At 35.5% G+C, this 144,179-nt stretch overlaps 1 non-coding gene and 1 pseudogene across 1 annotated transcript; one reads left to right on the top strand and one right to left on the bottom strand.

Moving 5' to 3' along the window:
- Positions 1-21,885: 21,885 nt before the first annotated feature.
- LOC121205252 (small nucleolar RNA R71) lies at positions 21,886-21,993 on the top strand. Its single transcript, XR_005900337.1, has one exon. It is a non-coding gene; the product is annotated as a small nucleolar RNA R71 (small nucleolar RNA).
- A 7,673-nt stretch (positions 21,994-29,666) lies between these two features.
- Positions 29,667-95,257, bottom strand: LOC107948134 (DEAD-box ATP-dependent RNA helicase 52-like; annotated as a pseudogene).
- Positions 95,258-144,179: the final 48,922 nt, after the last annotated feature.

The following is a 144,179-nucleotide window of genomic DNA, read 5'->3' as shown; positions in this document are numbered from 1 at the left end:
TGGCTATACTCTTCCCCTCAGGTATTGTTATATTGCAGTCATAGCTCCATGGCACCCTCTTGTCATCCTTGTACGGGAAAGGATTGAGTTTATGGACGACTATTTTAGGCCCAGTTTGCGGCCCCGCCTCATTATTCCCTGGCAAGGAAATAATAATTCTTGGTTGGCTGGTTCTTTGTCGTTCATTCTCCAGCATACATATTTGTCTTTCACAAGAACTACCCTCAGAAACCTGTAGTTCTTTATTAACCATATGACCTTGTACCATGGCCTTGAACTCTTCACAATTTTGGATCATATGACCCACCTCTCTATAGAATTCACAATGGTTCTCTATTCCTTCTCTTCTTTTTCTAGAAGTCAGCATACCTCTCTTCACCATCTCCTCCCATATTACTTTCATAGGTGTCTTCACCTCAGCAATATCGTCCTTGATTTTTCCTTTCTTTGTTTCATTAATGGCATTCACTCCTTGATTGCCATGATCTGGTAATCGATTTTCAGTATTAGGGGTACTATCGAATTTCACAACCCCCATTTTGATGAGCCTCTCAACGACCTTTTTGAACCCAGTGTAGTTTTCAATTGAATGCCCCGATATTCTCTCGTGATATTCGCATTTAGCATTTGCATCATACCATTTGGGGTACGGTGGCTGCAGCGGTTTCAAGTGAAACGGAGCAATGGCATGTGCATCGTATAAGCTTTGATAAAGCTTACAATATGTCACAAGGATAGGAGTGAATTGCATCCTCTCCGAATTCTGTCTTGTACCCGATTCCTGTCTTTGAGTACTTTTTTGCTCACCTGTAGCTGCTTTAGGTTGTCCAACTGTGATTGCGCTAGAGTTGAAACTGTTCATGTTATTCATCTCATTGTCTTTTCTCCTTAAGGCCGATCTTTTAGCCACTTCCCCCTCGATTTTGCCGCCCCTCAAGGAATTCTCAATCATCTCACCCGCCATAACTATATCCGCGAAAGTTTTTGTGGTACTTCCAATCATATGAGTGATGAATGGCGCCTTCAAAGTGTAACACCCCAAACCCGGCCCAGACTTTATGACCGGATCCGACATGCCACATCGAAGCATTCAAAACATTTTATATTGTTGATCCAGAAAAACTTACTTAGCGTTTTAAAAGATAATTTCATTATAGGTTAAAGTGAATGGAAGCTGTGCACCAGGTAGGAAACCAGAAAAGATGTGGTGAGTCCATCGGACTGCTCAAGTACCAAGCTCCCTTCGGATCCAATCCTAGACATGCATACTGCCATTGCCATACCTTAACGTCATGGATATTTCTAGGAAACCGATTTGATTAAGTCATTTTTAGGAAAAGTGATTAATTTTGGAAAATACTTTCATTGAGGAAGCTTTGCTTGTTGTCGCGTTATTTTGAAATCAATTGTTGTTTTTGAAAACGCGCCCTAAAGCTATCCAATTTCAACAGTTAAAATAAGTAATACCTATCTTAGTAATACATATTAAAACCATCAAAAATAATTAAGCGGCCTTATTACATTCAAAAACCCAAAACTTCAAACGTAAATAAAAGGATGTCCAGTTCACCAGAAGAAAATCAAACTTTCAGAACGGGTGGCCACTCCGAATTCCCTCACAGCTCCAAGCCCACTATGGTTGGGGATTACTTGCGTGGATGAAAATAAAAAGGGTGAGTTTGGGGAAACTCAGTGTGTAAATTAACCTAACCATAGCCTATATCAGCTCAAACCACAGAAATAGAATAAGTTGGCCTTAGCCCAGAACAGAATTTAGGATAAAGCCCATAGGCCCATAACAGAACAGAACAAATATTACATGTTTATTCAGAAACCCAACCTAGATTCATCCATAACACCGCCGTACCAGCCTTACACCATGTGGGGAGACTACTCGACCCACCCAACCGCTACACACCAAAGAAATCGCAGCGAGGCTGCCAGATATTGTGATGAAGTCACCAGATACAGATATTGTGGCAGAGCCACCAGAACAGATATATGTGGCAGAGCCACCAGATCAGATAATTGTGGCATAGCCACCAGGACAGATATATGTGGCAGAGCCACTAGATCAGATAATTGTGGCATAGCCACCAGGACGCTTCCTCCATAGTATAACCCAAGTCCCCATACAACAGATATATAATCATGGCATACATCATACAGAATCAGATTGTCATGCTTTTCAGTCAAAGGAACCCTAGGGGTATAATGGTAATTTTGCATACATAGGGGTATTCAAGTAATTTAACTATTCTTAAGGTTTTCATACATAACATAGCCATTTACGTACGGTCAGAAACACTTACCGCGTTTTCTTACCAATTTGGGCCCGTTGGCCCATTATCCTGTTTTTGGCCCATTAAGCCCAAAAATATCGAAATGCACAGAATCGCGCACTCTGCAGTCTTATCACTTTAATTTACCATATACATCAAACTATTAATCCCATGAGCATTCACACACTTGCAAGATCTCAAAATACCAGCTTTTCGGCATTTCGACTTTTCGGCTTGTGCCAATCTAGTCTATAAGAGGGTGTTAGTTACACACCTGTTTGCGACGATATGCTGACGAGATCCACACACGAACCGCCTACAATTGGATTACTAACACGTTAATCTAACTATTCAAATACGAACTACGTATTAACCCCTTACAATATTCGGCCAACCACACCTACAGATCAGAGTAAGCTTATAAGAAATCAATAAGCAACTCATTAACAAATTTTTGTCAGTGTTTACCACATAATCGTAATTTCACTGCAAGCTATCTTCCTGAGCAACAGTACTAAATCATTTATAACTGGAGCTACGAAACTTCAAATCAAGTGCCGTTAATTTTCCCTGAAGATAGACTCATATATCTTCTATCCATAAAATTTTCAGAATTTTTGGTTTAGCCAATCAATACCAGATTTTTCTCAAAGTTTCCCATGTTTCACTGTTTGACTAATCTAACCACTCTTCATTACGAATCAAATTTATCATTGTATAGAATTCAAAATATGTTCTTGTTTATTTCATTTAAAACTAGACCCAATAAGCTTTAATTATATAATTTATTAAGCTTCTAATTCATCTCCCACAATTTATGGTGATTTTCCAAAGTCACGTTACTGCTGCTGTCCCAAGCAGATTTATTACCAAATCACTCTTTCACACATACCTTGCATGCATGTTAATTAAACATGTATATCACCAATCAATCATCACATATCTATGATTTTACATAATTATAATCTCCATTTCATCATTTTAAAGCACAACATGTTAGCCGATTTTTCCCTTTAGCATCTAAGGCACATGCATGCTCATTTGTTTGGGTCAACTTCACCTATCTTCCATTTTTCATCAAAAGAACATGAAGCAACAACCATTTCCTTCATTTTAATTCATGACTAAATGCTCAAAACACAACTAAAAACCAAAATATGCTTCAAGAGTTAAGGTAGAATCAAGAAGAACTCATGAACCTCAAAATAGAAGCAAGGTACCAAGAACTTACCTTCACTTTTCCTCCTCCTAGTGACCGAATACTCAAGAGCTTTCTCCTCTCCTTTCTCTTCACTAACTTTCGGCTATGATGAACAAAGATGGAAAAAACTTTGTTCTTTTCATCCTTTTGTTATTTTATTACCCAACATTTTATGACACAAAATAACCTATATTATTTGTGCCATACCTATGCCATAATGTCAATAAAAAAAATGCCCATAATGCTTATCATGCCCATCATGGAACATTTACCTAACCCATTATCAATTTTTTTATCAATTTGTACCATAAATTATGGATATCAAGTGCTCATATTGTCTTCAACAACATGATGGCCGGCCACTTCTTGTAAAATGGGAGGTTTGACATGCGAATCCTCCTATTTTGCACTACTATATTTGGCCACTACAAATTACCCTATAGCATTTTCAAACATTTTCACATAGGTCCTATTTCATAATTTCACTCACAAATGACAAAATCAAAGTATGAAATTTTGCCAACATTCATAGAATTCTCGAAAATTGGGGCTTTACAACTCTACCCCCTTAAAGAAATTTCGGCCTCGAAATTTACTTGATCCAAATAGATGAGGGTATTGTTGACGCATAGTCTCTTCAAATTCCCAAGTAGCTTCTTCCCTTCCATGATTACACCAAGGCACTTTCACTAACGGGACAGATTTCCTTCTAAGAACCTTAACATCTCGAGCCAATATTTGCACAAGCTCCTCCTCAAAGGTCAAATCAGTCTGAACTTCAATTTCTGCAACTGGCAGGACATGAGCAGGGTCAGAACGATAACGCCTTAACATGGAGACGTGAAAAACATCGTGAATCCTGTCTAACTCTGGAGGCAATTCCAACTGATAAGCCACTGGGCCTACTCGCTTCAAAACCCGATAAGGCCCAATGAACCGCGGACTCAACTTGCCCTTCTTACTGAACCTTAATATCTTCTTCCAAGGAGAAACCTTTAAGAAGACCATATCACCTACTGAGTACTCAATCTCCTTATGCTTCAAATCGCATACGACTTTTGCCTATCGGATGCTTCTTTTAACCGGTCTCTAATTATTCTGACCTTATCCTCAATATCAGCTACCAACTCTGGTCCAAGAATTTGTCGCTCTCCTAGTTCAGTCCAACAACTAGGTGTACGACACCTTCGTCCATACAGTGCTTCATACGGTGCTATTCGAATACTCACCTGGTAACTGTTATTGTATGCAAATTCTGCCAACGGCAAGTAATCCTCCCAACTACCTCGAAAGTCAATCACACATCCCCTCAACATGTCATCCAGAATCTAAATAACCCTCTCTGACTGACCATAAGTTTGGGGATGGAAAGCCGTACTAAAGTTCAATCGCGTCCCCAACGCCTCATGCAACTTTTGCCAAAACCGAGATGTGAATCTGGGATCCCGGTCAGAGACAATCGAAACTGGGACTCCATCAAGTCGTACAATCTCCGCCACATACAGCTTGGCTAACTTTTGAAGTGAAAAGTCAGTAAGTACAGGTATGAAATGGGCTGATTTGGTCAACCTATCCACAATCACCCACACCGAGTCTTTCTTTGATGGTGTTAAAGGAAACCCACTCACAAAGTCCATGGTTACCCTCTCCCACTTCCAAAGTGGTATCTTCACCGGCTGTAACAGTCCAGAAGGTAATTGATGCTCAGCTTTCACTTGTTGGCATGTCAGACATTTTCCTACAAACTCCGTTACTTCTCGCTTAAGTCCAGGCCACCAGTACAATTCTCACAAGTCGTGATACAACTTATTCCCTCCAGGATGCATGGCACATAGTCCCCCATGAGCTTCTTTCAATATTGTCTGCCTTAAATCAGAGTCCCTCGGAACACAAATTCTTCCTCGGAAACACAGAACTCCATCACCATTTAAACCGAACTCAGAAGTTTCCCCTTCCTTAACTTGTTGAAAACGAGCAACCAAAAACTCATCTTCAAACTACTTTTCCTTAATCTGGTCCACCCAGGTTGGCCTTACTTGCAATTCAGCCAACAAACTGCCATCATCATACAGACTCAAACGAGCAAACATTGCTCTCAGATCAGATACGATTCTACGACTTAAAGCATCGACTACCACATTAGCCTTGCCTGGGTGATACTCGATCAAACAGTCATAATCCTTAAGCAACTCAATCCATCTTCTTCGCCTAAGGTTCAGCTCCTTCTAAGTCAACAAATACTTAAGACTCTTGTGGTTTGTGTATATAATACACCTCTCCCCGTACAAGTAATGTCTCCAAATCTTAAGTGCAAATATCACTGCCGCCAACTCCAAATCATGAGTAGGATAGTTCCCTTCGTGAGGTTTAAGCTGTCTTGATGCATATGCAACCACCTTACCCTCCTGCATTAACATGCACCCCAAACCCACGTGTGATGCGTCACTGTACACAGTAAAATCCTTCCCAGACTCCGGCTGAATCAACACAGGTGCTTCAGTCAGAACTTTCTTCAACTTCTCAAAAGCTTCTTGCTGCTTCTCAGTCCATACAAATGGTACTCCTGTCCTTATGAGTTTTGTCAGAGGTGCTGTCATCACAGAAAAACCTTCCACAAACCTTCTGTAGTATCCTGCCAACCCTAGGAAACTTTGAATTTTCGACACCGTCCTAGGTGGCTTCCACTCCAAAATTGCTTTAATCTTTCAAGGGTCCACCTTAATCCCTTCGATAGAGACCACATGTCCTAAGAAGGTTACCTCCCTCAACCAAAATTCACACTTGCTGAACTTCGCAAAGAGTTCCTTTTTCCTTAACACTCGCAGCACTATACGGAGATGCTCATCATGTTTCGCTTTAGTTTCAAAATATACCAGGATATCATCAATGAAGACGACTACGAATCGATCCAAGAATGGTTGGAACACCCGATTCATCAGATCCATAAATGCTGTAGGAGCGTTCGTCAGTCCAAATGGCATAACCAAAAACTGGTAATGACCATACCGAGTCTTGAATGCCGTCTTATGGATATTCGCCTCTTTGACCCTTAACTGATGATATCCAGATCGGAGGTCGATCTTAGAAAATACAGAAGCCCCTCTAAGCTGGTCAAACAGATCGTCAATCCTTGGCAGTGGATACTTATTCTTAATTTTCAGTTTGTTCAATGGGCGATAATCAATGCACATCCGCATTGTACCATCCTTTTTCTTCACGAATAGTAGTGGTGCTCCCCATGGAGACACGCTTGGCCTAATGAAGCCTCTATCCAACAACTCTTGAATTTGTGCCTTTAGCTCCACCAACTCATTCGGTGCCATTCTATACGGTGTGATAGACACTGGTGCTGTTCCAGGCAATAAGTCGATTCCAAACTCCACTTCTCGGTTCGGAGGCAATCCTGGAAGCTCCTCCGGAAAACATCTTGGAACTCCTTTACAGTCCTAACCTTATCGATTGACAATCCCTCCTCTTCTGACTGACTTACAAATGCCAAATAGGCCTCACAACCTTTCCAAATCCACTTTTCGGCTCTTAAAGCCGACACCACATTGGATAAATAATTCCTTCGCTCACCTATCACCATAACCTCCTCATCCTTTGTGGTCCTTAACACCATTCGTTTAGCAGCACAATCCAAGGTCACCATATGCTTAACAAGCCAGTCCATTCCCAAAATGAGATCAAACTCTCTGAACGGTAACTCCATCAGATCTCTAGGGAAAATCCTACCTTGAGTTTCTAAGGGTACATCCCTATACAGTTTGTCTACCCTAACCGAGTGACCCAAAGGACTTAGTACAGATACCCCACTCACAATCTCTTCAGAGCAGTCCAAGTCATCCATAATCCGTTCTGTGGCCTCCAACCAATATTCCGCCACATTCGAGGCTATACTAGACACGCCCCTAAAGATCTCCGCTCCGTTAGCCCGAAGTCGTTCAGAAATAGATCCCCGAACTCTATTGCCCACACTTGCCCCGGTAACCCTTTCCAGAACACGAAGTATTGCATGTGACAGGGCATCATCCCTGGCACTGGATTATGAGACTCTACCACTGTTGTCGGTGGTATCGGTGCATCCACCGCCGGCATATGTCTCAAAGACGAAGATCTCGCTCGAGCACTTCCTCGGCTCCGTCCACGGCCTCTTGTACTCATATAATATTATCTTGATTACGAATTTTTATGCATCAATTAATATTCCAGTGTTTATTACTGATGTTTTATGAATCAGACAGTAGTTCAGAGTTTATTTTCGCAGAATCGAAGTCTAGCTACAGTTTCAGTCTCTTACCAGATTTTCCTATGGTTTCAGTATCATCCTATCTAGAGTATCCTAGCAGGATTTCAGTACAGACAGATAAGTCAGAAAAATATTTAGAAGAGTTCAGAGTAATACTTACAAGTTGGGCTGGAGATTCGGAATGCCACCTTCTAAAGATCTAAATTTTGAAAATCGCGTTTTTCACAATCTTTATAAAATTTTTTTGTTTTTGAAAATCTTTTTTTTTGTAAACCCATTCCACAGCCGAGTTGTTGCAATCTAGGCTCTGATACCACTAAATGTAACACCCCAAACCCGGCCCAGACGTTATGACCGGATCTGATATGCCACATCGAAGCGTTCAAAACATTTTATATTGTTGATCCATAAAAACTTACTTAGTGTTTTAAAAGATAATTTCATTATAGGTTAAAGTGAATGGAAGCTGTGCACCAGGTAGGAAACCAGAAAATAGGTGGTAAGTCCATCGGACTGCTTAAGTACCAAGCTCCCTTCGGATCCAATCCTAGACATGCATACTGCCATTGCCACACCTTAACGTCATGGATATTTCTAGGAAACCGATTTGATTAAGTCATTTTTAGGAAAAGTGATTAATTTTGGAAAATACTTTCATTGAGGAAGCTTTTCTTGTTGTCGCGTTATTTTGAAATCAATTGTTGTTTTTGAAAACGCGCCCTAAAGCTATCCAATTTCAATAGTTAAAATAAGTAATACCTATCTTAGTAATACATATTAAAACCATCAAAAATAATTAAGCGGCCTTATTACATTCAAAAACCCAAAACTTCAAACGTAAATAAAAGGATGTCCAGTTCACCAGAAGAAAATCAAACTTTCAGAACGGGTGGCCACTCCGAATTCCCTCACAGCTCCTAGCCCACTATGGTTGGGGATTACTTGCGTGGATGAAAATAAAAAGGGTGAGTTTGGGGAAACTCAGTGTGTAAATTAACCTAACCATAGCCTATATCAGCTCAAACCACAGAAATAGAATAAGTTGGCCTTAGCCCAGAACAGAATTTAAAATAAAGCCCATAGGCCCATAACAGAACAGAACAAATATTACATGTTTATGCAGAAACCCAACCTAGATTCATCCATAACACCGCCGTACCAGCCTTACACCATGTGGGGAGACTACTCGACCCACCCAACCGCTACACACCACAGAAATCGCAACGAGGCTGCCAGATATTGTGATGAAGTCACCAGATATAGATATTGTGGCAGAGCCACCAGAACAGATATATGTGGCAGAGCCACCAGATCAGATAATTGTGGCATAACCACCAGGACAGATATATGTGGCAGAGCCACCAGATCAGATAATTGTGGCATAGCCACCAGGACGCTTCCTCCATAGTATAACCCAAGTCCCCATGCAACAGATATATAATAATGGCATACATCATACAGAATCAGATCGTCATGCTTTTCAGTCAAAGTAACCCTATGGGTATAATGGTAATTTTGCATACATAGGGGTATTCAAGTAATTTAACTATTCTTAAGGTTTCCATACATAACATAGCCATTTACATACGATCAGAAACACTTATCGCATTTTCTTACCAATTTGGGCCCGTTGGCCCATTATCCCGTTTTTGGCCCATTAAGCCCAAAAATATCGAAATGCACAAAATTGCGCACTCTGCAGTCTTATCACTTTAATTTACCATATACATCAAACTATTAATCTCATGAGCATTCACACACTCGCAAGATCTCAAAATACCAGCTTTTCGGCATTTCGGCTTGTGCCGATCTAGTCTATAAGAGGGTGTTAGTTACATACCTATTTGCGACGATATGCTAACGAGATCCACACACGAACCGCCTACAATTGGATTACTAACATGTTAATCTAACTATTCAAATACGAACTACGTATTAACCCCTTACAATATTCGGCCAACCACACCTACAGATCAGAGTAATCTTATAAGAAATCAATAAGCAACTCATTAACAATTTTTTGTCAGTGTTTACCACATAATCATAATTTCACTGCAAGTTGTCTTCCTGAGCAACAGTCACTAAATCATTTATAACTGGAGCTACGAAACTCCAAATCAAGTGCCGTTAATTTTCCCTGAAAATAGACTCATATATCTTCTATCCATAAAATTTCCAGAATTTTTGATTAAGCCAATCAATACCATAATTTTCTCAAAGTTTTCCATGTTTCACTATTTGACTAATCTGACCACTCTTCATTATGAATAAAATTTCTCATTGTACAGAATTCAAAATATGTTCTTGTTTATTTCATTCGAAACTAAACTCAATAGGATTTAATTACATAATTTATTCAGCTTCTAATTCATCTCCCACAATTTATGGTGATTTTCCAAAGTCACGTTACTGTTGCTGTCCCAAGCAGATTTATTACCAAATCACTATTTCACACATGCCTTGCATGCATGTTATTTAAATATGTATATCACCAATCAATCATCACATATCTATGATTTTACTTAAGTATAATCTCCATTTCATCATTTTAAAGCACAACATGTTAGCCGATTTTTCCCTTTAGTATCTAAGGCACATGCATGCTCATTTGTTTGGCTCAACTTCACCTATCTTCCATTTTTCATCAAAAGAACATGAAAGAATAACCATTTCCTTCATTTTAATTCACGACTAAATGCTCGCAACACAACTAAAAACCAAAATATGCTTCAAGAGTTAAGGTAGAATCAAGAAGAACTCATGAACCTCAAAATAGAAGCATGGTACCAAGAACTTACCTTCAATTTTCCTCCTCGTAGTGACCGAATACTCAAGAGCTTTCTCCTCTCCTTTCTCTTCACTAACTTTCGGCTATGATGAACAAAGATGGACAAAACTTTGTTCTTTTCATACTTTTGTTATTTTATTACCCAACATTTTATGACACAAAATAACCTATATTATTTGTGCCATACCTATGCCATAATGTCAATAAAAAAAATGCCCATAATGCTTATCATGCCCATCATGGAACATTTACCTAACCCATTATCAATTTTTTTTATCAATTTGTTCCATAAATTATGGATATCAAGTGCACATATTGTCTTCAACAATATGATGGCCGGCCACTTCTTATAAAATGGGAGGTTTGACATGCAAATCCTCCTATTTTGCACTACTATTTATTTGGCCACTACAAATTAGCTTATAGCATTTTCAAACATTTTCACATAGGTCCTATTTCATAATTTCACTCACAAATGACAAAATCAAAGCATGAAATTTTGCCAACATTCACAGAATTCCCGAAAATTGGGGCGTTACACAAAGTATTAATAAATAACATGGTGGTCTCCTTTTCCAACAATGGTGGTTGTACTTGCATTGCCACCTCCCTCCATCATTGTGCATATTGCCTAAAACTTTCATTAGGCTTTTTCTTCATGTTTTGAAGTGTGATCCTATCTGGCGTCATATCAGTCACATGGTTATACTGTTGCATGAAAGCCTGTGCAAGATCTCTCAATGAACCGATTCTTGCACGGCTCAACTGATTGTACCACCTAGCCGCTGCTCTCACTAGGCTGTCCTGAAAACAATGGATCAATAGTTGATCGTTGTTCACATAACCAGTCATTCTCCTACAAAACATTGTTATGTGTGCCTCTGGTCAAGTAGTCCCGTTGTACTTTTCAAACTCTAGCATCTTAAATTTATGAGGAAGCACCAAATTTGGGACCAAACTTAAGTCTTTGGCATCAATCCTATGATGATTGCCAGCGCCTTCTAAAACCCTAAACTTCTTCTCTAACCACCTGCAACGATCTTCCAATTGTTTCGCGGATTCAGTGGCCATTCTTTCCTTCTCCATTAAATCCAGATCAGGAGTGATAGGGTTGATTGAGCTATCACCCAAATTATTTCCCAACCCAGATTGGAAATTTACGAGGATTCCAACATCCACTGGCCCATGTTGAGGCCTCACCGTGACAGATGGCCTTCTAGGAGGTGCCTCGGTTTGCAGTGGCACAGAGGCGGAGTAAAACCCGAAGGAGGACCTTCATTCTCCTCTTCAGTGATCGCCATGGGAGCTTTTCCTTTATCAGTGGCTCTCAGCAGTTGAGCCATTTCAGCCATCATGTTCCTCTGAGCCTCTAGCATTTGCTCCCTCATTTCATTCTGCAGTTTGGCCAACTGCTCTTGCATTTGATCTTGCATATCTTTTTGTAATTGCTCGAACCTTTGATCCATACTCTTAGTTTTAGTACGAGTGCCGTAAGGATATGTGATTTCCAGATTTTCTTTTCTACCTTTTGAAGTAAACTTTAACTAATCAGGGTCTTTCTATAACTTTAAATGCAAATGATGTGATGAAATGCTATGAGATGCAAATGCATGAATGCAAAAAGGATATCGATTCTGGTTCAGCTTCATTTAGAAAATTTTATTTAGAAAAAGAATATCTTTACATATAAGAGGATTACAAATACGCTTTCACCATAAAGCCCAAAGCTTTAACTCTATCTAATAAAAGGGCTAACTCTCGTCCTACATCTGACGATGATGAATACATCAGACTCAATACATCAGCTCGAATTGCCAAGTCTTGCACATACTCAGCGACCTCTGGAATCTGGGCTATGGCCTCACCAATGACATGATCCCTTTCTCTGACCTGTCCTCTAGCCTGGTGTAGCTCTCCTTTCAGATAATCTTCTTGCGCCTTGAGCTGCTCAACCCGGAGTTCACCATCATGCAATGCCACTTCCCAATCCTCAACCTTGCTTTTTAGCTCCTATAACTCAACTGCAGAATTATGGTTTTGGTGCCGACATAGGGATCTTCCAAGCTCAGTTACCTTAGTTTTCAATCATCTATTCTCTACCTCTAATGCCAAATTCTGCCCCTGTATCTCTTGAAACTTCCTCTCCCAATACTCGGCTCTAGCCTTTTCCTCTTGGACCTCTTTCTGCAACTGATCTGAAGATCCTCCTACTTTTGCTCTCCTCAAGGATACTTATGCCCTTTTGTAATGCTCTTTTAAATCATCTCGATCTTCCTCAATCCTCCTCTTCTCTTTCCTCTCTTTCTCGACCTCCATCTTTTGAACATCGATGTCCAAAATCAAGTATATCTTTTCTTCTTCGAGCTTTGCTACCCTCTTCTCGAGCTCCAAGTTCTTTCTCTCAAACTCTTGCTTTATAATTTCTAACTCCGAGGGGCGTACTTGCAAATATTCCTCTATTGGTCGAGCTTCTTCCACACTTGGCTTAGGGATATTATCATTAACCCTTCTACCTCTCCATTCTACTTATTCTGGTGTCGTAGCAGGGCTAATAGCTACTCCTTTCAAAAGACAAGTCTTCTTCCAAGCACTAGAAATTTCGCTAACCCTCCTCTTGTAATCGGCTCCTCTGTATACAAATTCACTTTGAGCCAACCCATGAGTCGCTGGCACGAACTGTCTCAACCCATGCTGCCTTAGTACAAGCAATGGGGAATAACCAATGGCACCCCAAATTCCCAATAGAGGGATCCAATCGAAACTGCCACATCAGTACAGAATCTCACCAGGAATCATCCACAGGGCGCTCCACTCAACATCCTTCAACTGAAGGTTCTGAAGTAGCGCTATCCAATTCTCTTCTGGAACATCAACTTTCCTAGTTGAAGTTATTATATCTTTCAACGGTGAATAATCCTCGAAGAAAACCCGACAAACCACCCTATCTATCAACCGAAAATGACTGTAGAACCAAGCCAAAAGTAACTGAGCACACCCTATAAACCTGCCAGCACTAGCCCTCCTACATGCACCTAAAGACCTGAATGTTTCCGCCAAAATTGCAGAGACAGAAGTGACCTTTTCACTAAGTCGATGAAAAAGATCCGTGGCTGCCTCATCCACATATCCCAAATCCCTAGGGAAAACCATCAATCCATACAAACTTAAGGCAAAAACATCCACCTTCTTCGTCTCATCAGGGTGTGTCAGAATCAAATCTTTCAAAGCGTCCCACGAAATGCACTTGCACTCACCCTTTTCCTTAATTCAGGCTGTGGCCCACTGCTCGCTCATCCCCGTAATAATCATCAATTTCTTCCAAAAAGTAGGGACACAAGCAGCTCGAGAATACAAACTTGGGACAACGAAGCAAGGCAGTATACTCCTCCATAGTAGGTACCATGTCTACTTCCCCAAAAGTGAAGCAACTGTACACCGGGTTCCAAAACTGAGCAAGGGCTCGGAATAAGTGCTCGTCTATCTGAACATCAAGCAAGTAAGGTAATTCTCCTTAATTACCGTAGAATAACTACTTGGTCTCTTTGCCCCACTGATCCCAAATTTCCTTAAGCTCTTGGAGATTATTCTGTGTGACACTAATACGAGTGTAATCTGACAACTCCGACACGTATCCCTCAGCTATATTATCTCCCTTTTCTAGTTGAGTTTGCTCAGACCATCTATGGACGTTGGCGTTGCCTTTCACTCTATCAAGAAGTCCATTCTGCATAATAAAACTTCCTAACTTAGAAACTGATCGTGAACCGATATCTTTGTAAATGCAAAATGACATGCAAACAAAAGAAAAGAGATAGTCAGTATCACATGATATCAATAAATTTCAACGATAACTTATAAGGGTAATATCTAAAGTTTAAACCTAACTAAGTTGGGCTCATACGGTCTTTCGATATGAGGTTGGTTGTAAAGTTTGAGGTACCCGAACCAGTAGATTCCTTGATTCTCACCCATTATAGGCTCATTTGAATCGAGTTCGGTTCAGGGGAATACATTTCCTTATGGCTACACGGAGATGAAAATCTCACGAAACCATAAGTACGAATGTATTTCGAAAGTGATCCACTATCCTGCACGGAGGCGAAAACCTCACGAAGGCGTAGTTTCTCACTCCCACTTAAGGGTATGACCACAACGGTCATGCAAATGCAATGTGTATCATAATATAGCAACACATGCAATAATACAAACACATGTAATGCAAAGAGGATTAAATTTTAAAATTTTTAATTTCCGACATTAAGACAAGAGGTAATCAATTATACGGCTTGACTCTCTTATTAGTCCCCAGTGGAGTCGCGAAGTTGTCGAAACCATTTTTAAATCGAGTTTTAGGAAAATGGGAATCGACTTTTTAAAAAAACGAAAACGGGAGTCGCCACCAATCTTTTTAGGTGTGATTGGATCACCTTATAAAATGTTTTGTTTTAAAACATTAATTTTGGTCTACGAAAGTCGAGAAATCGGTTTCGGGAGTTAGTTACATACGAGGAAGGGTTAGCACCCTCGTAACGGCTAAAAAATTGGTACCTAATTGATTATCAAGTGTCTTTAATGTCGGAAATTTAAAATTTTTAGGATGTAATCCACTTTAAAATATTTTGATTTTTTTTTGTAAATTAGAGTTCACTCTATCAAAGTATTGACACTAAGTTAGCTTTTTAGAAATCCCTATCTCGAAATAACAAAACGCTACACCCAATAAGTTAGGACATATTGCTTTGCAATTCCAAGACAGTTGCTCACATTTTGAAAACCTTTAAAAACTAAGAAGGGTACTTGATTATTCGAACTCAACGAGAAAAGTCGCAACCCAATAAGTTAGGGCACTACTTTCTCGAAATTTCCAAATACCAAACATTGCTTTTATATTTTTTGAAAACTTTGGAGCCTTGTTTTTTTTTTGAAAAAAATGACGCGTGGGGAATTGTATTGTATTATAAATTATACATAGTAACATATTATTGTAGTAAGTAAATAATACGTGCATTTAATCAAAATGATGGTAATAATATAAAGATCGTGCATTAGATACATTCATATAAAAATAATATATACATAGCAAATATTAACAATATGCATACAAAGATATATATAGCATGTATTGAGAAATGAATAAACAAAACGTACAAATATACAAAGTAATAATTAAATAATGCATGATATACAAAAAAGTAATAAAATAATGCATGACATACCAAAAAAGAATAATACAATATCAATGTACATGTTCATGAAATGTAATATTAAATAATAAATATAAAATAATATATAACACACGATATATGCAATATATATATAAAAAAATGGAATGAGTTATTATTAACAAAATATACATATAATACAAATAAAGACATAATATTTAATAATAATCTTAAAATAGTATTTGCTATACAATATATAAAACATAATAACAAAATATTTATAAAATAATAATAATTATATAAAATATATTGTTTAAAAAATATAAAATAAAAAGTATGTGAATGAATTTATAAAATAACAAATAACATAAAAATATCATTTTAAAATAATACATAATAAATAAATAATTAATAATTTAATATGTGTATAATATGAGCTAAAAATATAATTTAATTTATAAATTTTAAAATTTTAAATAATATAATGAATAATATAAACATAAATAATATAATAGATAATATATAATATAATAGATAATATATGATATATATGACATAAAAAGGTAATATAAAAATAAAAAGACAATAATATAATTTAAATATATATAGGAAATAAGAAATATAATAGATATAATATAAAATAACGAAAATAAATATGTATGAATAATATAATTAATTAATTAATAAATATATAATACAAGTAAGATATAATAATAATATAAAAATAATAATGTAAAACAATAATAATAATTTGTGAAAAAATAAGATATAATAAATAATAATAAAAAATGATCTTATAATGTATAATATAAAAGTAAAGTAAAAAAAATATAAAAAAATATCAATATGTAAAAAATATATATAAAAAAATAAATATAGGGCTAAATTTAAAGTTCAGCAAAATTATAGGGCGAATTTAAAAGAAATAAAACTAAATTAAGGCCTTAATTAAAATGCGCGCAAAACAAAAGGGACTCATTGGGAAAATTTCCCTATTCACAAAACGACTGCGTTTTAAACTTAGACTTAACGCAGTTACTTCAGGGATTAAATCACAATTAAGACAAGATATTAGGGTTAAATCATAAATAACATAAAACTTAATTATAAAAAAAAGTGAAAGGATCGATTGGGTAATTAACCCAATTCCAAAAACACGCGGATCCTCCCCGGGTAATCGGGTCAACGCGCGGATCCTGGGGCCCTAAAACGCCGTCGTTTTAAGCTTATCGGATTAAGTTAAAACGGTGCCGTTTTTCTTGGGCTATATAAGCCAACTTTCGACCAAAAAAATCATTTGGAAGTCTGGTTTTTATAAAAAAACTCAGAGAAATCCTCTGTGGGAGGATTTGGGGTCGGCCTTAGAGCCTTATTGCGCCCCTATTCTTAGTCGTCACGTGCCCACGCGCCACCTCGAGGGCCTCCGTGCACGGTGATCAGAGGGCAAAAACCCTCGTCCTTTCTGGGCGATTAAAGGTATTGCTTTTCCTTTCATTATTTGCAATATATATATATATGTACATATAAAAAAATTTTCACCTTTGTGTATTCAATCGATTGAGACGTTTGCTGTGTATATGTGTGCGAAAGCAAATTCTTTTACTGAATCTGTAAATTTTTTATTGATTCTCTCTGTATATTTTTGAACGTAAGTCCTTTCACAAATCGGAGGAAAGGCTTTATAGCCTTTAGACTATACATGTTTAGGAAAGAAATCTTTGATTTCTTTCCTTATTGGTATTTATTCACTACTATTCGGTTTCCTTTTCTGTTTCGTGCTTTTTGTCTTGTTTTGCAGGTATTCGCGAGAAATTCGGCGGTGGCAAAGGCTTGACAATGGTCCACTGGTGACGTTGATCTCAGCGTGATTTGGAGCCTGGAATCGTGGTCTTGATGGGGGTAGCTGGAACGGCAGAAACCGAAGGGTCATGAGGCTTGGCTTCTGGAGCCTTCTGTTTGCAGCGCGAGGAGAAAGAGAGGCAGAAACCCTAGGGTTTCCTGCCTCAGTGTAACGGTTTGGGCCAATTAGGCCACTTTAGCCTTGGGTCCATTTGGGTCTGTTGTAATGGGTCCTAAGAGTATGATTTTAGAAATGGGCTAGTAATGTAACAGGTTTGGGTCTGCTGAGTTGTAACCACGCATAAGGTTTAGGCCAATTGGTTTTGGGTTTACAGGTTAGTGGGCCAATGTAAATGGACTGTTATATGGACTGTTTAAAAACAATTATTTATTTATTTATTTATTTGGTTTACAGCCCGGTCAAATTTTGGCTATTACAAAGGGTATGGAAAATGTCAGAAAAGTCTATTAAAATTGAGATCGAGTTGATAAGTTACTAAACTAGAAAAACAATCAGTTGCTGAATTAACATAATTAACATCAACAAGACTAATCAAGAATAGAAACGAGCTTTTCAATAGAATATGTAACTAACAATTCAAGCTCAACTAAATATATTTTTTCTTCTTTTCATTTTTTTAATTTTTTAGAACAAGAATAAAATTCAACAATTCAGAAAAAAAAACATAGTTAGACAACTAACCAAATAAAATCTCGATAGAAAGAGAGTCAATAACAAGGATAATTTTACAACATACATATGGGTTATGGGTTAGGAAAAAATGTGTTAAGATGAAAGGGTTTCACTAAGAGTTAATACAATAGATAAGCTTTTTACGGGTTAAATCCTAAGTGCCTCAATCATCTCAGTATACTAAATCAATAATTTGGTCTTGACATGCATAATCAAAGTAAGTTCTAGAATAACAAATCAAGTTGACACACTCTCAACCAAAAATAAAATGAGCATGAAATAAAATATATGTTCTATAGGCTCAAAAGCTCACAAAAAATTATGGTTCTGATGTCAAACTTGAAAATTTAAAATTTTAAAATAATTTTTTAGTTTAGGGAGACAACCTAAAATAATAATTTCTGAAAAAATAACTTATCATGCTTGACTCTCTCGAGTCTTAACGTATAAATCACATAATGCACAAAAATCCACAAATTATTCCAAAACTGAATCAATAAAATTTCCAAATTAAAAGAAATTATTGCAATGTTAGGTTCGAAAAAATCATTTAAACACAAACAATAATTCAGGGGCTATAACGCATAAACATATAAAATCCTCCCCAGACTTAAGATGTGCCTTGCCCTCAATGTACAAACAATTAAAATCACAGAATAAGTACAATATCATAAAGAGGAAGAGGACTGAAACTGCACTAAATATAAATGAATTTGTCAGAATATTGAAAACTAGAATTGTGAACGATTATAAATGAACTACATGTTTCTAAGTAAACTAATAAGAAAATAGACAAAAATGAATAAGAAGATAAAGAGATAACAAAATAGAAAAATAATTAACAAAACAATAAAAGTACAGTGCATAATAATATATAAAAAAAAGAAAAAACAAAAACAAAAACAAAACAAAAGTAAAAACAAAAACAAAAATAAAAAACAAAAACAAAAACAAAAGTAAAAGTAAAAGTAAAAATTAAAAAAATATAAAACTAAATGAAATAACTTTGGTTAGGGTAGGAAGGAAACAAAAAAAAAAAAGAAAAAAAAGCTTTAAAAGGAAAAAAGTTACATGGCCATGTGCCAGGCCATGTGAGCCACATAACCGTGTGGCCAGGCCGTGTTGTGGTTAGGCCATGTGGAATCACCTAGATCATGTGTGATTGAAAAATAGATAAATATAAGCCCAATAACCATACGATCTAGAACACGCCCATGTGTCACACACTACAGTGTGCGATGTTTTTTCGCTTCTTCCACGCTCATGTGGGAGCCCGTGTGAGTCACATAGTCTACCACATGATCATGTGTCCAGGCCGTGCATCCCACACGGTCATGTGTCCAGGTCGTACGTCCCACACGGCTGTGTGTCCAGGCCGTGTGTCCCACATAGCCAAGTGCCCAGGTTGTGTGTCCCACACAGTCATGTGCCCAAGTCATATAACTCTCTATGCTTATGTGGGTCAAATTAAAATTGAAAAAAATTAGCTCCAGTATGCACACAGCAGTGTAGATCACCCCAGACCATGTGGACCACTTTTTTTTTCAATTTGTTTTCAATTTTTAAGGTAATAAAAATTAATGTACTAAATTTTTTTTTACAATTTTTTCATTAAAAAATAACATGAAATTAAAATAAATAAATAAATAATAAAAACACGCAAGATGCCTTCCGAGAAGCACTTATTTAGAGTCTAAGCTCAATTTTCCTTTTTAAGCTCATGGTTAAGGTGGATCTTGGAGTTGAAGCTCTTCTCTCTCGTTATAAATTCAAAATAAGTTTGAGATGATGATTGTTTACCTTGAATGTGTCGTAATTAGGGTGTGACACCTCAACGGTTCCGTATGGAAATACGATTTTTACCACAAATGGGTCAGACCGTCTTTACTTAAACTCTGAAGGAAATATCCATGGATCTGATTTGTCTAACAGTACTTTGTCCCCAATTTTGAATTGGTTCATTCTCTTTACATGCACATCATGGCATTGCTTTGTTACTTCCTTTTGCTTTTTCAGTTTCTTATCAACCTTTGTTTGCTATTCATTCTAGTTCGTCGAGCTGCACCATTGGCTCTTCACTTGTCGCTTGAGTTCTTTCACTTTGAATAAAATATGGCTCCAACACATTTTCGTGAGAGATTTCCTACAAAGAACGTTAAGACACATGATTACTAACATTAACAGAACAATTAGTATCATCCCGCTCATTAGGGACTCTCACAAAATCACGTGCTTGAAGAGTAATCTTTTCATCACCTACACGAAGCACAAGTTCACTAGTACCAACATCAATAAAATTTCTAGCAGTGGCTAAAAAGGGTCGACTTAAGATAATAGGTATCTCAATATCCTCATCCATGCCTAGTACATCCTTAATAATACCCTTAGGATATCTAATTGATCTATCCGCTAATTGAATACTCATCCTAGTGGGTTTGGGTTCCCCAAGACCAAGTTGTTTGAACATCTTTTATGGCATAACATTTATACTAGCTCCCAAATTAGGCAAAACTTTTTCAACATTTAAACTACCAATGAGACAATGAATAGTAAAAATCTCTAGATCTTTAAGTTTGTTGGGTAATTTGTTTTGGAGAATGGCCGAGCAAACTACATTGAGCTCTATAGTTGACAAGTCGTCTAACTTCCTTTTATTTGTTAACAGCTTCTTTAAAAAAATTACATACTTTGACATAAGCAAAAAGGCTTCAACAAACGGTAAGTTATTGTACAATTTTTTAAGAGTTCATGAAATTTACCATATTATTCTTTTATGTGGTCTCTCTTCAATACTGCTAGATATGATATTCAAGGTTTATATTCTTTAACCACTAGTTTATCCTCTTTTTTACTCTCCCCAACCTCATCATTTTTCACACCAGCTTCTAGCTTCAATTTCTTTTTAGGCTTAACTAAACTTTCTACGTTCTGAACAGTGATTGCATAGACTTGCTCCATTGGGTTAGTTTCAGTGTTGCTAGGTAAGCTCCCTTGTGGTCTTTCCGAAATAAGTTTGGTAAGTTGTCCAATTTGATTTTCAAGTCTATGAAACGATGCTTGTTAATTTTTCAGTGTTGTTTCAGTGTTATGAAATCTAGTTTCTAACACCAAAATAAATTTAGCCAACAACTCTTCAAGGTTTGGTTTTTTCTCTTGCTGATAAGGTTGCTGAAAACCCGAAGGGGGTTGTGACCTTTGATTTCATTGACCACCCCAAGAGAAATTTGGATGGTTCGTCCAACCTGCATTATAGTTATTACTATAGGGGTTATTCTAGATTTAGAATTATTACCCATAAAGTTGACTTGCTCATACTCTATACTAGGACTGAAAAGTAAACATTCTAGATTGTTCATCCCCTCTCCATTTACATCATATTTCCTTATCAGATTCACCTGCTTAGAAAAATTCAAACCATCAATTTTCTTACCAAGAGCTTCAACTTGATTTGCTAACATAGAAACTACATCAATATGAAAAACACCAGCTACTTTAATTGTTTTCATTCTCATGACTTGCCACTGATAGTTATTTAGTGTCTTCTCCTCAATAAACTCTTGAGTTGCCTTGGATGTTTTTATTTAGTGTTCCACTAGTTACTGCATCAATTAGTCACCTAGTCGAGGGATTCAAACCATTGTAGAAGGTTTGAACTTGCAACCACAAAGGTAATCCATGATGAGGACAACTTTTCAAAAGATCTTTAAATCTCTCTCATGCATCATATAATGTCTCGAAATCAATTTGAGCAAGAGAAGAGATGTCTCTCAACTTAGCTGTTTTAGCCCGTGGAAAGCACTTCAATATAAACTTCTCGGTCATCTGATCCCAAGTCGTGATAGAACCTCGTGGAAATGAATTCAACCACTCTTTTGCCTTGTTTCTCAATGAAAATGGAAACAATTGTAAGCATATGGCATTGTCAATAACGCCAATGATCTTGAAAGTGTCACAAATCTCTAGAAAGTTAGCCAAATGAGTATTTGGATCTTCATCTTGCAAACATCAAACTGATACTATTGTACCATCTCAATTGTGTTTGACTTTAGCTCAAAATTGTTTACATTAATAGTCGGTCTAACAATACTCGATTCAACCCCAATCAGAGTGGGCTTAGCATAATCATACATAGTCCGAGGGGCAGGACATGTAGGAGGTAGCTGATTATTTTGATTATCACCCATCACCATAGTAATATCTTTTTCCTCTTGATCATTTACTAAATTCTATTGACTTTGCCTTTCTTTTCTAACCTCTCTGCAATTTCTACAAGCAATCTTGTCGATCTCACTATAAAAAAGTAATGGATCTGATGTAACACCCTAGACCCAGCCTAGAAGTTTAGGCCGAATCTCGGATGTTACATTAATCATCGAAGTGATCGTAAGTAAATTTTTTTACAAATAAGTTATCACGTCAAACCGAAACATTTAATCATTTAAAATCAATCAGCAAAAATACAGTTAAATTTATTATAAAACTGGAATTAAATGAACGAATAAAAATTTGAAACGGATATTGTACCACAGTTTTATAAAATCTTACAATCCAACAACCGAATAACAAATAGAAACTGGAAATACACACTGATAATTTTATTTTTCTCCGAGACTGTCCGAGACCTCCATATACCAAGCCCAGCGTCAGAATTCAGAAAAGGTACCTAAAAGGAGAAACATTAAGAGGGGTTGAGCTTCATGAGCTCAATGTCAGTTCGAATCAAGACAAAATAAGAATCACATAATTTAATTCAACAGACTTACGGATATTTACAGAGACAGAAATAAAACCTGGAACTAGTTCCCCAACAGAACATGTCACTCAAGCACACAAATTCACACACAAACGATTAGAGTACAGTCAAATAGTCTAACACTCAAAACACACAAATAGATGCGTATGTAATGCAATCAAATAGAACCCAGCCATTCAGCTAGCACACCTCTCCGTCCCCCGATTACACCCCATAAGAGCTATTTAAGCTCATCCAACTAAAACACACCACACAAGACCTCGAGGGCCCATCCAACCCTACACGCAATACATGTGGACTAAGCCACTCAGATATCAATACGCAGAAAAGCTGGCGTAAGTGCTGTACAGTGCAATGCGGCATTTCGCTATACAGACACGCTGCAGTTTTAAACTGCCAGATCAGATAACAGTACGTAGCGAAGTCGATGTACATGTAGTACCGTGCGATAAATCGCTGTACGAATATGTTACAGTGAAACTGTCAGATCAGATCAGATCAGAATTAGACTCCCTTCTCTTCGCAATCCCACCCAAAACTTACTTTATGCTAGTGTATGCATGCACACAATCTCACAAAACAGTGACACTTTATCAAACAGTCAAATAGATCAAATATAAATACACAACCCATAGATCAAATTCAGAACCAAACATCTTACACAACAATTACACTTAACACTTAAGCCACAGCACAAATCAGAGTCTTAACTATCCTTACTAAAGCTTAGTCAAGGGTTGAAGCACACATACTACCCTTACTAAAGTTTAGTTAAGGGTTGAAGCACACAGACACAATTTTAGATCTGAAACACACGCAGAACCAAAATAAGTGCCTTAGAACCACACGCCGTGTGCTCTAGATGTGTGGAAATGCCTAGGTCGTGTGGGAGATCAAAATTCCATGTGAAGAGGGGCATGCAGTCGTGTGATTGAGGCACACGCCCATACAGACTAGGGACATGGCCATGGGTGCAAACTGTGTAACTCTCTGCCCATTTGTACTAAAATAGAGTACAGGGCAGACACGGCCGTATGTCCAAAACACACTATGACAGCCTTAAAGTGACCCTAGTAGGAAAGCGGTCTCGGGACCGCTAGACCGAGTCACCAAATTATTTGAATGTGATAATTATTGCCTAAAATATGTGAATATAAATGTGTGAAAGTTTTAAGCTTCGATTTAGTTAATTGCATGTGAATTTAGTTGATAGGACTTATGTGAGAAAATTTAGAAATGTGCTAGGCAAATACAAGTGGCCTAATAGTGCATGTAATCAAAGGGGTGGACTTGCATGTCAATTTCCCCCCATTTAAGTACTAGTGGCCGACCATGACAAGGAATGATGGGCAAAACATGTCATGAAACATGTTGTGTTAATGGAAAAATAAAATAAGAAGCATGGGCAATAAACTAATAAGAAATTGAAGGAAGAAAACAAAGAAAAAAAAATGTGTTCATCATTCTCATGCATGACCGAAAAAAAAAGAAGGGAAAGGCTTCATACTTTAGTTCTTCTTAGCCGTGTAGAAGGGGGAAAAGGGAAAAAAAAGAGAACAAAAAGTCTTTCTCATTTTGTTCTTCTTGGCCGATTATGAAGAGGAAGTAGGGAGGGAGGCATTCGATCATCCTAGGCTAATAGCAAGGTAAGAAGTTTATATTAGTTCATGAAATATTGGTTAATCTTGAGTAAGATATCAAACAACTTTTGTAACCCATGTAGAAATTTTGATTTGTGTTATGGACTAGGGCTTTCGGCTATGGTATTTGACAATGGTGAATTTTGTTGTTCCATGTTAAATTTAGATGAGCAAAGATAGATGAGTGTTTGAACTATACAAATAATCATATGTGAGCAATGGGTGCTAAAGGGAAAGAAATCAACTACCGTATTATGTACCAAGGCCGAATGTGTACTTGGTAAAGGAGGGGTTGTTATTGAACATTAGGTCATGTCCCTAGTGAATGGATGAATTGATAACCATTGTGTATGAAGATTTGCTTTACTATGTTTTGCTAACAAGATGAGAAACGAGTTAAGATGGTCTTGGTGTAATTGCCGAATGCATGTTTAAGGAATTGGTTAAGTACATTGTTATTAAATGCTTGTTGTTAAGGAGTTTTGAGTTGGTTATAAATTGGGTTTAGTGTTCGAGGAACATTGGTTTGGACACCTAGTGCCGAATGTGTTCAAACGCAACTTACCAAGTGCATAAATATGATAATGCTATGATGGTAGACTTAATTGGAATTCGGCATTGTAAGTGATGCTTTGGGCTCTTGTGTTGGTTAGGGACAAAATGTATGGTATGAGGAACTAAATGATGTATATGAATTCGAAAATGCAAGGTATTAAGCTAGTCCTATTATTCGGTGGTGCATGAGTAGAGCACATGTATAATGCTTGAATAACTAGTCAATAAAATTATTCGCACCAAATTGTATAATATAAATGTATTTAATCGAATAGTTAAATTGATAAATTATTAAATAAGCTCTATCTATTTGAATTAAGCTCAAGAGCTTAGAGGACCAAAGTTGGATAAGGGGAAGGAAAAAGTGATCGAATAGCCGTCGAAACCGTTCGACAACATCCGAGGTAAGTCTTCGAGTAATGACCGTACTTGAATTATATTGAAATGATTAGTCATACTATGACGGATAGCCGAATGTGCATAGAGACTATGTTATAAAGCCAATTGAAATCATGCTCTTTGTGTGTGGCTATTGAGCCGAAATTGGAAAGGTTTAATAAATGTTTTGTGTTTGAGCCTTAGTAACGAAAATGAAATATGGATGTGTCATGATTATTGATATATGTGTGCATGAGCATTTGAATGATATCCGGGCTAAGTCCCGAAGGCATTTATGCTAGTGATTTTATCCGGGCTAAGACCCGAAGGCATTTGTATGAGTTGATATATCCGGGCTAAGACCCGAAGGCATTTGTGTGAGTTGCTATACCCGGGTTAAGACCCGAAGGCAATTATGCTTGTGGTTATATTCGGCTAAATTCCGAAGAAACTTGGGTTTGAAGGTGAGCGTTTTGTGCTGTAATAAATTTAATTAATACGCTCGAAAAACCCAAACGATAAGGTATGTTTGCATGTGCATCGGAAAAGTCAATTCGTTTTAAATAGTATTCGTTCAATCGACTAACGAACTTTCGGCTTTTAGATAGGTTGATACCTTGTGTGTGTATATGTTGATGAAGTGTGAAGTAAGTATGATTATGAGAATGTGTATTAATAAAGTGATTCATTTAGCTATGTGAATGTAATACTTTAGTCAAAGCCGATTTCATTACTTGAAACTTACTAAGCTTTAAAATGCTTACCCCGTTGCTTTGGCTCTCTGTTTTATAGATTTTGTTCGTTAGCTATCGGATTCGGGATCATCGAAGTCGAAGTCATCCACACTATCAAAGCCCTTTTGGTACTCTTTTAGTTGAACTCTGGATATGGCATGTATAGGACTACCCTTTGTTGTTTTTCAAGTACTTTTTGTGATGTATGTGTGTACAGCCATGCGAAAATGGCTCGTAGAAGTGGAGTATGGCATTAGACCTTTTGTGTTTATGTATATATATATGGTTTCATGATGTGACTATGGACTGGAATGGAAGTGTTGGGCAAATGATCAGCCATTGGAATGGCTAAATATGATCATATGTGGACCTATGTATGACAAAACTCTAGTTGGTCCATGGTAACCACGAAATAGGTAAAGTTTACCTTGAAAACAGATGCTGACAGCAGCAGTGGTGTGGATTTGAAAAATCACTAAAATTTGTAGGAATGAAATTAAATAGTGAATAAACTATGCAATCGAACCTTGATAAATCTATGTTCATATGAAAGTAACAAAACGATCATATGAACAGTATATTAAGAGATATTAAAGTTCTCGTGAAACAGGGCCAGAACGGTTTCTGGATCCCCTATTTCGACATTGAAAATTTACATAAATTATCCAGAGACAATTAGAAGTCATGCCTTATATTTATAGATTCCCCTTTGAGTCTAGTTTCTAAAGAAACAAACGGCATCAGTATTGAAGCCCTGTACAGGTAGCTATCCAAATCGTAATGCATGAAGGTCAGTGTAGTCGCACCCTGTAATAGGGGAGACTTTAACTAATAAACTGTACTAATTGGCCCAACCAAAAATTCTAGAAAAAAAATATGTAGATGGACATATGAGTCTAGTTTTAGGGAAAAATTACGAAACTGATTTTCGAGTTTTAGAACTCAAGATATGATTTTTAAGGTGACAGTGACACAGTTAGCCAACTGCCTGGAAATTTTTAAAATGGACTGTAAAAGTAAATGAATTAAGTCGGTTAGCACCTCGTGTTCGACTCCGGCAACGGTCTCGGGTACGGGGTGTTACACACACGCCCGTGTGGGATCCCTAAATCCCCAAATTAGCTAACGACCGTGTGGCCAGGCCGTGTGACACCAAATCACTCAAACCCTAATTCCCAAACACACATGCTGGTGTGCCTGAGGGACATGGCCATGTGAAAATCGAAAAAATCCCCAAATCGGCCACACAACCGTGTGGTACCAAAACTTGCTGGAAAACCCTAATTCCTAAAAGCACATGGCCGTGTGAACTAGCACATGCCCGTGTGGCAACCTAAGTGGTCACAAAACCACTTCAAAATAAGCCAAAATTACCGATTTAGCCATCGAAACAACCCCATCCTTTGCAATGTCAAGAATATATCGAGATATGTAGTATTCCCCATAATATTTCAACAAATAATACTCAAAACCAACAACTAGAGAACACTCAAGAAATGTTAAAACAATAATTCGCAAAAAAAAAATAGTCAAGGTTTGAATCCTATACCTGTTTCGACGATAGAGGAGCGAGATTATTAGATACACGTGTAGCAAAAACTGTTTTCCCAAGAGAAAGAAAGGAAAATCGAAGAAAAAAGCCAAGGACCAAATAGAAAGAAAATAAAATAAAATAATAGGGAAAAATAAAAGAATGTCCTAGCAAAAGAAAAATGAAAACCAAAGACAAAATAAATAAATAAATAACTATATATATTAAATTAAAACAAAACAAAGCAAACAAAAAAAAAACTATTCCTCCAAGAAGTACACACAAGGACTTGAACTAAGGACCTAGAGACAAACTAACACACACTCAACCACCAGACAACAGGCCCATTCTGACACTTAAATCCGCGACTAAACACTATAGCACACCCCTGTCTTTGACCCTAACCACAAAATCTAATATTCCTAGCTATAAAGGTTTTACATCTAGCGGGTTTCCTCTAGTCATAAACGAAAAGAACCTGCCAGAAGTAACAAATGAAAAATTAGAATGTGAAAATTAAACAAAAATAAAAATAAAAATAAAAATAAAAATATTAAAATAAAAAATGACTAAATTAATAGAAATCTCGACAATGACACCAAAAACTTGATGCAGTCGTAAACTAACTAAAAATCAGAAAAATGCAAGTGCACCTATAATTAATAGTATAGCTACGATGAGCAAAGATATCATTCCCACGAGGACTAAAAGTACTAGTAATTACTGTTTTTTATTATTTAACTGATAAATTGGAGTAATTTATTAAAACTAAAATTTACTAAATTAATTAACAAAAGAACACGACAAAGAAAAAATCAAGAAAATAATCGATTAACAACCAAGAAGTGAGACAATACCCAGGAAAGAATCCACCTAGACTACATTTGTTATTATCAATCTAAATTACGTAATTTTTTCACTTAGTATCTTGATCTGCAAAAATTCTTAAATTATGCTAATATCTCTCTTCAAGACTAAGAGCAATTGACTCTAGGATGATTAATTGAAATTTCTTTCTAATTAAAACCCCTATTGTTAAATTAACTCGATCTATGCATCTCCCTATTAGATTTGGCTCTAATCTGGTAGATTTATGTCATTCTATTTCTAGGATTGCATGCAGCTCTACTCAATTACACTAAACAGGGTCTATTCCTCGTCTAATTTAAGCACATCAAACATGGATTAATAATTTAGAAATATTAAACCAAGAATTAAGCACACATAATTGAGAACAAGATCCAAATATTTATTGCATAAAACATAAATCAAATGACAAAATTCATCATAAGGTTCGTCTCCGCTAAGTATTTAGAAAATTAGTTCATAATCGCAAATAAAAACATCCAAAAGATGGTATAACCACAAGAAACAAAGAAACCTACAATAAACTTCAAAGGAATCAAGAGGAAATCTTCAATCTTGATGGAAATCTGCTTCAGAGTCGACTTCAATGGTGCTTTCTGAGTTGTTTTCTTTAGTATTCTCTAATGGTCTCCTCTCCTCTTCTTATTTGTGGTATATATAGGTCTTAGAATGCTCGAAAACCTAAAAATTACGTTTTTGTATGTATTTGGAGTGTAGTTCATGAAATCCACACAATCTAGCACATAGTTGTATGGTAGCTTGTGTGGCTCACATGGCCGTGTATCCGTCCTGTGTGGAATAGCTTAGCCGTGTGGCTCCTGAAACTTGTTTTGATTTTTTTATTTTCGCTCCTTTTGCTACCAAATGCTTTTCTAAGTATAGAAACATGAATTTAAAAGATTAAGAGCATAAAATTCACCATTTTAAATAGTATAATCATCTGAAAACGCATTAGGAATGAGGCTAAAACATATTACTTTTGGCATTTACCAGTCAATGATTCCTCCCTCCAAATGGACGAGCTGCATATCAAGTGAGCCAAGCAAGCACCTCTTGATTTGCTTATTGCATTAGGCCTGCTAATGACTTCACTGTAGAAACATTGTTATCATTAAAGAAGGCTATGGCTAAACTAGTTTCACCTACTCACCCCTTCCATCCACTTTGATTCAATTTCATTAGGAAAGTCAAAGTTCATATGTGTAAAATGTGGTATATAAAGACCACGGGCTGGCACATCAGCTGCTACTAAGATTTTGGTAGCACCAGTTTCAAATGAGCATAGCGCTTGCTCCCTTTCCTGTAATTGCACAATAATGGAGGAATTTTAACAACATGCCAATAATTGTATGGCCAAATAACCAAAATAATTCACCTTCCAAAAGTAGGAAGTAATAGGTAAAACACAGTAAGTTACAACAAGCAACATAAAGCACAAGTTATTTTATGTATTACCTCTACCAATGTAACCGCTACTCAGGTTTTTGCAAGGCCCCTTGCCTTCAGTGTGCTCCTATATCCTAGTAAGTAGGGACCCATGCCAAAGATATGTTGGTATGACCTCTAAGGAGATTATTCACCTTTCACAAAGAATACATAAATAAAGAGTTTCCTTCTACCCATATGATAAGATTAAAGAATTAGAGGATTCTCTAATTTTAGATTATATTTTAATCTTTAATAATACAGTCATGTAGCATAAGAACTGCTCAACAAATCAAAGCAAAAAAATATTAAATTATTTATAAGTCTTCAAACTTAATCATAAAGAAAACAAAACCATCTTAAAATTTCTAAACTAGGAAAAGAATCATGTGTTAGGTGTTAATGGATATTGGATTAGTTTATTACAAGATTCTATTTATGAGTATTTTATATCTTTAAGAGATTTTTTAATGAAAAATATTTTAGAGAAATATTAGGAATCTTTCTTTAATTAGAGAGATATTATGAGCCTTTCTTTTTTTAGACTTATTGTTTTAATTTATGCAGCTTATAAGTCTTTTATTCAAAAAAAGTAAACCCATCTAACCTCTAATTAAGAGGTTGATTGCTAGAATAAAATTAAGCCAGAATTTATTCCAATATTCAAAGGTTTAAGACTCTCTGTAATACTCCAAACCCGACCTAGACGTTATGAAAGACTCTGGAAGGTTATAGTAGTATGTTGAAATCTTTACTTTCCAAAATGTGACTCGTTACGAAATCAAAAATCAAAGTTTTATAAAACTCGCCACAATTCTTTGATAGAAAAATTTGACACCATTAAAACACCTATGCGAATTTATCATTTACTAATTTCAAATCCTAATTTTTTGGAATCATTGCGCTTATGTCGTTTGCTTCATAAAACTTGTAATTTTGAATAAAACTTTGCAGCAAAAATTTTAGAGTTGATAATTTGAAAACTGTGGTCTCAATAAGTGAAAATGTACAGTTCGCAAACTGAGTGTATTTTGAATCATTCATTATAATTTTTCATAAAACCCATTTCAAATTTGCAGTGGAAAACCCTTAGCTTCTTTTAATTTTGAAAATAGAAATCTAATTTGTTAATTGGTGTGATTTGCAATTTTCTACTTGAAAATATTAAATACCGATGAATAAAACAAAAAACAAAAAAAGGCCAAAAAAAATTTGGAAAACTTAGTCCGAAAATCAAAAGTCCAGAAATCTTGATTTACTAACCAAAACAGACCATTTAATGTGGAAACCAATCCGAGCTCCTGCACGCCATCTCCTGAGTCTAAAGATCACCTGAAATGAATTTAACAAACAAGTGAGCTAGAAGCCTAATGTATGACTTGGCCCACAAATTGAATTTATCTTATAACATGTACAAATGTAATTAATCAAAAAAAAAATTCTTATAATGTTTACATATGCAAATAACAGATAAAGATGTCATATGTCCAAAAACAAATATCATATTAGAATGTCATATTTTCTCGAAATGTATATTAGATGCAAATCCACATTCATATTCAGATACAAATGCGGACACAGATCCTACCTCCATTCGCTACACACCAACTTTGACCAATCAATCACACCAAATAAGACTATAGGAGCCTATCCAGCAAATCACTCCGAGTCGTGGTGGTATGCCATTCATAAATATTTTAGCTGAGCTGCCAGACAGATACTGCTATTTAACACCCAAAATTGCAATAATACTGCTAGAATACACTTCCTCTATCATATATCAAATCCCACCCCAATGCACATGCACTTGTAATAGCCCAAATTTGACTGGGCCTTAAAACCAAAAATAAATGAATGTTTATTTTTAAACAGTCCATTTACAGCCAAGGCCAGTTAAGCCCAAATACTTCAAACCCGTTACACACACCCAAATAGACCAGTTACAGCCCAATAGCCTAGACTACCAGTGTACCGAAATACACCCGTAGCCCAAACCTAAACCAGACCCAAATAACAGAGGCCCAAAACTAAAAATTACCAGCTAGGGTTTCCAACCCTAGCTCTTTCTCCTCGCGCCACAAACAGAAGATTCCAAAAGCCATCCCAATGGACACGTCTGTTCATCTCTCACGACGTTCCAGTGACCCCCCATCAGCGCCGTGACTCTGCCTCCGTAATCAGCGTGCGAATCCACACCAGCACATTCACTGCTAGATTCTTCGTTGATACCTGCAAAAGAAGGAAAGAACCATAGCAGCAAACAAAACAAATATGGAAAGAAATAAAAAGATTTCTTCCCAAAATATGTAATAACAACGTGGCTATAAAAGCCCGAATCAAAACGTTGTAAATGGGGGGGAGATTTTTACAGAAATAAAGTACATACAGATATTATTCACAAAAGAAATAAGAACCAGAGTTCATTTTAGAAGGTGATTATTTTTCATATTTTGTTTTCTTTTCTCTCTTACGAATATACGAATCTTTTTTTTTAAAACAGTAACGTTTAAAAGGAAAAAGGAATTACCTGTGAAAGGAGGAGGGTTTTTAACCCTCCGATCATCATGTGTGGTGGTGTTCACGGTGGCGCGTGGGCGCGTGGATGCTGGAGGATGATAGCTCGACAGAGCTCTGAGGCCAAACCCTAGTCCTCTTCGGAGGATTTTCAAACTTTTTTTTGAGACCGGTGTAATATGAATTCTAGGCTTTAGTTTTGGTTTATATAGCCCTAACGAAACGACACCGTTTTAGCTTAGTCTGATAAGCTTAAAACGACAACGTTTTAAGGCCCCAGGATCTGCGCGTTGACCCGATTACCCAGGGAGGATCCGCGTGTTTTTTAGGATTGGGTTAATTGCCCAATTAGTCCCTCTACTTTTTTATGTTTACAATTTTGTTTTATTTTATTTATGATTTAGCCCTGATATTTCGTTTCAGTTTTAATTTAGTCCTTGCAATAACTGCTTTAAGTCCTGAATTAAAACGATGCCATTTAGGGACAAGGGAAAATTTCCCGATGAGTCCGTAAGGTTTTAATGGCCGTTTCAATTAGGTCTGATCTCAGTTATTTTCTTATTAAATTAGCCACTGACTTTTATTTACGTTCAGTTTAGTCCCTTTTATCCCTTCTAATCTATTTATAACCTATTTATTTTAAACTTTATACATATACTATTATATGAATATACGTATTATATAGTTTATAATTATTTATTTATATTTTATTATATTATATTACTTCATATCTTTCTATTATCATATTAATATATATTTTAACATATATCATTACTTATTATTTATTATAGTATATATTTATCGCATAATGTTTATATATTTTTATACTATTATATTATTTTACATTTTAACAATATAGTATTTCATATTATTATTATCTATTATATATTTTTTATGTATATTATTGTTTACAATATTATTTTCATATTAAATTGATATTAAATTTTATTAATTATTTCCTTTATATTTTTTAAAACCTATGTATATTTTTACTCAAAACTATTAAACTAGTGTTTTATATATTATTATACTATTTCAAAATTCATCATCAATTACTATGTTTTCATATATTAATAATGTTCATTATCTTATATCCGTATATATTATTAAATGTTGAGTGTTGGGCATATTAGTTTTTTTATATATATATGTGTCAAATTGTATATCATGCATCATTTTTATTAATATGTTTAAATATATGTTGAATTACATGTTTATACGTTTTTTTACCTATTCTTCTTAAATATATATTGTGTTTTATGTATATTTTACTTATTTAAGATTTGCCATGCTTTATTTCTTATATAAATGTTAGTTAATATATGATATTTTTGCTATTGTGTTTTTATTTACCTATTATTATAACATGTTATCTCGTATGTTATGTTAATGTGCCTCTTCATGCATCGATTTTAAAAACGACACTTTAAAGTTTTCAAAAATAAAGGCAATGCTTGGTGTTTGGAAATTTCGAGAAAGGTAGTGCCCTAACTTATTGGGTTGCAACTTTTCTCGTTGAGTTCGAATAGTCAAGGACCCTTCTAAATTTTTAAGTTTTTCAAAATGCAAGCGACTATCTCGAAATTTTAAGGCGTTGTGTCCTAACTTACTGGATATGGCGTTTTGTTGTTTTGAAATAGGGATTTCCAAAAAGGGCTAGCTTAGCTTCGAATGTCTTAAAAATGTTACTTCCTAACTTATTGGATGTAATATTTTGATTCATTTGATACAAGTGAACCCTAATTTTCAAAATTAAAATATTCTAAAGAGGATTGCATCTTAAAACTTTTAAATTTCCGACATTAAAGACACTTGATAATCAATTAGGTACCAATTTTTGGGCGTTAGAGGGTGCTAACCCTTCCCCGTACGTAACCGACTCCCGAATCCGTTTTCTATACTTTCGTAGACCAAAATTAATGTTCTAAAACAAAACATTTTATAAGGTAATCCAATCACACCTAAAAAGATTGGTGGCGACTCCCGTTTTCATTTTTTAAAGTTGATTCCCATTTTCCAAAACTCGATTTAAAAAATGGTTTCGACAGCACTAATTTGTTAACATATAATCGTAACAAATAAAAAATATGACATGCTTAAGTTAATGTCATTATAAAGAATTAAATCATGTAGCCTACACCGAATTTGTTAATCCGAGTCATGCATATCATGTGTAATCATGCTTTCAAAAGTATTAGAAAACTGAATGTAAATGTATTTTTCACATGCCTTACTCATAGCACGTATCAATAGATGTCGTATATCAAGTGTTATTTACCAAGTGGACCACATAGAAGGTCTAAATACGAATTTCGGAGTCATAAGGCCTAGATGAAATTTTCCAAAAAAAGGGCCTAGACGACCTTTCCATTCAGACCGTGTAATCACACACGCTTGTGTGCTCTATAAGGACTGGTACATAGCCAGCAACACACCCGTGCAGTGCACACATCCTACCAAAATTTCCTGTGTAATTAGACATGCCCGTTTGCTACACACGACCGACCACACACACGACCAGCCACATGGCCATGTGACGCAATGCAGTTTTAAAACAACCACTGTTTCTCAAGTTTTTTTCAGTTGTAGTCACATTTTTGGGTTAGTGTCACACACCTAATTTTCTCTCAATGAAGATTCACGAACGAGCAATCTCGTAACCTAAATTGATAACTACACAAATTAATCAACACGATTGATCAAATCAATAACACCAATGTCAAAAGAACCTTTAATTTCAAAACAAAAACAACTTCTACATGGCAAAACTACTTACCTTCGAATGTAACAGTGACTTAAAACGAGAACTTAGTTTACCAGGGCTTCTACCGTCTCATGATCTTCTCCTATTTGCATCAAAGCATAAACACTTTCATAAAAAATTACTCTTTTTGCAAAGCACCTAAGAAACACACAATAAATAACAATAAAAAATAAAAACTTACCTAACCTTAAATATGTACTGAATTCTGATAAAAAAAGAAAGAATAAAAAAGAAAAGCTTTGAACGATAGCCATCTTTAGGAAAAAAGGGTAATGAAAAAGACAAAATTACAAATGAAATTTTGAAGACAAAAAAGAAAACAAAACAAATTATTATTATTATTATTATTAAGAGAATAAAATGAAAATTAAAACTAATTAAAACTACTTACAACCCTACTACCTGATCCTCATCTAGACAGATTTTCCAAGAGTTCAAAAATAAACCAAAATACCACTACATGGGTGACACACACTAAAATAATTTTTCTTTTACTCATGTAGAGATTAAATACAAGACCAAAGGGTAAGATGAAACCTCACCACTGGACCAATAGACTCATTATTATTATTAGTTGAGAGCAAATATTATTTATGCTAGATGATTTAAGGATAGGATTAGGACATAAATAACAAAAATTTCACAGAGAGAGATTTGAACACAGAACCTCAAATACACATCTAGAGAACTTATCTACTGAAATAGACCAATTTACTTGATAACATTTTTCACAATTTTAACTCAAAAGTTAGACGTAACCACTCTTAGTTTCACTAACTCGATTTCCTCTAACCCAGTTTTTAGGATTTGACAACTCTCCCCTCCTTAAAAGAATTTCATCCTCAAAACTCCCGTTGTCACACCTTTCACTTAACAACACAATCTGATATTTTCTCATTCATACTAATCACCACATTGTCACCGCGCAACTATAATTTTAATGCAAATTCAAAAAATATATCACTCTCAAATAAGAAATTTTTTAATGAACTTCCCATTTGCCACCTCAGATTGTCTAAAAAATCTTTCTACAAAAATATCACTAATGATCTCAAAATCTCAAAGTATTAGAATTCCAATGACAATCAAACATTTAATCAATACGGGGAACAATTGACATAAATTGCAAATATACTTGTATTATTTTTAGATGCGTCTGATCTTCTCAGTGCCTAGAGACACTAACCAGTCCCCGATTCCCCGTCTGAGTTGAAGCTTGCATACGACTAAAAGAGTGTTGTGAACAATCCCTAACATGATACTCAATTGAGCCACATCTAAACCACACCCCATTTCCTAAAACATTTTCTTAGATGGCACCTACTATCGAAATCATAAATTAAAACCTGACTTACGCTCCCAACTGCCTCAACTCACTGAGGCCTAACTATCTTAGCCCATTTCCTAATTCGTAGATTCAAATCAACAGGACTAGAACTCATCTTATTTCGAGCTTTTTCCTTTCCTTTTCCTATTTCTAAGAATTAAACTCTTTTGCTTACTTGATCTCATTTGACTGAAGTCGCTCAGTTACTGACCTTTGATCCATGGATCCAAATTGGGGCCTAACGACCCTTCAAAAAAATTTTGGTAGCACTTGGGACACAACATCATCCCCATACAGAAACGAGCATCTCCATAGTCTCGTTTATAACTAAGTTGGTCGTGCTGCCTAGAGAAGAGGGCTCAGTGTAAGCCATTTGCCAACGTCGGCTATGTCCTTGCGCACTACGATTACATATTCCATGGAAATTCATCTTTCTTTCTATAGTTTGGAACTTTCACAATTTAGCTTAGTTTTATGTTTAAACCCTAAGTCTAAAGTTTAATTGATATACTTATCTTAGGGTAGAGATGTATTTTTTTCTAGTCTCTAAATCTAATAGTTTTACTAAAGTGCCAAAGTAAAATTAACTGAAGTGTACATACTTACTGGGATCAGCGTCAAAGGCTGAGAATTACATATCATAATCAGACACTAAAATTTTAACAGAATTCCAAATTTCGTATAAAAATAGTTTTATATGGAAAATTTTAAAACCCAAATATCACAGCCCAAGCTTTGCAACCTGGCTCTAATACCACTAAATGTAACACCCCAAACCCGACCTAGACGTTATAGCTAAATTTGAGAGGTTAAAATAATGCATTGAAATCTTTACTTTCCAAAATGTGACCCGTTACAAAACCAAAAATTAAAATTTTATAAAACTCGCCACAATTCTTTGATAGAAAAATTTGACACCCTTAAAATGCTTATGCAAATTTATCATATGCTAACTCAAAATCCAAATTTCTCGAAATCATTGCCCTGATGTCACTTGCTAAAACTCGTAATTCTGAATAAAACTTTGCAGCAGAAATTTTAGAGTTGTTAATTCAAAAATCATGATCTCGATAAGTGAAAACATATAATTTGCCAACTGGACATATTTTGAATCATTATATAATTTGCCAACTGGACATATTTTGAATCATTCTTTATAATTTTTCATAAAACCCATTTCAAATTTACATCAAAAAACCCTTTGTAACATCCCTTCTAATGCCCCAAAATTCTTATTTTTGTTATTGTGGAAATGTGACACAAATGTGTATCTGGTTTAGTGGTTAAGTGTTCTGGGTATATATGAGAGGTCCCAAGTTCAAGCCCTAGCTTTGGAAAATTTTTGTTTTGTTTTTACTTTACTCCTATTTTTGGCTTGTAGGCTTTTAATTAATTGTTTATAAGTTTACATCAGAATGGGCCTACTGGTCTAGAGGTTAAGTAAATTGTCAGTCTACTAGAGGTTCTGTGTTCGAATCTCTATGTGGGCAAAAGAGATTATTTTTGTTCGGTTTGGTTGTTGAGAGTTTGAGTTGTACTGAAAATCTGAAAAGTGGGTGGTTGAGTTAGTGTAGGTAGTGGGATTTGAATAAATCAGTTCTCCCAAAAATCTCTCTTCAAAAAGAAAAAAAATTGACCATTCTCTTTGCTACTTCCCCTTTCATTTTCTTGTTGTTTCCTTTTTACCGCTGCTTTTCTTGTTCCCTTACTGCCGGCTTTCTGCTCTCTTTTCTTTGTACTTCTGAATTTTGATGACTTGTTAATTCAGCTTTTACACGTTATTGGTAAGTTTTAGCTTTTGCTAATCTAAACGTTTTTCTGAATACTTTCTAAGAGGGGTTTCTTTTTGGTGTTTAGGAGTTAATCAAGGGAATGTATATCGTTTTCAATTGATGAGTTAAGTACGTGGAATTCTCGTTTCAATCGAAGGTTTTAGAGTTCTTAGGAATCGTTTTAGCATCAATTAATACCAGGTGTGTACCCAAAAATGCAGAAAATAGGGTTTCAGCAAAAGCCAAAAGCCCTACTGTCGACACCACACAAGCGTGTGGTCACCCGTGTGGTAGGCCTTGTGCCATAACACGGGCATGTGATCGATGAGGCTAGGCCATGCATTTAAGATACGGTCGTGAGATGGCCAAGTAGGTCGTGTGCAACACACAAACTAGACTGATTCGGGCCGTATGGGCCACACAAGAGTGTGGGTTCACACGGGTAGTCTATACGGGCGTGTGGAATTTTGGGCCAGGCAGTGTAATCCTTACGACCAAGGCCAATTTGGGCCATATGGGCCACATGAGTGTGTGGGCCCATACGGGCAAGCCACATGGGCGTGTGAGCCCATTTATTTGAAATGATTCCTAGAGTTGCACGGGTCACCAAGTCGATTGTGAACCTACTGTAGGGTCGATAAATGGCACCTAGACCCCTAAATAGATGATTTGAGTGTATGTGATGCATGATAAAAATTATTCATGTTTTCTGATATATATATGTATACGTATGACTGATGGTTGCATAAAAGCATGACATATTGTATGTTTCCATTGCATTGGGTTGGGTTGGGATGATGATATTTGGAGGAAGTGTACTAAAAGGATTTAAGCCTATTTATCTGGTAGCTCAACTGCAATATACTAAATATGTACCGCATTCAGTACTACTTGAAGTGTAGGGATGGGTGGGTAGAGATGGACGGAAGTAGTGTGCAGAGGCTGGTGGGTATGACTCTGTTACTGATTACTATTTGCGTTACTGATACTATAATGGGCTAAAGCCCTAATGTATATCTGATACTAAAACTGAAATGGGCTAAGGCCCGAACTGCTACTGAAACTAAAATGGGCTTAGGCCTAGACTGCATTTTACTGTTTGTTGTTTGACTGTATGCATATTTTTTGTGGGGGTCACACACTGAGTTTACTTAAACTCACCCATTTTTGTCTTATCTGTATAGGTAATCCCCAGACCTAGAGAGGTCGATGCAGCCAAAGACTCGATGGTGACCACAGTTTTTGGACTTTTACAATTTATAATTTATGATTTATGGTGTTATTTACAATGGTTTATTTAGATGTAATTTGGGGACTTTTTGGGATTTTGCTTAAATTGGGTTCTTATTTATTTTTGTGGATTTATAACTGCTAGACGTAGGAAAACTCAATTTTTAAAAAGGCAAAGTTTTCTCTAAACACACGATTTACTCAAAATGGTTTGAAAAGCTTCCACAAGGAATTATGTTTAAAATAATCAATTAAACGAGTAAGAAATCTAGAATTAATAAGAGATAAGAAAAATAATTAAATGAAAATGGATTTATCATAGAAACTTAGTTTTCAAACACCCTATCATGTGACATCGCTAGATTAGGCCGTAACGTTTGGGCCGGGTTTGGGGTGTTACATTTAGTGGTATCAGGTCTAGGTTGCAAAACTCAACTGTAGATTTTGGCTTTTTAAAAGTTGGTTTTTAAGAACTGATTTTCAAATGATCTGAAATGATATAACTGAGAATGTGGTACATCGAGTCTCCGACGCTGTTCCTGTAATATTCTAGTAAACTGTTATATATAGTCTGTTCTGGAACACTTTAGTAATATCTACTGAAATTGTAGTGAAAATGAAATTGATAGAGACTTTACTTGCAAAAAACAAACTCTGAATTACTGAAACTGTTTACATAAGATATCTGCTAATAAATTCTGAAACCGTAACTCATTCATAAAATTCGTAATACAGATAAATATGAATAGACATGAGTGCACGAGGTATCCGTGGACGGGGTACTAGAGGCTGAGGTAGAGGCCATGGAGGGGCTTGAGCTGAGTCCTCTTCTCTGGGCAGCACACCAAATCTGGACACGAGTGAGACGCCAGTACCGCCTGCTACAGAGATTGGGTCTCAAGATCGCATGGCTGGGGACGACGCATTGTCCAAGGCTATGTTAAGGATATTGGAGAGGGTTGCTGGGCCTAATACCGGATCTAGAGGCCGTGGGTCAATTACAGAACGACTCCGATCCAATAGAGCTGAACGTTTTAGAGGTGTTACTGGCTGAGTACTGGATTAAGACCACTGAGCGAATTATGGATGACCTGGATTGCACCTCTGAGCAGAAACTGAAGGGTGCAGTCTCGCTATTGCACGACGAGGCTTATCATTGGTGGTTGAATGTTGAGGAGGGCACTAAGCCCGAACATCTATCCTGGGAGTTCTGTAAGACCACCTTCTAGGGGAAATATGTGGGAGCCAGTTATGTGGACGCTCGTAAGAGAGATTTTCTAAATCTTACTCAGGGGGATCGATCAGTGGCCGAGTATGAAGACGAGTTCCTAAGATTGAGCCGCTATACGCGAGGTATGGTGGCATCGGATCAGTTTGTAGTTGTGTTCATCGATGACATACTGGTTTATTTGAGGACTGAGGATGAGCATGACGACCACCTGGTTCTTCAGACTTTGAGGAAAAACAGCTTTATGCTAAGTTTAGCAGGTGCTAGTTCTGGTTACGTGAAGTAACATTTCAGGGTTATGTGGTGTCTGCTGAGGGATTCGAGTTGATCCTTGAAAGATTGAGGCTGTATTGGATTGGAAGCAATCTAAGAATGCTTTTGATATTCTCAACTTTTTGGGGATGACATGCTATTATCGATGGTTTGTGGAAGGCTTCTTATTGATTTCAGCACCCTTAACTAAGCTACTATGTAGGGGTGTACCATTTTTCTAGACTGATGCGCAGTAAGAGAGCTTCGAGAAGCTCAAAACTGTACTAACTGAAGCTTCTGTTCTAATACAGCCTAAGCATGGGAAGGAGTTCATGGTTTATAGTGATGCATCACATGTTGGTTTGGGATGTGTGTTGATGCAGGATGGTAAGGTGGTAGCATCTGCATCACGTCAGCTTAAGACACATGAGGCGAATTATCCGACGCATGGCTTGCCGTTGGCCTCCTTGGTATTTGCACTGAAAATCTGGAGGCATTATCTGTTTGGTGAGAAGTGTGCCATCTACACTGATCACAAGAGTCTCAAGTACTTCCTTATTCAGAAAAAGCTGAATCTTAGGTAGCGTAGATGGGTTGAGCTGCTTAAGGATTATGACTGTACCATTGAGTACCATCCTGGCAAGGCCAAAATGGTGGCCGATACATTGAGCCATAGGACTATGATTGATCTGAGAGTGATGTTCGCTCGACTTAGCCTTTTCGACACTGAGAGTTTGTTGGCAAAGCTGCAAGTCAAACCAACTTGGATTGAGTAGATTAAGGGTAAACGGCTTGAGGATAAGTCTTTGGGTCTTCAGTTATGACAAATTGAGGGTGGTAGCACTACGGAATTTGGGTTGAACTTTTAAGGTGTGTTGTGTTTCTGAGGTCGGATATGTGTGCCGAATGATCCTGATTTGAGATAGTCTATACTAAGAGAGGTACATAGTAGCCCTTATGCTATGCACTTTGGCGAGAATAAGATGTACCGAGATCTTCAAGAGTTGTATTGGTGGCCAGGATTGAAGCGAGAGGTTATTGATTTTGTGGCTAGATGTCTGACATGCCAGTAGGTTAACGCTGAGCATCAGTTGCCTTCGGGTTTGCTACAGCCAGTTAAGATTCCGTTATGGAAATGGGTGCAAGTAACAATGGATTTCGTTAGTGGGTTGCCTTTAACACCCACTAAGAAGGATTCTGTCTGGGTCATCATGGATTGATTGACCAAGTCTACAAACTTCATCCAGGTTAGGACAGATTATTCTCTGCGGAAGCTGGCGAAGCTGTATATTTCTGAGATAGTGAGGCTGCATGGGGTACTGATTTCAATTATCTTTGATGGGGGTCCTCGTTTCACGTCTCAGTTTTGAAAGAAGCTATATAAAGCTCTAGGTTCAAGATTGGACTTTAGTACTGTGTTCATGACGTATTCCATGTCTCGATGTTAAGCATTACCACTCTGATCTTACTTATATTGTCTCTGTTAAGGAAATAAAGGTTAGGCTAGATTTGAACTTCGATAAGGAGCTGATACAGATTCTGGATTGTTATGTGAAGGTTCTTCAGAGGAAGTCTATTCCATTAGTGAAGCTGTTGTGGTAAAATCATAGCACTAAAGAGGCTACGTGGGAGCCGGAGGATGCAGTGTGTCAGCAGTATCCTCATCTGTTCTGAATAGGTAAATTTTGAGAACGAAAGTTTCTTTTAGGGGGTAGAGTTGTAACGCCCCAAAATTCTTATTTTGCATAGAAACCTAATCTTGAGTGAAATAAATACCACGACTTCGATCTTTTTCAATAAAATCATCACGTAGTAAATCAACAAAGCCCAAAGTTATGTCCATTTCTCCTTCAAGTTTACCTACTACTGTACCAGCATGAATATGATCTCCACCAGACATACGTAAAGCTTTAGCTATTATTGTGGAAATGTGACACAAATGTGTATCTGGTTCAGTGGTTAAGTGTTCTGAGTGTGTGGAAAAGGTCCCAAGTTCAATCCCTAGCTTTGGCAAATTTTAGTATTTTTCTGACTTTACCCCTATTTCTGGCTAGTAAGCTTTTAAGTAATTGTTTGTAAGTTTACATCATAATGGGCCTGCTGGTCTAGAGGTTAAGTGAAGTGTCAGTCTGCTAGAGGTTCTACGTTCGAATCTCTGTGTGGGCAAAAGAGATTATTTTTGCTCGGTTTGGTGGCTGAGAGTTTGACTTGTACCAAAAATCTGAGAAGTGGGTGGTTGAGTTAGTGTAGGTAGTGGATTTGAGTAAATCAGTTCTCCCAAAAATCTCTCTTTAGAAAGAAACAAAAAACTAAACATTCTCTCTACCACTTCCCCTTTCTTTTTCTTTTTGTTTCCTTTTTGCCACTGTCCTTCTTGTTCCCTTACTGTCGTCTTTCTGCTCTCTTTTCCATCTATTTCTGAATTTTCGTCACTCATTAATTTGGCTTTTGCACGTTATTGGTAAGTTTCGGCTTTTGCTAATCTAAACATTTTTTGAATATTTTCTAAGAGGGGTTTCTTTTTGGTGTTTGGGAGTTAATCAAGGGACAGTATATCATTCCCAATTGTCGATTTAAGTGTGTGGAATTCTCATTTCGATCAAAGGTTCTGGAGTGCTCAGGGATCATTTTAGCATCAATCGGTACCAGGTGTGTACCCAAAAACACAGAAAATAGGGTTTCGACGAAAGTTAAAAACCCCACTGTCGACGCCACAGGGCGTGTGGTTGCCTGTGTTGTAGGCCTTATGCCATAAAATGGTCGTACGATCATCAAAGCCAGGCCGTTTGCTCAAGATAAGATCATGTGATGGCCAAGTAGGTCATGTACGACATACGGGCTAGACTGATTCGGGCCCTGTGGGCCACACGGGCATGTGGGTCCATACAGGTTATCCACACGGGCATGTGGGATTTTGAGCCAGGCCGTGAGGCCAATTTGGCATTGTGGGCCACACGGGCATGTAGACCCATATGGGCAAGCCACATGGGTGTGTGAGCCCATTTATTTAAAATGATTTTTAGGTTTGCACGGATAGCCCAAGTCAACTGTGAACCTACTGTAGGGTCGACAAGCATCACCTAAACCCCTAAATATATGATCTGAGTGTATGTGATGCATGATAAATTATGCATGTTTTTTGATATATATATGTATATGTATAATGTAACGCCCAAAAATCCCGAAATCTCGAAATCCAAAAATCTTGAAATCTTGAATTTTCTTTTTTTTTGTACTTAGCAATTCCGATTAAGTGTTAATTACGCAAGGGTAGGTCTTGGTCAAGGTTTGAGTTCGAATTAAAGGGTAGAAAAAATTATAATTTAATTATTAAAAGAATCAGGGTTGGCAAGTAGTTGTGCTTTTAAATAAAGATAGGGGAAAATAACATCAAAAAGCCTTGTGGAGGAGTGGCTAAGTGACGCCACTTAGAGTGTAGGGAGGTGGCATTAATAGCTAGCAAGGAGGTCCGAGGTTCGAATCCTAGCTTAGTGTTTTTAGAAGTTTAATTTTGGCCTTCTAGAAGGTTGGAAGTGGCGTGGAAATGGACTCCGAGGGAAGTGTTCAGGAGAGAAATCTGAGGAAAAAATCAAGGGGTTATCAGGGAGAAAAACTAGGAGATAAGAAGTGAGGAGCAAGTGGAGCCGAAATGGGAACTTGGGCTTGAGGAGTTCGGCCATAAGGGTTATAAATAGTGCCAAATGCAAGGGTATAAGGCTAATGCCAAAATCTTTTTCTCACCTTGTTACCGGAAACCCTTTCTCTTCAAAATCCAAAAAGCCGAAAACCTTTATTTTTTTCTTTCTTTTCTTGTGCCGATTTTCTATTTCTTCTTCTACTCTTCTTTGTTAATCTGTACCAAATAAACCTTATTCACAATACTAAGTTTAAAAGATGAAAAGTCGAATCTTCCAAAGGCCAAATACTCTTCGATCGAATCTAGTTGAATTAGTATCGGATCTCGGATCTTAGCTCTCTGCCGAAATTGCTCTTTAGGTGTTTGCGGTTTTGGTAAGTATTCCTCTCCCATTGGCTAAGGTGGCCAAATGTTCATAGTTAAGGTGAGGGGACTTGTGTTGGATACGAGTCACGTATTATTCTGGTTTTAATAGTTAAGATTGATGCAGATCTAGGAGTTGATCGTTGTTAGTGATTAAAGAAGGGGTTGTTATACTTGTCGCGCAAGGTAAGATGAAAGGTGAGGTTTCGATTTTAGTAAAAATATGTATTAAGCATGCGATTAATTGTAGAATGATATCGTTTGTAGGTTGGTGACTAAGGGAATCATAGCATGCTTGGTTACTAGGTGTGTACATACACTGCACACACAAGTAGATCGACAAAAGTTGAAAAGCCGAAATGCCGAAAAGCTGAAAAGCCGAAAGATTGGCTGCGGTAGTCTTGCGAGTGCACGAACACTCGTGAGGAGGAAACCGATAGGTTGTTTGAGGCCCATGGGCAAATGGAATTGGGCTGTGATTTGGCGAACCGGGCCAGAATAGGCTTAATGGGCTCGATGGGCTGTTGGGCCCATAATAGGCAAAATTTGATAATTGATGCTATGTGATAGAAAAATTTGTGTGTGAGCATTAATATAAGGTGATTTGGGCCTAACGGACCATATAAAGGTGATTTGGGCCTAATAGGCCATATGAATATGAATTGGGCCTGATGAGCCATATGAATGTGAATTGGGCCTGATGGGCCATATGAATGAGATGGGCAAAGTGGGCCATATGCATGTATGTAGGGGTTTTGGGCCTAGTATATGATAACCACATAAAACTTTATTAATATATTGCAACCGTAGACTAGTCATAGGGTTAAGGTGTGGTAACGAGTATATGCATGTCTAGGATTGGATCTAGGGAGAGCTTGGTACTTAAGCGGTCTTAATGACTCACCTCCTCTTCTCTGGAATCCTACCTGGTGCATAGTATTCATTCATCTTAGCTTGCGGGACTTGTTAACGGGTCAAGGTAAGTGAAAACCATAATTAAGGGAAAATTACTGAAATGCCCCTAAGGGCAAGAATGACCAAAATACCCCTAGGTGTTGAATGTAAGTTTTATGGATGTGACATGCATACATATGATGTTTTGTTTAGGTTACATATGGGGTGGGAACTATGGAACAGAGGAAGTATATGAGGATCGCATGATTGCCTAACAATCGTGGATCCACCGACGACTTTTAAAGCCTAATATGTAAATGAAGGTAGTTCCGCAACTAGGCTACCATTGGTGTGTGGGTTGGGTGGGTCGAAATTTATATCCCTACATGGTGTGACGGGGGACGGAGCTGGTGTGTAGCGGATGGATAATTTGGATGGGATTGTATTGCATGTTTGATGATTTCTCTTTGAATGTTTGTTTTTCGTCGAGGGTTGTACATACTGAGTTTGCGAAAACTCACACCCTCTTTTATTTTATTTACAGGTGATGCTCAATAGAAGGTTTGATGTTTGGAGGGACTCTGGGTGGCCGGCTAGCAAGATAATTCAAACTTGGTTTTTTTTTTGAGCATTTAAGTTTTTATTTCTTTTTAAGTGTGTTCAGATCAGATTGTAATAAGGTTTTCATTATGTTATTATTATTTGATTTATTATTATTTTTTTTACAAGAAGTTGAACATGGATTTCTTAAATTATAGTATGTTTTCTACGTTTCCGCAACTAAGTTTTTTTTTAAAAAAACCAAATGTTTTAAAAAAGGCTTTCGTAACTGAAAGGTTTTTTTTAGTTAATTAAGGTTTCTCATTTTAAGAAGGGTTTTCAATGAAAACAAAGTTTTCGCTAAAACATTTCAATGTGACACACTAGATTCGGCCATAACGTCCGGGCCAAGTTTGGGGTGTTACATATAACTGATGGTTGCATAAAAGCATGACATATTGTATGTTTGCATTGCATTGGGTTGGGATGATGATATTTGGAGGAAGTGTACTGAAAGGCTTTAAGCCTATTTATCTGCCAGCTTAGCTGCAATATACTGAATATGTGCTGCATTCGGTACTACTTGGAGTGTAGGTATGGGTAGGTGTTTTAAACCCCACATGGAGTGTAATGATGGACACAGATGGTGTGTAGAGGCTGGTGGGTAGGACTCTGTTACTGATTACTTTTTGCGGTACTGATACTGTGATGAGCTAAAGCCCTAATGTATATCTAATACTGAAACTGAAATGGGCTAAGGCTCAAACTGCTACTGAAACTGAAATGGGCTTAGGCCCAGACTGCATTTGACTATTTGTTGTTTGATTGTATGCATATTTTTTGTAGAGGTTACACACTGAGTTTACGTAAACTCACCCGTTTTTGTCTTATCTGTAGAAGTAATCCCCAGACCTAGACGGGTCGGTGCGGCGGAAGACTCGATGGTGACCACAATTTTTGGACTTTTACGATTTATAATTTATGATTTATAGTTTTATTTACAGTGGTTTATTTGGACGTAATTTGGGGACGTTTTGGGAATTTTGTTTAAATTGGGTCCTTATTTGTTTTTATGGATTTATAACTGTTAGACGTAGCAAAACTTGATTTTCAAAAAGGTAAAGTTTTCTCTGTACACATGATTTACTCAAAATAGTTTGAAAAGCTTTCACAACGAATTATGTTTAAAATAATCGATTAAATGAGTAAGAATTCTAGAATTAATAAGAGATAAGAAAAGTAATTAAAATTGAAATGGATTTATAGTAGAAACTTAGTTTTCAAAAACCCTATCATGTGACATCATCAGATTTGACTATAATGTATTGGCCAGGTTTGGGGTGTTACACCCCTCAACCGTATTCAATACCGGAATAGGGTTAGAGGCATTATCAGACTTACATCACAAACAATCATACATATCGAGTCATAAATTTGTGTCCAAATTAAAACCATTCACATTCAATTAAAAAATCCATAGTATGAGCCTATGAGGCTCAAAACATCCTTTGGAAGTAGTTCGAGACTAAACCGACAACTCGGGAAAATTTTACAAAACTTAGAAAATTTTTCCACTAAAAAAGGGTCACATACCTGTGTGGTTTGGGACACACCCATTTGGGGAGGCTGTGTGGCTACATACGCCCGTGTCCCTACCCCGTGTAACTCTCTATTTTACAATACATGAACAAACTGATGTCACATGACCAAGTCACACGTCCGTGGGCTAGGCCGTGTGGATAATTAAATTTTCACAAAATAAGTGCAGACTTCACATGCCCAGGACACATGCTCGTGCCTAAGGCCATGTCATCTACACGGCTAAGTCACACGCCCGTGTCTTTGCTTGTGTGCTCAATTCTGAGCATTCTGTTTCTCAAAATTAAGGTACAGGGGACACACGGCCAAGACACATGCCCATGGGGCAGACTGTGTGTCACACACGGCCTTGACACACGTTCGTGTGTCTACCCGTGTGGACAAAGTAAAGGTTATTTACCAAGCTATTTGTCACCGTCATTTACACCTACACACACAAGTTCAATGGCATAAACCATGGCATTTTTAAGCAACCAAAACATCTGTAATCAAAACTAAATCATGTCATTCATTATCAACACTTAACATAATTACTATAGCATGTTTTACCAAATCAATTCAAACCAAACTCACATTCACCAGTGTCAACATGAATACTTCCATCATACATGATTCTACTTAGATTTTCTAGCACACCAAAGGACTAATCTCATCCATTTCACAACAAGTCATTTAACCATAATAAACATAGCAACCCAATACTAAACACATAAACAAAAGGCATTAGCACATATACTTATATATAAATGGTGTAACATCCCGAAATAGGGTCTAAATGGAATAGTGGTTACGAAACCATGAATTGAGGTCAAAAAAATTATTTCGATTAAGTTTTAAGGTTTATTCATTGATTGAATAATTGTGTGAAAATTTCGTGAAGAAAATTTATGTATAAGTGCCTAATTTGATAATTAGGACTAAATTGTAAAATTAGTAAAACGTGTGTTATAGAAAATAAAGGGGATTTAATTGAAATGGGTTCTTAAAGTGGAGGTCCTTATTTAGTAATTAGACCATTTTATTTAAGTTTGGACAAAAATGGGCAAGAATAGGACAAATTTGAAAGAAAAGCCTTTAAGGGCATTTTGGTCATTTAGTAATTAAAAGAATTAAAAAGGGAAAATAAAGCCAATTGGTCCAACTTCTTCATGGAGGCCAAATATAGCATGGGGGAAGCCATGTATAGGGTTTCCATGCTTTCCAAGCTCAATAGTAAGTCCATTCTAGCCTCGTTTTTAATGTTCTTTACGTTTTTAGAGTCTCGATAACTTGATTTAGATTATTCTAGCAATAATTCATGCTAGGGTTCATATTTGGAAAAATACCCATAGGTTAAATGTGTTTATTTTGATGTTTTATGGTAGAATATGAAGCTTGAAATTATGTTAAACAACTTTTGCTAAGTGATTTTAAGTGAAAACGAGTAAAACGACATAATCGGTAAAAATACCTAATGTTCATAAGTACATGATAGAGTGGGAATTTGATGTTTCCGTAGAAGGTAAAAATTTTTAGCCTGTCATAAAACATAAGAAAAATGGATAAATTTTAATTTTTGAGCCTAGGGGCAAAATCGTAATTCTGTAAAGATTTAGGGGCAAAATTGTAATTTTGCCAAAAGTTTGAGTTAGGGAATGTTTTGAATAGTACATTAATTAAATAAGTGAAATATGATGTTTTAGATCCCGGAAAGTGAGATGTGGACCTAGAACGGGAGAAAAACCAAAAATTGGGAAAGTTGGTAAAATGGTCGTTTCGGTATCGAGGTAAGTTCATATGTTTAATAAGCATTTAATTATGCATAATTGAATGATAAATTGATATTTTGGCCATAAATACTTTAGTATTGAGTTTCAGATATAATGATTAATGTTCGATAATAATTCGGTATTGGAAAGAGAACTTGTATAATTTATATGTAAGACCATATTTTGTATTATGGCTTTGTATGATAACAAGAAAGTATTGACTAGCATAGTTTTATGAGAATAAGTTAAGTTGATGATATGATGAGATTGAGAATGTAAGTATGTAAGTTAAGTAACATTTTATTATTATGCAATTATTGTTATTAGTATTGTATTGTTATTATTGAGTTATGCGACTAACCTTGAAAATTTGAGCAAGTATGTTTCAGCTATAACTTGACAAGGCATTGATATCTCAAAGTCCATGGTTGTACCATGGCAATTAAGGAAGAATTGACAGAAAAGTCCATGTTCATAACCTGACATTTAAGGAGGAATTGACGGTTAAGGATACCATGTAAGACCATGTCAAGACATGGCATTGGTAAGGCAAGGATCCCCTGTAAGACCATGTCAAGACATGACATCGGCATTGATTAAGGACTCCATGTAAGACCAAATCAAGATGTGGCATTGACACTAAGACAAGGATACCATGTAAGACCATGTTTGGAACATGGCATTTAGTAAGACAAGGATACCATGTAAGACTATGTTTGGAACATGGCATTTGGTAAGATAAGGATATCATGTAAGACCATGCCAAGGCATGGCATTGATAAGTTCTATAAGGTAAGGAAATCATGCAAGACCATGTCAAGACATGGCATTGATGAGTTACTATAAGGCAAAGGTCTCATGTAAGACCATGCCAAGGCATGGCATTGGTGAGTTCATAAGGCAAATACCACGTAAGACCTTGTCAAGACATCGAAATGGTAAGTTCAAAAAGGAAAAGTTTCCCGAGTAATGCAAAGAGTAAGTCAAAGAAACGAAAAGGTGAGAACATGAAGAAAGAGTACAGGTATGCATTTAAGGCTTATTTAATATTGAGATTGTAAGTAATTGAGATTATCAAGTATTAAGTAAGTAATGAGTTTTCAGTTATGCTTGTGACACTTTATGACATGATTGGCAATATGCCTATATTATGAAAGAGTACTCACATGTTAAGTGAGATGTTGCAGGTATGTAAGCAAGCTATTAAGTAAGGTGTCTTTTGTATTCTGAGCCTTTGGTAAGGTTACCGATAAGTAAGATGGGAAAGTAAGAACTAAACATTATTTAAGCAAATTATGATAGCATAGTAGTAAGCTAAATTGATTGCTAATGCTTATTATTTTACATGTGAACTTACTAAGCTTTATAAGCTTTCTTCTTTCACTTTCCCATGTTTCAGAGTACTTAAAAGCAAGCTCGGGTTGGAGGTCGTCGGAGATCACTTCACACTATCGACTATCAAGTTACCAAATGGGTATCTTCGTTTACAAACGTTCTAGTTTATGGCATGTATAGGGACTTAGCCATTTTGTGTGTATGTCCTTATGATATGGCTAAAGAATGGTATATAAATATTTTATAATGATTAGCTATTGAAATGTCTAATGAAGAACATGTTTCGGTGTTATGTATGCCTAAATGGTAGTTAATACAAAGAAATCGTGAAAAAGTGAAATTAGCATTAAAACAGTACTGAACAGCAGCAGTGACGTGATCTTGAAAAATCACCAAGAATAGTAAAAATGAAATTAGGTGATGAATGAGATATATAATTAAAGCTTATTGAGTCTATTTTCATATGAAAGCAATAGAGTAAGCAAAAGAAGTTTATATTAAGAGATATTTGAATTTTAGTGAGACAGGGTCAGAGCGATTTCTGAATCCCCTATTCTGACTTTATAAATTCACTAAAAATTTTATAAAAATAATTAGGAGTTATAGTTTATATTTCTAGATTCCTTAGTGAATCCTTTCAAGAGAAACAAATGACATGGTTATTTGAATTCTGTACAGGGAGAAAATTGATTCGTAGTGAGAAGAGGTCAGGGTAGTCGAACAGTGCAATAGGGAAAGTTTAACTAATAAACTGTACTAATTGGCTAGATCAAAAATTCTGGAAAAAAATTATTAAGAAGATATATGAGTCTAGTTTTAGGAAAAATTATCGAATTTAAATTTTTAGTTTTGTGACTCAAGTTATTTCGTGTCTATGACTCAGGTGGGCAGTTTTATAAGGAACAATGAAATAAATTGTTTTGATTTGTCTAAGTATTCGGAAAATTTTTAATGTTCCCGGTTTGGTCCCGAACCATTTCAATTGCATGTTTTAGGTCTAGAGGGCCCTTTTTAGGGACATATTGAATGAATTTAAATAAATTAATTTTAAAAGCAAATTTTATGCCCAGAATTATTAAGTTAAGTTAGGTAACGCCTCGTGCTCGACTCCGACGACGGTCTCGGGTAAGGGGTGTTACATTATTAGTATCAGAGCAAAGGTTTAATCAATTCTCGAAATATTCAATATGAGTAAGAATCTAGCTATACATGCCATATTGAACTATGATAGTGTGACGACTCCCGACCCAGATATAAAATGTTTTGTCACACAGATGCGCACTCCAACCGAGCTATGTTTGATAGTACAGACAGTATGTTTATGATGAGTTGAGGCTCATAAAATGTAAGAATAATGGTTAATGATGCTTATGTGATAATGAATAAATTGTGAATAAGAATTGTTCAGGAAATATGAAAGATGAGATAAAATGAAAGGAAAGTTTATATTGAGATAAGTGTTCATGTTAAATTGGCATTTGTATGATGCTATATGTATAACTAGAGAAGTTAAGTGAATGCTATGAGTGATGTTACTCAAGATTTATGAATGCATGTATAAGTGCACTAATTTGCATGAGATGACCATGAAGTCATTGTATTATGAACGTGCATGTTAAGTTGCTTGAAGCAAATTCCATAATTGTGATAATATTTTAATATGATGAGTGTTAAGTTATATGCATGAGTATGTAAGAGGTAAGTCAGAGGTGTTACAACCTCACCCCCCTTATCAGCAAGGTAATTCAGAATGAGATTTCATGAAATTTAGATTGAATAGGCTAAAGTGGAAAACTAAAGAGTTCAGTGACAGATTTATTAACGATGTAACCAGAGTCGAGAATGATTTAGCAAATGAACACAATTGCAGAAAGGATGCCAGGTTAATAATAAAATCATCCTGATAACTGAAATGTCACAGTAAAAGAAAGGTCAGGCTCAGCTAATGCACTCATTCAAGTATGATGTGTAAGGTATATGATTGCTAGATTTTCTTCCGAATAAATTCCAACTGTGAATGGGATAATGTGAATTTAGTAATGATAGAACTAGACAAAGGAATAATAATTGAGCCGTATTAATAGTTAAATGTAGAGTTTATAGTTGAGAAATTATAGAAAAATCTTTTTCGACTATTATATGTGTACATTTACTTTTAGAGATATATATAAATACATGCAAGATCATAGATGCAATTCCTGCAGTATGAGAATGTTAGTTAAATTTATAGACAGATGAAAGCATTATAGTTTGTTTGAGTTGTGATTGATATTGCTCTATCTATTCCAGTTTTCTACTTCAGCGTGCAGATGGAAGGTTGACAGTAAGATCTGTATGATGTTAGTTATCTGTATTATGAACTATTGCTTAATGAAAGTAAAGGAAAATTTTATGGCTTGTGTCATAGTTGTTCCCAGTGCTTGTGAGTATTATCCTTTCCTTTTGGAAATTTTCTGAGATGCTATTGAAACCTTAACTGTTCCACATGAGATGTGGTTACCAGGAATTCTGTGTAGCTCCATGTTCTGAGATTTTATTATCTAGGTTTTATTAATAAATTACTGTTCAAAGTATCAGCCATGAGACATTAGCAGAAAATGCTCTATTGATGAAAATGATTTCTTCTTATTGTGAGTATGTTTATGATGATTACGAGTTCAGGCTTGATAATGAAAGTACAGAGGTATAGTTATCAGAGGTATAAAGATTCTGCTTTTGCACTGGTTGTTATTGAAATTTGTGTTTAAATCTCTCAGATGATCAGGATATTTTATTTTCACCCGGGACATTATTTACTAAAGTAATTGAGAAGTCAGTCGTATTATGACATTATGATTTTTGAGTAGTATGAGTATTGTGGCCTCAGTGTAGCTCAGTTCAGACATGTGTATTGATTTTCATTTTTCGCATAATCTTGATATATATATATCAGTGAGTTAAAGACCGAATGCTATGTTCTTTCGAGTTATGCAATAATAATGATTTGTGATTAGCTCTTTGAAGAAATCATGACAGAATGTATGTTTGAGATATCATGATAGCATAGAGAAGAACAATTTTTGAAAAGTTGTTGTCTTTTAATTAAGACTAATTCAGTTGAGCAGTTGATTGAGTTATATGTATGTTTGAATTATTCATGGCTTCAGTCGTAAATGCTGATTTTTCATGTATAAATAGATAAATTACCTGAGTAAATAGTACATATTCTAGAGGTTATGGTACAAAGTTGTATACGCATATCATAATGGTTGCATCAGAGGTATATTTTTGCAAATCCAAGTTGTCTGATTGTTAAAGTTCTCATTGTATGAAGTTTAGTTTGGCTTGAATTCATGCTAATAAAGTATAAACAGTTGAAGATATTGACAATTGAAGTACCCATTATGATTCAGCTTGGTTTGAATAAAGAGTTTATGGTTTCTAGAAATGTGTTAATGAGAAATCAAGAGATTTTGCAACAGTTATGATGCCTAGCACAGTGATAATTATTTGATTATTTGAGAAGTATAGAGATGGATGATAACTTGATTTAGTTATACTAATAAGAGTGTGAAATGTTATGTACCAGACTTTAAATCCTATAACAGAGAGTTAAAGTTGATTTTCAAGTATCTTAGAAGCTATTACAGTTAGTATTGATGTTTGTGTGAAAATGTAAGAGTATTTCGAAGAATTGTGCAATAGAATTAGCATAATCACCGAAAGGTTAAATGAGCTATGGTTGATTGCTTGAAGAAGTTTGTGTATTCTTCTCAGTACGAATGAGTTTTTCTACTGAAAGATTATCTGAGTTATTCATTTTGAGGTTTTCAATTCATTCAGAGTGTAAATTTTAGTTGTTATGGTTGGAAATCCAGGGTTGCACTGTGACTTCAGAATGAAGCTACAGTAAGTTTTGACCATGAGATTGCTAAATGTTACTGCATGTCACCTTTGTACTGATAGTTAATTGAGGAAGAGAAATTCGAAGAATTAAATTGAGTATAAAGGATTAGAGGAAAGTGAAAATTAATTACAGAAATTAGAGACAGATTATCAAAAATTGTATATAGAACCGAAAGGTAAGAACATTGACATTCAAAAGAGAAACAAGTATTTTTTTTTGAAAGTACCTTAGTGGCAGAGAATTTCCATTTTAGTAAGAAAAGAAGAGTTAGTTGTGTTTCATTAGAGAGTATGAGGTCAATGATAAAATAAGGTCAATTACTTATCAGTAGGTATTCCAGTTGAGAGCCTTATTTTAAGAAGTAAAATGTTGGGTATGCTAAGGCTGAATGAGAATTTGAAAGTGTTGCTGGAAATCAATTTCAAATCCATTTGTAGGTAAGATTTTCGAGGACGAAAATCCCTAAAGGGGGGAGAAATGTAACATCCCGAAATATGGCCTAAAAGAAATAGTGGTTGCGAAACCACAAAATCGAGGTCAAAAAAATTTACTCCTATTAAGTTTTAAGGTTTATTCATTGATTGAATAATTGTGTGAAAATTTCGTAAAGAAATTTTATGTATAAGTACCTAATTTGATAATTAGGACTAAATTATAAAATTAGCAAAATGTGTGTTCTAGATAATAAAGGGGATTTAATTGAAATGGGTTCTTAAAAAGGAGGTCCTTATTTAGAATTAGACCATTATATTTAAGTTTGGACAAAAATGGGCAAGAATAGGACAAATTTGAAAGAAAAGCCTTTAAGGGCATTTTGGTCATTTAGTAATTAAAAGAATTAAAAAGGGAAAATAAAGCCAAAATTGGTTCATATTCTTCTTGGAGGCCGAATATAGCATGGGGGAAGCCATGGATAGGGTTTCCAAGCTTGCCAAGCTCAATAGTAAGTCCATTCTAGCCTCGTTTTCAATGTTCTTTACATTTTTGGAGTCCCGGTAACTTGATTTAGCTTATTCTAGCAATAATTCATGCTAGGGTTCATATTTAGAAAAATAAACATAGGTTAAATGTGTTTAATTTGATGTTTTATGGTAGAATATGAAGCTTAAAATTATGTTAAACAACTTTTGCTAAGCGATTTTAAGTGAAAACGAGTAAAACGACAAAATCGGTAAAAATACCTAATGTTCATAAGTACATGATAGAGTGGGAATTTGATATTTCCATAGAAGGGAAAAATGTTCAGCCTATCATAAAACATAAGAAAAATGGATAAATTTTAATTTCCGAGCCTAGGGGCAAAATCGTAATTCTGCAAAGGTTTAGGGGCAAAATTGTAATTTTGAAAAAGTTTGAATTAGGGAAAGATTTTAATATTAAATTAATTAAATAAGTGAAATATGATGTTTTAGATCCTAGAAAGTGAGATTTGGACCTAGAACGAGAGAAAAATCGAAAATCGAGAAAGTTGGTAAAATGATTGTTTTGGTATCGAGGTAAGTTCATATGTTTAATAAGCATTTAATTATGAATATTTGAATGATAAATTGATATTTTGGCCATAAATACTTTAGTATTGAGTTTCAGATATAATGATTAATGTTCGATAATAATTCGATATTGGAAAGAGAACTTGTATAATATATTTGTAAGACCATATTTTGTATTATGGCTTTGTATGATAACAAGAAAGTATTCACTAGCATAGTTTGTTGAGAATAAGTTAAGTTGATGATATGATGAGATTGAGAATGTGAGAATGTAAGTTGAGTAGCATTTTATTATTATGCAATTATTGTTATTAGTATTGTTATTATTGAGTTATGCAACTAACCTTGAGAATTTGAGCAAGTATGTTTCAACTATGACATGACAAAGCATTGATATCTCAAAGTCCATGGTTGTACCATGGAAATTAAGAAAGAATTGACAGAAAAGTCCATGTTCATAACATTGCATTTAAAGAGGAATTGACGATTAAGAATACTATGTAAGACCATGTCAAGATATGGCATTGGTAAGGCAAGGATCCCGTGTAAGACCATGTCAAGACATGGCATCGACATTGATTAAGGACTCCATGTAAGACCAAATCAAGATGTGGCATTGGCACTAAGACAAGGATACCATGTAAGACCATGTTTGGAACATGACATTTGGTAAGATAAGGATATCATGTAAGACCATGCCAAGGCATGGCATTGATAAGTTCTATAAGGTAAGGAAATCATGTAAGACCATGTCAAGACATGGCATTGATGAGTTACTATAAGGCAAAGGTCCCATGTAAGACCATGCCAAGGCATGGCATTGGTAAGTTCATAAGGCAAGGATACCACGTAAGACCATGTCAAGACATGGCAATGGTAATTTCAAAAAGGAAAAGGTTCCCGAGTAATGCAAAGAGTAAGTCAAACAAACGACAAGGTGAGAACATGAAGAAAGAGTACAGGTATGCATTTAAGGCTTCTTTAATATTGAGATTGTAAGTAATTGAGATTATCAAGTATTAAGTAAGTGATGAGTTTTCAGTTATGCTTGTGACACTTTATGACATGATTGGCAATATGCCTATATTATGAAAGAGTACTCACATGTTAAGTGAGATGTTGCAGGTATGTAAGCAAGCTAAGTAAGGTGCCTTTTGTATTCTGAGCCTTTGGTAAGGTTATCGATGAGTAAGATGGGAAAGTAAGAACTAAACATTATTTAAGCAAATTATGACAACATAGTAGTAAGCTAAATTGATTGTAATGCTTATTATTTTACATATGAACTTACTAATCTTTATAAGCTTACTTCTTTCACTTTCCCATGTTTTAGAATACTTAAAAGTAAGCTTGGGTTGGAGGTCATCGGAGATCACTTCACACTATCGGCTATCAAGTTACCAAATAGGTATCTTCGTTTACAAACGTTCTAGTTTATGGCATGTATAGGGACTTAGCCATTTTGTGTGTATGTCCTTATGATATGGCTAAAGAATGGTATATAAATATTTGATAATGATTAGCTATTGAAATGTCTAATGAAGAGCATGTTTCGGTGTTATGTATGCCTAAATGGTAGTTAATACAAAGAAATCATGAAAAAGTGAAATTAGCATTAAAATAGTATTGAACAGCAGCAGTAACGTGATCTTGAAAAATCACCAAGAATAGTATAAATGGAATTAAGTGATGAATAAGATATATAATTAAAGCTTATTGAGTCTATTTTCATATAAAAGAAACAGAGTAAAAAAATAAGTGTATATTAAGAGATATTTGAATTTTAGTGAGATAGGGTCAGAGTGATTTTTGAATCCCCTGTTCTGACTTTATAAATTCACTAAAAATTGTACAAAACGAATTAGGAATTATAGTTTATATTTATAGATGCCTTATTGAATCTAGTTTGAATAGAAACAAACACATGGTTATTTGGATTCTGTATAGGGAGAAAATTGATTCGAAGTGAGAAGAGGTCAGAGTAGTCGAATAGTGCAACAAGGGAAAGTTTAACTAATAAACTGTACTAATTGGCTAGACCAAAAATTCTTGAAAATATTAGTGAGAAGATATATCGGTCTAGTTTTAGAGAAAATTCACAAATTTAAAATTTTGAGTTTTGTGACTCGAGTTATGATTTATTTAGTGACTATGACGCATGTGGGCAGTTTTATAAGGAATAATGAAATAAATTGTTTTGATTTGTCTAAGTATTCGAAAAATTTTCAATAATTCAATAATTCAAGAACCCTATTTTCAATAATTCAAGCAGTATTTGTTTGGGGTTTGTATGCTTGTTTTAGGGTCTCTAGGGCCCTTTTTAGGGACATATTGAATTAATTTAAATAAATTAATTTTAAAAGCAAATTTTATGCCCCGAATTAGTAAGTTAAGTCAGGTAACGCCTCGTGCTTGACTCCGGCAACGGTCTCGGGTAAGGGGTGCTACAAATGAGCTTACAACCATTTTAGACAAATATAAGCCAATTACATGGCTAAATACTAAATCACCTTAAACAAATATAAGCCAATACATTTGGCCAAATCAAATGACACATATAACAAAATGACCAAGTCCCTATACATGCCATACTTTCAAATAATAAGATCATCGATACCCAAAATGAGAGTTTGATAGTGTGATTCAAATCTCTGATGATCGCCGATCCGAGTTAGCTTGGCGAGAGTATAAAACATGAAAAATAAAACGGAGTAAGCTATATAGCTTAGTAAGCTCGTATGCAAGAAATAAGAAACCTTACCATGCAAATAACATTCAAATAATATAACATAATTAAATGTAATCTACCATAGTATAATAATTCATTCCATCACAAAACTTACCTCATTTCATCATTTCAAGCATTTAATAAACATGAGCTTTACGTACATACCTAAATCATCTCGAAATGAATTTACACATGTTATCATCTTTGACATACTCGTGAACAACTCAGAATAATAATGTCGGATACTCAAGATTTTTGCACACTAAGTGTCACATACGTAGCCAATGCTACCTCAATCTCATATCACATAATCGCTCGCTCTCGAGCTATAGATGGGCCTGCTCACACAAGCTGTCAGTCGAGACATAGCTATGCGGTGCTGCTCATACAAGCTATCAAGTATCCGCAACATATGCTAGTATACTCAGTCGTCGGTAGGATGTACAAGACCAGAACCCGGATCACATAATCACATAACACATAATGACCTTAGTGACAGGTCACTTGTATCCTAATCTATTTCTAAGGCTAAACGAAACTTCTCACTTGCCGAATCATCGTCAAGCTCGTTCGTAGAATTATACTCATTCACATAATCAAACATACAATTCATGCAATATTAAAGCATTTAAGTACAATTATTCTAAAGCTTATTTTTAACATACGAACTTACCTTGGTACAAAATGGCTAATAGTTCGATTTAGTCTACAACATTGTTCTTTCCCCGGTCTAGGTCAGAACCTCATCTTTCTTGATCTATAATACCACATTTAACTTATTAAATCATCAAATTATTCAATTTAATCCCAAAAACACATCACGGAAAAATTACATTTTTGCCTCTAACTTTACAACTTTTAACATTTTAGTCCCTAGGCTCGTAAAATGATTTTCATTCAATTTCCTTATTGCCCAGCTCTAGCCGAATATTAATAGTGCTCATAACAGCCCACAGTTTTTATTTATTCATATTTTTACACACATTTTATAACTTTTACAAATAGGTCCCTATTTGACATTTTCATCAAAAATCACTTCGTAAATGTTGTTTATCTAACACCAAATATAAATTTTCTACCATTAAACATCAAAATACAAAAATATTTAACATGGGTAAAATTTTAGACTTTGATTTCCTTTCAAATTAGTCCTTGAAATAGCTAGATTAGGTTGAGACAACTTTAAAAACATAAAAATCATTAAAAACGGGACAAAGATGGATTATAGTCGAGCTTGGAAGCTTGGCCAAAACCCTAGCTATGGAGACTCTTCAATTTTCGGCTAAGGGGACTAAATTGATGAAGATGGCATCTTTTATTTGTTAATTTTTGTCTTTATTAACCAAATGACCAAAATGCCCTTAATGACAAACTTTGAAATTTCACCTAACCATGTCTATTTTTGTCCAACTAAAAGTATAATTGTCTGATTACCTCAAATTTAAAATTTCATAGCAATTAGACACCTTTAGCTTCTAGAACACACATTTTGCAACTATTGCAATTTAGTCCTATTAGTCAAATTGGACACTCTATCGATAAATTTTCTTAACGAAATTTTCAAACAATCATTCAATCATACTTAGACCTGAAATAAATAATAAAATAAATATTTCTATTTTAGATTTGTGGTCTTGAAACCACTGTTCTGATTTGACCCAAAAATGAGCTTTTACACCCTTAGCTTGTTTTAGTTTTGAAAACCAAAATCTAATTTGTTAACTTGTGTGATTTATAGTTTTATGCTCAAAACTATTAAATATCGACGAATAAAGATAAAACCAAAACAAGCCTAAAAACAAAATCGAATTTGAAAAAATTAGTATAAAAATTAAAAGTCCGGAAATCTTGATTTACTAGCCAAAATAGACTATTTAATGTGGAAACCAATTCGAGCTCCTACACGCCATCAGACCCTAAGTCTGAAGATCACCTGAAATGTATTTAACAAACAAGTGAGTTTGAAGCCCAGTGTATGACTTGGCCTAGAAACCAAATTTTACTTATAATATGCACAAATGTAATTAATCAAAACAATATTATTTTTTCTTATAATGTTTACATATGCAAATAACAGATCAAGATGGCATATATCCAAAAACAAATATCAGATTAGAATGTCATATTTTCTAGAAACGTAGATCATATAAAAATGCACATTCATATTTAGATGCAAATGTAGACACAAATCCTACCCCCATTCACTACATACCAACTCCGACCAACCAATCACACCAAATAGGACTATAAGAGTTCATCCAACAAATCACACCAAGTCGTGCTGGTATGCCACTCATAAATGTTTCAGCTAAGCTGCCAGACAGATACCGTGGTTTAACACCAAAATTGCAATAATACTGCTGTTGAAACCATTTTTAAATCAAGTTTTGGAAAATGAGAATCAACTTTAAGAAAAACGAAAACGGGAGTCGCCACCAATCTTTTTAGGTGTGATTGGATCACCTTTAAAACATTTTTGTTTTAAAATCATTAGTTTTGCTCTACGAAGTAAAAAGAAAGGGTTCAGGAGTCGGTTACGTATGAGGAAGGATTAGCACCCTCGTAACGCCCAAAAATTGGTACCTAATTAATTATCAAATGTCTTTAAGGTCGGAAATTAAAAATTTTAAGATGCAATCTTCTTTTAATATTTTTGATTTTTGAAAATTAGGGTTCACTTATATCAAATAAATCGAAATATTACATCCAATAAGTTAGGACACAATATTTTTAAGATATTTGACACTAAGTTAGCCTTTTTGGAAATCCCTATCTCGAAACGACAAAACGCCACATCCAGTAAATTAGGACACAACGCTTTGAAATTCCAAGACAGTTGCTCGTATTTTAAAAATTTTAAAAAACTTAGAAGGGTACTTGACTATTCGAACTCAACGAGAAAAATTGCAACCCAATAAGTTAGCGCACTACTTTTCTCGAAGCTTCCAAACACCAAGCATTGCCTTTTTATTTTTGAAAACTTTGGAATCTTGTTTTTAATTAATGCATGGGGAATCATATTATCATTATGGAATAGGATATTGCAATAACAAGTGAATAAAACATGCATTTAAATGATACGATTGCAATAATACAAAGATCATATTCTAGATACATACATATATAAAAAGAATAATAAATATAGCAAATCTTAACAACATACGTACAAAGATATACATAGCATATATTGAAGATGAATAAACAAATCATACAAACATATAAAGTAATAATTAAAAAATGATGCATGATATACAAATTAATATATATAAAAAATAATATAATATCAATGTACATATTCATAAAATATAACATCCAATAATAATTATAAAATAACATTTAATACATAAATGATATATACAACATAAAAGTATAAAAGAATTAGTATATAAAAAAAAATGAGTAATCGTTAACAAAATATACATAGAATACAAATAAAAATATGATATTTAATAAATTTTAAAATAGTATTTAATATACAATATATAAAATATAATAACAAAAAATTTATAAAAGAATGATAATTATTATATATAAAATAAAGATATATTGGTTTAAAATATATATATAAAATAAGACGTATGTAAAAGAATTTATAAAAGAATTATATAATATATAAAAATATCAGTTAAAATGAAATAACACATAATACATAAATAAATAATTAATAATGAAATATGTATATAATATGAGTTAAAATATAATTTGATAATAATAATTTACAAATTTTAAAATTATAAATAATATAATGAATAGTATAAAACATAAATAATGTAATAGATAATATATGATATACCTAACATATAAAAGATAAGTAATATATATAAAATATAATAAATGTTATATAATAAAATATAATATAAATATATAGGAAAATAATATATGATAAATAAAATTTTTTATATAAACATATAAATAGTATTTTTTTAATAATAATATATGTATAGTTTTCTTTTAAATAAATAAATTATATATATAAAAAATAACAAAATTTGAAATAATAAAGAGAGGGCTAAAATTGAATTTAAATAAAATTATAAGGCTAATTTGCAAAATAGTAAAAATTCTGGGCCTAATTTGCAAGAATTAAAAAACGAAAAAGGACTCCCTGGGCAATTTGCCCTAATCCTAAATGACGCCGTTTTCTGGATATTGTTTTAAAAATCACTTATGGGAGCAAATTGAAACAAATTAGAACACTAGGGCTAAATTATGAAATAAAATAAAATCAAACTAAAAATTCAAAAAACACGGGAGGATCAATCGGGCAATTTGCCCATTCTACAAAAACACGCGTATCCTCCCCGGGTCATGGGTCAATGCGCCGATCCTGTGCTTAGAAACGACGTCGTTTTATGCTTATTGCACTAAGCCAAAACGACATTGTTTCATTTATGCTATATAAGTCAAACTTTTAGTTTTATATTCATTTTGCATCCGGTTCTAAAAAAAGGGAGTGAAATCCTCTGAATGAGGATCAGGGGCCGGCACCAGAGCTCCGTCGAGCCTCCATTCTCAGGCGTTCACGCGCTCATGCGCCACCGTGAACGTCTCCATGCACGGCGGTCGGAAACTGGGAAATTTCCCATTTCAGCGTAAATCAGAAAAGGTTTGTCTCCCTTTCCCCCTTTCCGTTCGCAACATATATGTGCATGTATTTAAAAGAAAATTCCACCTTTGTATATTCAATCGATTGTGATGCTTGCTGTATGTATGCGCAAGAATAAATTCTTTTGCTGAATCTCTATATTTTTTATTGATTCTCTCTTTGTATTTTCAGAACGTAAGTCCCCTTTTACAGATTTGAGAAAAGTTTGGAAAGAAATCTTTCGATTTCTTTCCTTACCCTATTCTAATCTATTTGCTGTAGTTTTTCTTTGATTTCTTTCCTTTTCTTGCAGGTGACCCCGAGAATCTCGGTGATTCAAGGGCTGCTGGTGTAGATGGAGGCATGAAGTCCGGTGGTGAGGATTCGTGGAGACAGTGAGGCACTGATGGGACGTTGACAGACCCTGAGACAGTGCCTTGAATGGTGGCTTTGATTTGGGAGCTGGACAGATGCTCCCCGAACTTTCCAGAAGCGATGACGGCTCGAGGAGAAAGAAGGCAGAAACCCTCTAGGGTTTCCTGCCTTGGTGTAATGGTTTGGGCCAGTTGGGCCACTTTAGTCCTGGGTCTGTCTAGTTTAAGTTAGGCTACGAGTGTATTTGGGTATACGGGTAGTGGGCTAGTTGGGTTTTAATTTTTTAAATTTTTTTGGGCTGTGGTTAGTGGTATTTGGGCTCTGTATATGGATTGTTTAAACAAACAAACATGTATTTATTTATTTCATTCAGTTTTAAGGCTCGTTTAAATTTGGGCTATTACAGCTGCCCCTCTTTACTCATTGCTGTGTAACAGGAATCGAGCAAAGATTAAGAAAGACCAAATTTGACCGGTCCTATCAAATCATGGTCTTCAATCTTCTTGTAAACTTATGACTGTCATGTTGATATATTCGATCTGTTCTCCGCCGAGCACAGAGATGCCAAATCTGCTTCTTCGATTCGTTTCTTGATGATACAGAGATGCTTAGATTTGCTTCAGCGTAAACACGTGAAAGCCAAATCTGTTATGTGTTCGATTTGCTTCTTATGACCACAAGGATGCCAAATCATCTTGGATCTGCTTCAGTCTAATCGTCTGAAAGTTAGATCTGCTATGTGTCTACTCTCTGTCGAATATGGAAATGCCAAAATTTGATTTGTTCTTTGACAATACAGAGATGCCAAATCATCTTAGATTTGCTTCAACGTAAGCACGTGAAAGCCAAATCATCTATGTCTTCGATTTGGTCCTTGTAAGCACAAGGATACCAAATCATTTTGGATCTGCTTCAGTACAAACATCTGAAGGTTGGATCTGCTATGTGTCTGCCCTCCGTCGAATATGGAGACGCCAAACTTTGATTTGTTCTCTGACAATACACAGATGCCAAATCATCTTAGATTTGCTTCAACATAAGTTCGTGAAAGCCAAATCAGCTATGTCTTCGATTTTCTCCTTGTAAGCACAAGGATACCAAACCATCTTGGATCTGCTTCAGTATAAACATCTGAAGGTTGGATCTGCTATGTGTCTACCCTCCGTCGAATATGGAGACGCCAAACTTTGATCTATTCTCTAACAATACAAAGATACTAAATCATCTTAGATTTGCTTTAGCGTAAGCACGCGGAAACCAAATCAGCTATGTCTTCGATTTGCTCCTTGTAAGCACAAGGATGCCAAACCATCTTGGATCTTGCTTCAGCCAGATCTGCTATGCTGCGGCCTATTATCCTACCGCTTAGGGGATTAAGGCGCGTCATCTTTGATAACTTGTAGAATGATTATACTTGCTAATTGGGATGCTATGATCGAAATGAGTCGAATGTTCCTAATTAAACATGTTATGATGCAAAATGTTGTGAACATGACCCATATCCTAGATGTCACCACTCATTCTTTCATTTGTCTTTTCTTTTCTCAAAGTATCATTCTTGCTCAACCTGTAGGCTTGTTCCCTTCCTCCAATGTTATGATCCACTGAGGATGTTTGTAAGACAATCTTTCCTTAAAATTGAATTGTTGGTTTTGTCCATTTTCCTTTTAGACTGGAAGAAAGAAATCCCTCGAGTTCTTTCATCCCTTACTTACGTGATTTTCTTGAACAATTGTCCTGTTTTAGTTTCTTGTATTATCTAGAAATTCCAGAGTAATACGCAAAACTTCGTTTATGAACCTATTTAGTTCATCTATCATTATTTCAATGTAACATAATAATAAATCTCTAAGAATAATTGGATTTGAATGAATTATCGAAAATATACAAAGGAAATTAATTTGAAAGCCTATCTTTAAGAAGAAATAGAATCTAAAGATAGCAAACAGGATAAAAGTTAGATGCCCAAGATATCGCCGGTTGAGTGTCTATACACTAGCTCCATGAAGTCTTTATTGAGTTCAACATGTGTTTAAAAGATCCAAAGTACTTTGTTGATGCCCCAATATGCAACGTTTCTTCATTCTTTGTTGAGCAAGATTATCGGATGCTTCAAAATTTGCGTCGCCCTTTCGGATTTTCAACTCAAAACCCCTTTGGTCACAAGGTGCCCTTTGCGGGTTTTCACCATGGCCTCTCTATTTTTTTTTTGAAAATCAAAAAATCAAAGCGCCCTTTGTGGGTTTTCACCTTGGATTCTCTTCTCCTTTAGACAAAGTATTTTTTAACTGAGTCTGAGTTCACTGGGTTGGGTAAACTTTTCCCATCCATTTCCGTTAAGATCAATGCACCGCCAGAGAAAGCTTTCTTCATGACATACGACCCTTCCCAATTCGGCATCCATTTCCCCCTAAAGTCGTTTTGAATAGGAAGGATCTTTTTTAGTACAAGGTCTCCCTCGTGGAACTCTCTTAGTCGAACTTTCTTGTCATAAGCTCGCATCATTCGCTTCTGATACATCTGACCATGTCGAATGGCTCTTAGCCTTTTTTCCTCAATCAAGTTCAACTGGTTATATCGGGATTGAACCCATTCAGCTTCATCTAACCTTATCTCTGACAAAATTCGAAGAGAAGGTATTTCTACTTTAATAGGTAATACCGTTTCCATCCCATAAACTAACGAGAATGGGGTTGCCCCAGTAGAGGTTCTGACAGATGTTCGATAGGCCAGGAGTGCAAATGGTAACTTCTCATGCCAATCTCTATAGGTCTCAGTCATCTTCTCAACTATTTTCTTAATGTTCTTGTTGGTGGCCTCCACTGCCCCATTCATTTTTGGACGATAGGGAGAAGAATTGTGATGCTTGATCTTGAACTGGTCGCAAACCTCTGCTATCGTTTTATTGTTTAAGTTCAATGCATTGTCGGATATCATCCTCTCAGGCATTCCATACCGACAAATGATCTCCTTCTTCAAGAATCGACTCACAGCTGACTTAGTAACATTCACATAAGAAGCGGCCTCTACCCATTTTGTAAAGTAGTCAATTACCACGAAGATAAACTGATGTCCATTCACAACTTTCGGTGATATTGGTCCAATAACATCCATGCCCCACATGGAGAAAGGCCATGGAGAAGTCATAACATGTAAAGGAGAAGATGGTATATGAATTTTGTCTCCATAGATCTGAAACTTATGGCATTTCTTGGTATAGTTGATACAGTCCCCTTCCATAGTGGCCCAATAATAGCCAAACCTCATGATTTGCCTTGCCATCGTGAACCCATTTGCATGTGTCCCACATACCCCTTCATGAACTTCTTCTAAAATTAGCTTAGCTTCCAAACCATCGACGCATCTCAAAAGTACTTGGTCTTTCCTTCTCTTGTACAAGATATCCCCGTCCAAGACATAGCCGCAAGCTAACCTTCCCAAAGTTCGTTTTTCATTTTCATTGGCCTGTTTAGGGTATTTATGATCTCTCACATATCGAAATGTATCCTGATACCAAGGGTTATCATCCTTTTCTTCCTTCTCAATGTTACAACAATGAGCTGGAGCCTCGTAGACACTCATTTGAATTGGTCTTATCTCTTCCTCTTTATTCGCCTTAATCATTGAGGCCAAGGTTGCTAAAGCATCTGCCATCTGATTTGCGTCTCATGGGAGATAATTGAAGGTGATGTCATTAAACTCCACAAGTAACCCCAAAACTATCTTTCGATAATTGATCAATTTAGGGTCCCTTGTCTCCCATTCACCTCTAAGCTGATAAATTACCAACGCAGAATCTCCATATACTTCTAGGGTTTTTATACCTCACTCTATAGCTGCTTGAAGTCCTATGATGCATGATTCATACTCAGCCATATTATTCGTGCAATCAAAGTCCAACTTGCATGTAAACGAGTAATGATCGCCTTTCGGGGATACCAAGATTGCCCCAATTCCATTTCCGACTGCATTAGAAGCCCCATCAAAATTGAACTTCAAAGGAGAATCTTCGGTCGTTGCTATACACATTAACTCCTTATTTGGAAAATAAAAGTTCAATGGCTCATAATCCTCTAGAGCCCGACTGGCCAAGAAGTCTACTACCGCACTTCCTTTTATAGCCTTCTGACTTATGTAGACTATATCAAATTCTGAAAGTAAAATTTGCCATCTCGCCATTCTTCCATTTAAAGCCGTTGACTCCATCATGTATTTCAATGGATCAAGCTTTGAGATGAGCCAAGTGGTATGGTATAGCATGTACTGTCTTAATCTCCGAGTTGTCCAAATCAGTGCACAGCACAACTTTTCAATTGGTAGATATCTCATTTCATAGTCAGTGAATTTCTTACCGAGAGAATAAATTGCCTTTTCCTTTTTCCCTGATTCGTCATGCTGACCAAGCACACATCCCATAGAATTACTGAACACTAACAAGTACAGTATTAACGGTTTATCTGGGCTAGGTGGAGATAATACCAGAGCATTCAACAAATACTGCTTGACCTTTTCAAAAGCATTCTGGCACTCCTCATCCCAAGTACCTTGATTGTGCTTTCTGAGGAGGCGAAAGATAGGATCACATTTCTTAGTTAGTTGTGAAATGAACCGAGCGATGTAATTCAACCTTCCTAGGAATCCTCGAACTTCTTTTTGAGTTTGTGGAGGAGGCAATTCTCATATTGCTCTGACTTTGTCTGAATCAACTTCTATTCCCTTTTCACTGACTACGAAACCCAATAGCTTTCCTGATCGAGCTCTAAAGGTACACTTCACTGGATTAAGCTTTAACTGGAATTTTCTCAATCTCAAGAACAATCTTCTCAAGACCTCAATGTGCTCTTTTTCTGTTCGGGACTTAGCAATCATGTTATCAACGTATACGTCAATGTCTCTATGCATCATGTCGTGAAATAAGTTCACCATAACCCGCTGGTAGGTTGCCCCTGCGTTCTTCAGTCCAAACGGCATTACTTTTTAGCAAAAGGTGCCCCACAAGGTTATGAAGGTGGTTTTATCCATGTCCTCTGGATGCATCTTTATCTGATTGTACCCTGAGAAACCATCCATAAATGAAATCAACGAATGTCCCGCCGTGTTGTCTACCAAAGTGTCAATGTGCGGCAAAAGGAAGTTGTCTTTTGGGCTAGCTTTATTCAGATCTCTGTAATCAACGCACATTCATACCTTCCCGTCCTTCTTAGGGACTGGCACAATATTAGCTACCCATTAGGAATACTTGACCTCTTGTAAGAATCCTGCATCGAACTGCTTCTTAACCTCATCTTTTATTTTTAGAACAATGTCTGGCCGCATTGTCTGCAACTTCTGTTGGACTGGTTTGCAATCTTGTCTTATCGGAAGACGATGTACTACAATGTCAGTACTAAATCCAGGCATATCTTGATATGACCATGCGAAGATATTCTTGACTCTCGGAGCAACACAACTAGATTATGCCTTGTGTCCTCGGTAATTAGTGTTCTAATTTTCAACTCCTTCCCTTCCTCTAGGGCTACATTTTCTATTGCTTCTTTATCATGCGGCATAATTCATTTTTCCTCCTATTTTACCATTCTTAACAGATCAGGAGACACATCACAATCTTGAACATCTTCAGAATGCTGAGATTCCTCTAAACAAATGTCTTGCTCGCAAGAGAAATCAGGAGTTGCAGTATCAGTGCTCATATCATTGATATCTAGATACCTGTGGGGGTAGGAAAAAATATACAAAGAATGAATGAATCTAAGAATGATTGTTTACGTGCTATGAAAGAATGAAAATTGCAAAAGTTTAACGAAATATTGATTGATAAAAAGAAACCATATTCGTCCAAATTGATAATATAGTTATGTTTTATTAAAATAATAATAGATGATCATAAGCCTTTTTCACAAATGTAATCTTACTACTCCTAGGCCCTAGAGTAACAGACATGTTTTGAGAATTACTCTGAAAAATTCCTAAAGACTACAGGAAGGTCCTCCGCAGTCCAATTGTTCAGAGAGCTCCCCGGTTCGTAAGGGCGAATGCCCTCGAAGCTTCCTTGCTCCAATCCCTCATTGTGTACAGTATTAATCTGATGACTTTCTTCTACCAGTAACCCTCCTGATTTAAAGGATTTGGATATGGATGAGAATGTCATTGGTTCCCACTCCACTTCTCCTCTATTCAAGCGCGCCTTTCTTCTCGCTTGGCGCTTCTCAATCTCTTGCCTCTTGTGCTTATAGTCTGGCTTGAAGCCCAAACCAAAGCGATCTTTCTTCTCAATCAGTTTTGGGATTTGGACCCCTCCTTGCAACTGTCTTCCTAGTCCTTTTCCTGGCAATGCCCTTTTCCCCATCATCATTTGCAGGGCCATCCTTGTGGCTCTAGACATTTTGGGTACGGGCACCTCACTTCCTTCCAAAATGAAGGTTGCATTGATGATTTCTAAAGAGTGGAAAGAACACTTAATAGCCTCTTCATTTGCCTCGACATAAGGGGCCTTGCTAGTGACTACTGGTATAATATCCTCCTCCACATTGATGGTTACTAACCGTCCATCTGTCACTAACTTTAATTTTTGATGCAATGAGGAGGGCACTGCTCCTGCCGAGTGTATCCATGGTCTCCCTAATAAACAATTATAGGAGGGCTTGATATCCATCACCAAGAAATCAACTTCATATGTATTTGGCCCAATTTCCAAAGGGATGTCAATTCATCCCATCACTTTATTTTCGGTTCAATCGAAGGCTCTTACCACATTGTGACATGTTTTCATATGCAAACTGTCAATGGGTAATCTGTTCAATGTGGATAATGGAAGGACGTTCAAAGCTGACCCGTTATCAATGAGTACACTTAGAATCGTCTATCCTTTACACCGAGTAGTGATGTGCAAGGCCTTGGTTGACCCTATGCCTCCAGGTGGAATTTCATCATCATTGAAGTAGATGAAATTGTCAGCACTGATGTTATTTACCAACCGGTCCAACTTGTTAACGGATATGTCATGGGTGACATACGTTTCATTAAGTACCTTCAACAATGCATCCCGGTGCACCTTAAAACTCAGAAGTAGGGCTAATACTGATATACGCACTGGCTGCCTACGCAACTGCTCGACCACACTATACTCATTGTGCTTAAGGAACTTTAGAAACTCCTTAGCCTCTTCTTCCTTTACCGGCTCCTTGACAGGTATTTCCACCTCTTTTCTTTTCTCAACGTCAACATCTTTTGTTTTCGTGGGCTCCATTCTGATGCCCCCCTTATCATAACGCTTCCCACTTCGTGTATGGGAACCTTCATTTTGCACGCCCTTAGATGCACTAACTATACTCTTTCCTTCAGGTACTGTTACACTGCAGTTATAGCTCCATGGCACCCTCTTGTCATCCTTGTAAGGGAAAGGAGTGGGTTTATGGATGACGACCTTGGGCCCGGTTTGCGCCCCCACTTTATTATTCCTTGGCAAGGAAATAATAATTCTTGGTCAGCAGGTTCCTTGTCGTTCATTTTCCATCACACATATTTGTCTTTTCCAAGAACTATCCTCAAAAATCTGTAGCTCTTTGTTAACCATAAGGCCTTGTACCATGGCCTCGAACTCTTCGCAATTTTGGATCATATGACCCACCTCTCCATGGATTTACAATAGTTCCCCATTCTTTCTCTACCTTTTCCAGAGGTCAACATACCTCTCTTCACCATCTCCTCCCATATTACTTTCATGGATGTTTTCACCTTAGCAACATCTTCTTTGATTCCTTCTTCCCTGGTTTCATTAATGGCATTCACTCCTTGATTGCCATGATCTAGTAATGGATTTTCAGCATTAGTGGTACTGTCGAATTTCACAACCCCCATCGTGATAAGCCTCTCCACAACCTTCTTAAATCCAGTGCAGTTTTCAATCGAATGCCCCGGTATTCCCGTATGATATTCGTATTTAGCATTTGCATCATACCATTTGGGGTACGGTGGCTGTAGTGGTTTCAAGTGAAATGGAGCAATGGCATGTGCATCGTATAAGCTTTGATAAAGCTCACGATACGTCACAGGGATAGGCGTGAATTGCATCCTTTCCGAATTCTGTCTTGTACCCAATTCCTGTCTTTGAGTACTTTGCTGTTCGACCGCAGCTGCTTTGGGTTAACCAGCTGTGATTGCCCTCGAGTTGGTACTATTCATGTTATTCACCTCATTGTCCTTTCTCATTGGGGCTAATCTTTTAGCTGTTTCCCCCTCAATTTTACCGCCCTTATGGCGTTCTCAATCATCTCTCGTGCCATAACTATATCCGCGAAACTTTTCGTGGTGCTTCCAATCATGTGAGTGATGAACGGCGCCTTCAAAGTGTTGATAAATAACATGGTGGTCTCCTTTTCTAACAGTGGTGGTTGTACTTGCATTGCCACCTCCCTCCATCATTGTGCGTATTGCCTAAAACTTTCATTAGGCTTTTTTCCATGTTTTGAAGCGTGATCCTATCTGGCGTCATATCAGTCACATGGTTGTACTGTTGCATGAAGGCTTTTGCAAGATCTCTCCATGAACCGATTCTTGCATGGCTCAACTGATTGTACCACCTAGCCGCTGCTCCTATTAAGCTATCTTGAAAACAATAGATCAATAGTTGATCATTGTTCACATACCCAGTCATTCTCCTACAAAACATTGTTATGTGTGCCTCTGGGCAAGTAGTCCCGTTGTACTTTTCAAACTCCGGCATCTTGAATTTGTGAGGAAGTACCAAGTTTGGAACCAAAATTAAGTCTTTGGCATCAATCCCATGATGATTTCCAGCGCCTTCCAAAACCCTAAACTTCTCCTCCAATCACTTGCAACGATCCTCCAACTGTTTTGAGGATTCGGTTGCCATTCTTTCCTTCTCCATTAGATCCAGATCAGGAGTGATAGGGTTGATCGGGCTATCGCCTAAATTATTTCCCGACCCAGATGGGAAATTCACGAGGATTCCAGCATCAACCGGCCCATGTTGAGGTCTCACAGTGACAGATGGCCTTCTAGGAGGTGCCTTGGTTTGCAGTGGCACATGAGGCAAAGTAAAACCCGGAGGAGGACCCTCATTCTCCTCTTCAGTGATTGACATGGGAGTTTTTCCTTTATCAGTGCCCCTTAACAGCTGAGCCATTTCAGCCATCATATTCCTCTAAGCCTCTAGCATTTGCTCCCTCATGTCATTCTGTATTTTGGCCAACTGTTCTTGCAATTGGTCTTGTGTATCCTTTTGCAATTGTTCGAACCTTTGATCCATACTCTTAGTTTTAGTGCGAGTGCCGTAAGGATGTGTGGTTTCCAGATTTTCTTTTCTACCTCTCTGGAAGTAAACTTTTAACTAATTAGGGTATTTCTATAACTTTGAATGCATATGATGTAGTGTAATGCAAATGCATGAATGCAAAAAGGCATCGATTCTGATTCAATTTCATTTAGAAAACTTTATTTAAAAAAAGAATATCTTTACATATAAGAGGATTACAAATACACTTTCACCCTAGTGCCCAAAGTTTTAACTCTATCTAATAAAAGGGCTAACTCTCGTCCTATATCCGACGATGATCCATACATTAGACTTAATACATCAGCTCGTATTGCCAAGTCTTGCACATATTTAGCAACCTCTCGAACCTGGGCTAAGGGTTTACCAATGACATGAGCCCTTTCTCTGACCTGTCCTCTAAACTGATAAAGCTCTCCCTTTAGATAATCTTCTCGCGCCTCGAGTTGCTCAATCCGAAGTTCACCATCATGCAATGCCACTTCCAGATCTTCAACCTTACTTTTTAGCTTTTTTAACTCGATCGTAGGATCATGGTTTCGATGCCAATGAAGGGATCTTTCAAGCTCAGTTACCTTGGTCTTCAACCTTTTATTCTCTTCCTCTAATGCCAAATTCTGTGACCATATCTCTTGGAACTTCCTCTCCCAATACTCAGCTCTAGCTTTTTCCTCTTGGACCTCTTTCTGCAACTGATCTGAAGACCCTCCTACTCTCGCTCTCCTCAAGGATACTTGTGCCTTTTTGTAATGCTCCTTTAGATCATCTCGATCTTCCTCAATCTTCCTCTTTTCTTTTCTCTCTTTCTTGACCTCCATCCTTTGAACGTCAATGTCTAAGCTCAAGTACATCTTTTCTTCTTCAAGCTTTGCTATCCTCTTTTCGAGCTCCAAGTTTTTTCTCTCGAACTCTTGCTTCATAATTTCTAACTCTGAGGGCATCACTTGCAAATATTCCTCTATCGGTCGAGCTCCTTCCACGCTTGGCTTAAGGATGTTATCATTAATCCTTCTGCCTCTCCATTCAACATACTCTGGAGTCGTAGCAGGGCTAATAGCTCCTCCTTTTAATTGAAAAGTTTTATTCCAAGCACTAGAGATCTCATTGACATTCCTCTTGTAGTCAGCTCCTCTATACACGAACTCACTTTGAGCCAGCCCATGAGTTGCTGGTACGAATTGCCTCAATCCAAGTTGCCTCAACACAGGCAAAGGGGTATAACCAATGGCACCCCAAATTCCCAACAGAGGAACCCAATCAAAACTGCCGCATCGGTAAAGAATCTCACCAGGAATCGTCCACGAAGCCCTCCAGTCAACATCTTTTGATTGAAGGTTCTGAAGTAGCGCTATCCAATTCTCTTCCGGTACATCCACTTTCCTAGATGAGGCTACTATATCTTTCAACGGTGAGTAATCCTCGAAGAAGACCTGACAAACCACTTTTTCTATCAATCGGAAGTGACTGTAGAACCAAGCTAAAAGTAACTGAGCACAACCAACAAACCTACCTGCACTGGCCCTCTTACATGCATTCAAGGACCTGAATGTCTCTGCCAAGATTGCAGGAATAGAAGTGACCTGTTTGCTAAGTCGATGCAAGAGATCCATGGTCGCCTCGTCTACATATCGCAAGGCCCTGGGGAAAACCGTCAATCCGTATAAGCTTAAGGCAAAAATGTCTACCCTCTTCGCCTCGTCTGGATGCGTCTGGATCAGTTCTTTCAGAGCCCCTCACGGAATGCACTTTCTCTCACCCTTTTCCTTGATTCTAGCCATGATCCACTACTCACTCATCCCCGTAATGGTCATCAGCTTTTTACCAAAGGCTGGGACACAAGCAGCTCGAGAATAAATCCTATCACACTGAAATCTAGGACACCAAAGTAAGGCGGTGTACTCCTCCACAGTAGGCACTAAATCCACCTCCCCAAAGGTAAAACAACTGTATGGAGGGTTCCAAAACTGAGCGAGAGCTTGAAACAAGTGCTCATCAATCTGGATATCAAGTAATTGAGGTAAATCTCCGTAATTACCGTAAAATGACTGTTTAGTCTCATTGGCCCACTGATCCCAAATCTCTTTAAGCTCCTGCAGATTATTCTGTGTGACACTGATGTGAGTGTAGTCTGACAGCTCCGACATATACCCCACAGCTATACTATCCCCCTTTTCTAGTTGAGTTTGCTCAGACCATCTACGGACGTTAGCATTGCCCTCCACTCTATCAAGAAGTTCGTTCTCCATAATAAAACTTCCTAACTTAGAAACTGACCGTGAATCAATACCTTTGTAAATGCAAAATGACATGCGAACAAAAGAAAAGAAATAGTCAGTATCACATGATATCAATAAATCTCAACGATAGTTTATAAGGGTAATATCTAAAGTTTAACTCTAACTAAGTTGGACTCTTACGGTTTTTCTATATGAGGTTGTTTCTAAAGTTTGAGGTACCCGAACCAGCAGATTCCTCGATTCTTACCCATTATAGGCTCATTTGAATCGAGTTCAATTCAGGGGAATACATTTTCCTATGGCTACACAGAGATGAAAATCTCACGAAACCACAGGTACGGATGTATCTCGAAAGTGATCCACTATCCTACACGGAGGCGAAAACCTCACGAAGGCGTAGTTTCTCACTTCCACTTAAGGGTGTGACCACAACGATCATGCAAATGCAATGCGTATCAGAATATAGCAACACATGCAATAATACAAACACATGTAATGCAAAGAGGATTAAATTTTAAAATTTTTAATTTTCGACATTAAGACAAGAGATAATCAATTACAAAACTTGACTCTCTTAGGATTCCCAATGGAGTCGCCAAGCTATCGAAACCATTTTTAAATCGAGTTTTGGAAAATGAGAATCGACTTTAAGAAAAACGAAAACGGGAGTCGCCACCAATCTTTTTAAGTGTGATTGGATCACCTTTAAAACATTTTTGTTTTAAAATCATTAGTTTTGGTCTACGAAATAACGAGAACGGGTTCGGGAGTCGGTTACGTACGAGGAAGGATTAGCACCCTCGTAACGCCCAAAAATTGGTACCTAATTAATTATCAAATGTCTTTAAGGTCGGAAATTAAAAATTTTAAGATGCAATCTTCTTTTAATATTTTTGATTTTTGAAAATTAGGGTTCACTTATATCAAATAAATCGAAATATTACATCCAATAAGTTAGGACACAATATTTTTAAGATATTTGACACTAAGTTAGCCTTTTTGGAAATCCCTATCTCGAAATGACAAAACGCCACATCCAGTAAGTTATGACACAACGCTTTGAAATTCCAAGACAGTTGCTCGTATTTTGAAAATTTTAAAAAACATAGAAGCGTACTTGACTATTCGAACTCAACGAGAAAAATTGCAACCCAATAAGTTAGCGCACTACTTTTCTCGAAGCTTCCAAGCACCAAGCATTGCCTTTTTATTTTTGAAAACTTTGGAATCTTGTTTTTAATTAATGCATGGGGAATCATATTATCTTTATGGAATAGAATATTGCAATAACAAGTGAATAAAACATGCATTTAAACGAAACGATTGCAATAATACAAAGATCATATTCTAGATACATACATATATAAAAATAATAATAAATATAGCAAATCTTAACAACATACGTACAAAGATATACATAGCATATATTGAAGATGAATAAACAAATCATACAAACATATAAAGTAATAATTAAAAAATGATGCATGATATACAAATTAATATATATAAAAAAATAATATAATATCAATGTACATGTTCATAAAATATAACATCAAATAATAATTATAAAATAACATTTAATACATAAATGATATATACAACATAAAAGTATAAAAGAAATAGTATATAAAAAAATAAAATGAGTAATTGTTAACAAAATATACATATAATACAAATAAAAATATGATATTGAATAAATTTTAAAATAGTATTTAATATATAATATATAATATATAATAACAAAAATTTATAAAAGAATGATAATTACTATATATAAAATAAAGATATATTGGTTTAATATATATATATATAAAATAAGACGTATGTAAAAGAATTTATCAAATAATTATATAATATATAAAAATATTAGTTAAAAATGAAATAACACATAATACATAAATAAATAATTAATAATGAAATATGTATATAATATGAGTTAAAAATATAATTTGATAATAATAATTTACAAATTATAAAATTATAAATAATATAATGAATAGTATAAAACATAAATAATGTAATAGATAATATATGATATACATAACATATAAAAGATAAGTAATATATATATAAAATATAATAAATGTTATATAATAAAATATAATATAAATATATAGGAAAATAATATTTGATAAATAAATTTTTTTATATAAACATATAAATAGTATTTTTAATAATAATATATGTATAGTTTTTTTAAAATAAATAAATTATATATATAAAAAATAACAAAATTTGAAATAATAAAGAGAGGGCTAAAATTGGATTTAAATAAAATTATAAGGCTAATTTGCAAAATAGTAAAAATTCTAGGCCTGATTTGCAAGAATTAAAAAATGACAAAGGACTCCCTGGGCAATTTGCCCTAATCTTAAACGACGCCATTTTATGGATATTGTTTTAAAAATCACTTATGGGACCAAATTGAAACAAAATTAGAACACTAGGGCTAAATTAAGAAATAAAATAAAATCAAACTGAAAATTCAGAAAACACAGCAGGACCAATCGAGCAATTTGCCCATTCTCCAAAAACACGCGGATCCTCCCCGGGTCACGGGTCAACGCGCGGATCCTGTGCTTAGAAACGACGTCGTTTTATGCTTAATGGACTAAGCCAAAACGACACCGTTTCATTTATGCTATATAGGTCAAACTTTTAGTTTTATATTCATTTTGCATCCGGTTCTAAAAAAAGGGAGTGAAATCCTCTGAATGAGGATCAGGGGCCGGCACCGGAGCTCCGTCGAGCCTTCGTTCTCAGGCGCTCACGCGCCACCGTGAACGTCGCCATACGCGGCGGTCGGAAACTAGGAAATTTCCCATTTCAGCGCAGATCAGAAAAGGTTCGTCTCCCTTTCCCCCTTTCCGTTCGCAACATATATGCGCATGTATTTAAAAGAAAATTTCACCTTTGTATATTCAATCTATTGTTATGCTTGCTGTATGTATGCGCAAGAATAAATTCTTTTGCTGAATCTCTATATTTTTTAATGATTCTCTCTGTGTATTTTTAGAACGTAAATCCTCTTTTACAGATTTGAGCAAAGGCTTTATAGCCTTAATCTACTGCCTATTTTGGAAAGAAATCTTTCGATTTCTTTCCTTACCCTGTTCTAATCTATTTGTTGTAGTTTTGCTTTGATTTCTTTCCTTTTCTTGCAGGTGACCGCGAGAATCTCGGTGGTTCAAGGGCTGCTAGTGTAGATGGAGGCATGAAGTCCGGTGGTGAGGATTCGTGGAGACGGTGACGCGCTGATGGGACGTTGACAGACCCTAAGACAGTGGCTTGAATGGTGGCTGTAACACCCCAAACCCGGCCCAGAAGTTATGGCCGGATCCGGCATGCCACATCAAAAACGTAAAAAAAAAATTTCCATTCTAAGTCCAGAAAATCGTACTTGATTTTCAAAAGATTAATTCATTAAAGGTTAAAGTGAATGGAAGCTGTGCACCAGGTAGGAAACCGGAAAAGAGGTGTTGAGTCCATCGGACTGCTTAAGTACCAAGCTCCCTTCGGATCCAATCCTAGACATGCATACCGCCATTGCCACACCTTAACGCCATGGATATTTCTAGGAAACCGATTTGATTATGTCATCTTTAGGAAAAAGTGATTAATTTTGGAAAATACTTTCATTGCGGAAGCTTTGCTTGTTGTCGTGTTATTTTGAAATCAATTGTTGTTTTTGAAAACGCGCCCTAAAGCTATCCAATTTCAACAGTTAAAATAAGTATTACCTATCTTAGTAATACATATTAAAACCATCAAAAATAATTAAGCGGCCTTATTACATTTAAAAGTCCAAAAACTTTAAACGTAAATAAAAGGATGTCCAGTTCACCAGAAGAAAATCAAACTTTCAGAACGGGTGGCCACTCCGAATTCCCTCACAGCTCCAAGCCCACTATGGTTGGGATTTCCTGCGTGGATGAAAATAAAAAGGGTGAGTTTGGGGAAACTCAGTGTGTAAGGAAAACCCATTCAAAGCCCAAGTCAGCTCAAGCCCATTGGGCCTAAGCCCATTCAGGTAACAGTGGTACTAGGCCAGAGCCCTTTTCAGATTACAATAAACTGGGCCTTAGCCCCTTATTCAGATAACAGTATGGCCCATAGGCCCATTTCAAAATACATGCAACATCAGTAAGCATATGCAAGCCCATTTGGGTAACAGTGGTACTGGACCAGAGCCCTTTTCAGATTACAACAAACTGGGCCTTAGCCCCTTATTCAGATAACAGTATAGCCCATAGGCCCATTTCAAAATACATGCAACATCAGTAAACATATGCAAGCCCATTTGGGGAGACTACTCAACCCACCAACCACTACACTCCACCCGTACCAGCCATACACTCCATGTGGGGAATAGCTCAACCCACCCAGCCCAACACTCCACAGTTGCAGCCTTGCTGCTCAGTTAACAGTAAATTGAGACAAAGCCTCCAGTACGTGGACAAGCCACTTTCAGTACTTCCTCCGTCAATATCCCAGTCCCATGCATCAGATAATAACAACATGGCATGCAATAAATAACAACAGTCAAACATGCATTTAGGTCAATTTAACCCTAGGGGTATTTCGGTAATTTATCTCTTAAGGGTAAAACTGTAAATTTTCCACTTTTCAAGGTATTTCAGTAATTTATCTATTTTAGGGTTTTTCATGCATATTCCTACTTTTCACGTACTAACAGAATCACGTACCGAAGGTTCTTACTGAATTGGGCCCGTTGGCCCATCATTCCAATTTTGGCCCATTAAGCCCAAAAATATCGAGGGCACAGAAATCATGCACTTTGCAGTCCAAACATTGCAGCTTACCAAAAACATTAATCGATTTACCTCACGAGCATTCGCACACTCGCAAATCTACAAAATACCGGTTTTTGGCATTTTGGCTTTTCGGCTTTTGCCGATCTAGACTAAGAAAGAGGGTGTTAGTTACACACCTATTTGCAACGATATGCTGACGAGATCCACACACGAACCGCCTACAATTGGATTACTAACACGTTAATCTAACTATTCAAATACAAACTACGTATTAGCCCCTTACAATATTCGGCCAACCATACCTACAGATCATAGTAAGCTTATAAGAAAACAATAAGCAACTCATTAACAAATTTTTGTCAATGTTCACCACATAATCATAATTTCACTACAAGCTGTCTTCCTGAGCAATAGTCACTAAATCATTTATAACTGGAGGTACGAAACTCCAAATTAAGTTCCGTTAATGTTTCTTGAAAATAGACTCATATATCTTCTATCCATAAAATTTTCAGAATTTTTGGTTTAGCCAGTCAATACCAGATTTTTCTCAAAGTTTCCCATGTTTCACTGTTTGACTAATCTGACCACTCTTCATTATGAATCAAATTTCTCATTGTACAGAATTCAAAATATGTTCTTGTTTATTTCATTAGAAACTAGACTCAATAAGCTTTAATTACATAATTTATTCAGCTTCTAATTCATCTCCCACAGTTTATGGTGATTTTTCAAATTCACGTTACTGCTGCTGTCCCAAGCAGATTTATTACCAAATCAACTCTTTCACACATACCTTGCATGCATGTTATTTAAACATGTATATCACCAATCAATCATCACATATCTATGATTTTACTTAAGTATAATCTCCATTTCATCATTCTAAAGCACAACATGTTAGCCGATTTTTCCCTTTAGCATCTAAGGCACATGCATGCTCATTTGTTTGGCTCAACTTCACCTATCTTCCATTTTTCATCAAAAGAACATGAAACAACAACCATTTCCTTCATTTTAATTCATGACTAAATGCTCATAACACAACTAACAACCAAAATATATTTCAAGAGTTAAGGTAGAATCAAGAAGAACTCATGAACCTCAAAATAGAAGCAAGGAACCAAGAACTTACCTTCAATTTTCCTCCTCCTAATGACCGAATACTCAAGAGCTTTCTCCTCTCCTTTCTCTTCTCTAACTTTCAGCTATTATGAACAAAGATGGACAAAACTTTGTTCTTTTGACCTCTTTTTCTTTTAATAAAACTTCATATTTCATCCATTTAATTCTTTAATACAAAAGACATGAAATTCTTATCATGAAACATTTACCTAATCCATTATCATGAAACATTTACCTAACCCATTATCATGGAACATTTACCTAACCTATTATCAATTTGTATCAATTTGTACCATAAATTATGGATATCAAGTGCACATTTTGTCTACAACAACATGATGGCTGGCCACTTCATGTAAAATGGGAGGTTTGTCATGCAAATCCTCCTATTTTGCACTCCTATTTATTTGGCCACTTCAATTTAGCCTATAGCATTTTCAAACATTTTCACATAGGTTCTATTTCATAATTTCACCCCCTTTTTCTTATGGAACAAAATTAACTAAAATTACCGGGTTCTATCTTAAGCTTGGGCCTTCTAGAGGCCCACTAACATAATTAAACCTATGCCAACATTCACAGGATTCCCGAAAATTGGGGCATTACAACTCTACCCCCTTAAAGAAATTTCGGCCTCGAAATTTACTTGATCCAAATAGTTGAGGGTATTGTTGACGCATAGTCTCTTCTGATTCCCAATAGCTTCTTCCCTTCCATGATTACGCCACAGTATTTTTACCAACGGAACCGACTTCCTTCTTAGAACTTTAACCTCTCGATCTAAAATTTGTATGGGTTCTTCCTCAAAGGTCAAATCAGTCTGAACTTCAATTTCTGCAACTGGCAGGACATGAGCAGGGTCAGAACGATAACGCCTTAACATGGAGACGTGAAAAACATCGTGAATCCTGTCTAACTCTGGAGGCAATTCCAACTGATAAGCCACTGGGCCTATTCGCTTCAAAACCCGATAAGGCCCAATGAACCGCGGACTCAACTTTCCCTTCTTACCGAACCTTAATATCTTCTTTCAAGGAGAAACCTTTAAGAAGACCATATCACCTACTGAGTACTCAATCTCCTTACGCTTCAAATCTGCATATGACTTTTGCCTATCAGATGCTTCTTTTAACCAATCCCTAATTATTCTGACCTTATCCTTAGTATCAGCTACCAACTCTGGTCCAATAATTTGTCGCTCTCCTAGTTCGGTCTAACAACTAGGTGTACGACACCTTCGTCTATACAGTGCTTCATACGGTGCCATTCGAATACTAGCCCGGTAACTGTTATTGTATGCAAATTCTGCCAACGACAAGTAATCCTCCCAACTACCTCAAAAGTCAATCACGCATCCCCTCAACATGTCCTCTAGAATCTGAATAACCCTTTCCGATTGACCATCAGTCTGGGGATGGAAAGCCGTACTAAAATTCAATCGTGTCCCCAACACCTCATGCATCATTTTCCAAAACCGAGATGTAAATCTAGGATCCCGATCAGAAATAATTGAAACTGGGACTCCATGAAGTCGTACAATCTTCGCCACATACAGCTTGGCTAACTTTTGAAGTGAAAAGTCAGTACGAACAAGTATGAAATGGGCCGATTTGGTCAACCTATCCACAATCACCCACACCGAGTCTTTCTTTGATGGTGTCAATGGCAGCCCACTCACAAAGTCCATGGTTACCCTCTCCCACTTCCAAAGTGGTATCTTCACTAACTGTAACAGTCCAGAGGGTAATTGATGCTCAGCTTTCACTTGCTGGCATGTCAGACATTTCCCTACAAACTCCGTTACTTCTCGTTTAAGTCCAGGCCACCAGTACAATTCTCGCAAGTCGCGATACAACTTATTCCCTCCAGGATATATGGCACATAGTCCCCCATGAGCTTCCTTTAATATTGTCTGCCTTAAATCAGAGTCCTTCGGAACACAAATTCTTCCTCGGAAGCACAGAACTCCATCACCATTTAAACCGAACTCAGAAGTTTCCCCTTCCTTAACTTGTTGAAAACGAGCAACCAAAGACTCATCTTCCAACTGCTTTTCCTTAATATGGTCCACCCAGGTTGGCCTTACTTGCAATTCAGCCAACAAACTGCCATCATCATACAGACTCAAACGAGCAAACATTGCTCTCAGATCAGATACAGTTCTACGACTTAAAGCATCGGCTACCACATTAGCCTTGCCTGGGTGATACTCGATCGAACAGTCATAATCCTTAAGCAACTCAATCCATCTCCTTTGCCTAAGGTTCAACTCCTTCTGAGTCAACAAATACTTAAGACTCTTGTGGTCTGTGTATATAATACACCTTTCTCCGTACAAGTAATGTCTCCAAATCTTAAGTGCAAATATCACTACTGCCAACTCTAAATCATGAGTCGGTTAGTTCCCCCCATGAGGCTTAAGCTGTCGTGAGGCATATGCAATCACCATACCCTCTTGCATTAACACGCAGCCCAAACCCACATGTGATGCGTCACTGTACACACTAAAATCCTTCCCAGACTCCGGCTGAATTAACACAGGTGCTTCAGTTAGAACTTTCTTCAACTTCTCAAAAGCTTCTTGCAGCTTCTCAGTCCATACAAACGATACTCCTTTCCTTATGAGTTTTGTCAGAGGTGCTGCCATCACAGAAAAACCTTCCACAAACCTTCTGTAGTATCCTGGTTCAGACTTGCTGAACTTCACAAAGAGTTCCTTCTCCCTTAACTGATGATATCCAGATCGAAGGTCAATCTTGGAAAATATAGAAGCTCCTCTAAGCTGGTCGAACAGATCATCCATCCTTGGCAGTGGATACTTATTCTTTATCGTTAGTTTGTTCAACTGGCGGTAATCGATGCACATGCGCATTGTCTCGTCCTTTTTCTTCACAAATAGCACTGGTGCTCCCCATGGAGACACGCTTGGCCTAATGAATCCCTTATCCAATAACTCTTGAATTTGAGCCTTTAACTCCACTAACTCCTTCGGTGCCATCCTATACAGTGCGATGGACACAGGTGCCGTTCCAGGCAACAAATCTATCCCAAACTCAACTTCTCGGTTCGGAGGCAATCCTAGAAGCTCCTCCGAAAAAAACATCTTGGAACTCTTTTACGGTCCTAACCTTATCCACTGTCAGTCCCTCCTCTTCTGACTGACTTACAAATGCCAAATAGATCTCACAACCTTTCCGAATCCACTTTTCGGCTCTTAATACCGGCACCATATTGGACAAATAATCCCTTCGCTTACCTATCACCATAACCTCCTCATCCTTTGTGGTCCTTAACACCATTCGTTTAGCAGCACAATCCAGAGTCGCTTTATGCTTAACAAGCCAGTCCATTCCCAAAATGAGATCAAACTCTCCGAACGGTAACTCCATCAGATCTCCAGGGAAAATCTTACCTTGAGTTTCCAAGGGTACATCCCTATATAGTTTGTCTACCCTAACCGAGTGACCCAAAGGACTTAGTACAAATACCCCACTCACAATCTCCTCAGAGTAGTCCAAGTTGTCTATAATCCGTTTTGTGGCCTCCAATCAATATTCTACCACATTCGAGGCGATACCAGACACGCCCCTAAAGATCTCCGCTCCGTTAGCCCGAAGTCGTTCAGAAATAGATCCCCGAACTCCATTGCCCGTACTTGCCCCGGCAACCCTTTCGAGAACACGAAGCATTGTCTGTGATAGGGTATCATCCCCGGTACTGCGGTCATGAGACTCTACCTCTGTTGCCGGTTGTACCGGTGCATCCACCGCCGGTATATGTCTCGAAGACGAAGATCTCGCTCGAGCACTTCCTCGGCTTCGTCCACGGCCTCTTGTACTCATATCGTATTATCTTGATTACGAATTTTTATGCATGAATTAATATTCTAGTGTTTATTACAGATGTTTTATGAATCAGACAGTAGTTCAGAGTTTGTTTTCGCAGAATCGAAGTCTAGCTACAGTTTCAGTCTCTTATCAAATTTTCCTATGGTTTCAGTATCATCCTATCTAAAGTATCCTAGTAGGATTTCAGTACAGGTAGATAAGTCAGAAAAATATTCAGAAGAGTTCAGAGTAATACTTACAGACTTGAGCCGGAGATTCGGAATGCCACCTTCTAAAATCTAAATTTTGAAAATCGAGTTTTTCGCATTCTTTATAAAATTTTCGTTTTCGAAAATCTTTGTTTTTGTAAACTCATTCCAAAGCCGAGTTGTTGCAACCTAGGCTCTGATACCACTAAATATAGCACCCCAAGCCCGGCCCAGAAGTTATGGCCGGATCCGGCATGCCACATCAAAAACGTTAAAAAAAATTTCTATTCTAAGTCTAGAAAATCGTACTTGATGTTCAAAAGATTAATTTCATTATAGGTTAAAGTGAATGGAAGTTGTGCACCAGGTAGGAAACTGGAAAAGAGGTGGTGAGTCCATCGGACTGCTTAAGTACCAAGCTCCCTTCGGATCCAATCCTAGACATGCATACCGCAATTGCCACACCTTAACGTCATGGATATTTCTAGGAAACCGATTTGATTATGTCATTTTTAGGAAAAAGTGATTAATTTTGGAAGCTTTATTTGTTGTCGTGTTATTTTGAAATCAATTCTTGTTTTTGAAAACGAGCCCTAAAGCTATCCAATTTCAACAGTTAAAATAAGTATTACCTATCTTAGTAATACATATTAAAACCATCAAAAATAATTAAGCGGCCTTATTACATTTAAAAGCCCAAAAACTTCAAATGTAAATAAAAGGATGTCCAGTTCACCAGAAAAAATCAAACTTTCAGAACGGGTGGCCACTCCGAATTCCCTCACAGCTCCAAGCCCACTATGGTTGGGGATTTCTTGCGTGGATGAAAATAAAAGCGGTGAGTTTGGGGAAATTCAATGTGTAAGGAAAACCCATTCAAAGCCCAAGTCAGCTCAAGCCCATTGGGCCTAAGTCCATTCAGGTAACAGTGGTACTAGGCCAGAGCCCTTTTCAGATTACAATAAACTGGGCCCTAGCCCCTTATTCAGATAACAGTATGGCCCATAGGCCCATTTCAAAATACATGCAACATCAGTAAACATATGCAAGCCCATTTGGGTAACAGTGGTACTGGACCAGAGCCCTTTCTAGATTACAATAAACTGGGCCTTAGCCCCTTATTCAGATAACAGTATGGCCCATAGGCCCATTTCAAAATACATGCAACATCAGTAAACATATGCAAGCCCATTTGGGGAGACTACTCAACCCACCAACCACTACACTCCACCCGTACCAGCCATACACTCCATGTGGGGAATAGCTCAACCCACCCAGCCCAACACTCCATAGTTGCAGCCTTGCTGCTCAGTTAACAGTAAATGGAGGCAAAGCCTCCAGTACGTGGACAAGCCACTTTCAGTACTTCCTCCGTCAATATCCTAGTCCCATGCATCAGATAATAACATGGCATGCAGTAAATAACAACAGTCAAACATGCATTTAGGTCAATTTAACCCTAGGGGTATGTCGGTAATTTATCTCTTAGGGGTAAAACTGTAAATTTTCCACTTTTAAAGGTATTTCAGTAATTTATCTATTTTAGGGTTTTTCATGCATATTCCTACTTTTCAAGTACTAATAGAATCATGTACCGATGGTTCTTACTGAATTGGGCCCGTTGGCCCATCATTCCAATTTTGGCCCATTAAGCCAAAAAATATCGAGGGCAGAGAAATCATGCACTTTGCAGTCCAAACATTGCAGCTTACCAAAAACATTAATCGATTTACCTCACGAGCATTCGTACACTTGCAAATCTACAAAATACCGGTTTTCAGTATTTCGGCTTTTCGGCTTTTGCCGATCTAGACTAAGAAAGAGGGTGTTAGTTACACACCTGTTTGCAATGATATGCTGACGAGATCCACACACAAACCGCCTATAATTGGATTACTAACACGTTAATCTAACTATTCAAATACAAACTACGTATTAACCCCTTACAATATTCGGCCAACCACACCTACAGATCATAGTAAGCTTATAAGAAAACAATAAGCAACTCATTAACAAATTTTTGTCAATGTTTACCACATAATCATAATTTCACTGCAAGCTGTCTTCCTCAGCAACAGTCACTAAATCATTTATAACTGGAGCTACGAAACTCCAAATCAAGTTTCGTTAATTTGCCTTGAAAATAGACTCATATTTCTTCTATCCATAAAATTTTCAGAATTTTTGGTTTAGCCAGTCAATACCAAATTTTTCTCAAAGTTTCCCATGTTTCACTGTTTGACTAATCTGACCACTCTTCATTATGAATCAAATTTCTCATTGTACAGAATTCAAAATATGTTCTTGTTTATTTCATTAGAAACTAGACTCAATAAGCTTTAATTACATAATTTATTCAGCTTCTAATTCATCTCCCACAATTTATGGTGATTTTCCAAATTCACGTCACTGCTGCTGTCCCAAGCAGATTTATTACCAAATCAACTCTTTCACACATACCTTGCATGCATGTTATTTAAACATGTATATCACCAATCAATCATCACATATCTATGATTTTACTTAAGTATAATCTCCATTTCATCATTTTAAGCACAACATGTTAGCCGATTTTTCCCTTTAGCATCTAAGGCACATGCATGCTCATTTGTTTGGCTCAACTTCACCTATCTTCCATTTTTCATCAAAAGAACATGAAACAACAACCATTTCCTTCATTTTAATTCATGACTAAATGATCACAACACAACTAACAACCAAAATATATTTCAAGAGTTAAGGTAGAATCAAGAAGAACTCATGAACCTCAAAATAGAAGCAAGGTACCAAGAACTTACCTTCAATTTTCCTCTTCCTAATGACCGAATACTCCTCTCCTTTCTCTTCTCTAACTTTCAGCTATGATGAACAAAGATGGACAAAACTTTGTTCTTTTCACCCCTTTTTCTTTTAATAAAACTTCATATTTCATCCATTTAATTCTTTAATACAAAAGACATGAAATTCTTATCATGAAACGTTTACCTAACCCATTATCATGAAACATTTACCTAACCCATTATCATGGAACATTTACCTAACCTATTATCAATTTGTATCAATTTGTACCATAAATTATGGATATCAAGTGCACATTTTGTCTACAACAACATGATGGCTGGCCACTTCATGTAAAATGGGAGGTTTGTCATGCAAATCCTCCTATTTTGCACTTCTATTTATTTGGCCACTTCAATTTAGCCTATAGCATTTTCGAACATTTTCACATAGGTTCTATTTCATAATTTCACCCCCTTTTCCTTATGGAACAAAAATTAACTAAAATTATCGGGTTCTATCTTAAGCTTGGGCCTTCTAGAGGCCCACTAACATAATTAAACCTATGCCAACATTCACAGGATTCTCGAAAATTGGGGCGTTACAGTGGCTTTGATTTGGGAGCTGGACAGTCGCTCCCCGAACTTTCAGAAGCGGTGACGAGGAGAAAGAAGGTAGAAACCCTAGGGTTTCCTGCCTTGGTGTAATGGTTTGGGCCAGTTGGGCCACTTTAGTCCTGGGTCTGTCTAGTTTAAGTTGGGCTACGGGTGTATTTGGGTATACGGGTAGTGGGCTAGTTGGGTTTTAATTTTTTAATTTTTTTTGGGTTGTGGTTAGTGGTATTTGGGCTCTATATATGGATTGTTTAAACAAACAAACATGTATTTATTTATTTCATTCGGTTTTAAGGCCCGGTTAAATTTCAGCTATTACAGCTTCTAGAATACACTTCCTCCGTCATATATCAAATCCTCCCCCAATGCACATGCACTAACCTACTAACATATAATCGTAACGAATAAGAAATGCGACATGTTTTTGTAAATGTCATTATCAAAAATTATATCATATAGCCTACACCAAATTTGTTAATCTGAGTTATGCATATCATACATAATCATGCTTTCAAAAGTATTAGAACATGGAACGTAAATGTATTTTTCACATGCCTTACTCATAGCACATATCAACAGATGTCTTATATTGAGTCTTATTTACCAAGCGAACCCCATAAAAGGTCTAAATATGAATTTTGGAGTCATATGGGCCTAGATGAAATCTTCCAAAAAAAATGGTCCACACGACCTACTCGTTCAGACTATGTAATCACACATACCCGTGTACTCCACACGGCCTGGCACACAGCCTACCTGAATTGTTCGTGTAATCATACATGCCTGTGTGCTCCACAGGGTTGACCACATGCCAATGTGGTGCACATGACCATCCACACGACCGTATGATGTAATGCAGCTTCAAAACAACAACTTTTTATCGAGTTTTTTTGAGTTCTAATCGCGTTTTTGGGTTAGTGTCACACACCTGATTTTCTCTCGATGAAGATTCACGAATGAGCAATCCTGTAACCTAATGATAACTCACAGAAATTAATCAACACGATTTTTTTGCTAACCCCGGATGATCAAATCAATAACACCAATGTAAGAAGAACTTTTAATTACAAAACAAAAACAACTCCTATATGGTGAAACTATTTACCCTCGAACGTAACAATGACTGTTTGCTGAAGGTTTTACTGCCTCACGATCTTTTCCTATTTGTATCAAAGCATAAAGAGTTTCATAAAAAAATTACTTTATTTGCAAAGCACCTAAGAAACACAAAGAAACATCAATAATAAATAAATAAATAAATACCCAACCTCAAATATGCACTGGATTTTGATGAAAAGAGAAAGAATAAAAAAGAAAAGCTTTGAACGATAGCCATCTTTGGGAAAAAGGGTAAGGCAAAAAAAATAAAATTGCAAATGAAAATTTGAAGAACAAAAACAAAACAAAATGACATAAAGAAAGAAAGAATAGAAAGAAGAAAAAACAAAAAGAATGAAGAAAAATGGAGTGGGAACGTGGGCATAAAAATGGGGAAAATTTTAAGGAAAAAAATTATTATTATATTAGGAGAATAAAGTGAAAATTAAAACTAATTAAAACTAGCCAAAACCCCACTACCTGATCCTTATCCAGATATTCGAATACAAGACCAAATGGTAAGTTGAAGCCTTATAATTGAACTAGTAGGCCTATTCTTATCATCAGTTGAGCGCAAATATTATTTATGTCAGATGATTTAGGGATAGGATTAGGACAAAAATAATGGAAATTTAACAGAGAGATATTTGAACACAAGACCTCAAATACACATCTAGAACACTTATCCACTGAAACAAACCAATTTACTTGATAACATTTTCACAATTTTAACTCAGAAGCCAGACATAACCACTCTTGGTTTCACTAACCTGATTTCCTCTAACCTAGTTTTTGGGATGGGACACTCTCTTTTAACAAGTTTGGAATTGCCTTCGATGAGTTCCACTTGTTCATTATAGGTTTATAAGTTCACGTAAAAGAAGCAAAATAAGGTGGAAAGCCCGTTGAGTCAAATGATTTTTCTACAAATTGTCTAGTGACTCAATTCATAACTTAGGATTGTAACACCATGGTTGCATAAACCCACAAGCAAAGATAAAAAAAAGCAAGCTTAATCTTTTAAAACAACCACAAAAAAAATGTCTATTACATACAAAAGCTTATGAACTAGCTTAGTAATCATTTTTCTGATTTTGTCAAGCCTTATATTCCCTTCCAAGAAAATGAAAAATTCCAACTTAGGCATCCACAAAATCTTTACTTCCTTGGTTGCATGTTTTATGTAAGTTTATCCATTTATTTATTCTTAAATACCATGCCATATTAGCAGTAACTTGTCCTAATTTAAAATATAAATCTAGGGAAACCTATAGGCCAAAAGCAAAGATTTTATGGTTTAAATACTATTCTATCCATAAGACTAACAATTAAATTAAATATGAGTAGCATGCATAAAGAATAGGAAAAGTAAACAGAAAGATGCATATTTACATGCAAGGATCTACCACTGTGAATGGTAGTTGTAGGAAAATCACTCACGCATAGCCAATGTTCCAACAAATCAAATTCCTTTTTGTTTCAACAAAAGCTTCATGTACAAGCTTGCTGCTAGAATAAGATTAAAATGTTAAATAAAATGGAAAATACAGCCAAATTCACAAAATCATAGAGAAGACAAATGATTTACAAGTGCATCTAATCTGAGTCATACAGGAATTTCCATTAACATCATTAGAATGAGTATTAGAAATACAAATCAATAATATTGTAACCACCCAAGCCCAGTCTAGACGTTATGGCTAGATTGAGAAGGTTACATTAGCCACTGAAATGGCTAAGCTAACTTACGTTACTTTTTATAACTTTAAATAAACTCATTCTAGAGAAAACCATAGTTGTACTTTGAGTTAGCTTAAAAAGCATTCATTCATTAGGTCGTGTATGCTTAGGATTCATTTTATTGTTGATAGTGTTGTTTTAGAAAAACCGTTTGCTTGTCGCTCTTCTTAAAAAAAACTCGAAGTTAAACTAATGCAGTGGAAAAACCATTTTTCAAGTCCTTTTGGAAAATTAGGAGCCTTATCGATTTGTTTTTCAAAAATAGTTCCTTTGCAATGTAGTGGAAACTAGGGAACAATATCAAATTTTAATTAAGCCCAATATCATGCATTATCCGGTTATTATGCTTGAGTAATCCATGCATGCAAAAATCGCCAAAAGAAAAGTTACCAAGTCACAGACCAGAAATAATTAAAAATAAAAAGCCAAAGCCAATGAAGACTTAATAATACTTAATTAAAAAATAATAATCCGAGGTCCAAGTTCATTATAATAATCCGAGGTCCAAGTTCATTCTCCGAAAGCCGAGTTGAGTCTTAATTTTGAGTTTTACCTAAAAAGTTAAACACTATTGGGGGTGAGCTTATGAAAAGCTCAGTGTGAGTTGAATAATTATTTAAATAGGTAAAAACATCAAATACAATGAAACGTGTAAACATTAACAGAAGAAAACAGAACCATTATAGGAATTTCATGTCATTACATACCATTACATACCATTATCAAATTGATGTTAAACAGTGTATGAGCATAGGTTATCATTAATTTGAGTAACAATAATTAGTTTCGATACCATTCAATACAACAAAATACAATGCGTAGCATAAATCAATAACATTCGAATATGTAGTGCACATGATGCAATGCAAAAAGGTTCCTATCCATACCATCTACTACACACCACGAGTTCCCCATAACCCGTCATCCGAACTCTAAAACATTATGGGCTTAAGCCCGTTGTGGTTAAAACCACTGATAATAATATGCAAAAAATTCTGCCAGTAATACTGCAGACAAACTGCTAGTAAAAACACGATAAATTGCTATTGCCCTCAGTACACTAGGTGCAGTGCATTGAATACTAATAATGCAAACTTAATATTCCACCGGTACTCCATGAAACTCCTTCGTCAACCACAAAATCCCAACCCAATGCATATGCAATATGTCACACAATCTCATAAACAATCATATCCCAATAATTTTTACATTCATTTGACATTCTTAGCGTGTCCTCAATAATCACATACTTTCATTAAATTGAAATAATGTTCCAACCTTTCAAATTACCATTGTGGTGGTATCAATCAATATCGTTCAATTTCACATACTTTATGGATTTTCATTATGCATAACTAGCACCCTTTTCAGTACACAATATAACAAATATCTCATGCGTTTAAATCATAAATAAGCTTAATATCTCAACACATTATATCATTCAGTCAAACATTCTCATATCTCATAACTCAAATATGCAATTACGAACCCAATCAAACATTCATAATATCAAACTAGCAATTTTGCCAACATGTCAATCTTTTAAGGCTCAAAACATACTTGGTTTGGCTACTCACAAAATCAATAATTTGGCTATGAAGACAATCCAATCAGAAAGCTAATTTATCATATACAACATGATATTTAACATTTTCAAATAGTTTTATGAGTTTAGGACCCACATCTTATTTTTCGCTTTCTCACAGCACACTAGCGAATCTTCCAATTTTCCTTAATAAGTCCTTAAATGAACCTAAACCAAAATTAAATATAAATTCAATGAATTTACCATTAAACTAACCCCCAAATACCCACTTATGAGTTCAAACCAATCATTGAAATTATAACTATTTTATGATACCAAACTAGTCAGATTCCTTACATTGTATTGATGCAAACATTACGTACAATTGTTCTTCGCCTTTAAGGATGATTTGGGATGTTTGGGTCAGCACCTAATTCAATAATATACTGGAAAATCAGTAGCTAATTAATGATTAAATTTCTTCATTTAATCAATTCATAACCTTTACCCAACAACAATGTCGAAATAACAAATTAGTTACCCTTAATTGCATTTACTCTTCACGATTTGTGGGATCCGAATGGCCAATCGAACAAGAATGCTTTTTCCTAATTGAAATGGTTTAAAATCTGATTAGGAAGGGTCAAAAACTCAAATTAATTCTTGAAAAATATAGGCAAGAACCAAGAAACAAAATTGCCCCCTTTCTTGCGCATAGGTGCACTCACCGTCACCCATGGTGGCCAAAACTGGGGCTAAATTTTAAAATGGTTTGAGATCTCATTAAATTTTGGAAAAATAAATTTGAAATAATTTAAAATCCCCAAAATTCCAGATTTGAAAATTTACATTTTTAATGGACAATATTAATTAAGAAATTGAAGAGAGAGGAGACCTTACCCATGCTAGTCGAGAGAAACGACAATGGAACTTTCTTGTAAATGTTTGGGATCGATCTTGGAGTTCAAGATTTCAGATTTGGGGTTGATTTTAATGAGGAAAAATGACAACAATATGGTGGAGAATATGTTAACAAATCTTGTGGCAAAAAAGAAAAAGAAAAAAAGAGAGAGAAAAAGATGGTAAAACTAGGTGTAGGCGACGACAACAATGGAGAAAAGGAAAAAAATTAAAATCATAGAGAATGAGAGGAGGAGAGGAAGGGCTACGGAAATGAGGAGGAGGATTAAAGGCTGATTATTAGTAAAAAATTAATATTTTTACCTAGGTTAACTAGGCTTGGATGGCCCACGCATTAAAATAAGGGTTTTTGTCAAAAGATTAAATTATTTACATGAGAAGGGAATTGAAGTTAAGACCTCAAGGATAAATTCACTAATATTTAACTATCAAACCAATAACTCATTCTTAATATAATTTGAAATATTTATTTTAAAAAACAAGACATATCACATACTAGGGTTTAAGGCATGACCACTCTCTTTCAATTCACAAACCTAATTCTATTAACCCCGATTTTTAGGATGTTACAAATACCTTGCCTTGGACACCATTTCCTTTCTGAGCATGAAGAAGGTCCATATGGTGACTTCTTTTGTCAGATTCATGAAAAAAATTCTATTCTCTTTACAATCAAATCAGTGCTAGATCCAATTTGGGTCATAGCCATCAAAATATATTTTGCGAGAAAATCGGATGCCATTTTCTGCATGCACAGAAAATCAAAAGCCTGAATAGAAACAGTCTAAACCTTAAAGTTAAGAGTGAACATAAAACATGATTGAAAACCAACAAACTATAAAACAAAAGTATGCCAAAAAAAATCAATTTTATTTCCCTAAGAGCAAACAAAACATATAGTTTCACTCTGACTAGCAAAATTAGAGTGCAATATTTTTCTTTTCTAGGAGTTGATATTATATCACTATTAGGTAGTGCTAATTAAAGTAAAAACAAATAATGAAGGTTAAAATGAAAGGAAATAGGAAGGATGGAAAAGTACCTTTTTGTTAATAGGTGCACCTCCATAAACAACAACTACCGTAGCATCGATTTATAAAAGAACTTTTAGCCTTCATCATGTATCTGCAATAATAGTCACAAAACATAAATTCAAAGATATTAATAGAGAAAAATTTGTAAATTTCAAAAACATGACACGTATTTGCATTGAGAGCTCTCTGAAATGAGAGAATAAAATGTAGTAGGTATATTGTACGTGCCTCAGTAATGGTCTTTAAGGAACCTAGCCTCTCATAATTCCACTAATGATTGGAAAACAAAAAGCATATGTCTTTTCAGAATCAATCTAGGCACATGCCATCAAATCCCACCCTACAAGTCAAATGGGGATGGCATACCATTGAACAGGTGTTGGCTTCACAGACATGCACCTTGGGATTTTTAGATTTAGCGCCTCGCCAAAATCAACCTCCACAAAATTATTGATAGGTGGTGGCACATTATCGCCACTTGTTTCCACAAGAATGTCTTCAAAGGCATCAAAACTGATCCCAGTACTCTCTTACTCACTAAACACCTGTTTTACATCATCATTTCCAAATGGATTGGCTGCCCTTTCTCTACAACCCCTACCACCAGTTCTGCCACCCCATTCACCAATTCGACTACCACCACCACTATTACCATACCCTGATCAGTTGTTATAATCATTCCTTGGAACAATCCAAGGAGATCTATCATATCTAGGTTAGTCATTACTTGAAGCAAGGCCAAATGAAGTGGGCGCAAGTGGGTTTGCAGAAGGTGGATGGTCTCGAAGATGTGGAGGAACGTAAACTGGTCAACCACCAGCGGAGGTGGTACCAACAACTCAATTGCTAGCAGAAGAAGAACCAACATCTATATTCTAAGTTGCATAATCCGCAACCAAATCCACCCATGACGTTTGTGTAGTTATCACAATTCACAAACACTAAGATTCCAAAAACTTTAACAAACCCCCTTTTTTTTTTCAAAATACAAGAATTCACTTCAATGTCCTGTCAAAATCCACCAAACTATTTTCCAATATGGAAATTGTCAAACCTAATCAAATCATATAAAGAAATTAAAAAGAATCCATGAAACAAATGATACTATGAAACTTACATCATCAGTCACCCAAATGCAACATGTCAATCTAAAGAAAATCGTCTTGCTCTATTTGGTAGCTTGATAAAATAGAATGTGGAATCAACAAATTAGTACGCAAAAACCTCTATTTATTACAAAATTGATTGGCAAAAGACAAAACAATAACCTGTCACATAATCAAACCAAAAAAACTATTGCAAAACTATTAAGAATATATATATATATAAAGAGAAGGGAAAAAAAAAGGGAGAATTGATATGCTAAGACTAAGAACGAACAAAAAGAAAATGCTACTACTCATAAAGGTTCAAATGAATTGATGAATTGAAGTTTTATCTACAAGGAAAGAATGAAGAGGGATGGAAACCTGAACACGAGAAAGCCTGGAATCTAATGTTGAATGAAGAAAGATCCCAACACCAACTAGGAAAATAACCTCTTAATATTGTTCAGACACGTTGATAATAAAATGGAGGCGAAATATTTTTGTTTAGAATAATAAATATTTCTATAGTAAGTACTATTGTTAAAATCATTTATTAAGTTACACGCAAAGTTAAATAAATTTTATTAACAAATAAAAAATATATATTAAGTTGATTTTAAAAAAAATAAAAAAAGAAATTACTTTTAATATATATTAAGGTTAATATTTATACATAATCATTAATCACTTTTACAAAAATTATTATAAATTTATATCTATTACTACAATATAATATTTTGTATAAAAAGGTCAACGCATTGTTGTCATACATTAGTCAACTAGAAATCTTATTTTAATTTTCATAATGTTTTGTGTAAAATGAATTTCAAAAGAAACTACTGCACATTAATTATGACAAATTTTATAATGTTTTGTTTACGTTACACGAATTATTATAGTTTGTGTGATGTTTTCTACAATTGCACAATGAAATTATATATAGTTATATAATTGAATAATTGAATAATTGAATTTTTTAAAATTATATAAAAAATTGAAATATATCAATATAATTTTTAAAAATTCAAAAAAATAATTATAAAAATGAGAGTTTTATTAAATGTTTAAAAAAATTAAAAAAAACAAAACAAAACATTTTAATTAAAAAATTAAGAAAATATAACTTCTGTAGTTATTTTTGAATTGATTTATTTTTTAAGTTAATTCAAACAAATATATTTGATTAACTTGACTCAATCTGAAATTTTTTCAAATTGAGTTTGATTGATAAAATAGGATTCATCAACTCGGCTAACTTGAACTTTTTTCACTTGATTCGGTTCGACTCGTTTCAATCAAACACTCACCTTCTAGCCATAAATGTCCACAAATGTAGCACCCCAAACCCAGCCCAAAAGTTATGGCCGGATCCGGCATGCCACATCAAAAACGTTAAAAAAATTTTCCATTCTAAGTCCAGAAAATCGTACTTGATGTTCAAAAGATTAATTTCATTATAGGTTAAAGTGAATGGAAGCTGTGCACCAGGTAGGAAACCGGAAAAGAGGTGGTGAGTCCATCGAACTGCTTAAGTACCAAGCTCCCTTCGGATCCAATCCTAGACATGCATACCGCCATTGCCACACCTTAACGTCATGGATATTTCTAGGAAACCGATTTGATTATGTCATTTTTAGGAAAAAGTGATTAATTTTGGAAAATATTTTCATTGCGGAAGCTTTGCTTGTTGTCGTGTTATTTTGAAATCAATTGTTGTTTTTGAAAACGCGCCCTAAAGCTATCCAATTTCAACAGTTAAAATAAGTAATACCTATCTTAGTAATACATATTAAAACCATCAAAAATAATTAAGCGGCCTTATTACATTTAAAAACCCAAAACTTCAAACGTAAATAAAAGGATGTCCAGTTCACCAGAAGAAAATCAAACTTTCAGAACGGGTGGCCACTCCGAATTCCCTCACAGCTCCAAGCCCATTATGGTTGGGGATTTCCTGCGTGGATGAAAATAAAAGGGGTGAGTTTGGGGAAACTCAGTGTGTAAGGAAAACCCATTCAAAGCCCAAGTCAGCTCAAGCCTATTGGGCCTAAGCCCATTCAGGTAACATGGTACTGGGCCAGAGCCCTTTTCAGATTACAATAAACTGGGCCTTAGCCCCTTATTCAGATAATAGTATGGCCCATAGGCCCATTTCAAAATACATGCAATATCAGTAAACATATGCAAGCCCATTTAGGGAGACTACTCAACCCACCAACCACTACACTCCACCCGTACCAGCCATACACTCCATGTGGGGAATAGCTCAACCCACCCAGCCCAACACTCCACAGTTGCAGCCTTGCTGCTCAGTTAACAGTAAATTGAGGCAAAGCCTCCAGTACGTGGACAAGCCACTTTCAGTACTTCCTCCGTCAATATCCCAATCCCATGCATCAGATGATAACAATATGGCATGCAGTAAATAACAACAGTCAAACATGCATTTAAGTCAATTTAACTCTAGGGGTATTTCGGTAATTTATCTCCTAGGGGTAAAACTGTAAATTTTCCACTTTTAAAGGTATTTCAGTAATTTATCTATTTTAGGGTTTTTCATGCATATTCCTACCTTTCACGTACTACAGAATCACGTACCGAGGGTTCTTACCGAATTGGGCCCGTTGGCCCATCATTCCAATTTTGGCCCATTAAGCCAAAAAATATCGAGGGCACAGAAATCATGCACTTTGCAGTCCAAACATTGCAGCTTACCAAAAACATTAATCGATTTACCTCACGAGCATTCGCACACTCGCAAATCTACAAAATATTGGTTTTCGGCATTTCGGCTTTTCGGCTTTTGCCGATCTAGACTAAGAAAGAGGGTGTTAGTTACACACTTGTTTGCGACGATATGCTGACGAGATCCACACACGAACCGCCTACAATTGGATTACTAACACGTTAATCTAACGATTCAAATACGAACTACGTATTAACCCCTTACAATATTCGGCCAACCACACCTACAGATCATAGTAAGCTTATAAGAAAACAATAAGCAACTCATTAACAAATTTTTGTCAATGTTTACCACATAATCATAATTTCACTGCAAGCTGTCTTCCTGAGCGACAGTCACTAAATCATTTATAACTGGAGCTACGAAACTCCAAATCAAGTTCTGTTAATTTTCTTGAAAATGGACTCATATATCTTCTATCCATAAAATTTTCAGAATTTTTGGTTTAGCCAATCAATACCAGATTTTTCTCAAAGTTTCCCATGTTTCACTGTTTGACTAATCTGACCGCTCTTCATTACGAATCAAATTTCTCATTGTACAGAATTCAAAATATGTTCTTGTTTATTTCATTAGAAACTAGACTCAATAAGATTTAATAACATAATTTATTCAGCTTCTAATTCATTTCCCACAATTTATGGTGATTTTCCAAAGTCACATTACTGCTGCTGTCCCAAGCAGATTTATTACCAAATCACTCTTTCATACACCTATCTTGCATGCATGTTATTTAAACATGTATATCACCAATCAATCATCACATATCTATGATTTTTTACTTAAGCATAATCTCCATTTCATCATTTTAAAGCACAACATGTTAGCCGATTTTTCCCTTTAGCATCTAAGGCACATGCATGCTCATTTGTTTGGCTCAACTTCACATATCTTCCATTTTTCATCAAAAGAACATGAAACAACAACCATTTCCTTCATTTTAATTCATGACCAAATGCTCACAACACAACTAAAAATCAAAATATACTTCAAGAGTTAAGGTAGAATCAAGAAGAACTCATGAACCTCAAAATAGAAGCAAGGTACCAAGAACTTACCTTCAATTTTCCTCCTCCTAATGACCGAATACTCAAGAGCTTTCTCCTCTCCTTTCTCTTCTCTAACTTTCAGCTATGATGAACAAAGATGGACAAAACTTTGTTCTTTTCTGTAACACCCATATCCCGTAACCATCGCCGGAATAAGTAAGGGGCATTACCGGACTTGTAACTCATGACAGAACGATAAAACTTTTTTTTTAAGATCATTCATTTGGATAAACACTAAACACAGCCAGGGATAAAATGTAAACTTCTATAAGTAAACATCCAAAGATGCCATTTTCATATGGCTTATATACAATAGTCAAAATATCATTTTACTATATTGTCTATCCTATACATGCCATAAGCTAAGTCAAATTACATAGTTGCCGTAATGGTAGATAGTGTGACGAAGTGCTGATGATCCCCGAACTGGTAGTCAGAATCCACAACCTATAAACCAAAACATGATCGAACAGAGTAAGCTTTTGTAAGCTTAGTAAGTTTTAAGCAAAACAAAGTGTTCTCATTCACTATCATTGGTCATTCATTTCAACTGTTCGATAAAGTTAGTCTAGAGCTTCATCTCGAACTATAATATCAATAAACGCATCACTTGGCTGTCACATATATACTTTCGAATGATAATGACCTAGATGGTCAAATATTTCCAAAGCACATTCTTCATCAATTTTCAACTTTCAATAATCCTTTCCACTTGTTCATAATCACATCCATATTTTTAAGTATTTCAACATGACAAGTACTAAATTACCGTAGGCACATAAAGAACCAAACAGATTCCTTATCACATATACGTAAGCTTACAAAACATAATCCTTACCTTGTACTCGCACGTCTAGCTGAACCCAACCCATACTCAAATCATAAGGCTTTTGGGAAAAATATGCACTAATACATAAGAATATTTCATCACATACTTCATTATACAAGCATACCATTACCAATTAGATCATTCTCATATTTGGAGTTATAATATTAATCACATTTACCTACCTCTTTGATACTGATAATTCACCTCGAAATCACTCCACCGATGAGTAAGTAATACGTACCTGAACATCTTAAATACATAATACTTATTTGATGGTAACTTATTGCAGATACTCAATACCAAAGTCTTACTTGAATCCTAGCATTTAGCCGTCGGGTCTTTAAAGCTCGGATATAGTACGAGCACGAAGCCTACGGACATTAATCAGGATAATATTCTCGCATAAAGCCTGCGGGGTTCTAACCCGGATATAGTACTGACACAAATGCCCTTCGGGACTTATCACATTTATACACTTTCACATCCATCACATTGGCCATTCGGCCTTATCACATATATACACCTTCACATCCATCACATCGGCCATAGGTCTTATCTCATATATACACTTTCACATTCATCACATTGGCCATTAGGCCTTATCACATATATACACTTTCACATTCATCACATTGGCCATTCGGCCTTATCACATATATACACTTTCACATTCATCACATCGGCCATTAGGCCTTATCACATATACACACTTTCACATTCATCACATTGGCCATTCAGCCTTATCACATATATACACTTTCACATTCATCACATCGGCCATTAGGCCTTATCACATATACACACTTTCACATTCATCACATTGGCCATTCGGCCTTATCACATATATACACTTTCACATTCATCACATTGGCCATTCGGCCTTGTCACATATATACACTTTCACATTCATCACATCGGCCATTAGGCCTTATCACATTTACACACCTTGTACATCAATTTCATCATAACAAAATTGACTAGGTATACTAGTCATTTACGGCTTATAGCTTCACTTTAATACGGATTTGGTACTTTGATTACCAATATTTAATAGCTTATAAGCAACTCAAATAGTTTTATTAAGGTTTACAACATAATCACAAATTCAGCACAAGCTGTTTTTCCTGAGCAACAGTCATTAAATTATTCGTAAATGGAGCTACGAAACTCCAAATGAAGTGCCGTTAATTTTACCTGAAAATAGACTCATACATATTTTATCCAACAAATTTTCAGAATTTTTGGTTTGGCTAAACAATGCCAGATTTTTCTTCAAGTTTCCACTATTTCACTGTTTGACTATGCTGACCACTCTTCACTACGAATCAAATTTCTCATTGTACAAAATCCAAAATATGTTCTAGTTTATTTCATTTGAAACTAGACTCACTAAGGCATCTAGAATATAAATTTTGTATTTTAAAAATATTTGTACAATTTATAATGATTTTCTAAAAATAGAACAGAGGATTACAGTGTCATTCTGCACTGTCTCACACAACTTTAAATATATCATTATCGGAAATTCCTTTGCTTACACGGTTTCTTTTATAAGAAACTAGACTCATTAAGCTTTAATTTCATGTTTCATTCAGCTTCTAATTCAAGTCTATAAATTTATGGTGATTTTCTAAAGTCACGTTACTGCTGCTGTCCTAAGCAGACTATTTCAAATTACACTTAAATTCCCAAGCTCAAACACTTAAGAACTTACCATTTGAGCTTAGAACATAACATGGCCACATCATATCTTATTAAATCAACTCATCATGTCCTATTATGATTGAATTTACTCAATGTTTGATCACTTAAAACTTACCTCGGAAGTGGTCGACGACTAGATATCCACGGCTATTCGTTTACTTTCTCTTTATCCAAAATTGCCCCTCTATGCTCTTGAGTCTAATTAACAAAATTTAAATTATTTTAATCACCTTGTTATATCATTAAAACAACAAGGTAAATCTTCTCAATGAAACTCATACATAAGGCAACACCTCGATACATCTGCACACATTCGGTATTTCATAAAAACCATCCCAAATACATTTACCTAGGTATCACCATGTCGCCTTATATACATATACTAGTTATGTGGTCAATTTTACCGATGACCTATGCATATAACTAATTACACCTTTAATAATATTCACAAAGCCGATTATCCACATGACTACCTTAGCATATTATTAGTTAGCTTCTTATCCAAATTTGCCATAAAGAAAATTAACTCATATACCCTCAAGTGCATAAGCAATTGCATCCAAAGGACACTTTAAATGCATGTTATGAAAGTAACCGAATGCACATATATTTATACTAAGACATCATATACTTCAAAACCAACTATCAAGGCATAAAGCCGAACCTTCAAAATCAATTATCAATACACGTTCAAACATGCCCTCCTACAAATATACAAGTTCTCCCTTGGTTAAACTAAATCATGCTTTAAGGTTTAACACATTTAACCATTAGAGAGTTAATCAAATTAGCATTCAATTATTCTATACACCCACCATTAACCGAATCTCATTTAATCAAATTTATTTATTGACAATTTCATCACATTCGGTCATTGGTAATTTAATCCTATAAAGAGTCAAATTTTACTTCAATTCACTAAGGTGAGGTTATTATAATTTAACCTCTATTTCCGAATGTCCCCTTCTCCATAAAACCATCAAATTTTCAAATTATAATAGGTTCATAACTCATTTAACCACTAATTCCATGCCAAGCATAAAAAGGCCATGGGTTTTACACCTAACTTACAAGACCATAAAACATAAAGGTTTAATGTTCATCTTTAACACAATTACCACACTTCAAACTAAATTTTCAGCTTCATATATCCCACACCAGATTTTTTTTCCATGCTCAATTTACATGGCCGAATGAAATTATGCCCTAATTCATGAACTTAAACAACATTGGCCAACTTTCCAAGCTCATTTGAGCCATCAAGCACATTTAGTTTGTTCATACTCAACTAGAATCAATTATCCTCCCAAAATCATCAAACATACAAAATATACCCCATTAAGCTCATGACCGATTGCTACATGCTTCATGAACACAAAAATTTTTCACATGGGCCTTGTTGCAAGCTTCAAAACCAACCAAAATTCACAACTTTTCAAAGAAAATAACATGAACCTTACCTTATTTGAAGCCTTCTTTTGCCGAATGCCCTAAGCTCAAAGGTTTCTATTTTCTTTCTCAACTCACGGCAAGAAGAAGAAGAAATGGCCTTGTTATTTTCACCTCAAACATGTTTTATTCATTTATTTCATTAACTTTTATTATTTCTATTTTATGAAACCATTTTCTTTAATATAAACAAATATATTATTAACATTATTTACTAACATACAAAGCACAAAATGCCAAAATGTGTCATTCATGCCCATCCTTGCCGTCCACTACCAAGAAAAAGGAATGTTTGACATGCAAATCCCTCATGCTTCAAACCATGCAATTTTAGCCACTTCCAATTAACCTATGACATTTTCAAGATTTTTCACATAAGCCCCTTTTTATTTATTTCACATCCAAATGACAAAATTTAAAGCATGAAATTTTCACACACACTTATTCATAAATAATAAGCATAAAATATAACAATTAATTATTTTTGTGACTCGATTTTGTGGTCCCGAAACCACTTTCCGACTAGGGTCAAATTAGGGGTGTCACATTTTCACCCCTTTTTCTTTTAATAAAACTTCATATTTCATCCATTTAATTCTTTAATACAAAAGACATGAAATTCTTATCATGAAACATTTACCTAACCCATTATCATGAAACATTTACCTAACCCATTATCATGGAACATTTACCTAACCTATTATCATGGAACATTTACCTAACCTATTATCAATTTGTATCAATTTGTACCATAAATTATGGATATCAAGTGCACATTTTGTCTACAACAACATGATGGTTGGCCACTTCATGTAAAATGGGAGGTTTGTCATGCAAATCCTCCTATTTTGCACTCCTATTTATTTGGTCACTTCAATTTAGCCTATAGCATTTTCAAACATTTTCACATAGCTCCTATTTCATAATTTCACTCACAAATGACAAAATTAAAGCTTGAAATTTTGCCAACATTCACAGAATTCCCGAAAATTGGGGCGTTACAACTCTACCCTCCTTAAAGAAATTTCGTCCTCGAAATTTACCTAATCCAAACAGATGAGGGTATTGCTGTTGCATCGTCTCTTCTGGCTCCCAAACTCAGAAGTTTCCCCTTCCTTAACTTGTTGAAAACGAGCGACCAAAGACTTATCGTTCAACTATTTTTCCTTAATCTGATCCAACCAGGTTGGCCTCACTTGCAACTCAGCCAACAGACTTCCATCATCATACAGACTCAGACGAGCAAACATTGCTCTCAGATCAGATACAGCTCTACGACTTAGAGCATCGGCTACCACATTAGCCTTGCTTGGGTGATACAGGATCGAACAGTCATAATCCTTAAGCAACTCAATCCATCTCCTTTGCCTAAGGTTCAGCTCCTTCTGAGTCAACAAATACTTAAGACTCTTATGGTCAGTGTATATAATACACCTTTCTCCGTACAAGTAATGTCTCCAAATCTTAAGTGCAAATATCACTGCTGCCAACTCTAAATCATGAGTCAAATAGTTTCCCTCATGAGGCTTAAGCTATCGTGATGCATATGCAACCACCTTACCCTCTTGCATTAACACGCAGCCCAAACTCACGTGTGATGCGTCACTGTACACAGTAAAATCATTCCCAGACTCTGGCTAAATTAACACAAGTGCTTCAGTCAGAACTTTCTTCAACTTCTCAAAAGCTTCTTGCTGCTTCTTAGTCCATACAAACGGTACTCCTTTCCTTATGAGTTTTGTCAGAGGTGCTGTCATCACAGAAAAACCTTCTACAAACCTTTTGTAGTATCCTGCCAGTCCTAAGAAACTCCGTATTTCTGACACTGACCTAGGCGACTTCCATTCCAAAATCGCTTCAATTTTCCGAGGGTCCACTTTAATCCCCTCAGCAGAGACCACATGTCCTAAGAAAGTTACCTCCCTCAACCAAAATTCACACTTGCTGAACTTCACAAAGAGTTCCTTCTCCCTTAATACTTACAGCACTATACGGAGATGCTCATCATGTTTCGTTTTAGTTTCAGAATATACCAGGATATCGTCAATAAAGACGACTACGAATTGATCTAAAAATGGTTGGAACACATGATTCATCAGATCCATAAACGCTGCAGGAGCGTTCGTTAGTCCAAATGGCATAACCAGAAACTCGTAATGACCATACCGAGTCCTGAATGTCGTCTTTTGGATATCTGCCTCCTTGACCCTTAACTGATGATATCCAGATCGAAGGTCAATCTTGGAAAATACAGAAGCTCCTTTAAGCTGGTCGAATAGATCGTCAATCCTTGGCAGTGGATACTTATTCTTAATAGTCAGTTTGTTCAACTGGCGATAATCAATGCACATCCGCATCGTACCATCCTTCTTTTTCACGAATAGCACCGGTGCTCCCCATGGAGACACGCTTGGCCTAATGAAGTCCCTGTCCAACAACTCTTGAATTTGAGCCTTTAACTCCACTAACTCCTTCGGTGCCATCCTACACGGTGCGATGGACACAGGCGCCATTCCAGGCAACAAGTCTATTCCAAACTCAACTTCTCGATTCGGAGGCAATCATGGAAGCTCCTCCGGAAAAACATCTTGGAACTCCTTTACGGTCCTAACCTTATCCACTGTCAGTCCCTCCTCTTCCGACTGACTTACAAATGCCAAATAGGCCTCACAACCTTTCCGAATCCACTTTTCGGCTCTTAAAGCCGACACCACATTGGGCAAATAATCCCTTCGCTCACCTATCACTATAACCTCCTCATCCTTTGTGGTCCTTAACACAATTCGTTTAGCAGCACAATCCAGAGTCACTTTATGCTTAACAAGCCAGTCCATTCCCAAAATGAGATCAAACTCTCCAAACGGTAACTCCATCAGATCTCCAGGGAAAATCTTACCTTGAGTTTCTAAGGGTACATCCCTATACAGTTTGTCTACCCTAATCGAGTGACTCAAATGACTTAGTACAGATACCCCACTCACAATCTCCTCAGAGCAGTCCAAGTTATCCATAATTCATTTTGTGGCCTCCAACCAATATTCTGCCACATTCAGGGCTATACCAGACACACCCATAAAGATCTCTGCTCCGTTGGCCCGGAGTCGTTCAGAAATCGATCCTCGAATTTCGTTGCCCGAACTTGTCCCAGCAACCCTTTCCAGAACATGAAGCATTGCCTGTGATAGGGCATCATCCTCGGCACCGCGGTCATGAGACTTTACCTTTGTTGCCGGTGGTACCGGTGCATCCACCGTCGGCATATGTCTCGAAGAAGAAGATCTCGCTTGAGTACTTCCTCGGCTCCGTCCACGGCCTCTTGTACTCATATCGTATTATCTTGATTACGAATTTGTATGCATCAATTAATATTTCAATGTTTATTATAGATGTTTTATGAATCAGACAATAGTTCAGAGTTTGTTTTCGCAGAATCGAAGTCTAGCTATAGTTTCAGTCTCTTATCAGATTTTCCTATGATTTCAGTATCATCCTATCTAGAGTATCCTAGCAGGATTTCAGTACAGATAGATAAGTCAGAAAAATAATCAGAAGAGTTCAGAGTAATACTTACAGACTTGAGCTGGAGATTGGAATGCCAACTTCTAAAAATCTAAATTTTGAAAATCGAGTTTTTCGCATTCTTTATAAAATTTTCATTTTCGAAAATTTTTGTTTTTTTAAACCCATTCCACAGCCGAGTTGTTGTAACCTAGGCTCTGATACCACTAAATGTAGCACCCCAAACCCAGCCCAGAAGTTATGGCCGGATCCGGCATGCCACATCAAAAACGTTAAAAAAAATTTCCATTCTAAGTCTAGAAAATCGTACTTGATGTTCAAAAGATTAATTTCATTATAGGTTAAAGTGAATGGAAGCTGTGCACCAGGTAGGAAACTGGAAAAGAGGTGGTGAGTCCATCGGACTGCTTAAGTACCAAGCTCCCTTCGGATCCAATCCTAGACATGCATGCCGCCATTGCCACACCTTAACGTCATGGATATTTCTAGGAAACCGATTTGATTATGTCATTTTTAGGAAAAAGTGATTAATTTTGGAAAATACTTTCATTGCGGAAGCTTTGCTTGTTGTCGTGTTATTTTGAAATCAATTGTTGTTTTTGAAAACGCGCCCTAAATCTATCCAATTTCAACAGTTAAAATAAGTAATACCTATCTTAGTAATACATATTAAAACCATCAAAAATAATTAAGCGGCCTTATTACATTTAAAAACCCAAAACTTCAAACATAAATAAAAGGATGTCCAGTTCACCAGAAGAAAATCAAACTTTCAGAACGGGTGGCCACTCCGAATTCCCTCACAGCTCCAAGCCCACTATGGTTGGGGATTTCCTGCGTGGATGAAAATAAAAGGGGTGAGTTTGGGGAAACTCAGTGTGTAAGGAAAACCCATTCAAAGCCCAAGTCAGCTCAAGCCTATTGGGCCTAAGCCCATTCAGGTAACAGTGGTACTGGGCTAGAGCCCTTTTCAGATTACAATAAACTGGGCCTTAGCCCCTTATTCAGATAACAGTATGGCCCATAGGCCCATTTCAAAATACATGCAACATCAGTAAACATATGCAAGCCCATTTGGGTAACAGTGGTATTGGGCCAGAGCCCTTTTCAGATTACAATAAACTAGGCCTTAGCCCCTTATTCAGATAACAGTATGGCCCATAAGCCCATTTCAAAATACATGCAACATCAGTAAACATATGCAAGCCCATTTGGGGAGACTACTCAACCCACCAACCACTACACTGCACCCGTACCAGCCATACACTCCATGTGGGGAATAGCTCAACCCACCCAACCCAACACTCCACAGTTGCAGCCTTGCTGCTCAGTTAACAGTAAATTGAGGCAAAGCCTCCAGTACGTGGACAAGCCACATTCAGTACTTCCTCCGTCAATATCCCAATCCCATGCATCAGATGATAACAACATGGCATGCAGTAAATAACAACAGTCAAACATGCATTTAAGTCAATTTAACCCTAGGGGTATTTCGGTAATTTATCTCCTAGGGGTAAAACTGTAAATTTTCCACTTTTAAAGGTATTTCAGTAATTTATCTATTTTAGGGTTTTTCATGCATATTCCTACCTTTCACGTACTACAGAATCACGTACCGAGGGTTCTTACCGAATTGGGCCCGTTGGCCCATCATTCCAATTTTGGCCCATTAAGCCAAAAAATATCGAGGGCACAGAAATCATGCACTTTGCAGTCCAAACATTGCAGCTTACCAAAAACATTAATCGATTTACCTCACGAGCATTTGCACACTCGCAAATCTACAAAATACTGGTTTTCGGCATTTCGGCTTTTCGGCTTTTGTCGATCTAGACTAAAAAAGAGGGTGTTAGTTACACACCTGTTTGTGACGATATGTTGACGAGATCCACACACGAACCGCCTACAATTGGATTACTAACACGTTAATCTAACTATTCAAATACGAACTACGTATTAACCCCTTACAATATTCGGCCAACCACACCTACAGATCATAGTAAGCTTATAAGAAAACAATAAGCAACTCATTAACAATTTTTTGTCAATGTTTACCACATAATCATAATTTCACTGCAAGCTGTCTTCCTGAGCGACAGTCACTAAATCATTTATAACTGGAGCTACGAAACTCCAAATCAAGTTCCGTTAATTTTTCTTGAAAATAGACTCATATATATTCTATCCATAAAATTTTCAGAATTTTTGGTTTAGCCAATCAATACCAGATTTTTCTCAAAGTTTCCCATGTTTCACTGTTTGACTAATCTGACCACTCTTCATTACGAATCAAATTTCTCATTGTACAGAATTCAAAATATGTTCTTGTTTATTTCATTAGAAACTAGACTCAATAAGCTTTAATAACATAATTTATTCAGCTTCTAATTCATCTCCCACAATTTATGGTGATTTTCCAAAGTCACATTACTGCTGCTGTCCCAAGCAGATTTATTACCAAATCACTCTTTCATACACCTATCTTGCATGCATGTTATTTAAACATGTATATCACCAATAAATCATCACATATCTATGATTTTTTACTTAAGCATAATCTCCATTTCATCATTTTAAAGCACAACATGTTATCCGATTTTTCCCTTTAGCATCTAAGGCACATGCATGCTCATTTGTTTGGCTCAACTTCACATATCTTCCATTTTTCATCAAAAGAACATGAAACAACAACCATTTTCTTCATTTTAATTCATGATCAAATGCTCACAACACAACTAAAAATGAAAATATACTTCAAGAGTTAAGGTAGAATCAAGAAGAACTCATGAACCTCAAAATAGAAGCAAGGTACCAAGAACTTACCTTCAATTTTCCTCCTCCTAATGGCCGAATACTCAAGAGCTTTCTCCTCTCCTTTCTCTTCTCTAACTTTCAGCTATGATGAACAAAGATGGACAAAATTTGTTCTTTTCACCCCTTTTTCTTTTAATAAAACTTCATATTTCATCCATTTAATTCTTTAATACAAAAGACATGAAATTCTTATCATGAAACATTTACCTAACCCATTATCATGAAACATTTACCTAACCCATTATCATGGAACATTTACCTAACCTATTATCATGGAACATTTACCTAACCTATTATCAATTTGTATCAATTTGTACCATAAATTATGGATATCAAGTGCACATTTTGTCTACAACAACATGATGGTTGGCCACTTCATGTAAAATGGGAGGTTTGTCATGCAAATCCTCCTATTTTGCACTCCTATTTATTTGGTCACTTCAATTTAGCCTATAGCATTTTCAAACATTTTCACATAGCTCCTATTTCATAATTTCACTCACAAATGACAAAATTAAAGCATGAAATTTTTCCAACATTCACAGAATTCCCAAAAATTGGGGCGTTACAACAAACTTGTTTTTTTGATATAAATATACTTCAAGAACACTTCAAGATTAAAGAGAGAGATATCCAATCATTAAGATCAAGAGAAAATTATTCAAATATTTATTCATTCATTTCTCTTGTAAATATTATCTAGGAGCTTAGTGTCAAATCTTTTATCATTCACATATCTTTGTATTGATAGCTCAATTATTGTAAACACACACCTCGTAGAGGTCTTTTTGTTTACTCTCTTTCATATCACCAATTGTAATTCAGGAGTGTTTTAGTTGAGTCATTAAAACTAAGAAATGTTTTATCTAAGCCTTGTGAAAAAGATAGGGACTGTAAAGGTTATACATTTTTCTTAAAAGGTGTCAATTCTAGTAGTGAATTGGGAAATCCTTAGTGGTGGAATGTTAAGATAGTGGAAGTAGACAATTGGAATTGAACCACTATAAATCGAAATGTTAGCTATTCTCCCATTCTCTTTTATTTTAGAATAGTTTGTAGAGATTTTTAAAATACCAATCTACCCCTTCTTGGTACTTTTAGGCCTAACATTTTTTAAAGTTATTTTATCTCAAATTCATTTCCTTGCACATGAATCCATGGTACGAATTTGTCAAACTTTTATTTTCTACTATGCTAACTTTTCTTTGACGGCCCAATAGTAGTAGCAAAGCCATTTATGTGATACAAATTTCAATTATTTTCAATGGATTGTGATTTTGTATGAGATTTATTCTATGATATGTTATTACTTAATCTAAATAACTATATCTCATGATTTCATGTCCAATTAAATGTTAATAAAATTTATAATATATCTTGTTAGCCAGAATATTAATGGTTAATTGATTAATTGGATACTTGTGAAAATCGACAATCGGATGATTCATACGTAAACTGTTAGTTGAATGATAACTAAACCAATGGAACAGATAACACTCCAAACCCGGCCTAGACGTTATAGCCGAATCTGGAGTGTTACAATAATATGTTGAAATCTTTACTTTCCTAAATCTGGCTCGATATGAAATTGTAGATCAAAGTTTTAAAAACTCGCCACAAGTATTTGATAGAAAAGCTTGCTACTCTTAAAACACTTATGTCACTTGCTTTATAAAACTCGTAATTCTAAATAAAACTTTGCAGCAGAAATTTTAGAGTTGGTAATTTGGAAACCATGATCTTGATAAGTCAAAACGTACAGTTCGCCAATTGGACATATTCTGAAACATTCGTTATAAATTTTTCATAAAACCCATTTCAAATTTTTAGCTAAAAATCCTTAGCTTGTCTTAGTTTTGAAAATCGAAATCTATTTTTGTTAACTCGTATGATTTTGCAATTTTACATTAGAATATCAAATACCAAAACCAAAAACTTAGTCCAAAAATCAAAAGTTCAAATAAATTAATTAACTAAAAATAATCAAACCAACTTAAGCATAAAACCAATCCAAGCTTCCGCATGCTGTCTGGTCCTAAACCATAAGTTAACCTGAAATGTATTAAACAAAAAAATGAGCTAGAAACCCAGTGTGTGACTTGGCCTACAAACAAAATTTTATTTAACAAGAACATATGTAAATGTCATCAGAAAATTTTACTTCTAATGTACAAATATCATATTAGAATGTTGTATTACCAAAAACATATAGCAGATCATTATGTCATATTTTCGGAACATATATTAGGCCAGATTGTTACGTTTTTAAAAACACATATATCAATAGAATGTCATATCAGACCAAACAACTGCAGACATAGATCCTACCCCCATCGGCTACACGCCAATTCTGCCCAACCAATTACATCAGTTAGGAAAACAATAGTCCATCCATCCAATCGCATCGGGTAGTGGTGGTATGCCACTCATAATGGTGCAGTTGAGTTGTCAAACATATATTACGGTTTAACTGCCAAAAATTATAGTATTACTGCCAGAAAACACTTCCTCCATCAAATCAGGACCCACCCTAATGCATATGCAAAATCATGTTAACATACATACTTATAACATAGGTTGTATGGCATGCATGCATAAGTAGATATTATACGAAGTGTAACATAACACATAACTTACATAAATCATAACATATCATATTGCGTATACTAACAATTATTTTTACTACAGGTATCATGCACGTTTTTACACGTAATTATACATAGATTTATGAAAACACAAATCGTACATAAGTTTTTCACCTACCTTAACCATAGCACGTACTAACACATCTTGATAGATGTCACATTTCAAGTCTTATTTAATTCAAACAGACCCCCACAGAGAGTCTAATTACGCATTTTTTAGTCAAATGGGCATAAATGAAAATTTCCAAAAAAATGGACCCACGCGGCCCAACTAGCTAGCCCGTGTAGCCAACACGGCCCAAATAGCCTACACAGTCATGTGAGGCATAATAGTTTCAAAAACAACCTCTATTTTTGAGTTTTTCTGAGTTTCAAACATCGTTTTGAGTTAGAATCATACACCTATGATGAAATTGATTAACCACACAACTGGGAACTCATGAATCCTATAAGAACCATAAAATCACACCAATTAAACATCGAAAAGCCAGATAAGACATTCTTTTGTCAATATTTTAGTTACCATACAAAACAAAAGAATATTAAAACCACCCCATCTTGATCTAAAGAATGAACTAAGAATGGAACTTCAAAAAAAAAAAAACAACCAAACAAAACTTACACTACGAACGAATTGCGAACTTATAGCAACACCCAATAGTTAGCAAAAAGAGAAGAAAGAAATCCAGAGAAAAAAAAGGGTAATGAGGAAGCGGGAAGGAATGGGCAGTAGAAGTGGGGAGAGAATTAGGGGAAAATAGAAATTTTTTTTTTAAACAAATCTACCTATTAACCCCTACTAAATCTGGTAACTAACCACCTATCAGGTCCTTTTGAATTCAAAACAAAACAATTTTTTTCCAATTTGCACACACAAAGTTTCAAACATAAGACCTCTAGGTAAGTTGACAACTTACCACTAAACCAATAAGCTTATTCTATTATAACTTGCACAGAAATATCATTTAAGCAACAAGTTCAAAGATAGGGCTTTAGGCAAAAATAGCAAAAAAAAATTCAAAGAAAAGGAATTGAACCTAGAACCTCACACACAAAAGTGCAATACTTAACCACTAAACTAAATTAACTCACTTGATAAAATTTTCACAATCTTAACTCAAAAATTAGGGTGTGACCACTCTTGGTTTCACGAACCTAATTTCTTCTAACCCCATTTTTGGGATGTGATAGAATAAATGTTCGTTTGAAAAACATTTATTTTGAATTTGAAATGTTCAAATTTGGGTTAGAATTGCTAAATGTTGGCAAACATAAATCAGTTTGTAGTTTCTTTGCATAGGGTCATTAATCATAGGGACATTGATAAGTTTCATGTTAATAAGCGTTTTAAAAAGAATATATTGTGGTTGAATGCAAATGCATATAAATTGTTTGTTTGTACGATATTTGCTAGTGCTTAGTTATAGCCCAAAAGGGAAAAAGTTTAATAAAATTTACTAAGGTTGTAAATTTTATAAATACAACTCATGTGTTGTGCTTCTGTATTATTTCTATTGTAATTCTTTTATCATCTTACTCCACTCGTATGTAAAACAAGTTTATGCAATATGCAATATGTACAAGTTGATGAGGACTTGTGACTATCAAAGCTAAACTACTTGTAGAGGAAAATAAGCTTGAGATATTATTTAAATCGTTATGTTACCTTGCAGTTTTCCCATTGGATTGAGAGGAATCGTTGAAGTTTTTTGTGCTATAACTATAATACATTTACTGCTTTATATTATTCATGTGTGTCTTACAATGGATGATGATTATAAAATGTATGTTTAAATTTGGTTTTGATAACTCTCATTTTTAAATTTTTTTAATATAATTTTTTTGGTGTTTTAGTAGCAAATTTTAGCGTTTAGGTTAGCTTTTATTATATTTTATAGTATTTTCATGTTAATTACGTTTTATTTGAATTTTGTTCATTTCCCATCATTTTTAATGTTAATTTGAATTTAATTATTATTTTCTTTTAGCTATTGTAGGTCTGAATTGAAAAATGAAAGGGTTGGAGCATAAAGCAAGAAATGGTGAGGAAAAGTCATTCGCTCTACTGGATAAAATGTAACACCTTGACTCAACCAGAATAGCCCAACTTGAACCTAAAATGTCACATTAACCACCAAAGTGACTCCCCAAGCAACACCCATCAAACCTTCAACACTCCACACATGAGTAGGTTTATATATTAACATGCAGTGGAAAAGTCATGCAATGGAATAAGTTATGAAAACTCAAAGATTTCATTCTTAGGGTTCACTCTCCATGGGATTCACAGATTCTTACTTCGTAACATTGTTTCGCACTAAAACTGGTAGCTAAGAATAGACTTTGCGAGCTTTACCTTGCCGATAGAACCTTGCAAACCATACCTTGCAAGGTGTAACATCTAGGAACCCTAGTGTGAATGCAACTATTTAACTTCTCCATGAAACCAATTTTATAGGCAAGTGCTAAGTGTAAAAGAAATTATACGACCCTAAATTATGCAGAGTAGTTTAGTTAACAATACTGGTTTGTCAAATATCCAATGTTTTGAAAGAAGTCTAGTTTTACGATTAAGGTCCACACCTTGCACAGGTCGTGAGAGAATATGAGAATGGTGTATTTTTAGTGAATACTTTAAAAGCTCAGTGAACCTTCGATTGCGATCTATTTAGCCTTGGAGGGATTCTCGTGAACCCATCTGATACACGAGCTGGTACACAAGAAAGACAAATATTAGTTAAGTAAAATTTAATCTACGAGTTGGTGTAATTGTGGCTTTGTATAAAACAACTTATGATGTTAAAAGTCTTCATTAGTCGTGAAATATGGTCGTTAGGATTATTAAAACAAGGGTAAATACCTTTTAAAAAAAATTACATCAGTGTTTCTATCTTATGTAAAATTTTAAATGGAAAACAAGAAGGGGTTTCGCAAATATCTAAAATATTTTAAAGAAAATAATAAAGAATAATTTCACACTCGAGATAGATTTTGGCCCACATTGTCTCTATGTTCCATAAATCAACCTTTCCAAGTACTCAAGAAAATTATGTTGGATCTCTGGCTCCACCATGTGCCCTCACTCAACACTATCTATCTAAAATATTTTAAAGAGTGTATGAGTTCACAACTCAGTGAATGAATAGAAAAACCACATAGCACTCACAAATACATAAGTTAAAAGAGAGTTTATCTTTTAAAACTTAGGATAAAGCCCTAAGCTCTTAATTAACACTATGATCCACACATACAAACGACGATCCCTGAACACTCACCAGTTTGTTGAAAGCTTCAAACAAGCTTTGCCTTTCCCTTGTTTTTGCTTGTAGATGGCTCTTTCAGGTTCACAACTTCACAAATATAAACAAGTCATTAATAGATGAAGCACATTAAAACTCATACATAAATGCAAACAAACATAAGTTCATGCATACTAGCCTTTTCAGTGAACCTAGTTTCCTTTGTTGCGAACTTTCTTGAAACCCAATAGAGAAACATAGTCTTACCTTGAATCTTTAAAAGCGGACTTGGCTTTTGGTTTGTAAAAACTCAATAGAAAACAAAGTGAAAGAATTCACTAAATATTGGGCTAATAGAAGAGTTTTGGTATGCATAAAGGTTTAAAGCCTGCATTATATGTAACTAAGAAGAAGTCTTATGTGCCTGATGCTATTTTAGTTAAGGAAGGAAACCACTTCCTCAACTCTTTAGTCAAATAACTATTCAACTACTCTTACTTTCACACTTTTTGTAATTTAGTCCCTAACTGCTAACCAATCTATCTTGGCCCTTAATAAACTTTAACAGTTCGCTGGCCTAGACTCCTAGGCCCTATTCTAGGATGTTACATCAAATTTATGATGAAGTTTGTTTTTCAATACATAAATTTTGGCAACAAGAAATCCATTCCACTACAACTCTTTATTTGGTGGAATGCCTTGATAAAAACCCCAAAAAATAAAGGTTATGAGTTTAAAGGCTTTTGAGAGAAAGAAAAGGAGAAAAATCACTTGGATGCTATCAACAAAATATGGAATGACTAATATGTGCCCACTTCCTTAATCACTGTGATAGACAAACAAGTTTCCATATTTAGGTGATTAGCAATTTATTGAACAACATTTTTAGGTTGAGCTAAGATCATGGTGTTAGAACCATAAAACAAGATCTAATATAAAACTTAACTAGGATTTATCATGTCATATAATAAAAAATAAACCAAGAACAAAATTAGATGCAAAAACGTACCGAAATCTATTGATTTCTTGAAATCTTCGGATCTTATAGTTTTGATCTTCCAAATTAGCACACAAGTAATTCTAAGGTGACTCTCTCTTTTCTAAAGATGGGATATAAGAAAAGTTACGGATGTGTAAGTTGGAGACTATAACCCTAATATATATATCACTTTTGCACATTAACCCTAATTTCTAATTAGCCCATCATCAATTAGAGATTATTTACTAGAGTATCTATACATATTTGACTAATAATTTATTTAATAAATAAAGGCCAATAAACCTTAACAAAATTATATCACTTTTAATTTTGGCTAATCTTTTATGATAGTAAATAATAACATGTAACTATGGTTATTATGTAAGAACCCATTTTTAGTCGAATCAGAATAGTGGTTTTGGGACAACAAATATGAGGTTAAAATAATTATTTTATCATTATTTTAATGTCTACAGCATGATAGTATGATTGTGTAAAAAATTCGTTAAGAAATTTTATCGTTTGAATGCTCAATTCGATAAAATGACTAAATCGCGTAAAGTGTAAAAGATATGTTCTAATAGCTAAAGGTGTCTAATAGCTATGGAACCTTAAAGTGGAGGTCCTTAAGTGGTAATTAGACCATTGTTGTTTAATGGACAAATATGGGCATTTAATTAAGTGTTATGCATATTAATAACTAAGGTTATTTTGGTAAATTAAGAAATAAGTTAAGTAAAAAAAATAAAGAAGACAAGTCTGTCATCTTTTAGTCAATCATCTTCCACTAAAAAATCAAAGAGAGAAACCTCCAAGGATGCATGCTAGGGTTCGGCTACTTTAAGGCTTATTTGGTGAGTGATTTTTGTCCCATTTTTAATGATTTTTATGTTTTTGGAGTCGTTGCAACTAATCTAGCTAGCCCAGGGACTAATTTGCAAAAATTTTAAAGGTTTAGAGTTTTATAATTGATGAATATATGTGTATTTTGATGTTTGATGATAGAAAATGGATGGTTGCTGTTAGATAAACAACATTTGTTAAGCGATTTTGATAAAATTGTTAATTAGGGATTAAAATTGAGAAATGTGAAAATCATGTGGTAAATGTGTGAAATAAATGAAATATAAGGCTTTTTAGGGACTTAATTGATATTCGACTATCATAGGTATAAGTTGACTTTCATGAATTTGTATTTTTATAAACTAAGGACTAAATTGTAAAGATGTTGAAATATTAGGGGCAAAAGTGTAATTTTTCCATAATATGAAATTTGGATTAAATTGAATAGAATGATAATTAAATAAGTTAAATTTGATTATATATAGGTTAAGAAAAGTGAAGTTCAGATCTAGATTGGGGGAAATAAAGTATTAGACTAGTTGATCCTGTTCCACCGTTTTTGTGATCGAAGTAAGTTCGTATGTTAATAAGTATTAATATAATTGTGTTTTAAATGCTTTATTATTGAATTAATTGTGAATACAATCCTACGGAAATGTTCGACGAAGATTCGGCAATGTAAAATCCCGGTTGAACCTTAGGAATAGGTTAGTATACAAATGACATGTCATTAGGGTTATTATGTTTGGGTGCTGGTCCGTACGTTCTAACGGTGGCTGAGTTATCCAGCATGTGTTGCGGATCCTCGTCAACTTCTATGAGCAGCACCATGTAATTAAATCTTGACTGTCAGCTTGTGTGAGCAGACCTATTGATAGCTCGAGAGTGAGCATTATATGAGATATGAGATTGAGATAGCTTTGGCTATGTATTGGCACTTAGGGTACGAGATTCTCGAGTATTCGATGTTATTCCAAATGGTTTAACGGGTATATCAATGAATTGGAAGAGTATAAAATTGATACAAATTGGTACAGATATTTATGTGAACTATACAATCATTGAATTGAAGAAATTGATGGAATTCATGTTTAACCTTTGGTTTGAATATATGTGTTGAGTTTTGGATTTAAATTGAATTGCATTATGTGATGTTTAAATACTTGAATTGTAGTTGAATGGTAATTTTTAATTATTAACTATATGAGCTTACTAAGCTTTATAGCTTACTCTGTTTACTTTTCCGTGTTTTATAGTGATTATCGAAGCTAGATCGGATTGGGCGTCGTCGGAGATCTCATCACACTATCCAACTGTCATTTTGGCACTTTTGAACTTAAATATTTGGTTATATGGCATGTATAGGAGTTGTGGTAAATATGGTTTGTATGTTTATAATGGATTTAGCCAATTGATTTGGCTTGTAAATGATATATGTTTTGGTTATGTGTATAGCCATGTGATTTGGCTTATTTTTGTATATTTGGTTATGTATATATATGAGCAAATGGCCATTGTGGTGTGGTTTAAAATTGCTATATGAATGCTTGTTGTGGATTGGTATTTTGAGTACCAAATAGTTGAATTTTGAAATATGGTATGCTTGTGGTTTTAGGCAAGATAATGCATATATGAAGTTAACCATTTAGGTGATTTGTGAATGTGAAATTGGTATGTTTGAGAATGGCAAAACATGATGTTATGAACAATATAGTTTTTGGTATGGACATAGCATGATTTCGGCTTTGATGAGATTGGTTTGAATGCCTATTGATGCTATGTTATATTCCATTTGATTTGTATAGGTGAATGCAAATTTGGGTGAGAAAGATGGCTTGGTAAATAGTCTATTTTTTCCACATGGGCAGAGACATGGGAATGTGTCTCAGTCGTGTGTAACACACAGTCTGCTGACACAACCGTGTGTTCCCTAGTGTTTATTTAGAAAGTAAGTCAGTATGCTCCACACGGCCCAGCACACGGGCGTGTGACTTGGCCGTGTGGCATAAGTTAGTATATCCTACAATTTTCTCACGGCCTAGCACACAACTTGGCACACAGGCGTGTGAGGCTATTTCAAAGGGTACAAGGGCTAGTCACACGGGCGTGTGGTTGGCTGTGTGACCCAAGTCAGAGAGTTACACAGGGTAGGACATGGGTTGGGACAAGGCCATGTGATCCCATTTTGAATGTCCATACAGCCTGTGACACGGGCGTGTCTTTGGCCGTGTGAGACACACAGCTAGACCACATGGGTGTGTGTCCCTTGTATTTTGAAAATCTTCTATGTTTTCCAAAATTTTTCCTAAGTTATCGGTTTAGTCCCGAACCACTTTTAATGCATGATTTGGGCCTCGTATGCTTGTATTATGGACTGTATGATTGATTGTGAATAACTTTTATTTGGGAATGTAAAATGTATGTGATGATTGTTTATGAAATAATTCTGGTAATGCTCCGTAATCCTATCCTGGTGTTACATATTATGTATGCGATGTCCATATTTTCTAACACGTAGATAATATCTAGTCCATCAATTAAGATCATATCACTTGGGGAAACATATTTGGAGAATCAGATTGGATCAAACCTATTAATTCCTTGAATTAAGGAAGTTGGATAAAATTGAAACATTGGATTCTTAGCTGCCAACAGTCTTTTTTTACCTTGATGGTCAGTATTCTATTGTATTTAGCTATTTCAACTATAGTTTAGAAAGGATCATGATTTATTTTCATTATGTTAGCAAGTATCAAAAACTCTATATAATTGAGAGACTTGAATAGGTTGATGCACTCAATTGAGAGCACTTAATCTGTTCAAGTGGGGAACATTATTTGTAAGAGTGCATATGATTATAGGGGAGAATTTACTAGTAAGAGTTCTAGTGTTCAAAAGTGTAAAAGTGAGGAAATTGTCACTGGATGTGATAGTTTTAGGTTCACTTATTGTAAGTGTTTGAAGATAGTAAATATTTCTCACTGATCTAGGCTCTGTAGACGTTGGGAAATCGAGTTGCATAAACATTTGTTGTGTCCCTTGTTTTTGTTTTGTGTTTTGTAATGCTTGGAGTAGTGCCAACTTGCCTAACTACTTCTGGTAGCACTTAGCTTGTTACTTAGCAATTGTTTTAGCTCAACAATTGGTATTAGAGCCTCCCACTTAACATGACTAATGGGGACTTATGGTGTTGCTAACTACAAGCTATAAAAGGATCATCTACCTCATGTCCCTCGAAGTTGGAGATTGGCCATTATGCTTACCCTAAAGCACACTAAAAGAATATATGAAACCCATCGATGAGAAGGCTCAAGAAGTTCTTACCGAATGGGAACCTTCCATGATTGACACTGAAGATGGGATAATGGCAAAGCTAGAGGTACAATAGACCATTGAAGAAGCAAAGGTTGCAAATGCCAGCTCTAAGCCTTATACGTCATATCTTGTAGCGTAGATTTGCAAGAATTTAGAAGAATTGAAAAATGCATTGTTGCCAAAATTGTTTGGTATTATCTGTAGACTACACATAAAGGAATCACACTATCATTGATGGCCGTTGAAACCACCAAAAATAATTCCTAAAATAAAATAACTTTAAGCAGTAGTAAAGAGTAGTAGAGTCTAGTCCATGGGGATTGGATATTATGATCAACTTTCATGTTTTTCTTATGAACGGAATTTCGGTCGAGCTGATAATCGTGGCAATAGTCATGCCCGCGACTCCAAATAGACCTACTGAAAAATAAGTTTAATAAATTAGGGGAGTTGTCAATGTCTAGAAATTAAATAATTAAGATAGTAGAAATAAGCAATTAAAGAGACCAAAAGTAAAATTAAATTAGAAAATAAATTTGGGTTTTGATAACACAAAAAGTAAGCCTTAGCCTTAGACTCAGTGAATTCTGATATCAGAATCAATCCTTGAAAATTAATCTTCTCCCCCAAACAATAAGCTGTTTATAGTGGCTAAGAATGGCCTAACCGCCAATTCTTCCTCTCATAGTTGGTCCCGATACGATCTGCAAACCAACCCTTACCGATTATCTAACCGAGATACACATGTTCCCGATTCAAGATTCTGACAGCCTTGCGCTCTGAAGAACCCAACTCGGATTAACGGCCTCAATCACGCAGGATGTTTAAACTTGATCACTATCTCCCTTAATTTGTTCTCAGAGATATGAATACAGCACGGCCGACTCTTTTCCCCAACTGTTCGCGAACACGACTCCAACCCAATGCGCTTTTTGATTTGAAATCGAGTTAACTTTAAGGGATGAATTTGTCAATTTCGATATTTAGGAAAAATAGTGAATATCGATTGGGAGGATTTTTAGTATGGATATGTATCTCACGATTCTTGATCAGAAAGAATATTGGCCTAAAGCTAAGTTCGAATTTAGTGAAGCATGAAATTAATCATGCTTTTGTTGGTTTATGGCAAAAGATTAAATGGTAGTGGAGATTAATAGGAAAGGGATTTTGAAAGCAATAAAACTAATTTTCAAAGAAACAAGCAAATGGAAATGGAATGGCAATTTGTTATACACATAAAATTGGAAGGGAAAAAAATGGTTTAATTTAATTACTGAAGCAAATTCAAGTGTATTTTCAAGCTACCACAAATGCCCTATTTATATACAAATAATTTACTAAATTTGGTCTAACTACACACTACACAAAATTAGAATTAAATAAAAATAAAATTAGATTTTCTTCTACTTTTTCTTTTATAATGTCAAAAGAAATCTAATAAGTCCTTGATCATTTCCAAGTTTCTGATTCGGCCCCACTTTATTGATTATGCTGCAAATTAGACCTTTTCTGCTCATTTTTGACTCATAGCATCCCAATTGCATTCCTGACAAGATGAAAACATAAAATTACTAATTTACCAGGGATTAATTCAAGAATTAACCGATTAAACACAAAGAATTATGCAAATTTAACATGTTATCAGATCCCCCTACTTAGCTCATGTTTGCTCTCAAGCATATTGTACTTTCATACATTAGAAATTATTTAATAACTTATTAAAAATCAAGCCTACTTTCCACATCCATGATCAATACAAACAATATAAGAAAAAAAAATAAGTGCTCAAAATACCTAGTTTGATCAACAAGTGTCCATAAAATTGAAACATAAAATAAAATTATTTCAGTAAATTGAGTTTGAGCCAAAATTTGCAAGGTATTATTCTTAATTAATCATGCAAATGATTTTTTTTTGGACATAGTCAAACCTTTTTAAATGAACTAGGATGGCAACCCAAGTACCCTACCTCGATTACTTAGTTCAAACGGTCTTTTTTTAGCAACTCGACTAGGGAATGTTTGCAAGTTTTCAGTTCGTCACTTGAACCTTATTTATGCGTGATGAGTTGACAACCCGAGTAACTCATCCCGTTACTAAATTTGGTCACTTTTCTAAAACTTTCACTCATAACTTGAGCCTTTATTTATTTATTTATTTACAAGAATTTTTTTTTTCAAACAATCAAGTTTCATGAAAAATCTAATTACATATATCAACTTTAAAACACACATATCGATTAATCTTAAATATTTAAACACTTCAATTCAAAAATTACCCAATTGTTCAAATTGACTTAGTAATGAAATTAGAGCCTCAATGTCAAATAAATTATCGAATAAATCCAGCATAAGACTGAACATATGAAAAAGAGAAACATGCATCAAAAGACAATCAACCATGCATACATAACATTTCAATCCCCCCACTTAACCTATGCTTGTTCTCAAGCATGTTTTATATGAAATAAAGTATAGTAACTCAAACAACAAGCAAAGAGAAAGGTTAAGAATACTCCTCATGTGTTTCTATCGATGTTGTCAGCATTAGAAAATAATTGTCAGCATTTAGCACAGCATGCCCACGCCACCATCAATATTTTATTTTGGGAAAATTGACAACCTCCATTACATACCTAAAAATAACACATTAACCTAAGTAAATAATAATCTGGTTATTATTCATTTTATTTTCAATCCAAATTAAATTGAAATTCAAAAATTCAATAAATTAAAAATAAAATTCGGTTGCCTCCCAAAAAGCGCTTTTGTTTAACGTTGTTAGTTTGACAACCTGTACATTTATTCAATTGACTCTTTGAGGATTAATTCCTCAACCATGTGGACTTTAAAATTTTCATAGAAAGGCTTCAACCACTATTGTAACAGCCCGATTTTGGGCCTAGTCAGAACAGTGTTTCGGGACCACAAATCCGATAGGAAAAAATTATTTTTATTATATTTTTATGGTCTAAAATTTCACAAAATGATTTTTTAAAAATTTCAATCGAAAATTTCGGCGTTTGGGCACTCAATTTAGTCAAAAGGACTAAATTGTAAAAAGTGTAAAAGTTGAGTTCTACATGTTAAAGGTGTCCAATTGTTATGAAATTTTAAATTGGAGGTCTTTAAATGGTAATTAGACTATTGGTTAATTTGTTAGACAAAAATGGACATGAAATAGGTGAAATAGAATATTTTTAAGTTAGGGGCATTTTGGTTATTTAGTAATTAAAATGAATTAAAAACAAAATTAAAAGCCAATTTTTGTCCATCTTCAAACCCATGGCCGAATTTCACAAGGGGAAAGCATGGATAGGGTTTTTCAAGCTTCCAAGCACAATTGTAAGTCCGTTCTAACCCCATTTTTAATGATTTTTACATTTTTAAGATCCTCGTAACTCGGTTAGCTATTTCTACCATTATTTTGAGCTAGGGTTTATGTTTAAAAATTTACCCATGGATGACATACATGTGTTTCGATGTTTTATGGATGAATATGAAAGTTTGGAGTGTGATAAACAACTTTTACTAAGTGATTTTTTGACGAAATTTTATAAAAGGACCTATTTGTAAAAGTTGTAAAATATGTGTAGAAAATGTGATCTAGTGAAAAATGTGGGCTTCTATAAGAGGGAATATGAATCGGGTAGGCTTGGTTATTAGGACAAATGGATAAATTTTATTTTTCGAGCCTAAGGGAAAATTTATAAATATGTGAAACTTTAGGGGCAAAAATGTAATTTTTCCATAATATGATTTTTGGAATTATTTGAATAGTATAATAATTTAATAAGTCGAATATGATATTACAGATCAAGAAAAACGAAGCTCGGACTTAAAACGTGGGAAAAACGAGTATTTGACGATTTGGTCCTTTTCGCCATTTTAGGTTGAGGTAAGTTCGTATGTTAATAAACGTTATTGATTTTTGTTAATTATGCAATATTATTATATATTTGATTAAATTTTGAAAATTAAAGTAAACGTTCGAATTGACTAAAAACGCAGGATCAATCACGATCGTTACATAGTGTATTATGAATTGACAGTAAAAGAGCATGGTTAGACCATGGCAATGTGCTAAGTGAAATAAGTGATTCGCATGTAATACCATATCTAGGATATGGCATTGTGCTAAGTGAAATAAGACCATGGCATCTAAGTGAAATAAGCCCATGGCAATGTGCTAAGTGAAATAAGACCATGTCATCTAAGTGAAATAAGTCCATGGCAATGTGCTAAGTGAAATAAGACCATGTCATCTAAGTGAAATAAGTCCATGGCAATGTGCTAAATTAAATAAGTCCATGGCATGGTGCTAAGTGAGAAATTTCTCGGTTGAACCTTATGAATAAAATAGCTTTGGACATAAGTGTGGTACTATGTGAAGGGCACTTTGTGAATATAATAGCTTTGGATAGAAGTGTAGTACTATGTGAAGGCCACTTTGTGAATATAATAGCTTTGGACACAAGTGTGGTACTATCTGAAGGCCACTTTGTGAATAAAATAGCTTTGGCTACAAGGGTGGTACTACATGAAGGCCACCGTGTATCCGTTATTATTCCAATGTGTTCAACGGGAAATGACTAGGTGTAATTGAATATGACTATTTAATGAATAAGTGCAGGTACGTATGTGTAAAATTATGAGCAATGTGCTAATATGTGATCAAAATTTGGTAAGATTGATATGGAGTAATTGTTACAATGAAAGTTACTACAACGAAAACATGAAAGAGTGAAATTTAGTAATAAAATAGTTTTGGACAACAGCAGTTGTGTGACTTTGAAAAATCACCAAAAATGGTGTAAATCGAATTATAGGTTGAATAAGATATGAAATTAAATCTTATTGAGTGTATTTTCACATAAAAGAAACGGTGTAAGCGAAAGAATTTCATATTACGAGATATTTGAATTTTTGTGAGACAGGGTCAAAATGATTTCGAAATCTTCTGTTCTGACTTTGGAAAATCATTACAAATTTTATAAAAATAATTATTGGTTAGAGTTTATATTTTTAAAATTATTATTGAGTCTGTTTTCAATAGAAACAAATAGGAACATCATCCGAATCCCATACGATAAGATAATTAATTTTTAGTGAAGAACAGTTGAAACTGTCAAACAACAGAACAAGGGAGACTTTAAAGAATAAACTGTACTTATTGGCTAGACCAAAAATTTTGAAAATTTTATGGTAAGAATATATGTGAGCATAGTTTTAGGGGCAGATCTTAATTTGGAGCTCCGTAGCTCAATATATAAATAATTTAGTGGCTGTGACTCGAGTAGACAGCTTGAGATGAACAAGAGTAAATAGTGGAACGATGTGCAATTATGATTGTATTATTTTGAGAAAATATTGTGAGAATTGGTAAAAGCATGTTAATAAATTTCTTATTATTCACATACCAACTTACTAAGCTATATAGCTTACTCCGTTTATTTTCTATGTTTATAATGTCTTCAGGTTAGCTCAGGTTGGAAGTCGCCAAAGAACCTATCGCACTATCAAACTAACAAATTGTGTATTGATGATTCTTATACTTAAGGTCATGGCATGTATAGGGGACTTGGTCATTTTTTGTATGTGCCATAATTGTTTTGGCCTAAAATGCTGGCCTATGCTATTTGAAAGTTCATTGTTGTGTAAGACCATTTGGTGTTGGTTTATTGGCTATATTATAAGTTCATGATGATGCATTTCAAGGATCTGTATGCTTACATATGTGGATGAATGAGTGGTGATATCTATATGTGATGTAAATTTGTATGCAACAGCAAGTCAGATTAGTACACGGGTTAGGGACATGGCCATGCGAGCCACATGGTCGTGTCCAAATATCACATGGGAGTGTGCCCCTATTTTGCATGAAATTTTTTAAAGTTTTCTAACGTTCTCGGTTTGGTCCTGAACCATTTCCAAAGCATGATTTGGGGTTCGTAGGCACATATTAGAGACTTTAAGATGAAATGTGAAAAGTTTTATATCTAAACGCAAATTCATGACCCAGTTTTATACGATTACATGTGTTTATGTCCGGTAATGCCTCATACCTTGTTTCGATTTCGAACACGGGTAAGGGGTGTTACATTTAGTGGTATCAGAGCTTTAGTTTAGTCGGTTCTCAGACTAACCTAGCATGTGTAAGAGTTTAGCTATACATGCCATATATGAATCGTGATAGTGTGATGCCTCCCGACTCTGATGAAATTGTTTTGTTGAGACAGAGGTGCTTTCCAACCGAACTACTTTTGAAAACACTGCAAATGACATTGGGATATTTGAAAGTGTGTTTGTGATAAATTGAAACTGGAAAGGGTATGGATAATAGTTCATGACGTGTATGTGATGAGGTACAAAAATGAAACACCCATAAGTTGAGAATTATGAGTAAGATGTTATTATTTTGGTTGAATGTAGTATTTCAATTGATTGTGATGATTTTATGAAACGGGTAAAATGTTATAAATGTTATGAAAAGGATTTAATCTGGATTGATAGTATTGTTATATGTATGTGACTCTAGCGTGTGTATTATGAATATGTGCCAAAAAGAGGCATTTTTGAAAATGAAATGATAGATTGTTAATTTACATACCTTGAACATACTATTTGAATATTCCTTGAAATTGAAATTAAAATATGGGAAAGTAACATAAAATGCAAATTTGTATTATGACAAGCATTCATGTTTGTTTGACCTTTATATGATGTTATGTGTTTGACTTGTATGATTAAGTGAATGCAGTAAGTAAACTTACTCAATACTTGTGGAATGCATGTGTAAGTACACTTGTTTGAATAAGATAATCGGAAAGTTAGTGTAACATAAATATGTGTGTTAAATTGCCTGAAGTGAATTGTATAATTATGATGATGATGATGAATGTTAAGCCATATATGTATGTATAAGAGTCAAGTTAGAGGCTTTACGACCTCACCCCCTTACTAATGTGATATCTTATAATGAAATTTCATAAGATTTGTGCTGCATGAGTTCACCAGTGAAAGATTAAATAGTTCAGTAGCAGATTTGCTAATAATGTGGATAGAGTTAAAAATAGTTGAGTAAGTAAATAAAATTTTGGAAAGGATGCTAGGTTATTTTAAAGACTATTTGGACTTCACAAAGTCACGGTTAGAGAAAAAGTTAATCTCTGTTAATCAGCTTAAACAGGTATGATGACTAAAGTATATGTTTGTTGAAATTTCTTCTAGATTGATTTACATTAGTGAATTGAATAATATGGGATTGGTAATGACAGAAATGGTTAGAGAAATGAATTACAACTTGTAGAGATGTCTGAGTATGATAATAGCGATTGAGTAGATTATGATGATCTCTTCTGGGTATTATATATATGTGTGTGTGTGTGTGATTGTTCATTATCTAATAAAATTCTTACCGTATGAGAATGAGGGCTGATAATAATGCTAGATGAAAGCACTGTGGTTTGGCTGATTGATGATTAGTATATCTTACCGTTCTCTTTGGAGTCTATTCTAATATGTTTGGTATGAAATGTTAATGGTGAAAATTATGTGAGGCTATACTTTTGCTACTACCAAGAATTGATTTAGTTAAGATATGTATGATTGTAAATATGCTACCTTTGTTACAATTGATTCCTAAACGAGTAAGCATAATTTTTTTTCTGGATCTCTCTGAGGAACCATCAAGGTCTTTATTATTATTTCCTTCTGAATTGTGTTCTCGGACTTTTAGTATGTGTATTCTTTAACTTGTGATGGCTATGTCTGTTATGGATGTTGTTTCATCACGAGAACGTGGTGATTCTGGCATCAGGATTCCTTAAATTCTGTGAAAAGAATTGCTATCGGAAAAGGTATGGATAGTGAAAGTTCAAACTCAAATGGTATAATGGTTTTCTTTCCTCAGGCAAGTTTGATTAAAGCCAACGAGTTCAATAGAGATATTTTGTTTCCTTGAGCAAATGCAATCGTAAAGGTCTTTGATTAGCATGATAAGAGAATTTTGAAAGATTGTGTGTTTGAGTTGTTTTAATAGCGTGAAGAAATGAACATTTTGTTATGTTATTATTTGATAGTCAAAATCGACTCGATTGTTTTTATCAAAGTGAGTTGGTTAGTTGAAATGTGATTTGAGTTACATGTAGTTAAAGTATTCTCAGTTATGGTAATAAATTTTGTGCATGCACGAGTATATCGATGGACAGTCCAAATGAAGGATTGATATTCTAAAGAGTATGATACCAATATATACCTATTAGATTTGTTTTAATCTGATGATGTTATTGTGAGTTAAAGTTGTTCTGAATGATATGGTTATCACATTTATGAAAATTTAGATGATCTATGCATGTTAGCTAAGTTGAAAACAGTTGAAGATATTATTAACCGAAGCTATGGTTCTGAGTTCAGTTTGAATTGAGTAATGAATTTATGATTTTTCAGTGATGCACTATTGAACGGATTGAAATGTGTTTTATTACTAGAATGTAAAGTGATGGTTCATGTTTTCATATGGTTAATGTCACATTAAAAAGAACTGTTTGACCAGTGATTCAGAGACAGCCACTTTTATGTTCCTATTGAGAATTTGATGATATCATTTAATTGACGAAAGGTGTCACATGTTCCCTGATTTCAAGAATTAAAGTATCGAATATCTTAGAAAGATATGAAGTTAAGATAGTGTTAAAGACTTGAACTATTGAAAGATCGCGAGTAGTTATTAATTAATCTCTAGGAAAGTAGATATAGTTACAGTTACTGAATGGAAAAATCTTTGTTTATTTTGTGAGTGGGTTACACAATTGATCTTGATTGACGATGATTTGATTTTAGCTAGATTAAAAGCTAAAGCGATGATTTCATTACAAGATTGAGAATCTCAGAAATGTGCTAATGAATGGTAAGTTAAATGAGTTCAGTATGAGTTGATTTTTTATTCTGAATTTCAAGTCTGACCTGATGATTGATGTTATTGTTCTGAGATAGAAATTGTGTGTAGATGAATTTAGAGCTTATGCATGAAATTTTTGTACGAGGAACAGTAGTAGCTCGTTGGTTCATTTTGGGAGTAATAAAAATGTGCAGTTATTTAAAATAGATATTTTGGTGATCGGGTATGGTATGTAACCTGATATTTTTGAGTTTATGCTCATATGTCGATTTGATAATGGATAAAAGTCAAATATCAAAAGCATTCAGGTCTATTACAGTCAGTGATAACCTTGATGTGATCTGAGATAGAATTACTATAGATTTTGTATCTGAATTATCTTTATCTCCAAAAAGAAAGATGTTATCGGATTGTGATTGATCGTTCGTGTACAGATTTCTTGTTTAACAAACTAGCCGAGTAAGATGTTTCTGGGATTATTCGATTATGTGAAGTATCAGTATCTATTATTACGGATAGAGATCCGAGGGCTATATCCCAATTATGGAAAGAGCTACAGGAAACTATGAGTACGCAGTTTCATCTTGGTACGGTAATATACCTGTAAATCAGTGATAAGTCTGAGAGAGTAATTCAAAACTTTGACGATATGCTCCGACACTGTGTGTTAAAAGTTCAAAGGTGATTAGAAAGAGATATACGAGGTTGATATGATTTGTAATTCTAGGAAAATTAGTGAAAGTGATTCATGATAGTTGAAAGCAATTTCTTCTGGTAAGATTTTCAGGGATGAAAATCCCTAAAGGGGAGAGAGTTGTAACAGCCTGATTTTGGGCCTAGTCGGAACAGTGGTTTCGGGCCCACAAATCTGACGAGGAAAAAATTTATTTTATTATATTTTTATGGTCTATGGTTTCACAGAATGATTACGTGAAAATTTCGTTCAAAAATTTCGACGTTTGGGCACTCAATTTAGTCAAAAGGGCTAAATTGTAAAAAGTGCAAAAGTTGAGTTCTACATGTTAGAGGTGTCCAATTTTTATGAAATTTTAAATTGGAGTCCTTAAATGGTAATTAGACCATTGGTTAATTTTTTGGACAAAAATGGACATGAAATAGGTGAAATAGAATATTTTTAAGTTAGGAGCATTTTGGTCATTTAGTAATTAAAATGAATTAAAAACAAAATTAAAAGCCAATTTTTGTCCATCTTCAACCCCATGGCCGAATTTCACAAGGGGAAAACATGGATAGGGTTTTTCAAGCTTCCAAGCTCGATTGTAAGTTCGTTCTAACCTTGTTTTTAATGATTTTTACATTTTTGAGATCCTCGTAACTCGGTTTAGCTATTTTGCCATTATTTTGAGCTAGGGTTTATGTTTAAAAATTTACCCATGGATTACATACATGTGTTTTGATGTTTTATGGAAGAATATGAAAGTTTGGAGTGTGATAAACAACTTTTACTAAGTGATTTTTGATGAAATTTCATAAAAGGACCTATTTGTAAAAGTTGTAAAATATGTGTAGAAAATGTGATTTAGTGAAAAATGCGGGCCACTATAAGAGGGAATATGAATCGGCTAGGCTTGGGTATTGAGAAAAATGGATACATTTCATTTTACGAGCCTAAGGGTAAATTTGTAAATATGTGAAACTTTAGGGCCAAAAATATAATTTTTTATAATATGATTTTTGGACTGGTTTGAATAGTATAATAATTTAATAAGTCGAATATGATATTATAGATCAAGAAAAATGAAGTTCGAATTTAAAGCGGGGGAAAAAACGAGTATTGGATGATTTGGTCATTTTCGCCATTTTAGGTTAAGCTAAGTTCGTATGTTAATAAACGTTATTGATTTGTGTTAATTATGCAATATTATTATCCCCTTTTCTGACTTTGGAAAATCATTACAAATTGTATAAAAATAATTGTTGGTTAGAGTTTATATTTTTAAAATTCTTATTGAGTCTATTTTAAATAGAAACAAATAGGAACATCATTCGAATCCCATATGATGAGATAATTAATTTTTAGTGAAGAAGGATTGAAACTGTCAAACAACATAATAGGGGAGACTTTAAAGAATAAACTATAATTATTGGCTAGACCAAAAATTCTAAAAATTTTATAGTAAGAAGACATGTGAGTATAGTTTCGGGGAGAGTTAGCGGATCTTAATTTGGAGTCCTGTAGCTCAAGATATAAATAATTTAGTGACTGTGGCTCGAGTAGACAGTTGTCCATTAACCTTGAAATTTTTTTCAAATTCTTCGCTTTTGACCTCGACTGCACCATGCGGAAATATGTGAGTAATAATAAAAGGCCCTAACCACTTAGTTCAGAGCTTACTTGCAAAGATTCCTAGTGTATGGTCACAAAGTAATACTTTCTGTCTTACCATAAATTATTTATGGGTTATCTGTTGATCATGTTATGCTTTGATTTTATCCGTATAAATTTGGGCACTTTCCTACACTTCTCGTCGAATTTCCTCAAGTTCCTAAATATGTAACTTACGATACTTACCTATAGCTTCCAGCTTCATGTTGCATTGTTTAACAACCCAAAACGCTTTGTGTTCTAATTCTACAAGAAGAAGACATGATTTACCAAAAATTAGTCGATAAGGAGACATACCTATGAATCCTTTATAAGTCGTATGGTATGCCCACAGTGCATCATTTAGTCGCAAACTCCAATCTTTCCTACCTGGCTTAACGATCTTCTACAAAATCAACTTGATTTCTCAATTCGAAAATTTCTCTCGACCATTTGATTAAGAGTGATAAGCTGTAGTGACTCATTGCACTACCCTGTATTTTTTCAAAAGGGTATCGATTACCTTATTACAAAAATACGTTCCACGATTGCTGATCAATGCTTGCGGTATGCCAAATCTGGAAAAAATATAACCGTTTAGAAAATCCAATACCATTTCGGCATCAGCATGATGAATGGCTTTAGCGTCCACCCATTTTGACACATATTTAACTGCAAGTAAAATATAAACATTACCATATGATGAAACAAAAGGTCTCATAAAATTGATGCCCCATATATAAAAAATTTCACATACATGTATAGGTATTAGAGGCATTTCATTTTTTCGGCTCAAGTTTCCTACCCTTTAACACTTTTCGCATGTTTTACAGAATAAATATGTTTCACAGAAAATATGTGGCCAATATAGTCTACATTCAAGTACTTTATGCGTAGTTCATTTAGGGCCAAAATGTCCACCACATGCATAAGAATGACAAAAAGATAGAATCGATTTTACCTCAGTTTTTGCAATGCAGCATCTAATTACCTGATCAGAACAGTATTTCCAAAAGTAGGGTTGTCCCAAACATAGTATTGTGATTCACGTTTGATCTTATCTTTTTCATATCGTGATATATTAGAAGAGACTATACTTGTAGTAAGGAAATTCACCAAATCTGCATACCAAGGAAAAATTGTCTGAGTAGAAACCAAACTTTCATCAAGAAAATTGTCTTTAAGAGGTGTGACATCTTTCGATGGAGGTATCTGACTCATATGGTCAGCTACCAAATTTTTGAATCCTTTCTTATCCTTTATTTCAAGATTGAACTCTTGCAAAAGTAATATCCATCTAATAAGCCTTGATTTTTCTTTCTTTTTCTCAATAAGATATTTAAGAGCTACATGGTCAAAGAAAACAACAATCTTAGTCCCTAATAAATATGAACCAAATTTTTCCAAAGCAAAGAATATAGTTAGAAACTCTTTTCCAATGGTCGAGTAATTGCTTTGGGCGGTATCCAAGGTCTTAGATGCATAGGAGATAACATGTGGTTCTTTCTTGATTCTTTGCCCAAGGACTAATCCTATGCTATGGTTACTTGTTTTGCATATTACTTTGAAAGGATAGTTCCAATTTGGTTGGTGAACGATGGGTGCAAAAATAAGCTTATGTATGAGCGTGTCAAACGCATCCCTGCATGATTGGTCAAACTTGAAGTCCTTGTCCTTTTGTAAGAGATTACAAAGCGGTTGTTCAATTTTTGAAAAGTCTTTAATAAACTGTCTGTAGAAACCTACATGACCAAGGAAAGAACGAATCTCCCTCACAATTGTGGGATATTGGAGTGAGTTAATAATATCTATTTTTACTTTATCAATAGAAATTTCTTCAGCAGAAATGATATGACCTAGAACTAATCCTTTATCAACCATAAAATGACATTTCTCAAAATATAGAACAAGTTTAAATTCTAGGCACCTTTTCAGAATTTTTGCAAGACTTGAAAAACACACCTCAAAAGACTCACCATACACAGTAAAGTCGTCTATGAATACCTAAATTATTTTCTCAATGTAGTCGAAAAATATACTTATCATACACCTTTAAAATGTGGCTGATGCGTTGCAAAGTCCGAATGACATCTGTTTGTAAATGAACATGGAAAATAGACACATAAAGTCATCTTCTCTTGATCTTCCTGTGCCACTAGAATCTAGAAAAAACCTGAGTAACCATCAAGGCAACAATAATGAGATTTTGTAGCTAAATGTTCTAACATCTGATCAATAAAAAGAAGTGAAAAATGGTATTTTTGAGGTAAAGAATTCAACTTCCTGTAATCAATGCAAACTCCATCCGTTTTGGACTTGGGTGGGAACCATCTCACGCGCCAAATTTTTTATGACAGCCACGCCGATTTTTTTGGCACTACATATACTGGGCTAACCCAATTACTGTTAGAAATGGGATAGATTATCCCAACATCAAGTAACTTTTGAACTTCTTTCCTTACCACTTCCATCATGGGTGGATTAAGATGCCTTTGAGTCTTTCTTTTGGGCATTGCATTCTTTATTACTAGAATTTTGTGCACGCAAGTTGAGGGACTCAAACCTTTAATGTCGGCTATCATCCATCTAATCATCTCTTTATAATCTCTAAGAACTCATACCAAATTTTCCTTTTCTACCTTCAAGAGTTTACTCAAGATTATTATTTGTAAGGTATATCTATCGCCGAAAAAAATGAACTTCAAATGGTCCGGAAGTGGTTTGAGTTCCAACTATGGAGCTTGCAAAATAGATGGTAAAAGCTTAGTTTGTGAAGGGGATAATTCAAAAATTTTACAAGAATTTTTTTGTAATTACGGTGTCTCCATATAAGCCACTATTTCGCAAACAAACTCTTCAATAGTTATCGATTCTTCTAGTTCTTCCATGGCATTAAAGTCTAGACTTCTGCAAAGAATAGTTTGTAATTCATCCTCATCATGATATTCTAAATGTAATTCAGTTATGGGCCCGATTATATCAATATTAGGAACATTAGAAATCATGCTAGGGCAATTCATGGCCTCATAAACGTTAAATTTCGCGACTTCCCCATCAAACTCCATAGTGGGTATGCCACTTCGTACGTCAACCTTCGCTTGTGCGGTACTCAAGAATGGTCTCCCAAGAAGTATGTCAGAAGAATTGGCGACTTGTCATCTTCCATGTTGATAATGTAGAAGTCTGTAGGAAATATTAATTCGTTTACCTTAACAAGAACGTCCTCCAGTGCTCCCTCCGGATGCACTACAAATCTATCTCCAAGCTAAATAATTACACTTGTTTCCTTCAAAGGACCCACGTTAAGTTGTTTATAAATTGACAAAGGCATAACATGAATTGATACGCCTAAGTCACACATGGCTTTTTTAATACCGACACTACCTATTTTGCAAGATATGGAAAGCATACATTGGTCCTTACATTTAGGTGGTATTTTCATTTGTAAAATGGCGGGACATTTTCTCGGACACTTACCTTTTCATTGGCCAAGAGCTTCCTTTTACTCATGCATAATTCTTTTAAGAATTTTTCATATCGTGGAATTTGTTTAACCATATTAAGAAGATGTATGTTGATTTCACCTTTCAAAATGAGTCAAGGATCTCCTTCTCTTCTCGCTCCTTCTTGCTTTGCACAAGTCTTCTAGGAAGCGGAGGTGGTACTGGAAATGATTTTTATGGTGTTGACTCCACTAGAGCCTCTATAACATCCCGGTATTAGCTTAAATTGAAATAGTGGTTTTGGAACCACAAATCCAAGATCAAAAAATAATTTTTAATATTAATTTTGGTGTTTACAACATGTGAATATATATGTGTGAAATTTTCACGAGCTAAATGAAAGGTGTCTAATTGCTATGGATTAATAAATGAAAGGTCCTTATGTTGTAATTAGACTATTGATAGTGGAATTTGACATAAATGGGAATTAAATGGATGATATTAAATATTTTATATCAAGGTTAAAATGGTAATTAGGTTATTAAGTTAATATTAAATAAAACAAAAGATGAAAAGATGTTCATCTTTGTTTATTTCAACCGAATATTAGAGAAAAAAATAGGGTTTTGGAGCTTTCATTCATTCAACCCTTGTTCATCTTGATTAAGATCAAGAAAGAAAGAATTCGAATTTGGATCGGGGGAAATCAAAAGTTATTGAGTAATTGATCCGATTCGTCAATTACGAATACTAGGTAAGGTCGTATGTGATAACTTCATTATAAATGTATGTTTTATGCTTTTTTATTGCATAAAAATGTGATTGTGAGATTATGAATAATGTTTGAATTGTGAATACGACTAAACAGATGTGTTCGATGATGAAAGCGATAAGTGAAACTCTCGTTTGAACCTTAGGAATAGTTTAGAATGCTAGTGACATGTCATTAGGTTAATGTATTGGCTTCGGGCCATGATATCGACACTTCGGGTGCAAATAAAACCTTGATTTGGCTATAGGCCATGGTATAGGTATTTAAAGAGGAGTTGCCTTGATTTGGCTACAGACCATGGTATAGGTACTCTAGGATAAGTTACCTTGATTTGGCTACAGGCCATGGTATAGGTATTTATCGGTTGTGATCCTTGAGTATCCGATTCTATTCCAAATGGTTCAACAAGTAAAAGAAATGACATGGTTGAGAAAGAGGTTAGTGCGAAGTGATACATGTATGTACAGAACCTACTCAAGTATTAGATTGAGAAAGTTCAGTGAGATGGTATTTGATCATGTTTTGAGACATGAGAAGGGTTTGTGGTTAATGTGACTTTGATTTGGTAATGTAAAAACAGTTAAATTAAATTTATTTAATGAATTGAGTTATTCACTTACAAACTTACTAAGCTATGAAGCTTACTGTGTGTTATTTGTCTATGTTTTATAGATAATTAAAGCTATCTCGGATCGAGAGTCATCGGGAACATCATGCACTATCAAATACCTAAGTTGGTACTTTTGAGACATGTATATATGGTATATGGCATGTATAGGCTACTTAAGGTACTTTGATTGTGAATATTGAAAAGCGATTCGGCTTATAAATGTTTATGTTTGGAATGGTATGTATAGTCACGAATGATGGCTCATTTTGGTTTGTTTTAGTATAAATGTGGCCAAGGTTTCATAGTTGATAAATGGTTATGTTTTGAGATTGGTAAATGATCTTTATGGTATGATTGAAGTAAAGAAATTGATAAGTTATGTGCTTTTGAATAGATGCTTATGATATAAGCTTTGGATAGTTATTTGGTATTGATCGAGTATTGAATTTGGTTGAATTGGATATTGTCTAACTGATGTAATGAATGATGATTTTGGGCTGCCTATTATATGATGATATGGTATCATTTTGGTTGATAGGTGTGCATGGGAAAAAGGGTGGCAAATTGGCCTTAGAAATGGCCAATTTTCATCCACGCGGGCATAAACACTGGCGTGTGTCTCAGCTGTTGCGACACATAGTCATGCTACACGAACGTGTGTCCCCTGGGGTACCCTTTCGAATTAAGTAAGTATATCATACAAGTTTGGCACGGCTTAGACACACGGGTGTGTCTACTGGCCGTGTGTGGCACACGGGCTGGCACTTGGGCATGTGGCTAGCCTTGTGACCCAAGTCAGTAACCCCCTAGATTTCACACTGCCATGGCACAAGGGCGTGTCTCCGGTTGTGTGGTGCAAGTCAGTATGTATGCCCTCTTTTCACACGATCTGTGACACGGGCGTGTCTGATGGCCGTGTGAGGCACATGGCCTGTTCACACGGGCGTATAATCCTTGAATGTTAAAAAATTTTATGTGTGTCTTAAAGTTTGGAAACATTATCATTTTAGTCCCGAACCTCTTCTAATCAGGTTTTAAGGTCTCATAGAGCCTTATAAGGAACATTGAGATTATATTTGATTGATGTTTATGAGAAAATGTATGATTTATGTTGTGATTGATAGGTAATGCCTCGTAACCTTATTTTGGCTATGGATACGGGTTAAGGGTGTTACAGCCTCTATGTCAAGTTTCTTCTCACCTCGACCCACGAGGGTACGACTCGTGTCAAGTACGGGTTAAAAATTCAGAGTTGATTCGGATGATTTTGAACGAAGCACATAGTAGTTGTTTATGTGTTCATCCTGGAAGCATGAAAATATATAACTACTTGAAACAGCTCTATTGGTTGCCTGGTACGAAACGTGATATCTCAGAATTCATTTTTAAAAGTTTGATTTGTCGGCAAGTTATGTGCTTTTGAATAGATGCTTATGATATAAGCTTTGGATAGTTATTTGGTATTGATCGAGTATTGAATTTGGTTGAATTGGATATTGTATAAATGATATAATGAATGATGATTTCGGGCTGCCTATTATATGATGACATGGTATCATTTTGGTTGATAGGTGTGCATGAGAAAAAGGGTGGCAAATTGGCCTTACAAATGGCCTATTTTTGTCCACACGGGTAGAGAAACGGGCGTGTGTCTCATCCATGTGCGACACACAGTCAAGTGTCCCTTAGGGTACCCTTTCGAATTAAGTCAGCATACCCTGCAGGTTTGGCACGGCTTAGACACTCGGGTGTGTCTACCGGCCGTGTGTGGCACATGGGCTAGCAAATGGGCGTGTGGCTGGTTGTGTGACTCAAGTCAGTAACCCCTTCAGATTTCACACGTCCATGGCACACGGGCGTGTCTCCGGCTGTGTGGTGCAGGTAAGTATGTATGCATTGTTTTTACACGGTCTGTGACACAGGCGTGTCTGGTGGTCGTGTGAGGCACACGGCCTATTCACAAGGGCGTGTGATCCTTGAATGTTAGAAAGTTTTATGTGTTTCTTAAAGTTTCAAAACATTAGTGGTTTAGTCTTGAACCTCTTCTAATCATGTTTTAAGGTCTCGTAGAGCCTTATAAGGGACATTGAAATTATATTTAATTGATGTTTATGTGAAAATGTATGATTTATGTTGTGATTGATTGGTAATGTCTCGTAACCTTATTCCGACTATGAATATGGGTTAGGGGTGTTACAGCCTCTGTGTTAAGTTTCTTCTCACCTCGCCCAGCGTGGGCACAACTCGTGTCAAGTACGAGTTTAAAAAATTAGAGTTTATTCAGATGATTTTGAACGAAGCACATAGTAGTCGTTTATCTGTTCATCCTGGAAACACGAAAATGTATAACGACTTGAAACAGCTCTATTGGTGGCCTGAGTATGGAACGTGATATCTCAGAGTTCGTTTCTAAATGTTTGATTTGTCGGCAAGTTAAAGCTGAGAATCAGGTACCGTCTATTTATTGTAATCGATTATGATTCCTAAGTGGAAATAGGATTGTGTAACTATGGATTTTGTGTCAGGATTACCCCTATCTCCGAAAAGGAAAGATGCGATCTGAGTTATAGTTGATAAATTGACAAAATCGGCTCATTTCATTCTTGTACAAATAAACTATTCACTTGAAAAGTTAGTTGAGTTGTATATCTCCGGGATCGTGAGATTACACGGAGTACCTGTTTCTATTGTTTCAGATAGAGATCCAAGGTCCACATCAAGGTTTTGAAAGAAACTGCAAGATGTACTTGGTTCAAGACTACATTTTAGTACAACATTTCACCCGCAGATAAATGGTCAATCCATGTGAAATTATGCAAATACTCGAGGATACGTGGAGATGTTGCATTCTTGAGTTCAAAGGACTGTGGGAAAAGTATTTGCCGTTGATTGAATTCGTGTATAAAAATAGCTTCCAATCGAGTATAAGGATGGCACCATATGAAGCTCTATATGGTCGTAAATGTAGAACACCGTTGTACTGGACTGAGCTAAGTGAGAATAAGATTCATGGGGTTGATCTGGTTAGAGAGATAGAAAAGAAAGTGAAAGTAATTTGCGATAGTTTGAAAGCAACTTCAGATCAGCAGAAATCTTACGTAGATTTGAAATGAAAAGATATTGAATTTTAGATGGGGGGTAGAGTATTTTTTAAAGTGTCACTGTGGAAAAAGATATTGCGGTTTGGTCAGAAAGGGAAATTGAATCCGTGATACGTTGGACCGTACGGGATTATCAAGCGAGTTAGACCAGTTGCTTATCAGCTAGCATTGCTGTCTGAGTCAGAAAAGATTCATAATGCATTTGATGTATGGATGCTTTGATGATACCAATCCGCTCCTTCACATGTTATTTCCCCAACTGAGGTTGAAATTCAATCTGATATGTTGTATGCTGAGGAATTAATTCAAATTCTAGCTCGTGAAATAAATGAGTTGAGAAATAAAAGAATAGCTTTAGTGAAAGTATTATGGCATCGACATGGGGTTGAAGAAGCTACGTGGGAACTCGAGGACACTATGAACCTATTCACTGGTAAGATTTTCGGGGACGAAAATCCCTAAGGGGGAAAATTGTCACAGCCCGATTTTAGCTTAAATCAGAATAGTGGTTTCAGAACCACTAAACTAAGATTGAAAATTTGTTTTTAATATTTTTTTTGGTGTTTACAGCATGTGAATATATATCTGTGAAAGTTTCGTGAGCTAATTTTTATCGTTTAGTAGCTCAATTTGAGAAAAAAAGACTTAATCGCGTAAAATGCAAAAGTGGCATTCTATTTGATAAAGGTGTCTAATTGCTATAGCTTATTACATGAAAGGTCCTTATGTTGTAATTAGACCATTGATAGTGGAATTTGACATAAATGGGCATTAAATGGATGGTATTAAATGTTTTATATCAAGGTTAAAATGGTAATTAAGTTATTAAGTTAATATTAAATAAAACAAAAGATGAAAACATGTTCATCTTTTTTTGTTTCAACCGAATATTAGAAAAAAATAGGGTTTTAGAGCTTCCATTCATTCAACTCTTGATCATCTTGATTAACATCAAGAAAGAGAGAATTCAGATTTTGATCAGGGGAAATCGAAAGTTATCGAGTAATTGATCCAATTCATCAATTCTGAATACTACGTAAGTTCGTATGTGATAATTTCATTATAAATGTATGTTATATGCTTTTGTATTGCATAAAAATGTGATTGTAAGATTATGGATAATGTTTGAATTTTTAATACGACTAAACAGATGTGTTCGAGGATGAAATTGACAAGTGAAACTTTCGGTTGAACCTTAGGAATAGTTTAGGATGCTAGTGACATGTCATTAGGTTAATGTATTGGCTTCGGGCCATGATATCGGCACTTCGGGTGCGAATAATACCTTGATTTTGCTACGGGCCATGCTATACGTATTTAGAGATGAGTTACCTTGATTTGGCTACGGGCCATGGTATAGGTACTCGAGGATAAGTTACCTTGATTTGGCTACGGGCCATGGTATAGGTACTTATGGATTGTGAACCTTGAGTATCCGATTTCTATTCCAAATGGTTCAACGGGTAAAAGAAATGACATGGTTGAGAAAGAGGTTAGTATGAAGTGATACAGGTACGTACAAAACCTACTCGAGTATTTGATTGAGAAAGTTTAATGAGATGGTATTTGATTATGTTTTGAGACATGAGAAAGGTTTGTGGTTAATGTGACTTTGATTTGGTAATGCAAAAATAGTTAAATTACATTTATTTGATGAATTGAGTGATTCACGTACGAACTTACTAAGCTATGAAGCTTACTATGTGTTATTTGTCTATGTTTTATAGATAATTAGAACTAGCTCAGATCCGAAAGTCATCAGGAACATCATCGCGCTATCAAACACCTAAGTTGGTACTTTTGAGACAAGTATATATGGTATATGGCATGTATAGGCTAGTTAACGTATCGTGGTTGTGAATATGACAATGAGATTTGGCTTATAAATGTTTATGTTTGGAATGGTATATATAGTCATGAATGATGGCTTATTTTGGTATGTTTTGGTATAAATGTGGCCAAGGTTTCATAGTTGATAAATAGTTATGTTTTGAGTTTGGTAAATGATCTTTATGGTATGATTAAAGTACAGAAATTGAGAAGTTATGTGCTTTTGAATAGATGCTTATGATATAAGCTTTGGATAGTTATTTGGTATTGATCGAGTATTGAATTTGGTTGAATTGAATATTGTATAAATGATGTAATGAATGATGATTTTGGGCTACCTATTATATGATGGAATAGTATCATTTTGGTTGATAGGTGTGCATGAGAAAAAGGGTGGAAAATTGGCCTTATAAATGGGCTATTTTTGTCTACTCGGGCAGAGACACGGGCGTGTGTCTCAGCCAGGTGTGACATACAGTCATGCTACACAGTCGTGTGTCCCCTGGGGCAGCCTTTTGAATTAAGTCAGTATACCTTACAGGTTTGGCACGGGTTAAACACACGGGCGTGTCTACTGGCCATGTGTGGCACACAGGCTAGCACATGGGCGTGTGGCTAGACTTGTGACCCAAGTTAGTAACCCCTCCAGATTTCACACAGCTATGGTATGCGGGCGTGTCTCTGGCCGTGTGGTGCAAGTCAGTTTGTATGCCCTGTTTCCACATGGTTTGTGACATGAATGTGTCTAGTGTCTGGTGATCGTGTGAGGCACATGGCCTGTTCACATAGGCGTGTGATCCTTGAATGTTAGAAAATTTTATGTGTTTTTTAAAGTTTACAAACATTATCGGTTTAGTCCCGAACCTCTTCTAATCATGTTTTAAGGCCTCGTAGAGCCTTATAAGGGACATTGAGATTATATTTGATTGATGTTTATGTGAAAATGTATGATTTATGTTGTGATTGATCGGTAATGCCTCGTAAACTTATTCTAGCTATATTGGTATCAGAGCTATGGTTTAATCGATTCTTGGACTAACATAGCGTGTGTGAGAGTCTAGCTATACATGTCATATATATAAACCGTGATAGTGTTAAAATTCCTGACAGTTTAAATTGTGCTTTCGTATAATAATGGATCTTAAATGAGAAATAGTTGATGATGTGGAAAGTAATGTGCCCGCTCCCACTCAAGGAGCAGTGCTGGCTAATTTTAGGCCGATTTTTAGTGGTCAAGAGGGAGAGGCTAAGCAAGTCTTCTTCTCGATGATGAGTGAGTGCTGCACGAAGCTTGTTCGAAAGAATTCGGCTACTCAACAACCTCCACCCCCACCTGTTCCTCAACAAACCCCTGTAGATCCTCAAGCTATATATCAGATGCGATTAATATGCCGCCAGTGGATAAGATACAGAAACACGGGGCTGAGGAGTTTCGGGCTA

The sequence above is a fragment of the Gossypium hirsutum genome, chromosome A08, assembly GCF_007990345.1.
Source record: "Gossypium hirsutum isolate 1008001.06 chromosome A08, Gossypium_hirsutum_v2.1, whole genome shotgun sequence".
Lineage (NCBI taxonomy): Eukaryota > Viridiplantae > Streptophyta > Magnoliopsida > Malvales > Malvaceae > Gossypium > Gossypium hirsutum.
Note: the sequence above shows the minus strand (reverse complement) of the source record. Positions and strands in the feature narration are given on the sequence as shown.